The sequence below is a fragment of the Gobius niger genome (genome assembly GCF_951799975.1).
Source record: "Gobius niger genome assembly, chromosome: 18".
NCBI lineage: Eukaryota > Metazoa > Chordata > Actinopteri > Gobiiformes > Gobiidae > Gobius > Gobius niger.
This window is the reverse complement of record NC_136869.1, coordinates 15,509,020-15,653,198: the sequence shown is the minus strand read 5'-3', so window position 1 is coordinate 15,653,198 and position 144,179 is coordinate 15,509,020. Positions and strand designations below refer to the sequence as shown.

At 41.7% G+C, this 144,179-nt stretch overlaps 7 protein-coding genes across 9 annotated transcripts; 4 read left to right on the top strand and 3 right to left on the bottom strand.

Moving 5' to 3' along the window:
• The first annotated feature begins 1,782 nt into the window (after positions 1-1,782).
• On the top strand, positions 1,783-5,492 carry pi15a (peptidase inhibitor 15a). Its single transcript, XM_079576208.1, has 5 exons — positions 1,783-2,229; positions 2,820-2,938; positions 3,696-3,828; positions 3,906-4,021; positions 4,406-5,492. The coding sequence occupies exons 1-5, from the start codon at positions 1,960-1,962 to the stop codon at positions 4,539-4,541; spliced, it is 774 nt and encodes a 257-aa protein (XP_079432334.1). The 5' UTR covers positions 1,783-1,959; the 3' UTR covers positions 4,542-5,492.
• Positions 5,493-14,178: 8,686 nt separating this feature from the next.
• Positions 14,179-27,968, top strand: LOC306977484 (cysteine-rich secretory protein LCCL domain-containing 1-like). The gene is made up of 14 exons (XM_079575823.1): positions 14,179-14,512; positions 21,940-22,058; positions 22,249-22,381; positions 22,581-22,696; positions 22,844-22,944; positions 23,423-23,602; positions 24,661-24,721; positions 25,125-25,191; positions 25,314-25,444; positions 25,526-25,569; positions 25,652-25,724; positions 25,889-25,964; positions 26,053-26,186; positions 27,605-27,968. The coding sequence occupies exons 1-14, from the start codon at positions 14,249-14,251 to the stop codon at positions 27,654-27,656; spliced, it is 1,551 nt and encodes a 516-aa protein (XP_079431949.1). The 5' UTR covers positions 14,179-14,248; the 3' UTR covers positions 27,657-27,968.
• Positions 27,969-43,971: 16,003 nt separating this feature from the next.
• dok6 (docking protein 6) lies at positions 43,972-100,537 on the top strand. The gene is made up of 8 exons (XM_079575826.1): positions 43,972-44,352; positions 71,915-72,022; positions 80,063-80,177; positions 83,324-83,443; positions 86,477-86,666; positions 88,048-88,186; positions 90,092-90,197; positions 99,663-100,537. Exons 1-8 carry the CDS (start codon positions 44,044-44,046, stop codon positions 99,836-99,838), a joined length of 1,263 nt encoding a protein of 420 aa, XP_079431952.1. The 5' UTR covers positions 43,972-44,043; the 3' UTR covers positions 99,839-100,537.
• A 1,874-nt stretch (positions 100,538-102,411) lies between these two features.
• cd226 (CD226 molecule) lies at positions 102,412-107,324 on the bottom strand. 3 transcript variants are annotated; one of them, XM_079575854.1, is made up of 6 exons: positions 107,214-107,324; positions 106,272-106,598; positions 105,502-105,885; positions 104,307-104,409; positions 104,173-104,230; positions 102,412-102,552 (listed from the first exon to the last, which is right to left on the bottom strand). In XM_079575854.1, exons 1-6 carry the CDS (start codon positions 107,275-107,277, stop codon positions 102,526-102,528), a joined length of 963 nt encoding a protein of 320 aa, XP_079431980.1. In that variant the 5' UTR covers positions 107,278-107,324; the 3' UTR covers positions 102,412-102,525. The 3 variants fall into 3 exon arrangements, with proteins under 3 accessions (XP_079431980.1, XP_079431979.1, XP_079431981.1); XM_079575853.1 differs by lacking the exon at positions 102,412-102,552 and adding an exon at positions 103,304-103,440; XM_079575855.1 differs by lacking the exon at positions 102,412-102,552 and adding an exon at positions 103,304-103,475 and having other exon boundaries at positions 107,214-107,310.
• A 269-nt stretch (positions 107,325-107,593) lies between these two features.
• On the bottom strand, positions 107,594-130,174 carry LOC306977464 (rotatin-like). The gene is made up of 45 exons (XM_079575783.1): positions 130,088-130,174; positions 129,895-130,009; positions 129,065-129,215; positions 128,815-128,983; positions 128,370-128,554; positions 128,169-128,284; positions 127,170-127,337; positions 126,881-127,093; positions 126,655-126,767; positions 126,114-126,240; positions 125,652-125,777; positions 124,261-124,377; positions 123,584-123,723; positions 123,075-123,246; positions 122,899-122,998; positions 122,695-122,780; positions 122,048-122,165; positions 121,658-121,754; positions 121,508-121,573; positions 121,241-121,426; positions 120,440-120,682; positions 120,198-120,354; positions 119,306-119,460; positions 118,903-119,122; positions 118,179-118,307; positions 117,925-118,032; positions 117,571-117,729; positions 117,192-117,269; positions 116,292-116,490; positions 115,669-115,766; positions 115,485-115,572; positions 115,027-115,228; positions 114,282-114,372; positions 113,879-114,029; positions 113,517-113,654; positions 113,149-113,336; positions 112,980-113,085; positions 112,721-112,818; positions 112,491-112,568; positions 111,956-112,082; positions 109,208-109,401; positions 108,695-108,956; positions 108,081-108,184; positions 107,822-107,891; positions 107,594-107,747 (listed from the first exon to the last, which is right to left on the bottom strand). Exons 2-45 carry the CDS (start codon positions 129,943-129,945, stop codon positions 107,668-107,670), a joined length of 6,024 nt encoding a protein of 2,007 aa, XP_079431909.1. The 5' UTR covers positions 129,946-130,009; positions 130,088-130,174; the 3' UTR covers positions 107,594-107,667.
• A 62-nt stretch (positions 130,175-130,236) lies between these two features.
• On the bottom strand, positions 130,237-131,325 carry LOC306977916 (rotatin-like; the record flags this gene model as incomplete). Its single annotated transcript, XM_079576355.1, has 4 exons — positions 131,187-131,325; positions 130,718-130,905; positions 130,440-130,629; positions 130,237-130,358 (listed from the first exon to the last, which is right to left on the bottom strand). Exons 1-4 carry the CDS (start codon positions 131,215-131,217, stop codon positions 130,237-130,239), a joined length of 531 nt encoding a protein of 176 aa, XP_079432481.1. The 5' UTR covers positions 131,218-131,325.
• Positions 131,326-134,475: 3,150 nt separating this feature from the next.
• On the top strand, positions 134,476-137,892 carry socs6a (suppressor of cytokine signaling 6a). Its single transcript, XM_079576632.1, has 3 exons — positions 134,476-134,727; positions 135,295-135,364; positions 135,925-137,892. Exon 3 carries the CDS (start codon positions 136,051-136,053, stop codon positions 137,659-137,661), a length of 1,611 nt encoding a protein of 536 aa, XP_079432758.1. The 5' UTR covers positions 134,476-134,727; positions 135,295-135,364; positions 135,925-136,050; the 3' UTR covers positions 137,662-137,892.
• Positions 137,893-144,179: the final 6,287 nt, after the last annotated feature.

The window sequence follows — 144,179 nt, the reverse complement described above, 5'->3', positions numbered from 1 at the left end:
AACGTGACAAACAAACAGGCTATAAAACATTCACTGCAAGGCTTTCTGTCAGGGCAAGATGAGATGTCCTTTCAGATTCAATTTACATCATGAGAACTGTATTATTTCAAAAGGTCTTCAGTCCAGGGCTGTTTCTATATGTTAGGGCCCTGTCCAGAGTTTAGGGCCTTAAGTTACCATAATGATTCTTTTCTTAGATCCACAACAGTGTAACTCTTTAGCAGCTAAAGTGTAATTTTCTGATCTTTAAAGCATAACCATGGAAAAAGAATGAATGGATTTTTAAAAAGCGTAAGTGAAATGCAGTTTGTAATTTAGGAGTTAGTGCTTTAGCTTCTTCTGAGTGAGGTTATGGATAAATGTGAATAGAACACATAGATAAACCACTGTGAGATTAAATACTTAGAATCACTCAAAACGATGTTGCAAGACGTCCCATGTCTCGTCATCATAAAAAGCATGAGAATGCTGTATTACTATCAATAATAATGGCGTTATATTGTTGAACAGACAAGAGCAGACTGAAGAAGTGGACTCCCAGAGATCTTTAGTGCGCTCCCTTCGTGAATGATATATCTCCTCTGTGTTTCCAGCACCTGAAAAGACCATCTCACTCGGGAGGATTTTGGGAAATGACCAGCGCACGAGGAAAGAGAGAGAGAGAGCCTGCGTCACGTTGCTTTAATTTGTTCTCCAGCTGCCAATGAAAATGACGACACGTTTTTTTTTTCTTTGGATGAGGCTCTTAGCCCTAACCATGCACATCTGGAGCTCCTTGTTGAACAAGTGTAATCTTTACTGTTAAAAAAATAAACAAATAAATAATAAATATGACATGCTGTTTACAATTGCTCCACATGAGTAACAGAAGTCATTGTTATTGATATGAGGACAGGACCTGGATTGATTATTGTCATCCTTTGTATTGAGTGATAGCCTGCAGTAATGACTCTAAAACTGTACCATTGGTGGAACTTGGGCTTTTTCACATGGTAATCATGGTCGTCTGCAATTTTAAACTTTATTTAGCCGATTAATCAGACATCATTTAACGTATGCTGAGGTAATGAAATAAGTTTGGACATGTTTTACACCAGTTTTGACACAATTTAGTCCAATTTAGGTTTAGACCCTGTGAAGAGATGAGTTCTGACCTTGATTCAGCCCTGGTGGTTCTAGAAGGTGAACGATTTGATCACGTGCTGCTTGGTGTGAACAGTTTCAGAACCCTTGGTCTAGTTGCCCCTAGGCAAATGCAAAAACCTATCACTCTGCAAAGTTGTTGCAAGTTAAAAAGTTTGCCTGCTATTCTTGCTTTATTAGTATTGCCCTAAAGAGTAGCCTACAGAAAATGATGTTTTAATTTTGATTTATCTTTTTTGTACCGTGTCATTTAGTTATAAAAACTAAAACGAGAATTTACTTTCCACTGTTTTGTTTTGAGTAATATTTCTAACCTATTACATACTTTTAAATAAGTTATCACAAACATATTGTGTGTTAAAGCCTCCACCGTTTTGACACATCATGCTTATTTATCCCACATAATGTTTACATTCTGTTCTAATCACAGTAACGTCACGTGGTTTTGTAGTAATTAGTTAAAGTAACTCTGGAAAGTTTCGATGAAACAGAATCCTGCATGAGATGATGGTGTTTCAGGTGACAAGGAGGAGCTGCGCGTACCTCTGAGCCACGCGCACTTCCTGCATGCTCCAATGCAATATATAAGAGACACAAGAGAGGCTTCGGCTGCAGCAGTCCGCAAAGTTGGCAAAGCGCAAAAGCAGCTCTTCACACGCTCCGCTTCTCCATGTCCAGCCCATTTGCGGGATTTTGGAGGTGACTGTGGCTGGAATGCAGGTAGCTGCTGCGTAAAGGATTGCGTTTGAATTAAACGCACGAGAGCTTTATCTTTAGGTTGTGGAGTATTGTGCACGTTACAGTCCGGAACCAATCATGAAGCTTCAGTTTTTTGTCCTAACTTTTTTGTGCATATCATGTGGAGCAAGTGCACTGGCAACGCGTCTCCCCGGTGCGTCCTTGTCCTCGACAGTCGCCCAGTTGTCAGTCATTGGCACCGCGCAGAATAATGGAACAGAGTCTTCATCTCTATCAAAAAGCCGGAGGAAGCGGTACATCTCAATGAACGACAGAGTGGCTATTCTTGATTATCACAACAAAGTGAGAGGACGAGCGTTTCCTCCAGCATCCAACATGGAGTACATGGTACGTTTCCACTAAATCTAGTAATCAAGAACTTTTCACATTTTCACTGTTATGTTTATAAGTAGCTTCTTTTGCAACACGAGTATGTTTTATTTATTCATTTATTTTATATACAAAAGCGGAGGACAAATGTTTTTTGACCCTCTCAGCTGTTAAGTGGATTAAATTTCAGTAGACCACCAAAGCAGTGACTTCCAGAGTCAAAAGGGGTCAGACATGGCACCAGTGTCCAGCAGACACTGTGCCGATGAAGTCACCCTGTGACTCATCCTAATCTGGTGACAGAGCATTTCTATGTTTAGATAATGCATGCACTCCTGTACTCCTGTGGGTTTTAGTCCAAAGGTCCATGTATCGGATGACAATGTAGTTGTCTATCCCTCTGTCATCACCCACAGGATACAGAGCAGCAAACCAATCACTTCTTGTGTAACTTATTTGATGGATGGGGGCACCACTCTTGCCTTGGTAACACCTGAGGCAGAGCCTTATCTCACATGTCAATGGCAGAAGATGGAGCGCCTGGCGTGGTTTGATTTTCCATGCAGTTATGTAATTGCTGTTTCTCTGTTGTATTTGTGTGATTTTAGGTGTGGGACGACGTGCTGGCTAAGACTGCAGAGGACTGGGCTCATGCATGTCTGTGGGAGCATGGCCCGCCTTACCTCCTCCGCTTCTTGGGTCAAAACCTCTCAGTCAGGACAGGACGGTGAGTGACCCCTGGTGCCTCACTGGACACTCCTGCCCTCTATATCCCAACATCTGCTGCTGCTCACTGGGACCACTCTCACTCATTCATGGTCGTTGCCCCGCAGCCGCCTTCTTCATTCTCTATTTTAAGTTTTTTTTTGCCCTGGTTACAGCCTGTGGAATGCCCTTGTGACCCTTCAAATAAACAAAAGATGTGTTGCAAGCACTGACCCTGAGGACAAAGGTGCTTCCCTTTAGTGGGTCTTGACTTTCCATTTGGCATCTTTGGGTGTTTATTGAAGGACGTCACGAGACACAAGGGGGTTCTGCCTGTTAACCCTGTGATTGGCAGTTATTAAAAGGTTATCCTTAGGAAACAGTCGAGGTCTCTTTAAGGAATTGGTTTAAAAGTTCCTCTTTTAAATGTTAAAGGTGTCTGTACAAGTAGCACATTGTTTTTCCCCTCAAACATTTAACCTAGTTGACTTCAACTTCCCCCCGTTAAAGATGGAGGCGTTCCACAAGGGTCGTGTCTCTGTCCCCTTTTATTTACTGCCTCCCCTTAAAGCCAGTAAAAAATACAAAACCATTGCTTATTCTTATGCACATGTCAGAGATTTAAGGTCAAGCTCTGGTCAAAAACATAAACTCTTCAATGCATACACACATTTTAATGGAGAAAGTTCAAATGTCTTAAAGTCTATATCTGCACAATGTTTTAAAGGATATTTTAAATATTATGAGATGTTTTATTGTCTTATTCTTTTCCTTTCTAGGTATCGCTCCATTCTGCAGCTGGTGAAGCCATGGTATGATGAAGTAAAAGATTACACTTTTCCGTACCCACGGGACTGTAATCCCCGATGCCCTCTAAAATGCTCAGGACCAATGTGCACCCACTACACACAGGTACGACCTCTGTGATCAGCATCCACAAGAGCCTTTATCCACAGTAGTTTTAACATGTTGTGAATGTTCATTTGTAGATGGTGTGGGCCACATCCAACAAAGTGGGCTGCGCCGTGCACACCTGCCACAACATGAATGTGTGGGGCTCCGTGTGGAAACGGGCCACATACTTAGTTTGCAACTACTCTCCAAAGTAAGTGCTCTGTATCATTCTTCTGGTCTTTTATTTCCTGGAGTACATAACTAAAATCCAGTTGTAAGACTTGATCCCACTGAACCCTTTAGCCTGACGACGTAATCCTTTGGCACAGTACCCCTGTCTCTGTTAGGTCTAAATTCCTGATACAAGCTGGTGCACTGGTACAGCTCTGTCCATTCTTTTGTGAAAATAAATCTCACTTGAAACAGAGCCTGGAGTAACTGCCCCGAGATATGCTTTTTGTTTATCCATTTGGTGGCACATGGTGGCTGGGGCGAGGACTGACATGAAAAAGAGAAATCTGTAGAGGAATTTTCATGGTTAATGAAAGGTAATGATGGCTACAAATGTGTTTACGTTTTTTTCTCTGTCTTTCAGAGGTAACTGGATTGGTGAGGCTCCTTATAAAGTGGGGGTCCCCTGCTCGGCCTGTCCACCCAGTTATGGAGGCTCCTGCAACAACAACATGTGCTTCCCAGCACTCAAGACGAACTACTTGCACTGGTTCAAATAGATAGGTAGATCACAGAGCTCAACAGTACCACGAGAAACTACTTTATTTAGTATGGATTTGCACAGCAGCAGTGGACCACCTTTTTGTATATATGGACTTATTTAAAGACACACTCACTTGATGGCAGCAGCTGACTATGCATTTCTGATGTGTAAATATGTTGTGCATAGCTTGTAATGGAGTTTCAGCGTGAAATGATGAATTATAATCGTCTGTTTTGTGGTCCTTAAACACCTTTTATGCTGAATATGGTGCTCCACAGACCTTTTACAGTGTGGTTAACACATTAGAGCTGCTCATTCTCGATCATTACGGTGCTATCGGGCTCACACCGACTTGTTGTAAGCACTGCCTCAGTAGGAATGTTGTGATGTCAAGATCAAAGCTTTGGACCACAGAGGCACAAGTACTATGCCAAAGCTCTGCAACCTAAGGGTCTTTAATAAAGACACTCACGTTTCATTAGACTTACAGTACACGGTGCATAGTTATGAGCTCAGTCCATTATTCCTTCACTCCTTGAACTGTACAGCTGCCACAGACTGAGGCAAGTTGGAAGAAGTATCGAGTAGAGGTTTCAAGGAAAATGATCAGTGGACCACCTCTTAACCCTCGGACCACTTGTCCTCATAACTTCTGTTGTCTAAAGCTAAACCTTTGGTTTAACTTGGTGCATGTTTACCAAATATGAGTATTTAGAATTTTTGAGTTGTGACTTTACTGTAGTAGTTTTAGTTTCACTGCAATGTCCACAGCCTTTGGCTGCACTCGGCCACTATTTTCACTGTCTATGCATTCAAGGTACTGTTAATCTGTAATAGCAGTGTTCCATCTATATTGTTGTTATAAATTGTATTCAATGTTATTGTTTCCAATATGTTGTTATATTGGGCATCATACGCACTCCAGTGCACCTTAACTGCTTCTAAAATGTAAGGCTTGTGTTTTGTAGATAACCATTTATATCAGCAAATATATAAGTTATTCATTTTTATATGGAGAAATATTTAATAGACATTTTCTATGGTTTGTAAATATATTGTTTATATCTTTTTGGTTATAAAAGTGTTCATTGGCATGTCAGATTTCACTATGTTTTGAAGCACTACAACAGTCTGTTTCCAGGTAAATGTCTCAGTAAAATCACACTTTTTTGTTTTGCAATGTAGGAAGTTACCATCTTCAGCACTGACTGTATTTAAATTAGCCACAAATGGATATTTATGCAAATAGCGCTTTTTCTGATGCATTTTTGTAATAAAATGATCTGTTTTGTTGAATTTGTTTTTTGTTTTGTTATAAAATTTCCCCCACTTGTTTTTAAAATCTGCTTATTCTTAACAATGGGCACATTCTAGGGCCTGAATGTTGCCCTTAAAGATACCAACCTATCATTTTTGTGGCAGCGACTTTATGTGCTGGCCCATAAACACAATACACTCTTAAACCAAAGAAGGTCATGTCATACCACAATGCTTTAATCCATCAAAATCCTCACTGAACTCACCTCTTAGAAACAGACTGTTTGAGTTTTTGAGGAACATGTCAGTATTCAAGTCCATTACGGATTGTCAGAAAAGGTGTTGACATTTACTTGGCTAATCCGATCAGTGGGTAAGGGATAAAGTATTGGGTCAGGATAAAAGCAGGCCCAGGAGCGACGGCTCAGAAAAACCCACATCTGAAACATGAACCAGGGCTCCGAGAAAGTGTAGACATGTGTTTAATTTACTGCTCAGATCGAACAGTTTGGTGTCACATAGTATTGTTGATCAGTAAAAATAATTCAATACTCAGTGATTCATTTGTAAATAAGTAGTTTCAGGAACAATTGTGGACAGACACATTTAGGCGACAGACCAAAACAGTCACCGGACCATCCTTATTGCACACTAATATAACCTCAGATCTTATGCATGCGAGAACCCTTTGGCTTTTGATATCACAGTGGTGTTATGTGTATTAGGACTTCAGGTATATAGCCAAAATTCATTCTAGGTATAGTCACTTATCGTGTATTGGCAACTTCACATAGAGAATTAACCACTTGACAAACTCTTTTACTCTTTTTTAAAAACGTGTTTCACTCATGCACACCTAAACATATTTTGGTCGTGCTAATTTCAGTCACTGATGTCAGTCACTGATGTCATCAACTTGAAGCATGTTTTGGGACCTCTTCAAATGTTAACACTTCCATGCTAATGCTCTTTTCCTACCATAAATCTCTCTTGGGGGCAGCAGTTGAACTTTGGAGTTACCAGCTAAAAGAAGTACGGTGCCCAGTGTATACAGACCATTTCAGGTGTCTATTTCAAAGCATGTGTCAGTTTTCCAAAGGTTTTGTGGTTCAATGTACAGTGACGCAACAAAAGGAGGACCTGGTGCTTGTGGTTAATAGGATTGTGGCTCAACTTGCTTATGTTTTGGCCACTTTTCACCTCGACTGACTTTTGTTTTCCAAAGTAAACCAGAGCGAAAGTCAAATAAAGAAACTGTGGCACGGGTTGACCATTTAAACATTATACAAAGGTTTACTGTATAGTCTATTGTAATTCAACTTGCAACCTTAAATGTCAAAAGCAAAGGTCAGGAAATAATGACCTAAAGCTTTCTGCACTCAGGTCAAGTACACTTTGCAGGAACACCCTGCAGTTGGTCCGTAGTCAATCAATGCTCACTCACTGACAGAGCCACTAAATCACATGGGCTGTTTCTTGAGCTCCAATCTTGTTTGTTCATGTAGTGCAATGATGATCGTACAAAATTAAAAAGAAACTCATTGATTTGATTATAATTGTACTGGGATTATAAGTATTTTACTTATTTAAAACTGAGTTCTTGCATTGTGAACAGTGACTATTGCTCGAAAAAAATAAACAATTATGACAATTGTTCCAATAGGTTATAAATGGGTTCATTGTTGACTTTCAAACAATGTGTCATAGGATAAAAATGAAAGAAAGAAAGAACCAATATGTTAACAAAGTCTGCGTTTGCGAATATTGGGGGACACTGACACCTACTGGTTCCAATCAGGAAATGATTATACATGAATAACAATTAATTGTCGGCTTGTCCTCTCAGCTAGATTCAATTCAATTGTAATCTGGACAAAAATGAATCCACATAATTGTTATTACCAACATAGCTAATTGTTTACCTGCTATGCTCACCCATAAGAAAAACACATTATATATGATGTACCTAAATATTTTGGTATGATCTTATGTTTCTTTACATTTCCATCCATCCATCCATTTTCTTCCGCTTCCGGGTCGCGGGGGCAGCAGTCTCAGCAGAGATGCCCAAACTTCCCGATCCACACACACCTCCTCCAGCTGTTCTGGGGGGACCCCGAGGCGACACCAGGCCAGCTCGGAGACATAGTCCCACCACCGTGTCCTGGGTCTTCCACAAGGCCTCTTCCCACTAGGACATGCCTGGAATACCTCCCGCGGGAGGCGACCAGGAGGCATCCGGAACAGTGGCCCGAGCCACCTCAGCTGGCTCCTTTCGACATGAAGGAGCAGCGACTCTACTCCGAGCTCCTCCCGGGTAACTGAGCTCCTCACCCGATCACGGAGGGTGCGCCCAGCCACCCTGCGAAGGAAACTCATTTCGGCCGCTTGTATTCGCGATCTCGTCCTTTCGATCATTACCCAAATCTCATGACCATAGGTGAGGGTGGGAACACCCTCATCTTTACATTTCTTGTTTTGTTTTTAAGCCAATCATTCAATCAAAGAAGATGAACCTTGTGGATTGCGTTTAAGCCAGTAGGCTAAAGTAAACCCACAATTTAGACCCTCTCTGATCTCATTTACGCCAATTCTAGCATAATCCCCCAATCCAGTGTCCATTATTTCAATTTCAGGCACTGAACTGTGAAGGATTTATAGTTCATTCACGCTAGACAGACCACTGACCATGCATTAACCCAGTTTGAGCCCTTTTTTAAGCTTTAGAGAGAATTATACTCTTTATTAGAAGTTTATAGTCTACATTGAAACCAAGTTAGTGAAGCAGGCAACTTGATTGAAAATGTACAGTTCCATCAGTTTAAAAAAAAATTCATTCAGCTACATTGGGGGTACTCGAATACATGTGCAATGCTAGCTACTGCCCACTAGAGGGCAGAAGCGGGCTGCATCCTGCTCATGAGAAAGTGTCGTCTTTGTGAAACGCGCTGACGCGGTCATGTCCGTCTGTGGAGCGACGCGCTTTGACTGTCAGTGCGCCAACTCGCCCTGATGCACTTTAGCCCCGTGTTCACCCCCAGACTCTGCTCCAGCGCCGTGACCTCAATCCAGCCCCAACCAAACCCATTAGGGAGCGATGCCGCAGAAAACACACAAGTCTCCCCCCTCTCCTCTCTCCTCTCTTCTCTGCGTGTGTGCAAGGAGAATTGGTGGTTTGTGTTTGAGGCTTCTATTGCATTGTGTTATTTGGATCTTTGGCACAAATACTGCTTTCTCAGTCTTAAGTTCATCGGGTTTCTTTACAGTGAAACCAATTCCCATAAATGGCTTCTGGTGAGTTTTATCAGAAAGTTTGATAAAATGTTGCTCAACGACTTGAATTTGTATTTAGTTTCTGGCTCTTGGGAATTTCACTGGACATGGGTGATTTAGGACAAGAAAAATAAGCACGAGAGAAGAAATGATCCTCGGGTGAAACGAAGAAGCATAAATGTGTAAGAGGCATAGAAACATTTATATTGTGCTCCCTCGGGTGCGCACTGTATGTATTCACTGGCAGATCTTGTGAGGGATCTTCATCATAGCCTTGGTTGACAGTTACAGTTTATGTCCTGATTTATTGCACTATAAATCATCAAAATCCCACATCAGTTGATAAATATTTGTTTTTACAGTTGGGTCAGAACACTGAGCACAGCAATCATGGTTCTTTGTCTCATTGCTAGATACTGAGCCCATACACTGATCAGGCGTAGCATTATGACCACCTGGAGCTTATACATGAAAGTAATAGAAATTGTGTGTCATTGCTTTTGTGGTGTCGTACCAAATCAAATATTGTGTTCTTTTGCCTTCACATTTGGACACTTGAAACCATCACGACCCAACAATTCTATATTACCCAGAATTCTACCAAATATCCTCATCATAGTCCTGAACTGAATAAAGCAGTTTTTGGGGGGTTCTGATGGCCTCACAGGGCTAAGTTGGAATATGAAGACTGGCAGATGTTAGTCAATGAAAAAAACAAAACAGAAATTATATAAGGGGAACTAATATTGCAAAGCAGGGGCGGATGTAGAAAAAAAAAATCACGGGGATCATTTCTAGGGTGGCAACACATTTTACAATGTCTAAAAAAAACTATTAAATGAATCAGGCTTTGAAGATCTGGATTGCATCTAGTCCTTGAAACAATGCATCTATAAAGTGCTGGGTTGATGACTACACTAGAATTTAGACAGTTCCAGACAAGGACAAAACCTGGCTGACGTCAATGTGGTAGCAGCTGGGGTGGCAAGACCTTTACAAGGGGTGGAGGCTACCACCCTGTGCCACCCCTCTAGATCCGCCCCTGTTGTGAATGGGCTTCACATGTTCAAACAGTTTTTTTTCTTCATGTTTGTCGGCGTTGTTTTCTTTCCACGTTTTGACCTTGTCTTTGAGTGTCCAAAAAAGTTTGACGCATTATTATTATTAAAAGAAAGAAAGAGAGCCAATCTGCGCCTGTGCCTCTCCAACCGCCACCACACACCTCCTCCATATTCACACTTATGTGTCTTGCCCAAGGTCACAACAACAATATTGCACTGGTTGAAGGAGAGATCATATTTCTACATTTTTTGTTAAGACCACCTGGGTCGTCATATAGCCCTTTGTAAAAAAAAAAAAAAAAGAAAAGAAAAAAAATATTACAATAAACCATCAAATATTTACGGACAGCTGGGAAAACGCCAAGTTTCAGCTGAATGTATATTTTCCAAATGCACCTCCATGTACTGCACACTCCAAATGTAGAGCAGCATTAATTCAGCAGCAGATGGATGACTTTGCTCGGCCCGCTGTGATCCTCCAGGGAGTTATAAGCAAAAGCAGGACTGTTGCTATTTCAGCTGTGGTGTTAGGAAGCAAGGGGCGGGAGAGGGGGGGTTTGTTTGACCGCAGAGAGGGGAGGGGTGCTACTACTGACCCAGGAAGAGGAGTTCAGACTTGTGATATTGGTCACCATGAATGATCTTTGTCAGTGATGCAGAGGTTAGGTTAACATAATCATGAGAGAAACTGTACTGGTTCGATGGGTTTGGGATAACAACCATTTTCAGTGGGTTATGGGCCCTTGACAAAACACTTTTTCATAGTTTTTGACAGCTTAAGATTAATGCATGAATCAATTTTGAGGAAATGCAGTGTTCTGTGTGAAATTAAGCTTTATTGGCTAACAGAAGAGAGGCTGCCAATCTGTGGGAAAAGTGTCTTGCCCAATGACAATGATCTACAATTGTGACTACAGGGGTGCGAATATAAAAAGTTCAAGATTAAAGATCACTTTACTGTCAATTCATATAAAAAAAACATACAAAGAATTGAGGTAATTCTACTTGTCTCAAACCCTTGATGCAAACAGTGAAGCCTACTGAATGTGTACACAAAAAGTAATTTGGGGTCTTAAAGGAACAGGCCACCGTTATTCCATACTGAGATATGTTCTTAGCTGATCTTAAACAAGTTGATAAGTACCCGTCTGGACTCTGGAAGAGCGTGGTAGCTTCAAACGCCACCCCCGTTTGGAGCTACTGTATATGAATACATAGGGAGAGGCCAAATGCTAACAACAAAGACCAGACAGGTACATATCAACTCGTCTAAGCTCAGGCAAGAACATATCTCAGTATGGAAAAACGGCGGCCTGTTCCTTTAAGAGCGACTGTGCCAATAATCAAAATTGTTTTAATTTACCTACCAATTTAAGGTTAGGGTTAGAGTTATGCATATCCAACTCTCAAAGCGTACTGACAGGATATTGTACAGCGTATATGCAAGTGTGATGCCTCATTTGAAAGCCAAGACCTCTGACCCTAAACCTAACCCTTACGGCAAGTAAGAGGTTAAAGAGGTTAAAGAAACACTACTGTGACTCTTCTTGTTTATTTGTTATTGTGAAAATCTTCCTTTGCTTTACCTCAATGTTGTATTTTAAGGTGAATGGTTCAATTCCCTCAGTTTACAGATGATGATGTTGATATTGATAGAAAGTCGCACTGGTTCTGTTTCTAAAGAATGTTTCCGTGAAGGACTGTGTGGCACTCTGCAGATCGACAAAAGCAAATTATGCGAAATAACACACATGGCAACCACAATGAAACAATCCCCCTTTGAACTACAAATTGATTTATGCATTTGTTCCAAGTCAGCTCACGTGTCCAGGTAAAAAAACAAAAACATGCCAATTATAAAACATTTGGTTGTCATAGAAACAGGCTAATTAAAAAGGCAGACTGTTGCATGGCTGGCTGTGTGTGCCTTTATTACGTTTGTCAGATGAAAACAGTGGAGGGTTGTTGATTGTGGAAAGCGTGTGCGGGGGGCAGCTGCCGTGGCCTATTAGCTACTGTTTCCACCTGGGCCAGGGCTCCAGTGAAAATGACCAGAGCACAGAAGAATATCTGGAATTTGCCGGGTCCGTGTTTACAGTCACAGGGAACAAGGGCGGTTCAAAAACGAGAGGAAACGTTGACGACGAACGCGGGACCTGAAATTAACACAGAGAGGGTTTTGTGTTTTAATCCACCCCAAAGAAGTCACCTGTAAGCGGTTAGGGCTCCACGGATTGGGGCCAATTCTGGGAGTCCAGACCCCGATAAAGCAGCAGGGTCTGGTTATGATTAGGTTAAAGGATCTGGGAGTAAAGTGGAGCACCATTATAGGTCACAATGTTTTAAGCTTAACATGATAGAAATAAAGACATTACAGATTATTTTGTTTTAAAAATGAGGCCAAACTTATTACAGTCAGTGCTGCTACAGCAGTGTTTCCCAAGCAGGGGACCAGCACTTTTAAGTGATAATAAAGGTTGGGAACCACTGAGCTACTGCTTCTGTTTCTTATATCAACCAGCCTGGTGTGTAAAGTTTGGGAGCCATCTAAAATGTAAGTTTGATTATGTTAAATCACAACCAGGGGCTGTTTGTCACAAGGGTTGGTTGTCACATTGCGTTTAAAAGCCACTCAAAGGGGCGCTATGACTTTTCATTACCCCAAATAACATAGGTTTTCGCTGTTCAATCAATCAATCAATTTTGTCTAGTTTTGAAATTGTGTGTTGTTGTGTGTATATTTTTATGATAATATCAATTTTATATGTAGCGTAGAGGACCAACCTTTTGTGCGACAACCTGCCCCACATACAGGGCACACGGTCACAGTCAATTTCCCTGTTTTTGAAAAATAATATTTACTGTCATAACCCTCAAGTTTTCACAACAGACCATAAAATAATATAAAAAAAGACGTTTTAATCACGTGTTACGGTCGATCTGATCTCACCAAGTAATTGAGAGTCCAGGGCCAATGTAAAGTTGTTTGCCCAGGACAAATGTTACAGCCAGCCAACCCCACCACGAGCAACTTATGGAACTACAACATAAACAAACAAAATATCCACTCATGTGTGATTCGTGGACTCTACATTAGGGTGACCAGATTTGACATATTAATTAATTCTATCAAATAAATGTTGTGTTTGATGCACATATGGCCAAAATCCATGAAGTTTCTAATTTCAATCGTTTTGGAGAAATCCAAGAGGACATGGGACAGACGATTCAAGACTGGGACTGTCCTGGGTAAATTGGGACTTCTGGTCACCCAGATAAAAAGCGTTACAACCAGCCCCGGTCTCCCTCATGTAGGAATTGCTCGTGGCAATATTAAGGTATTTATAGTAGAAGAATAAACAAATGGGGGGAGAAAAACGCATCTGCCTGGTGCGTTTTTGTGCAATAAGCCATGAGGGGCAGTGGGACGTATCCAACCTTTGCAGAGGCGGGGTCAGAGGCGGCGCCCCAGAGTGAAACCAAAGTTAGGGATAAAGTGTGCACAAGTGATGCTTTAGCGGCTTTGGAGTGTGATCCCGGCAGAAGAAACATCCACACAGCCTCATTCCTCTCTGCAGCGACTAAAGTTCGCGCTACACAAACGACTCTGCACTTTTCAGCTAACTTTGCGTTTTCCCCCCCTGCTGCAGTTAATAGGCTCATTTAGACTTGCGCCCGAGCTCTCATCAAAAAGTAAGTTTGCATTTGATTTTTATTGCTAACAGTGCACGTTTTTATATTGTTTGGCACTTTTCTAGCTTTGCATTTTACTTGTAATATCTTAGCCTAGCCTGTTTTGGGGTTCCTGCAGGTGCCAGAACATTTTTTCTGCATGTTTGTAAGGCATTTTTTTTTCTTGTTCTAATTGACTAAACGCAAGCTCTACATAACACATTCACCGCCTAACTTAAAATTAACCCAAATCATTGTTCATTATGTCATTAGAGAGTCATGGAATAGGATCTTCCACAGTTGCCCCTTATTTTTTGTAACCTTTCATTGATTTTGACCCATTCTTTTCTGCATAGAGTACCTTAAACCTCAACAAGTGGCATACTGATATCCCAGACAGGCCTACACCCTCCATCCATCCCTTCAAGACAAGCTTTAACCCCCCCCCCCAGCCACCAGGATGAGGTTGTTGTCTGCTCACTGGCCTGAGTGCAGGTCCATGCTACTCCTCTGTCTTATCCAAATGCCGGTGTCCTTCGCACTGCCGTTCAACTCCAGCCTGGGGGAGATGCTGGACAAGTACATGGATGAGGATGGAGACGCGTGGAAGGCCAAGCAGAGGGGCAAGAGGGCCATCACAGACAGTGATGCACAGCTCATCCTGGACCTGCACAACAAGCTCCGGGGACAGGTGTACCCCCCAGCATCCAACATGGAGTACATGGTAAGTAACAATGAATACATTCAGAAACATTACAAAGGGATAGTGCATGGAATTAATTGTTTTGGAAACAAGTGGTATTTCTTTATTTCCAAATGAAGCTCAAAAATAACCCTCAGGCAAGTGCATTATATAAATATTTGAACTAGGGGTCACACAGTGCAGGCAACTGGAACAGACAAAGATAATTGTTTTTGCATTGGGTTGAAAAGACAACATACTTAACAAAATATCTTGCTTGATTTCAGTGTATTTAAATTGACCAAAAGTGCACATATAGGACACACAATCACAATATAGTGTCTGATAGAAATTTCTTTTATGCAATTTTGCTATTCTTGCTCTCGTCATGGGCACTATCAAACCCTCCAAGTCGTGACCCCATTTAAAATTCCTCCAGTGCAGGTCATATAGTTTGACCCAGTCGCCACCACCAGACTGACTGGCACTTGTCCCTTTTGGCTTGGTCACAATCAGTATGCCAACATTTCCTAAACACCTCCAAATACTCCCCCCCCCCCCCCTCCCCATTTCTACACACATAAGTCAAGCGGAACCATGTGACTAGCGCTGCTTTGCCAGAACTAAATTCCAGCAAACCTGCCAACGATCACATTACCACTGTGTTTTTTCTTACTCATGCTTAGAGATTTGTTTGACTTTATCCTTTAGCCATCACGTGTGCGTAGAGCAGCGTATCACATTTCAAGAGCAATTAGAATCACCGGGGGCTTATTTTACCAGCTGGACCCCCCTCCTCTTCCCTGTCAAGCCTATACACTACATGCATATACGCACGCACTTAGTGAAAATCTCATAGTCAACCATCTGGAACTTCTCCAAATAACGGAATGGCTTGTTCGCTACAGCCCATGGCCATGAACTGTACTTTTGGGCTTGGAAATCAATACAGAGTGCAGGTAATGAGTTTTATCACTGTTTCATCTCGACTTAAAGACCCTGAACACAAAGGGCTTATTCTGTGGTTATGGCAAATAAACAGTTCCTGCTGGGGGCAATTGCTGGACTGTGTAATTGTATAATTGAGAGGTTAGACTTAACGGCCCCTCATGTGGTGTGTGCGCAGAGGGGAGCGCTCTGGCAGCCTGCTGGCACAGGCAAACTCCAGAGGAGAAATGCTGAGCCAGCGGCACACAGCTCCTTCTCCACTGTCTCCTGTTACAGTTGGCTGGCTGTTTTAGCTGCAGGGGCACCCAGGGGTGAAGTACGGAGAGGCAAGCAACAAGAGGACAGTGGGTTTGGAGAAAAGAAGAGAGTGCAATATCAGCGGAGTATAGATATAATGCAATAGCATTATGGGAGAGTTAGGATAACTGCAGATGCATTTGATGAAATTCAACATATTGTCCAAGCACTGATAATTAAATGTACATAATTATTGTCAATTGTATTGATGGTTTCAACTGCACAGGTGCACAACTCATAGTGTATGCAGCTAAAATGCAAATTAAATAATTTTACGGTGCTACTGAACAGGCTTTTGCAATTATAAAATATCAGTCATAATACTTGGATTATGACTTGAAAAATGTTAGCACTATGATACCAGTTCTAATCCTTAAATAAACCTACTCTAAAAATGACAGTGCAGTTCACATGGTGTGTATGGTCTTTATGTTAAAACTTTGGTTATTCTCCAGTAATATATTATATTGACAGCATCGCCCTCCCCTGCTCTGTGCAAATAGAAACTTCTCTGTCATCAATAAACGTGGACCAAACCAAAGTTTCAGCGAGCCTCTGTCGCTTCATCTCTCAGTCTCTTCGATAACATCAGTTGAAATCCCACTTTTTCCTCCCACTTCATCTGTTTCCTCTCTGCCTCCCTCCGTCTGTTATCCCTATGGCTCCGTTCCCATTCTGTCATTATACAACACAGAGAGGCCCCAAAAAATCCTGGATAAGCGTTCGCACTACTGCCAAAAACATCAATGCGTCCTCAGTGCAGCGGGACAGCGGTTAAAGTTGACCCACAGGTATAGGCAGAGACATGCGAGTTTTTGAAGAGCCGCAAGACAAACAGATGCATCATGGGAGAAAACCTGCCACGATTTGTTTACCTTAGTTGTGCTGGGCAACTGGCCCGAGGTGCCGGTGGTGTTAGTGGTTTTGGAGCATGCTGCATTGATGTTTTTTCTTTTTTTCTTCCAGGTTACACTTAATTTAGAGCGGGCAGCAGCCATTGGTCATCTTTATTTGGCTCAATAGAGTGTCTTATAAGATGTAAGTCATGTCTAGACATATAAATTTCCAACGAATTGCTACTGTGCAAGAAAAAAAAAAAAGGGATTAAACAGGAAAAGAAAACTTATGACAGCTCCCATTTGCACAGAAATGATAGTTCAGTGTTTAGTGTGCTTATGGAAAAGCCACAGCTCAAGCCTGCACTCACCCTGCTGCCCTCAAAAGGGTGCATCAGGTTTAAAACTTGTATGAAATAATCCGCAGAGTGCTAGGATATTGATGATGACGGGAAAACTGGAAAGAGAAAAATGTAATGGAAAAAGCCATCATAATTATGTGTACTATCAGAATGTGGACAACTTCTGAATGAAAACAGGTAAATATTCACAATACAGTAAATTGGTATTGCATATTAGTTATAGGGCTTGCACTCCAATCAATTTTTAACTCCTTCCACAAGAACTCGTGGAAAAGCTGTAATTCAGTGCTGAGGGGCGCCACGATTAATCATCATTTGGATGTTTGCAATTAACAAATTTGAAAGGTTGCATTTATTTGGACAGTACAACAACATATGCGTATTCATTGGGTCATACACTGTTTGACCAAAACAAAGCCATCACCTGGACTGAACTAACTGACCTGGGTTTGCTGCAGTACTACTATGTGCCCAAAGAATGAGAATCAGCCGACGACTTAAACATCCTGAATGTCCAGGTTTTTCCATCTTTCTTCTTCCCTGATGGCACGGGCGTATTCCAAGATGACAATGGCAGGATTCACCTGAAATTGTGAAAGAGTGGTTCAGGGAGCATGAGACATCATTTCCACACATGGATTGGCCTCCACAGAGTCCAGATCTTTACCCCATTGAGAATCTTTGGTACATGCTGGAGAGGGCTTTGCACATTCTCCCATCATTACTTCAAGATCTTGATGAAAAGTTAGTGCAATCTTGGTCTTGGTAAAATCTTTCTCAAAACTTATTGTTGGATTCAGCTCATTGACGATAATGCTGGAAAATGGCCAATCTCAAACTCTCACTAGCAGCAGGTGTAATTGAGTTTGACAAAACACCACCTGGGCGCACTAATACCTTGAATCCAGCTGACCTATATATCACTCATTGGTTTTAGTGCTCCGCTGCATGCCTTATTGATTATGAGCAGGAAAGCCGGACGTGCAAAGGAAGTACCCCTCCATAGAGTTTGGAATGTAACCAGATGACCAGGGACGAGGGGGGGGAAAAAAAAGAAAAAAATCGTCCCAAATGAAGTGTTAAGCGAAATAAACAATGCAGGGTGCGCGGTGCTGAAAGAGTGTAGCAGCCGAGGTGTTTTTCTTCAGGGCCCCTGGCAGGAGTGCGGTCAGGAGGGAGGGGTCCCGCGGTTGGGGGGTCCTGGTTACTAGGCCTCTCCTGCTGCGTAACTGTGCAAACAACAGCGGCCTGACAAGACGGCTGTGCTTTATCCCGGCTCCCAAGGCTGCAAACCCACTGCTCTTTTTATTTGACTCCCTGTGCTGCACCGCTGTGGCTGACAGGTTGTGAGACTTTGTACTACCTTTTTCTGGACTTAAAAGCTTAATCCAGCCACTAGGTGTTAAATGCCAGTGGGCAGCGTGTTGAGTCCTAACTGTGGATAAGTAAAGGAGGCTGCAATCTGGGATATTTCACAACACGGAGGCAAAGATGGATGCAAGAAAAGACTACTCATTTATGTTTGCGACCACAAAAATGAAACCCTAGTTTGTTGTTTAGTACCAACGGAGTTTGACATTTGTTTACATTAGTGTGATGCAGGCAGGTGATTGGCAAGAACGATTGTCCGCCATGTCTCAGTCCAAGTTGCTGGGATAGACTCCAGAAGATGGATTGATAGCTTTTTCTGCTATCAAATCTCAGCTTCCATAGCAATAACCACAAGTGTCATTATGCTGTAAATGTCGTCTCCACTAATAGCTATTTTTTTATCGTTTTGGTTTGTGATTCCACCACATTGACCCTACATATATCGAGAGTTTAATATCATTTCAATCTGCATCGCTGTGCTAGCCCACTGTTAAACAACTAGCTTGGTGTGCTGTGCCTTTGTGACCTCATAACAATTATCACAACTCAGCCTCCTTATCAGTGCAAGCATTCATTGTGTTTTTCATCTTGTTAGAGAAAGTCAAAGTGAAAAAAAAAAAAACTCCAATTAACAGGTTCACTGATAACCACTCGTCAATCTGTTTTAGCTCCATTAGACGTAACAACATTCTCAAACGCGTAAGCCCTTCTGTATAGATTACGGTGTTTATCTCCGCAGAGGTAAGCTAAGCAATTAACCTTACATAGAGGGGTGTTTACCTCAGAATCACACTATTCTCTACATTATTGATTTAAACAAACACATAAAGTCGTCTAGATTCCCAGAAGTCGAAGTCTGCGAGAACCTGCTCAGACTTAACAGTTCATTTGCGGCGCTGCAGACATCCTGTTGTGGGCTGTTGGTGTGTTTTTAACTGTAATGAAAAGAGCAGCACTTATTTCTTTTGGGAATGGTTAACAGGTAGTCATAATAATGCAGATTGGCAGATGTAGGATGCCAAAGCACAAACATGTAAATAGTTAAGAAGAGAGAGTACAGACCCTTGTATGTTCATTAACATGCACTGTCCCGACCAAATAAAAAATATATAATAATAAATAAATAGTGTTTCCAAAGACGTCAACTGGACGGACTGTTTGAGTTGAGGACGTTGCTCCTCTTCACAAAGGCAATAGGAACAGGCTTCCTCTGCTGGTTCATGAGAACAGAAAAAGCCTTTCTTTGTGAAGTGACAAGACACCTGTCTGACAGCTGCAGTACATCCTGCTGCTCAAGTCCTGACAAGAACCAAGAAATACGACCACATTAGTCCAGTGCTCCGGTCTCTGCACTGTCTTCCTGTCGCTCAGAGAATAGAACTTAAAACAGCTCTGCTTGTGTACACGTTTTTTAATGGTTCAACACCAAAGTACATCTCTGACATGTTACAGCCGTATGAACCATCTCCGCTCTGAGAACTTCAGGGAAGGGTCTCCTGGTGGTTCCCAGAGTCAGGACTAAACACGGTGAAGCCGATTTGATCTGCTTTCTTGTTATTTCATTCAACTGTGAAGCACTTTGAATTGCCTTGTGCATTAACCCTCGTGTCGCCTTCGCGGGTCTTTTAGACCCGCTGGTATGTTCCTGGCATTTGGATGCAAGGTGACACAAGGGGGCGCCCTTCCAACCTTCTCAGTGTAAATGTGAGTTGACTTTCTTCAGAGTGAGACTTTAGGTCAGACACCATGAGTGACAGTAACATGAGGCTAAATACAGTGAGCTCTTTGTTTGCAGTAAAAAGACTGAGGCCTCATTGCTCTTCAGTCACAGACTGAGAAGTGAAGAAGGAAGTCATGGAGCTTCTGCTTTAGACAGAACTTCAGACTTCTGCTGCATGTAAGAGTCATGTCATATCATATCAAATGTTGTAATCTGTAAAGCACTTCGTGATACCTTTTGGTATGAAAAGCGCTTTATAAAGTTTGATTGATTGATCATATTCTGAAACTCAAATCTGTAGTAGAAACATAATATATGGAAAATTATTTTTACAATTACAAAAAGAAAAATATTTGAAAATCATGTATCTAATCAAAAAATTAGTTTTTTTTTATTTACCCTCATTCTAAAAAAAACAAAAAAACAAACCCAGGTCATTTGTGTCTGCTGTAGGTCATGTTTGTCCCAGTTCCTCTGAGTCGTGGTGCAGCAGGACTGATGTGAACAGATGTTACAGAAGAAGCTCATGAGGTTCATTTTTTCAACAGTTACTATGGTAACTATTTTCTCCAAAGTAAAAGTAGATCTACCGCAGTCCTGTCCACATCTGTCATGGTCCACCATGACCCACCACGACTCAGAGTAACTGGGACAAACATGACTTTACAGCAGATACAAATGGTGAGGATTTGTTTGGGTTTTCTTTTTTAGAATGAGAGCAAATACAATTAAAAAACTTTGATTAGATACAGGATTTTCAAATATTCTTCTTTTTGTAATTGTAATAATGATTTTCCATATATTACGTATTTACTACAGATTTGAGTTTCAGAAAATGATATGACTCTTACATGCAGCAGAAGTCTGAAGTTCTGTCTAAAGCAGAAGCGCCATGACTTCCTTCTTCACTTCTCAGTCTGTGACTGAAGAGCAATGAGGCCTCAGCCTTTTTACTGGAAACAAAGAGCTCACTGTATTTAGCGTCATGTTACTGTCACTCATGGTGTCTGACCTAAAGTCTCACTCTGAAGAAAGTCAACTCACGTTTACACTGAGAAGGTTGGAAGAGCGCCCCCTTGTGTCACCTTGCATCCAAATGCCAGGAACATACCAGCGGGTCTAAAAGACCCGCGAAGGCAACACGAGGGTTAATTGTGCTCTACAAATAAACTTGTTTGCCCTCAACTCAAAACAACCCGGTCCAGCAGACGACATTTTAGAAACTTCTACTACGCAACTAAAATGAACTTGCACAAATTCATTGCATTGTGCAATGAACTTGAAAATGTCCCATTTTAGCGATAAAAGTGGCCCTTTGCCATTTTAAGCATCAAATTGCGTCCTTGAGAGTAATTGTATCGGGTGTTATTGTAGCATTTTCTATGGTCAAATGTAGGCCAACAGAAAGGAAGGACACTCATTGCATTCTTAAAAAAAACCCTCAAAAGGCAATATGATCCTTTTAGTATCTAACTTGAGCCAAACCTGCAGCATAGGAGGCCAATTCAGAAAGACAGTGGAGAAATACAAGCAGAAGCCAGTAAGCCACTAGTTCACATCACACCAGCAGGGCCATATGGAAGTTATTACTTAAGAGGTAAAACAGCTTTTGGCATTTTTGGAATAACACCCAATATTACGGGAAAACCCATTTGCGGGAAGTCAGCTGAGCAGCGAAGAGAAGGGTTTGTGCAGAGTCAGCATTGCTCAAAATTTGGAGTAAACCATAATGTCAGTATCAGGTTGCGAGGCCTTTTTATTATATTGACAGTGACAGCTGAAAAATGCTACATATTTTTACTCATATTGTGGAGTCTTTCAATGGAGTGTTGTGCATTTAAAATCTTTAGTGTGAAAGAAATCCACACATTCCAAAGTTTAGTTTAGTTTTACGTTATAATAATCCTGTGTTGTTGTACTTGTTTTCTGTTGCAGGTTTGGGACACTGAACTGGAGCGTTCAGCAGAGGAATGGGCTGAGACCTGCCTTTGGGAGCATGGTCCTGCAGGACTCCTGCCTCAGATCGGACAGAACCTGGGCGCTCACTGGGGAAGGTGACTACAGCTATGCAGAGTTGTACTGCTCAACCATTCTGAATGAGAATGTTCTTGATCTGGTCACGTCATAATTCAAGATGTACAAATAAAAGCATCTGATGTAGTATTGTAATTGTAGTTACTGAAGCTTAATTTTTTTTTTCTCCTGCGTATCCACAAACTGACAGCTTTGTTGTGATCTCTGCAGGTATCAGCCTCCCACATTTCATGTCCAGGCGTGGTACGATGAAGTGAAAGACTACTCCTACCCTTACCCTCAAGAGTGTAACCCCTACTGTCCCTTCAGATGCTCCGGCCCAGTTTGTACCCACTACACACAGGTAATACACATGAATACTTTTTTACATTCTCAAACTGATGATGCTAAAAGTACTTTCCCCATTCAAAGGATGGGTTAAATAGTTTTACCATTTGCCCTCATAATTCTTCATATTGTACCCATAAAAACTTTGCCATGTTATGTTCCCATGCATTATCTACTGTATCAAACATCACACATCTTTTTAAATTATTCGTTAGGTCGTGTGGGCCACCAGCAGCCGCGTGGGCTGCGCCATCAACTTGTGCTACAATATGAATGTTTGGGGGCAGATATGGGCCAAGGCTGTCTATCTCGTCTGCAACTATTCTCCAAAGTAAGCACGCTTTCTGATGATAGGCAGCTGCATGAGTGACAGAGCAGAGCAAGCCTGTCAGAAGTCTGAAGTTAGAGGTGACTAATATTTTCGTTTCTGTTTTCACAAAAACATGTTTTGTTTGCGTTTTGTGTGTGACTTGAACAGGGGTAACTGGTGGGGTCATGCTCCATACAAACACGGGACGCCGTGTTCAGCCTGTCCGCCCAGTTACGGAGGAGGCTGCAAGAACAACCTCTGCCACAAAGGTACGTCAAATCTGACCACTGGGTGATCCGGGACACATAAAGGGGGACAAACATAAATAGGACAGTGAATGTTGCACTTGTTTAGAGGCTGTTATGCTAATGAGTTCACATATTTTGGAACATGATGGATTTGGATTTACAAGAGGAACCTATTGACAATTTTATAGGTTAATATACCTCTAGTCAAAAGTTGCATTACAATTTTACCACTACTACAAGACATACAGATCATTGAAATAGTTTTACCCTGTAATCCTTCGTGCTAAAAGCAATAGTTACACTAAAATATGTTCTGCCTGGTGGATGATGCCCTCAATTGCTCACATTCCTAGTTACTATTATAATGTATATTTAGATTGAAGGTTTCAGAGATGAAGTGTTTTACATTCACTGTCGTTCAGAAAACATCCGCGGCTCACTTTGTCCTGTAACCCTGATGAATCTTCAGTAAAATGCTTATTACATGTGGCACTTTCAGATGACAGCTACAACCCTTACCACGAGGAAACGGAGGAAAACAACTTCATCGAACCCGAGGCCCCCCGACCTCGTCCAAGGGCCCCTAAACCGGACCCCCCGATCGCCCCGGCTCCGGCCCCCACAAGGCCCCCAACGGAGGTCCTGCACAGGAATGAGGTGGTCAACACACAGCAGATGTGTAAGCTGCCATTTGACTGTTTACTCTGGCTCTCCTTTCAGCTCAGAATGGGGGATCTGGTTTTAGGTTTGGGAGGTTCACAGCGGTAAAAACAGTAGAAGGACAAGTTTAAGAGAATTGTTGTTACTAAGTTGGCCAAATGTGGAGAGGGAAGATGGCCCACAGGTGAAAGTACAGCTACTCCAAAATTATAATAGCATGTAATAGGATAGAGCTTTCCTGATAACTAAAAGTGTGAGAAGTCCAGTCAAAGTCATTGAGCTTTATTTTCAATTACTGTGAACATGTATAACATACATTTGATTAAAAGTATGGTCATATATTCTCAAACCCTTAGTGGGATTGGGGGAGGGATTATGGTGCTGGAAGTGAGCGAGGGAAGGGAAGGGAGAGAGTTCAGCTCCTTGAAGGCAGCTCACCAAAGAGACTGTGATGGATGTGCGGCATCACCCGCAACGCTTTGGACTTTATGGGTGAGATGAGAATAGAGTCAATGTTTTGAATGGTAATTATATAGTGATTACTCTTGGGAACAGGACATCTGGTTTATTTCACGTGTGTATGAGGCCGTAAATTAACATGAAAACTGTTTTGTCTTGGTAACAATATGGAAACAGGGCTGCAGATTGCATCATTTTGTTTCCATGTTAATTACCATGCTACTACGCTATTGCAATGCCCATAAAGCACAACCAAATATATTACATATTACTTTAGGATATATCTAATTAATTATATTATTATGTTTTAAAAAGATGGTTAAAAGTGAATAACAAAATCGTCGAGGATCACAGTGATTGAAGTTGACAGATTCTTAGTCGTGCTAAACTTTGCTTGCAGACGTGTGTGTTTGCTCTTGGCTGATGAAGAAGGTTGAGGGTTGAAAGGGGCTTGCTGTGGTTTTTAAATGGCTTCCTCTCGCTGCACGTTCGCCCCGAGTCTGTAAGCCGAGCCGCTTCTTTCAGCACTGCTGACCACCTTGTAGCAGGAATCCTTCTCTCTCTCTTGTTTTGCGGTTTTCAATCAAAAGAAAACTAGAAGTTGTTCTTGTTTTGCAGCTCAGCTTCTCACCTGCGACACAAAGTTGAGAGATCAGTGCAAGGGAACGACATGCAACAGGTAAAAAAAAAAAAAAATAGCCACATAGGGTGCTCATCAAGGGTCATTGTTTTGCTAGTTCCAATCTTCATAAATTTTTTAAAAGATATGCAAAATGACCATGCAATGTGGAGAGCAGTCAAGTGTCATATTGATGAACAGTGAGCATCGCAGAGTTGTGTAAAATCGCAAAAGATTTGGTATGTTTCATGCAATTGCCATGTTTTGGTTAAAAAGCTTTAATTGTGGGGTTATAGAAAATTGAATGCAATGCTTGAACACTGTTTTGTGTAATGTAACCTCTATAACTTTTCCAAAAGGTAAAATTGCTAGTATTTATGTAAAAGTAATGAAAAAAATAATTGCTGTATTTTTGCTTTCTGTTCAGTGATTTCTTCTCCTGTTTCCATTCTGCTTTGTCTAGGTATGAATGTCCAGCTGGATGTTTAGATGCCACTGGGAAAGTGGTGGGCACAGTGTACTATGAAATGGTGAGCTGTGGCTTTCTGTGATTTAATCAATAAAGACCCGTATTAGCTCAGTAAAAACTACAGTTTATGACTAGATCATCAAATGGTGCTAATGTTGTCGATCTCATTTCTGCCTTTTTCAGCAATCCAGTGTGTGCCGGGCAGGTCTACACGCCGGAGTCATAGATAACGATGGAGGATGGTTAGATGTGAGCAGACAAGGAAGAAAAGACTATTTCATCAAATCATACAAGAACGGGGTGCAGTCATTAGGGTGAGAACGTTTTCCAAGGCACTGACTTATCTTTTTGCAATGTTAATGGGCACATATTATTTACTCTTATCTGTGTTACAGGAAATACCAAAGTGCTAATTCATTCACAGTTTCCAGAGTGTCAAGTAAGACTGATATGACAAAACATACAATACTGATAATATATTCTGATACTGGCATACTGAAGAATGTGTTTTGTTCACACAGTCCAAGTTATTACATGCGAGACAACAGTAGCTGTGCTTTGTCCCTATCAGAAACCAGCAAGACACTGCCCTAGGTACTGTTTTACCATTCCTTTAGCTTCTATAGAGATGATAAAAGACTATTTGTGATATGACTGCCTATTTTAGCAAAGAAAGTAATTTGGTGATGTTCCAGGGTGGAAGTCAGAATACTCATGTAAATGTTATGTATAAATGATAAATTCTTTGCTTTGTTTAGGTTATATTGTCCAAGAAACTGTGTAGAGGAGAACCCCCGCATTTCAAGAGTAATAGGAACCAGAATATACTCTGATGTGAGTTCACCTTTTTCATACTGGAGCTCATTTCATTCAATGTTGTGTTGAGAAACGGATTATCCTTCATGTGTTTTCTGCTCCGTAGAGGTCCAGTATCTGCAGAGCTGCGGTTCACGCTGGGGTCGTCAGGAATGATGTGGGAGGTTACATAGATGTGATGCCGGTGGACAAGCGAAAACATTACATTGCTTCATATCAAAATGGAATTTCCTCTGAAAGGTACGGCATTCTTGGTATCAAGTAGATGTGGTGGTATTACAGGAAATTGCAAACAATATGTGCCCTGAATGACAGAATAAAAACAATACAAGTTTTAGATGTTTGTTTACGTATTAGAACTGAAGAGGTGGATTTTCTGAAGCATAAGGAGGGCTTAGAAATCAATTGCTCTCGGGTCGACGTAGATTTATCCACTTTGGCTTTTGCTTGTGGAACTAATCCTTTCAAGATGCAAAGTGTTGATTGCTGCTTTGATGTTGTGCACATGGGAGGCCTTGCCTCTAGTCTAAAACAATTCATTAGACGGCAATTAGAGCACTCACAATAAGACCATGTTTCTGTCAAAGCAAGAGTGAAGAGGCTGAGTCGCAGGGATATAATTATAGAAATACTGTATTATTTATAAAGGATCTGTTAGAAAACTGGTCTGATGTGACAAGTAGGTAGTAACTGTCAACATGTCAGCATGAGGCAAAGTTTGCATATTTTAGGCTCATGATTTGTCATTTTGATTACTACAAAGCAATTATACTATTTTAAGTTGTTCTAGTTTGAATACAGCACTGCTTCAACACTATTTGTGTGATGTGCTCGCAAATGAGAGACATCATCGGTTTGCACAGGGAATTTTAAGAAGATTAACTTAGGAAAAGAAAGGTTTAAAATTGGTAACAGCACGAACAAGATATTACTTTGCAATATTCTCTCAAATTTGATTTCAAGTGGAAAAAATCCAGTCAATGTTTGCTTAACAGTAACACAATAAATTAGGAATAGGAATGTACATTAGACAGTATTCACACGTCACACTTGTTGGGTCTAAGAAAGGACCCAGCCTGAGTGACCAGAATTAAAGTACCAGCCTCTGCTCTGTGACCCACATACTCTCTACCCTGGCCCCATTTTCAGAAATGAAAAGGCCACATTTTGTCAGGAGTTTTTCCAGATTCTCAGATTTGTAGAATAGGTTAATTATCATACTTAAAAAATATGAAATTACTTTGGAGCTTCATCAATCATCAAGCACAGAGTAATTTAGCTTCCCACACCTCATGAATGCATTTGTTTAGATACTGAGATGACATAAACCGCTAACAACTTCTTTCCCATTGGTTTACTGCGGGCAGGTACTGTAGTGCGACCCTGGTGCAGGACAGACTTGCACACTCCCTCCTCACTTCTCCCCTCCGTCTTTGTCTCTAGTCGCCACATTCATCTTTGTCAGCCGGCGTGACTTCTCCTACTGTCTGCCTGTCATCTATCCCTTCACAACATCATGTCTTCGTCGGGTTTATCACATGAAGTCTCCCGTGCTTGCGTTTCCCTCACCCTCAGCCCTATCCTGTCATCTCGTCCATTGTAAAGCTCCGTGTTTTGTGACTGACTTTTCACTCTTTTTTCTTTGCCCCTTTTTGCAGCCTTCAAAACCCTCCGGGGGGTAAGGCCTTCCGGGTGTTTGCCGTCATCTGAGTGGGATCCGCCAAAAAAAAGAAAGAAGAAGAAGAAAAAAACAACAACCTAGCACTAAAGCTACATACTCTGTTGCGGCTGGTGAATAGGTGCTAATGAAGAGCGTTGTCAAAACTGAAAAGTTTCCCACTAACTCCAGGGGTTGAAGATCATCGCCTTGACAACACAACCAAAACATACACGTGGAGTTCGGTCATCTGTAGCAGGACTCTTTTGTGTAAATGCACCGTTTCTATCTATTGCTGTACATACTTGTCAATGGTGGTGTTGCTTTTATTTGTGCGTTTTTATCCAAATAGCTGTGTATAAAAGAAGTCCGATATGTTAAATATAATGGCACTTAGAGATCCTTCATATCATCTGGCACATTTTTACTGGTGCTCTTGAATCGTGTTTCTGTTTTTTTATGAAGAAAAAAAAAAATGAGGCTTTATTTTTTTATGCCGCCTTTATCTGTGTAAGATTTAGAAAAGATGCTGCTATGTTTTATATTTGTATTCTCAATAGTGTTTATACAAGAAGTCTGGTTTAGTAAGCTCCCTGCAGGCCAGGAAGAGGCTACGCCCACCATACAAATTCATTTATGTCCTTTTTAAAAATGTGTGTTTTTCATATAGTATATGTGGATGAACAGACTGAAAGAGTAATGTTGATGTTCACGATAATAAAATATATCTTTTTTTTATTCTGAACTGGTCATTCTTGGCTTTTGGTTGATACAAAGTTCAATGCTTCGATCCCCTCTCTTCCAGTGCAGTGCTACCCTCAACACGCCTTATCTCTGGTGTCTCTACACTGGTGAATGAATGACTATGTGATTGAGTATGTTCTTTGACTGAATGCGCTTTTCAGTACAAACAAACCACCTAATTCCAAGGTTCTTGGTAAACAAGTGAAGCAGCCCTATGACAGGAGCAAATCTATAAAGATCCATTCTGAGTCACAGCGACAGAGATATAGGCAGTAATCCTTGGTTTTGTGTTCATCTTGTGTTAGCCTTCATCGCCATGGCAGCCGGTTTGTTTGTTTGCTTGGCCCTCCTCTTTTCAGGTTTATTGACCCAAGTTTGTCACGTGCGCTATACTGGATCCGCACTTCAGATGTAGAGGACAATATCGCAGTCATTTGAAGGGCGACCACCAGTCCCGTTTTAGTTGCACTGCACAGACGTTATCTCCCACCCCACCTGCAATGTCCCACTTTTTCAATGTGGCAAAACGGTTTATTGGATGTCTGAACTGTCTTGTTCCATCCCCCCATGTCTCATTACATTGCAACATGGCCGACAAATGCTATGTGACATTTTCACTCATGCAAAAGTGGATGTGCATCATTTTATTTCAACTGCATCAAGCTGTGAATGAGGGGAGTTACAATGTTATTTTAAATGTACAGTTATTACTGAAACATAGAAGAAATAATATATCCTTGAAAACATAACTGCACCTGTTTTAACATTAATTTTAGTCATGGGTCATCTTTTATGCATTTCGCAACACTAAAAACCCATATCAAGTAAAAAGTACAATTCTGATATCAAAGCTATGCTGACTGGTCTTTCAGCCTCTCATCTGACAAGGCTCATTAATGCTCTATATTAAAGCTGACACTGTTAAACCGACTGCTGATGAGTCACTTCCCATTTTTTCTGGATAATCCAAAGAAGCACAGATCAAAGTGAAAGGCGCCACGGTGGGTTTGCGGGATAGAAGAGCTCCCCGCTGGACCCTGTCCCCCTTCAGACTTCTTCTGCCGCACATCCAAAGCTATTACTCATGTAAAGCATTTGATTACAGTCACTGGGGAGCCCTCGTCGTCACCGCTCATTTGCCTCTGCGCGGCAATGAAATGAAATGGTCTGCCCATAACCGTGTTCAGTCGGTCATAAATGACAGTGGAACATTTGTGGCGGGTTGGAGTGGATTGAAAGTAGAAGTCCCACATATCGGATGGAAACTGAAATACAGAAAGTAACAGTAAGAAATTGAATATATTATAAAAGGTTTTTGCCGGTATTACACTTTACACACTGACTATCTTACACTTTGTTAGAAAATGCAATATAGAAAGAAAATATCCAGTAATTTCACTTTCTGGTTTTCCCATGATCTCCTGTAAGTCCTTCCCACCCCTCTCCTCTTGCTCTCCTTTGCTGAGCAGCTGTTTCAACAAAGAGACAGAGGGGGGAAAAAAGTCTGTGTTGCTGTAGTGAACGATGACCAGTGTTTTTAACTTGTGATGTAATGATTTAGCTAAGCAAGAGGTTGAGAGATGAGGACAGCATTTCCTGGATACGTAGGCCCTCAAGAGAAGCTGTCTGTTGTGGCTCAACAACGGAGGAAGGTAAGGAGGAGGTAAAGGGTAAAGGCAGAATTTATTGCACAGGTGAGTAGGGGGGTGGTTGGGGCAGCTGGTCTTGGTGGAGCAGGCAGCAATTCTCAGGTGAGAAGTACTCCAGGTAGGCAACGGCAGTGGGGAAAACAGGAGACAGGTAAGTTGAATTCCAAAAACTCAGTAACTGAGCAGCCAACTAGTTCACCGTGTGTCGGATCTAACAATCTGGCAGAGTCTGGCAGGTGAGCTGGGTGTTTGAATGGAGTCTGATAGAAGCTCCAGAGATTACTTTACATTAGATGCACAGATCGAAGCACAGCTCTATTGGTATGTTTTTGATGAGAGAACAACATAGAAACATGGTAAAAAAAAAAAAGTGGATTTTGCCTCCCTCCCTTCATTATTTTTTTTTAGCTTTTTCTTTCGTATCTGTAATCTGCTGTCATAAAACTGGCCTCACTGACCCTTGTGACAGAAACAGCTTATTACCTCACAATGTTGCAGGCGACAACTCCTGGTACTTCATGCGACGGCAGTAAAACACCCCAAAAACACACCCAATAACTCCACGCGTTCAAATGATTGAAAACACAGACATGGCACTTTTGTCTCTGCTGAAGCCAATCAGGAGGGACTGGCTGACTGCTGCAGACAGTGCAAATGGCCGTTCTGTGATTGATAGGTCATCTATGAGCGCCCAGGACGTCCGGGAGGATAGACACATACATCAGACGCATGTCAAAACTCGCATCTGGGTGCAGCCAGTGGGAGGCGTGGATTGGACAAATGAAAGGCACAAGAACAGAGCACATATCGCATCGCAGCAACATTTCGTGTAGCGAGAATACAGTAATAGCAATGGTAGTCGCAAATGTATTGGATTTGAATTGAACAGAAACAATATCAGTGTAGTTGACGACAATTCTAAAGTCATCAACGACACACGTTTCAAGATTCAAGATTTTTTATTTGTCAAACCATGTGAATGATTTTAAATTATATTTCTCTCAGCCTTGATTGTGGACAAGGGGGGGGGGGGGGGTAAGAGGGGTGGGAGGGATGTAAGGGAGTTCAGCTTCCAGATGGCCTTGTGTATGAAACTGTTCTTCAGTCAACTGGAGCTGGCCCGTAGATTCTGCAGTCTCCTCCCTGAAGGCATTATCTTGAAGAGACTGTGTGATGGGTGCAAAGGGTCCCTGGTGATTTTTACAGCTTTGCGGGTGAGACGGGTGGATGGAGGGGAGAGGGGCTCCACAGATCTTCTCCGATGCTCTCACGAGGCTCCTTCGTCAGTAGGTAGTGATGGAACTGGTCAGGATGCTCTCTAGTCCCTCTGTAGAAGGTGCACATAATGGAGGCTGGGAGTCTGGCTCTTCTTACCTTGCGGAGAAAGTAGAGACACTGATTACTTTTCTTGACCAGTGAGTGTGCATGGTCCAGGAAAGGTTTCGCTGTGATGTGGCCACCATGGAACATAGTGCTGGTAACCCTCTCCACTGCAGCACGCTCTTCGAAAGTCCACAACAATCTCTTTTGTCTTCTCCACATTTAGAGAGAGATTGTTCTGTGTGCACCACAAGGCCAGACTGTTCGCCTCACTCCTGTGGTTTGACTCATCTCTGTTGCTGATGAGACCCACTACTGTTGTGTCGTCTGCAAACTTGATGAAGAGTTTTGAGTCGTGCTTTGGAGCGCAGTCATGGGTAAGCAGAGTGAACAGGACGGGGCCCAGCACACAGCCTTGGGGAGCCCCGTGTTCACTTTGATGATTCTGGAGGAATTGCCGCCAACACGTACAGCCGGTGGCCTCCCCGTCAGAAAGTCCAGGAGCCAGTTGCACAGTGATGTGTTGATCCCCAGGCGGAGCAGTTTGTGTATTAGCTGTGTGGGTTTATAGTGTTGAATGCTGAGTTAAAGTCTAAAAACAGCATTCTAACGTAGGAGTCCTTTGTTTCAAGGTGAGTGAGCAAAGGCAAAGGCTTTCCCCGAGATCAGACTACGATTCGCTCATGGTCAAAGCAGGTGACTTCTGCTTCTTTCAGCTGCCGGCGATTGCAGAAGCAGAAGTATTAATAGCGGCACGTATCATAATTTGACATTTCATTTTCTAGCCCTGTCCTACAGTCAAGAGAGTTCTGACATGATTTCAGCGTAACAATTAGTCCGCTGGTGGTCGCTGTCAGCGGATGTTGATGGATGCGTGTGTGCTCTCTCATGTGAACCTGCAGACAGACGAAGGTGCGGCTGTGGCCCTGTGACGCAGCGACAGGCCGGGCCCATTAGGACTAAAAGGGAGAGGCAGCGCTCTGAAGACAGATGGGATGAAAGCCTCGCACTGGTCTGCATGGTGCCGCCGCTGTTTTGAGTCTGTCGTTTAAAATGAGGGAGGCCATTAATAACCGTCTCGCTGCGCTCCTTCTCAGCTGTAGTCATCTGGCGCAGCTAAATGTGGAGCGCAAGAGAGACGGAGCAGGCTGTGTCAAACACCTGAGGAGCAGATGAGAGGTGCAGGTTTAGCTTTGAGTTGGGATTCATTAAATCAGGTGAAGTGATGCCTTGTTTGAAAATGTGCTATAGGTGGAAAGTACTTAAAAGTATAAAATGAGTGATAGAAACCTAATGCTAAGGGTGTGCACATCACAGAGAGGCTCTCCCGGTCCACAAACACTAAATCACTGGCCATGAAAGGAGATCAGCGTCTCATCATGTGCACCTTCAAAAGAGGGACAATAGGCTTTTACTTTTTCTTTCTTCGACTAGTTCTTTTGCTCAGATTGGAACCAAAAGCGGGGGAAGCTGAGGTGAAACGTGACACTTTGCCAAAGGTAATGGTTGTGTACACTGTTGTCAAAACATTTCCTCAGCCAATGTACAAAATATAAAGTTTGACAGTGCAGTGCGTGCAAATAATTCGAAGGTGCTTTTTTTCAGAAGATGTGGTTACACTGGCAGAGAAAAGAAAGAGAAAAAAAAGCCTTTCCTGAGTGGCACTGACTCACGTAGTAATTATCAAGTCATTTTAAGCCCTGGAGCTCTTAAAACAAGCCTCTGACAAATCTTCAACATTTGATTTATGCGAACCATTCATTATCATTGACCGACCCACTCAGCGTCAGCAACACGCCGTTTCCCATGACCGTTTTTAGTTGCTCATAATGCACGTCAATCTGAGGAGGTAACGTGAGTCAGTGCGACGTTTTGCCACCAATGCATTTCCCCACTAAGCTTTTTTAAAAACATGCTCAAAACACGTCTTTACTCTTACCGCTAGGGTGAGGTACACAGTAGAAAATAGCTCGTCAATTGCAATACTAACAGGGACATAACACTATTCACACATATTCACACTGGTCATTGTGAATTGGTCTTGCCATATTCCTCTAACGGGTTAACAAGGCTATTACATGACAGTGGTTTTAACTGCAAAGGCAAGAAGACAAGTCAGAATACTTCATCCAACCCATTTTCTATATCCTCCCACAGACAATAGTTGGTTTAATAATTGAATAGTAAGTAGTGTTTTCTGTCTTTTTAAATAAATACATATTGACCCCCTTGCAAAGTCTCACAAGCCCTAAAAATAGTTTCTCGTCCATTTTTGGGTCCTGAACAACTAGTTGAGAACCACTGCTATACAGAATACTACAGCTTCAAGAAATTAATATTCCAATACTCCATTCAAACTTAAATGTCAGTCTTTAGGGACCTCTCTGTTTGAAATGCTGAGAACCTCACACAGTAAGTCTACACACTTGTATATTTGAAATCTCTGCTCAGACGAAGCATATTTATTCCCAAAAAGACAGTAGTAGTAGAAGTCCACACATTTGGTGATGCTAATGTTAACATTTGTTCTTGTATAATTGTTTGTCATTGAACCGTTTAGCTCTGTGTAAACAGATGTGAGCCACATGTAAAAATCTTCCTAAAACAAACTGAACAGCAGCAGGGAAAATAGTGCTTACTCCAGGAAGCATTGGCTGCCTCCCAGACGGCACTCAGGCTCAAAATAAAAACTACAACTTCTCCTCAAATCTGGACAAAACCTGCATCTGAATACACTTGCAAAATGCATTTTAAGCCGCAGTTCCTTAGGCGCATGTTTGAGGTCTTAAGTGGCCTTGATTTTACAAAACACAAGGCTGTTCAAATGAAAAGAGGCCTCCTGTTTACCCTCCAGATGTGGGTCAGTTGAAGCTGTTATTAATAAGAATCTTCACTATATTACAACCCAGGGACAAGGCATGGCTTTTTAAACAAAACCGGGGATAAGGAGAAGGAAGAAGGGGCACAATCAGAGATGATGGTGCTTTGACGGGAAAAGAACACAAATATATCCAAAGATTTGGTGAAACCAGAGGGAGATGGTCTAGTGATTTTTGAATCACGACTAAACATTAAATCGCTGCACAGTGGATGGGCACACACGCATTTGCAGTCAGTCATAACAAAGAGAAGAAAGTGGTTTTGGACCAGCGGGCTTGTGAGAAATGGCAAAGAAACAGTCTTTTCTGTCTTTTGGCTTCTCTCTTCACCACAGCAAATCATCTGCCTTATAATTGGCACGGTTTGCATATTAATTTGTGATATTTCACTGCAGATGCATATTTCTATTTCTCTTCACATTGATTAAACCATGGATTTTAGCTGTAGAAGCGATAATATCAAGTTGATTGTGGTACTTAGTGACAGCCATTGTAATTAGCACTTATATTCAGAAAACTTCAGAGACTCAATCAAGAATCAGTCTCTCAAAGGTAATACCTTCAAGGAGGAGACTGCGAAATCCACGTGCCAGGTCTAGTTGACTGAAGAACAATTTTATCCACCTGGCTATTAGGAAGCCCTTCCTGGAACCGCCACGTTAACGTGGTGGAGGGGGTTTGAGCGCCCGAATGATCCGAGGAGCTCTGCTGTCGGGAGCTTTGTGCCCCTGGTAGGGTCTCCCATGGCAAACAGGTCCTAGGTGACGGGTCAGACAAAAAGCGGTTCAGGAGCCCCTTATGTGAGACCAATAGGCCCGGGTAGAACCATGAGGCCGCCCGTCTGTGGACCCACCACCTGCAGGAGGAGCCATAAGCGGCTGATGCAATGTGATTTGGGCAACTCCATCAGCTGCCCCAGCGACCCGACAACGGACAAGTGGAAGGAGATGGATGAATGGATGGATGGCTATCAGGAAGCTGAACTCCCTCCCTTCCCTGCGCATCTACCACTCACTACCACCCCCCGCCCCACAACAAGGATTCATATGAATAAAAATCATTTTATCGAAATAAAATCTTTTGAATTCTTTTGAATTATATTTACTGTAAACTAATTTGACAGAGAGGCTACACCAGGCAGCCTTGATTCCTCAAAAAAGCTTAATTTATAAAAAGTCGTAGCTGATATCTGAGCTGGTACGGCTGTACATTTATGCAACACTCTTCAGTGTTGTGGATGTTGTGGATTCGAGTTAATCCCTTGCTCTTCACCCCCTTCACCTTGCACTGTCCTGTCCAAGATATCATTTTAAAGCAAGTGGCTGCAATAGTGAGAATAATAAGTATGAAAACAGGAAGAAAGGAACTTATTTTTTCTTCACAGTGAATTCCAAAATAAGTTTGTTTTCGAGATTTCTGTGGGCATCAGCAGAAATTATTCCTTTTGTAGCCGCCACAGTTGCACAGTCACCGGACTCATAAGAAACAACACAGCGCTCTATGAGAGGTGAGTTGCTATATTTATACTTTGGGATCATAGGGTGCAACATATAAAGCGCTGCAGCCAATCAGATGCCTCCGATCGGGCCACAAATCATGCAGCCCGCGTCCCGGGACTCTGACGTCATCGGTGACCTTTGGGGTATTTACAGAACCGGCTTGATTTCCCCACTTTTTCCACGCTCACACATAAGTCGTTGTAAAGCCAGAGTCGAAGCAAAAAGAGTAGCTTTGTTCCAAACCTGGATGGAGCGAGCGCTGGAGTCACTGCCTTCTGCCAATCCCAAAGAAGCTCCCACAAGCCACGCTCACTGAAGGAAGCACAAACATACAGCTGTTTTATATCAAGGCTGTCGGATTAAATAAGGAAGCAATAACCTGCAGCAGGCAAGGTGCAATTTAAATCCACTCTTTAAACTGCCTGCTCGCATTTGTTTAATGTTATTTACACTGGAATTAAACCCCACGCATTATGATACACGCACAAAAGATGCAATTAGTATAAAGTCAGTCAGTCACTTTTAGCATCTCCAATTTGTTCCAACTTTTCTAAAAATATTATTTCCGTCTCTAACATATAGTTGTACAATGAAACCCCAGCTTTTTCCTTCATTCTGTTGAATGTTGAAATGTTTGAGTACTTGCCAACCAGCAGTTTAATGCTTCAGCTCAGGATCCCATTATGTCCCTTGGCAACTGAGCAAAAGATTTTTGGGACACAAAATAATAATAATAGAGGTTTATGTGATATACGTTGTGATTGTTTCTGTTTTAATATTAAGATTCACTGAGCACATTGAAACATGTGGTGGAGAAGTAACATTTTGAGAGAGGGCTGAAATACATGTAACTGTAAAGTAGAACACTTGCAGGTAAAATCTCAGCTCCAATTAGCACATTCAGTAAATGGTGGTGCAGTGTTTTGTACTCTAACTTCAAAGCAAGAAGATCCTGGATTGGATCCCGAGCCAGGTTCTCCCACTGTCTGTTAGTGTGATTGGGTTATCCACACCACTAAACACATGCACAATAGGTTAATCCTCCATCCATGGAATTCTCCACCATTAGCCTGGTTTGACATCTCGAGATGGGTCCCCAGGACATGAAGCCTAGGCGTTCAACCTGGGAGACTAATTTCAGCATTGCCTACCTACAGCCAATGATCGCTTCCGAGAGGGCCACCTCACCTCAGCCATCAGCATAAAGAGCCGCACCTCAGTAGCAGCCAATCATCGCCATCGGTCCCGCTTTCAGCCTCCAGCAATCATAGATCATTCGCTTCCCAGCTGTGCTGCGACCCACCTCTGCCCCGTCTCCAGCTCTTCTGCCCACGGCTTCTCCCTACTGCTTTCTTCATGGGTCTCCTATACCACCACTAGTGTCCAGGCTCCGGGGGAAGACATCCCGAACTCCAATCTGTTCATCCACACTGACTTCGATAGTACATCAATGTCTATCGCCGGGGTCTGATCGCCAAAACTAATATACATCTTCCTAGTCGCTGCTTTTGTCTGTTTGAGTCTATCCAGGTTGAAATGCATTGAAGGACAGCTCAAAGGACAAACTTCCCAACAGGGATAATGAAGTACAGCTTAACCTTAACTTAAGGTTGCAGGGGTGGGACGTCACTCGCTCATCTACATGGAGATGAGGCTACTTTGCTTTGCCAAACATTAGGATCCTCTTCTAAATGGTCAAAACAGTGATGTTTGGTTTCACTAACATCATGTTTGTTTATGTTTTGAGCTTTACCAAAGTGAAGGTGTTCTCTGGATAAAGCAACATAAAGCCTGGATTCTTATGAAGGCTACTATACAACATTATTAATCTAACCATAAAACAAAATGCACACCTTTAGAAAATCTCTGCACTTCCTGTAAAATATTTGCTCATCAACTCTTAAAATGCTTAAACATTAATCTCATTTAACAGCCATTACAAATATTAGACTTTCAAAGTGCCCTTCCAAAAACTCCCCCATAACAGAGAAGACAATATTGCCCTCTACAGGACGCACTTATTAGTCATGCTTGCCTGTGTCCACTAATTTTTCATAAAAGGGGATTTTAATTGAATATGCAGAGTTATGAAAGAGTAGGGGTCAGTGTGTCCCTTCTAGTCTGCCCAGTTTTAGCAGAAGTGGGTAGAGAAAACAAAATAATTTCACTCAAGTAGGAGTAATTAAAAAATAGTACAAGTAAAAAAAAAAGCACACAGTAACAATCTTTCCTGAGCAGATTTTCCAAGCAGAATGGTGACTTTGAACTTCTACCTTCATGCAGGGTATTAAAAAAAAAAAAAAAAAAACAATCACGACACCAGCACTTAACTTTAAACTATGTTGACAAGGACGATATTTGGTGTGAAATTGAATAAGAACACTGATTAAGGGGCGCTAATCGTATAGTAATAACTCTTAAGGACTCGATGTGAATTCATCCGGCGTGGGCAAATTTGTCAAGCGTCGCTGAGAAACAAAAGACAATTAAAATGAATGAGATGGTCTGATGAAGGGGCCTGGTCAGTGATCCGGGACCTTGATAAGTTTAGCCGGCTCCGTCTGCAAAATTAGCTGTGCAGCACCAAGCGAGCACCATCACTCTAATGGGAGCCTGTGCGTGCGTGGTGGAAATGCCACAGCAGCAGAAAAGCCAGGTCTCCAGGGATTCAGCCGCACTGTGACACCGCTTGGACCCCAATTTAGCTCACAAAGTCTGGGTCAGGCTACCAGGAGAAACGGCCTTACAGTCACATCTACTCTTTTCCATTCAGTCTCCATGCTCCAGGCTCATCCCTCACCACTTAGTGTTTTTCTCTTTTCAAAGGCTTCCTCGTTTGTCCTTAGTTTTTACTTTTTATCCTGTTCTGCAAAACTCATCTACTTTTTCAATTACTATCCTCGATAACATTATAGTATGGTCATAAAAAAGATGATGATATAACTAAACTTAATTAGGTTTGTTTTTAGATAGTATTTAGAAACAACTGTGGTGATCTGCAGTCCTTATATTCATCTGTCTGCGGTCATTTGGCCAGGGACCTGTGTTCAGCCTTATGTGCAGCGACCAATGACTTCAGGAAATACACTGATACTGAGAGCTATATAATGCACATCCATAAAAATCACCGTCTACATTACAAGGTTGCACTGTCATGCACTGTGGTTCAAAGATGAAATAAATGATCTGATGAAGGCTAATGCCAAAACGTTATCATCCTTGATTAAAAAAATCGGCTACTTGGGTGTGCGACGCTGCTTTTTGATTTTCCTCAACATCTGCGCCTCTGAGACTACTGCTGGTGTGCTTGGCTTCTCTTTTCTCTACATTACAAGGTTGCACATCAAGATCATTTGTGTCTTTCTGTTATTGATTGGGACAGCACTATAGAGACCATTTCTTTGTTTTTAATATACTATATTGCTGTACGACATGACAGTACATGGCGTGTTTAAATACAATGTAGTATTTGACCAAAAAAGATATGTTTTTTTCTAATGAGCTTATAAAGGGAAAAAAGCAAGGGCTGTTTTGTTGACCGCAAATAGAATGAATCAACACCCACCATTCAATGTTTTATTAGCCCCTTAAGTAACTAAGTGAGGAAGTAAGTAAGTGCTTTATTTGTCAATGTGAAAGGGTACAACGAAAGCCAGAGCATGGTGTCCTGTACGGGTCAGTTCATCCACCTCCATCCTCTTCCTCCTGCGCAGCTCCCTCCACCCCACAACAGTCTTTCATCATCTTCTGGAAAGAGAGTTCATCTGTTTTATACTCCAGTGAACGTCCATTAGCCAGAACAATAGGACACAAGGCATGTGTGGCTTAGCTGCGAGTCTTGCCCAGATACCTCCTCCTTTGTCCTTGTTTCCAGTAGCTTCTCTTGTGACCTCTCCACTGTGATGCAGGTGCGGGGGCTCTTGATGCCTCTTCACCGTTTCAGAAGAAGACATTTGTACGTCTCAAATGTCTTTAGCTCATTAGCTAGTTGTTAAAAAGCTGCTTTCTTCAGGACCATTATGGACTCTTTGCAGTAAAAAAAAATGTTGCCGAACCAAACAAAAACACAGAAAAGACGTACAAAAGTATCCAGTAAAAGAATGTGGAGCACAGAAACCACAAATGCAGGCAAATAAACACAGCTGTAAGATAAAGGATTTTTAGCAATTGAATAAAGATAATGTTGATGCAAGAAAAGTGCCTTGATTTTTTTTTATGCCTTTCAAAGAGCACCTTCACCTACTTTGATATTTCAATTTCCATCTTTTATTATTATTTTTTTAACTTTGCATAATGTGCATAAAAGGTGTTGTTATTAGATCTCTTAGAGCTAATGTAGGTCTGGTTTTATTTACCAAATAAGGCTGATGCTGATCAGAATGATATAACTCCCTCACTGAAGCCACATCAAAACACATCACGTTGTATTTTTCAATTACATCATGTTAAATAATGCAAATGAATTTACTTGTGCAGCTGTGCTTCATCCTCAGCTAATTATCGAAATCAAAGGGCCCGTAATAGGCTTATCCTCTTTCTTCTCTCTTTTGTGACTGAAGCAGACCCTCTCGATCCGTTCACCCTCTGCAGAAGGACAGAGCCGCCCTCCAACCAACTCCTGCCTCACCGTTCTGGGGTCCATCACAAACATGTCAACCCGACCCCCACTGGGACCCCCCACACAACCTTAACTGTCCTATATCCAACACACGTCCTCCTTGCTCCGAAACAGAACCCATCTCTCATTCAGGGAAATTAGCAGTTTTTCTCCCCCTCTTTCTCTAGTTTTGTACCCCTAGGCATTGACATTTAATCAAAGCCAAATCCCACTGTGCCTATTAACATATCAGGCTGATAGCAGTAGCTGTAAAAAACCCGGGTACAGGACGCAAGAGCTGAACATTACCATAACGCGCCTGTGATGTCTGCTTTCTCCCCTCCGCCCACGCGCGAAAGTGCTTACCTGGCAAACGACTAAAGCATCTCCAGCATCCTGTCTTATCCTTTTTTGTTAATTATTTACCAGTTTGTTTGCCCAAAAGCACTAAGCCAAATGTAATGCCCATTTGAATTTATAATCAATTCACCCGAGACTCGATGGTGTGGGAAAATGACTGCGATTTTTCAGATAAGTATTGCAACTGTGGCTGGATTTGCGATTTATAAGCAAAGTCGGACAAATTGAGGCAGCTGGGTGCAAACATCAAGCGTTTTGAGATTAAGCAAAGCACTTCCTCACGGTCAAAGTTTGTGATTCTCCATAAAAATGTCAAAATGGACGGTATTACATGAGAATTCCTGTTTGATTCACGATTTCTGCTTTGAAAAGCGAGATTCAGTTCACAGCGCACACTTTAAACACATCCAGGGGCATTAACACTTGCGAGAAGAATAGTCTAAACTACAGCGTTAGCAGGTTTTACATAAGACTCCATGGAGGCAGAATAAATTTCAACTTGCAAAGAATATTTTATTTCCTAAATAACTGAAGTCTTCATCAAATCAAATGGAGATTTAAGCAGAGCACTCATACTGTATTTAAGTCATGTTGAATATGATCCATTTCTTATTACCATACAAATCCACGATTTTATCAGGAACCAGCAAACATTGTCCATACGCTAACATGGATAAAGACAATACAACAAAGGAAAGGAAACTGCCAGGCTTCTACTGGTATATCTAGCATACTGTTAAGTAATGTTTTATGTGAACAATAACTCACAACTAAAATTTCCAATTCCATCTACTTACTAAAAAATCTGGTTAAAGGTGCATTATGTGAAGAAAAACTATATATATATTTGTGTGTATTTGACCTTTTCGTGACCTGGTAGCTTTCCATCACTGACTGTGGCCTCTATAATGCTCCAGGGTCAATTGTTTTTCGTGTTTCTGGTAGGTTTTCATTGCTGATCTCCATGGTTATGCTTACATTTCATCAAGAAGACCAACCAAAAACTCTTTTGACCCTTTTGAGTGGTATAGAGGCCACTGTGATGGACAGCAAAGACGCCATGCAAACCACCCATACAACAACTGGGCCACAGAAAGGTCATATACACCAATATATATATTTTTTCAGTATAAAAACTGACATAATGCACCTATGATTATTGTGAAATGTAGCCCTTTGCCCAGAACACCTTTGATGACACAATTCCTGGCTCTAATAGTGTATTCATGGTGTGGATGGACTTGGAAGCATGTCTTTGAGCGAGGAGTGAAAAGAAAACGGTTGATAATGATAAATGCAATATCTGATGAATGTCTGAACGTTACCTGAGCGGGTGGTGACCTTGTGGAAGGGCTCCATGCACTTGACTGTCTCCTTCAAGGACTGACCTTATATGACACTGTGAGTGGGCGCTGGGGTTTGCCAGCACCATATGTTGGGTTCTCTGGCACCGCCGTCCTGAAAAACCCAGGGTAGACCAAGCTTATTTACACCTAGAAAACACTGCAGATGGAGAGAACGCAGAGAGCTATTATTAAGACTTCGAAAGTAGGACAATAATAACTAGGCTGTAACACTCGGAACTACTTTATGGATTGTGCTTTACAAATAAACCATGCCATTCATATCACAATAAATATTTCAAAGCAACATTACTCTTAATTTGGTAATACCTGGCTAATCTGTCCACCTGTGTCAGACATAAAAACCTGTCTGATTCCTTACCGTCGCTTATGTAACAGTATTGCACAACCCATCGTCACTTTTCTCTGAATTTTAATCCAAATATGTAATAGCAGGTTGTGGTATCGCCGCACCTGAGCCATCTGTGGTGTGAGCCCAGATTCCTGATGTCTAAGATGATCGCAATAAGGATTACAGATCTGGCAGTGTTTTTGTTTTCACATCTTAGATTGCTTTTGTCTAGTGTTCAGCCATAACCTGAACATATGAATGTGATTATCCTTAAACTGCCTTTCTTTCTCCTTTGTTTTACACCTTAATGTTTTTAATGCATTTTTTCCTGCTTGCATACAATTTATTCAACACTTTAATAGGCTGCAGCGCCGGGCTATCCACTTGTATTATTTAACCAATCACCCAGCATGACTTCAGGGCTGTCAAAAAATTGGGAAAACATGGCAGCTGTCTAAAATTATACCTCCTTATTAGCGGCTCGGGCACAAAATATGGAAATGATATTCATGCTTAGACAGGTAATAAGCAAAGGCGAGGTACAAAGTGTGTTGCAAATTAGTCTGAACACAAAGCCCCAGTAGAGTAGACGCTTGCTTTGATGGTGAAGGGGACACGGGGACTGTAGGATTCCAGAGATATGCTTACAGTGTTTCAAAAATAAATCAATATTACTACAACACTAGCCTAGTAGGACATACTAAGTGTAAACATTAGGTGATTGAGCGCAGCCCCTGCTAATGGAATATGAATTGAATCATCAAAATATTAATAGCTCCATATGCTGAGAGTAAAATATTAAACGAGCACTCACCGATATAAAAACACAGTGAACGCTTAGTGTTAGAACTTCAGGGGGAGGTGTCAAGAGACAGGACTAAACAAGGTGAGGCTTCAGTTTCATGCAGCTGAAATGTGGAACAGTCTTCCGTAAGATGTTAAACTCTTAACTCCCACCTAAACCAAGTCTGTTTTCAAAAGGTTACAACCTACAGGCCAGTGTAACACCTCATTTGAAAGCTAAAGCCTACAAATCTGATCAAAGTGGATCCTTTCCCCCATGTTGTCATCACTGTTTTGACATTATTTCCATTGCTTTTCTGTTGCGGGTTATGTTAAAAAAAAAAAAAAATTAAGAAAAATCCACATTTTGATTGCTTTTTGTCACTTTTCTGTGGCTATTTTGTGGCAGACGTGTTTGCCACTCTTTTGCTGATTTTTCCTCCTCATTTTCGTCTCTATTTTGACGCTTTTTTCCAAGAAGCTTTTAGATTTGGGTTAAGCCAAACTGGACTGTACTTGACTTTGTTTTCTCTGTAAAGCACTTTGAATAAGCCTACTGTGTGTATGAATGGTGCTCTCTAAATAAACATGCCTTGCCTTACGCGAACCACATTTTGTTCTAGAAAACTATAACATATAGTATAGAGGTTTTCCCACACAGTTGACCGAACAAATTACATTTCCTTTAACATCAATGATTTCTTCTCCTATGAAGTATACTTTATTTCAAATTCTCTTCTGCGTACCAAAACTGCGCAACATTACAATATCAGGTTATCATCATAATATGCAACATTGTAGCCCCTCACCGCGCACGCACCCCTCGCCTTTTGGGATGGTGTGGTCCAGGAAGCGCGCGTCGGTCCTCTCTCGTGTGTGCTCTCTCCTCTCCTCTGGCTTCGTGAATCAGCTGAATGGCACCTCCCTCCTCCTCTTCTGGCGGATGGATCGACTCGCTGAAGCCGGGCAGCCCTGAGCGAGAGCGCAGCAGACACGGGGGCTGGCTGCTCCTTCACGCCGCCGCCGCTCCTCCCGCTCCTCCTCTGCTCTCTCGCGCCGGATGTCGCATTGGACGATCTTCAAGTGACACGAGACTTTACCGTCACGAAAAGACACTTGTTTATTTCCCCGCCACGCTTGGCCAAAAGGGAGCTACCATGGCTTCTAACTTCAACGACATAGTCAAGCAGGGATACGTGAGGATACGGAGTAAGAAACTGGGGGTGAGTACTGTTGCACTTGCCGGTGATGGAGGAGGGAAAGAGGCGAATGAGGGGCTATGGCTTTCTTTCTTTCTCTCTTTCTTTCTTTCTTTGACTTGTTTGCATTGTTTGGCTGTGCTTGCTCTGATATGCCGTCCTGCTGTGCGCCGTGCTCGGATTAGAGCAGCTCATGGCACCGGCCAAGTTTCACTGATGATGGTCCGCCGTGGGATCAGACTCGTTGCTTGTTTGGATGATGAAGTGCTGTTGGTCTGACAGGTGATTTACAGGTGATGTGCGCCTCTGCCCCCTGTAATACAGCTCTATCATGTGGCTATAACGGAGGGATTATATCCTTCCACTTTGGCTTGTTTCGGTTTGGGATATTGGCTGAAGTTTTTTTTGCAGATTACAATAGCTCTGCTTGAATTTAACCAATCTTGATTTTATAGATACTATTCTGCATTTTCCTTTTAATTTTCTCAAGTTGAAGTTGGGTATTCCACTTTCCCATGTCCTGAAAGTGATGACAACTACAGCTGCACTATAAGATTGCAACCCCAAAACCTATATCAGAACCACAGCAATGTTCAAACAGACAAAATGACGAAAGCTGATGGAAGACCTCAGTGATTTTGTGATACAACGGATCAACGGATATTGCGTCTGTTACTTCCTATATTGCGATAACAATAATTTGGCCATACATTGTCCTATCAGGAACGGAAGACATTTGTATCAATCTGAAATTTCTGCTGGTCTTGTATGAATGATGCTGTATCTGACTCTTGGCTCTCTTTTATATTATTGAAAAGTTTTTTTCAAACGCTGCTCATCAGTCTCTGGATATTGACCAAATTCAGTTGATGAAGCTGCTCGGTGCCTTGGAGATGGATTCCTGTTGATGTTGCGGCTGAGGAAAAATATGGGGGAACTCTCTTAAAAGTGCGGCGAGTGATGTATTTTCAATGAAGTGATGTGAGCCTTATTGTGTGAGTCATGGAGCCATCTGCCTTTGTTCATACTTCCAGCTCATTACGCTAAGAGAGCGGCTCACTCCCTCTCTGTGATGAAGTGTGATGATGGAGGCTAACGATCTCTGCCTCTTCACATCATCATCCCCGTGCCCCGACTTCCAGTCTATTCTACGGCTGTTTGCTCCTAAGAGGCCATTGGTCTTTTAGGGTCACCTACTGAGAAGCTTTTACATCAGTGATCTTCAAAAAAACACATTTTACCGGGATGTCTTAGAGAATACTTGGCCTTCAAACTGTCTTAACTCAAGAAATTGGAATTGAAAACCCGCACCCAGCTGTTCTTACAGATTAGATGAAAACAGCTAAAAGTCCTTAGCTGAAAATCTAATCATCATTATTACATGCCTGTTCTAAGTAAGTGATAAGTACATGACGTAACCTAGTTTCTATGCAACTCTGAGGCCTATACCAGGACTAATCCAAGGCTTTAACAAGTCTAAAATGGGTCTAAATCATTTCTAAGCAAGGACTGAACCAGGTCTTGATAAAACCAAGACTAAACTTGAGCTTGACAAAACCAAAGAACATCAACAAGACCCCCAGCTTTCCAAGCACCACGGTTTTAAGAACCGCGACGTTCTACGACATCATCAAAAACGGCGCCCCTGGACACTGTAAAACCCAAACACCATCCGTCTGCTGTTAACATGCAAATCAGCAGTGTTGTCGGCAATTATTTACATCGTGCATATGCTATTAGATTAGACGCAGTCACAAAGAGAGATGGGGGACGCCTGAGTTTGCAAAGCAGGCGAGAATTCATGCTGTGTTGGCTGAGCTTGAGGTATGGATGCCCTATTGGTGCCAGCTTTCCAGATCTGGTCCTGCTGTTTCCGTGGCGCTGGAGGAGAGAGTCTGCATCCTACATCCTGCACAATGTGAGCGAGAGAGAGTAAGTTCCATCATTGGATTGGATATTGCAAATATATTAATTGGATGTTTTCCTGAACAAATATACAGTTCAGTTCAGTTAGCTTTATTGTCAATTCTACCATGACGATTGGTGCATAAAACAGTTAATAGGCATTTTTACATTGTCATACTGTGTAAAAATGAAGAGTAAAAGCAATACTAACTCACTTGTTTACCTTAATAAATCCTTTTCGTAGTCCCTCTGGGGGTAATACAAGTGGTAATGGGATGATTGGGGGTCTTTAATTTCCCCCTGGTGTCTCTGGCCAGAAAACCACAACTGCAACTTGACTGCCACCAGACCGGAGCTACCAATGCACACTAATAGAATGACGAAGAAGAAGCTAACAGGCTAACGGGTAAAGCTAACTGCGGGCTAGCGCCACTTTAAACAGTATTTACAGCCAAGTTTGAGTGAAAACAATTATTTCCATTGTGTAATTGGATGTACAATATCCCTCTCTCCCTTCGCCTTTTCTGTCAGCGTAGTATTTACTCTCACGGACAATTAATAAGTTAAATAATGACACCTGCAGTTGCGCTTATGGCCTCTAGGGGCAAGAGTTACTTAGTACTGCTTTAGAGCTGTTGTACCTGGGATTTCTTTGATCTCAAGCAGTTGAAGAGGGAGGGAGTTGAGTTTAAACTTATAACAATGCTCCATCTCATTTCAAGCTCTCACAAACCCTCCAGCACATCCAGAAAGAGTAACACGTTTTTTAATATACTATATTCACGGACTGGTGAGAAAAGTTAATTCCCGATCGGTTCAAAGCCTTTAAGCAGATAACAAATAGAATACTCTACTACAAGGAAAAAAAGCGAAGACATTCAACAAACTGAGTTAGAAAGTCAAAAAAACAAGCTGTAAATCTCTGTCAGATGGAAGACCTCAGTGATACTGCAGGGTATTTTTTGGTAACTTCCGTTTTAGGTGTTGCCCTAGCAGGTATAATTAAGGATAATCTGGCAATGTTACACAGTGCAGCCGTGGTCCTGACTGCCCACTCTTTTAGCCGCTCTGCTGGTGCACTTTCGTCTGCTGCTGTTTCATCATGGAGGAGACATGCTGCGACGGCCTCACAGGACCCCGCAGTGGCCACGCACAACCCATTTATCTGACCACATGAGGTAGTTATTCTGGGTCACTCTACAACCTCAGTCTCTGAGTGAAATGACCAGTGAGTCAGATATCAAATGAGGTTAGCTCATCGAGTGTTATTACTTATTAAAAATAGACATGTACTGATGATTAGACCTACGCTAAGGAGGTCATTCATCTGTTTTTGCATATTAGGAAGCTCTGACAGTTTTAGTCTATTAATCTTGTTATTATCTTATTTTCAATCCCTCCGTTTCTTTAATATAATTGGTAATTGATGATGTTTGTTTGCACCATTCCAAGAACATTTAAGTTGTGAACCCTTTTCACACACAAAAAAATCTGATTCTAAAGAAAGTATTTACCACTGAACTGCTTTACACTCCTAATGCAAACTTGTGGCATAGCATATGTGAATCTCTTTTAGATGCACATTTTGAGAGGTTTTTCTAGTTGTAGAAAGTAGAAGTAACAATACCGTGAGAGACATTTCTTACTGACCTGACTTCGTATCATTTACATATTTTCAATATTTTTATTCAGTTACTTAAAATAAATCTAATCTTTTATGAGCCCAAGGCCAAAAGGTCCCGAGTGATCTCCTTTGTTTTTAAATGTTTTAGTGCGTTAAAGGTCTCTTAAATATCACCTATCACCACAGTTGACCTTCCACCTGCTCCAGCTCCCGCTCCCATTGTAGCGCGGTGCCATTTAAAATGTATTATACCTAATTTTTCATAAGACTGCAATACAGCCGAATGCTTCTCTCCATCTGATTCTGCATTAAAAGCCGCTACACTCCGACAGCTTCGCATCAGCATCCGTCAGTGTGATCGCTCCATTTCCAAAGTCTATCAAAGTGTGAAGGTTGGGGCCGAGGGGTCAGGTGAGTGATTCGTGGACTGATCAAAATGGCTAAAAGAACTGTCATTATTCTCACTGGTGGACAGCGTTCGCCAGCGACCTTAGTTTGTCAGCCAGGTTTCTGCTAATTGATAAAAGCACTGAGTAATTATGAACACAATAAAGTGTAGGTGGATAGGAAACAGGGCTGCACACAATATACCGCTAAATTATTGTTGTCGTCATATTTTAGCCTTGCTTTGTTCCTCGTTTAGTATTTTTCAAGTCTTGCTTCGACACATTATCATGAAAGAACAAATTACTTGCATTTTATGTACAATTGAATGGAAATGGTGTCACGATATTGTTATTCAAGGCAGTTGTTTTGCTCATCTTATGCTGCCCTATAGGGATGATCCTAGAGTTTGTTTGTAATGTGGCCGGCATATTACACGACTTAGTCAGGTCTATGTCAATGATTGAGTGGATTACTTGAATTTCCTTATTAGAAATGCCCTGTGCTGTTTATTTTGTAGCACTTGGATGTAAAGATCCAGCACTGTTTGCCCTTACCAGGTGACTCCAGGGAACATTTAATATGTTTTAGTCGACTAGACCGCATTGGCATTTCATTGTTACCCAACAGCGTGTTCGTCATTGCTGACTCTTTTCTTTCTCCCTTTCTTCCTCACTTTGTCACCTTGCCTCCGACTTCCTCCCCTGCACGCCTCACCTCCAGGCCCCGCTCTCCACAGTCTCCCTCTCTCTCCCCCTCTCCCCTGCCTGTTCCCATTTTATCTGGCTGCCTTTCTTCCTTTATCTGCCTATCTCCGTCACCTCCTCGCTCTCACCTTCTCCCCTCCGCCGGTTCACAGACAGCTAAGAGACTGAGCACAAAGGCATCCCATTCATCGCCCCACGTTGCACCCTCCATAACCCCAACAGGCTATTCCCCCCCGTGACACAAACACACACAAAACGCACCGGCAGAGTTCAACGCTGAAAAACTGGCACGCTACAAGTATCCGACAAACAATCTGCTGCCAAAGAATACTCAATTAATTTTAATCCTGTGGCTTTGTACCATATTGTATCTTTTCACGTCGTCTGAAAACAAGCTGAACATTTCGGAAGCTTTCTTTACACAGAGGTAACTTATAAAGCTCACCCAAAAACGAATCAATATTTTATTTCAATATGGAAGACTTTGTTTTTTCTCCTCTAGCCTTTAGTTCACAATCTCACCATACTATTCCAGACGTTACTTCTTGCAAGACATCGATATCTTTTACCCTATTGTCTATGTCTAATTGGGAGGAAATACAGATTCTGCATTTTCTAAACTTTTCTGTGAGTTTAAATAACCCAGATATTTGGATGTAACAATGAAGTAGAAACTAATTTTCCCTGGTGCTGAACTCAGACATTTTGTAACTTTGCTGTCTCTCTTGTGTTTGAGCGAAAGAGCACAGATGTTATCACAGGCTTCAGCTGGATGGTGAAATGCGTGACCTTTGAGTAATTTGAGTGTCACTTCTGTTACATGTTTCCTCGGTTTCGGCCCGCGGAGGTGAGTGGAAAAGGTCAGGTGTTTAATATTTTCTCCGTCCGTCCGCATTACGTCAAAGCTCTACAGAAACGGTCAGTTTGTGGTTGTGCTAGTCAGGGTTGAGCCCTCTATTCACTCCTCAAAAGAATATGTTGCACTCCTCGATGTGTTATACTTCCAAACCAATCATTTTCTTCTAAGTTTGACTCTGCGCAGAGATTTATCACCTCAGTCGTGTCTACGTCATTTCTCACACCAAATTCTTGTCTTTGTTCAAAACACCGACAAAGTTTGGTCCTTTCTCTGTTCCTAACATCGACCTTTTGAATCAGGTCTTTATTACTTCATCTCTAAAACATATGACTTGAGCTTTCCCCTTCATGTACTCTCACGCTGCATCTTATCTCAAAGAGGACATCAGCATTAGGGCTGCGCAATATATCGCAAAAAATATTGTATCGTGATATTAGATGATGCAATGTCCGTATCGCAAAAAGCCACAATATATCGCAACATTACTTAAATCTGACTGAGATTGTCACTTTTTTTTTTGCAAGCTCAGCCAAAAACAAACAGTGTATTAAACTTATAAATGTGTGGAAGCTCAGTTTTAGTTAAACCTAATATAGTAAAATGTTAGTATAACTAGTTACTTACAATTTGTGTTTAATTAGAATGGAGCATATCGTGTTGAAATGGTTTAGTGAAATATCGCAACAATATCGATATTGCACAGCCGTATCGCATATCACAAGTTACTTCAATATCGTTCAACAATGAGCAACGTTTCCGCTCTGACTGAGCTCCTCCCAATGCAAAATGGGAAGTCTCTTATCACTTTCGGTTCTAGAGATATCAGCCTTTATCGGCATTAGATCGGCCAATAGCCGTTATTGTCAAATAACCAAATATCGGCCAGATATATCGACCGGACGTTAGATCGGCCAACCTGTAAACTTGACGGTGAATAATTTACAAGCAATCAAATTCAAACAGCACTTTTATGGTCACAATTAGGCCTTATTTAGATAATACAGTGACGACTTCTGCTTATTACAAAATATCCCCTCTGTATGTGGTCAGTTGGTTTGACCCCTACAAACATGTTCTGAAATGTAAAAAAATAAAAAATAAAAAATAATTACGCTTATTACGCCGTAAACTGCAAGTGCAACACCAGCTCTGCCCCGGCTACATAGACTTATAATTTTGCTCTGAAGAAAAGGTTAAATTCATTCTCTAAAGAGTCAAACATCAAAGTGCGTCCAACAATTCTGTCAAGACACAGTTCATTTAACGTTTCAATATTATTGTCTTATCTTCTGAGAATACGAGTGTACGGCAAAAAGTTGTTTCCCCGCAGCGCCCTCGAATGCACTTCGGAGAGCGCCTTGGTCAAATCGCTAAAGTTAAATGTCAACGCTGAAAACACATTAAAAATGCATTATGTCTGGTCCGGAATGAGGAGGAGTGAAAATACAATCAGCCCAAAAGTGCGGATGTAAACAAATAATCAGTAAACCAATAATCGCCGCGGCAACCGGAGAGTTATTTATCATCCCAACAGTGGAATATCATTTGCAAAAAGATGCTCTGCATTTCAGGGTTTTAGCTTTCTTCAGCAGAGACTTGCACAAAGTTGAGTTGTTGAATACAGTACAGTGACAGTGCAGGATTACAATAAATGAATAATGATGAAGTGAGTTATTGCATTATAGCTTTATACGTAAGGTCATGATTATATACGCTAATGGGAAGTTGGTTTTATTATCATGATATAGAGTTAACACTAAGTTTATTTATATGTTATGCACCTCCTGTTTTAAAGCTTTTGGGAAACTCAGATTTACCCATGAATCACTTAGAACAAAAAAAAAAGAGGCGACCACATATAGTTCTATTTTGGAGACTTCTGAAATATGTCACTGCAGGGAGAGTGGGATGGAGTTTGGCACAACAAATATATGTGGGAAGATTTTAGATGATCCAAAAAGCGTTAATAGCTCTTATATAATACCGGTCAAGAAAATAGGCAAAACAATTATAGCAAAATGATTAAAAGAAACAAATGATAAGTGTTTGCAGCGGTGTACCACAGGGTTAGCAAGGTTTATGCATAGAAAGTGAAGAGACCAGAGGGCATTATTATCTGTTGAGAAGCGCTATTGCCTAATTTACTGCCACCTTTGCCACTTGACAATAGCGACCTATGAATTTGTGATTTCAGTGTTGGCTTGCGGGCCTTAAATTGAAATACATTCCATAAATTCCCTCTCAAAAAAGGTCACAAGGGTGAATCGGCATTATCGGTAGGTAATCAAAAGGCCTGTCTCCAAACTTAAACAAAAGATATTATAGCACCCTACTCTTGTAAACAGCTTGTCTATCAGAGACACCCACCACGTTAGACAGGAGGACGTGAACAGTGTGTTTATTGTCCAAGACGGCGGATCCGTTTAAGATGGGATCTCGCCATTTCCACGCTCTCTGTATCAGAAATGACAGGTGTGAGAAAAGGGTGGATGTCAGTAGATTTTTCATCTCACAAAATGTCAGTGAAGCGTGGAAAAGACACAGTCAGCTCAGTTAGAGTTTAGCACTTCACAAAGTCACGTTGTTCAAAGATACCAGTCTATATCTCGGTAGTTAATGCACTGGTAGTACAGTACATGTATCTGATTATAGATTGAGTGCATAGCAAAAGGGCCTGTCTTGCACTGACATGTTTTAAAGTTGCTATTATAAAACACATACCCGTCCTTCATATTCAATCTCTCCTTAAACACTCACATTCCCTCCTTTACAAAGCAGGTCATGTTATTAGCTTGAATGTATTGGTTTTATCTGTATTTATTTAGATTGCTCTAAACTTGGCAGGTTTGAAACCCAAAGGGGACAAGATATTTTGTAGTTTGTAGAGAATATTTTACTAATAACTGCAGTCTTTGCGGTGTGAAATTGAGATTTCGATTTGATAGCAACCCAGCCCTAGAATGAAGCATAATATAAGAGCGTATAGTTAATCCTCAGATTTTATGCCCCGTGGCTGCTCATAGCCTACTTTCAGCTGTTTTCAAGATCGATGATGTGAAGCCTATAGTTATTCACATATATATGCCCCGCTATATACGGCGTATGGTCATTTCCTCCACTGTACTTTTCATCAGCTCCCTCCATCAGACAGAGACCTGAAGACAGATGGGCCAGCCTTATTGCCCCTGACGAACGCCGTCTTGCGCAGGATATGGAAACAACAGCCCGAGTGAAGATTGTAGCTCTATTATAAAATCACTTTTAAAAATAAATCTCCTCCCGGGCCATATACTGAAAGATTTTGCTGCATTGATTTCAGTTGTTCTTAATTATCAAAAAAGCCCTTTGTCATCAAGGCGGTTATTAGTACTGAAGCTCAATTGATTAAGCAATGCACTATAGAGGCCATAATCTAATGTATCAACACTGCTATTGACTCCAATGGGAATAAGTGCTCGCTGCTGGGGCTGAAATAGGGCTGGACCATTAATTGCAATTGAATAAAAATTTCAATTTGAATGGTTGCAATTAGCAAATTGAAAAGACTGCAATTTTCAAGGCAGTATATATTCTGCAACAAAACGAAAGTATCCTATTAATGAATGGAGAAGCCAGTCCCTATGTATCATTAACATCTTATGTGTATCTGACCCCACAAAAAACACTTTTTTTATGCTTATGCAAAGCAAACTCACAAAAGATCTCTACATTCATTAATGATTTCTAACTAGGCTTTGATATCACCCAAATGTGGTCAATGGGTTGAAAACAGCTGAAAACATCTGGATAATTTTGAATTTGGGTTGTTTTATGGCAAAATACATTGAGCAGGCTAAAGAATGCTAAAAGGTTTCATGGACAAGATGGCTTGGTAACTGTCCACATAATATGTGCACATCGAATGCCACTTCTCCTTACTGTGCAGCCCTAACGCTGTAGTTTAGTCTAACATGCTCTGAAATGCATGGGGCTTTCACATTAGTAGAGCAGTCCATATGCCAGTGTTCGACTTCTCTCAAATGTTATGTTCCTGAACGTGTTTTAAATGTGCACCGTGAAGTCATATTTTTAAAACATGGATCGTAAATCTAATTGCAGTCACAAGAAAAACCTCAATTCTACGTTTTTTCCCCCCAAATTATCCAGCACTAGATTGAGATCTAAGTTTCAGTTTTTCATTAAACACAAGAAACACAAGCTCGCTATGTCCAAAACAGTTTTGCCGCTGTACAATGTTTCCCGATGAGCCGCTTTGTAAGTGCAAAGTTTGCTAATCCCATTGGGGGAAAAGTCACAGCTCAGTAGCAGAGAGCTCCCTTCATGGACATTTAATCTTTCCCCAAGTCCCAGCGGACAATGCATCCCAACCACAAAACTCATCGTGTCAAATATACGTGGTGTTGTGTGAGTCCTTCTTTGTATCTAGCGTATTGCTTTATTTTGAGACACTACATGACGGTAAGCTTTGTTCTGGATTGAGAAATCTAAATTAAACGTTAGGCATCAGTGGTAAACAGCATTATATTGCAGATTTTTAACAAGGCAGGATGACAAGCCATAATGTAAAATATCATAAAAAAATGAAATTATGATCAAAACAACCCGATAACAGTCATTTTAACAGATTCAAGTAGTGATTCTGTACTTTTACTGTACATACATAATAATATTAAATAATTTCTGGGAAAGGCTCGCGACCCACCACCACTGCCTTAAAGAAGAACTAAGTAAGTTGTTTACCTTAATACATCCTATTCGTAGGATTCGTAATACAAGTGTTAATGGGATGATTAAGGGGTCTTTCATGCCCCTGGTGTCCCTTGCAACTTTGCTGCTACCGGGTTGGAGTCACCAATACACACTAATAGAATCACGTGGAAGAAGCTAGCAGGCTAATGGGCAAAGCTAACTGCGGGCTAGCACCACTTAAACAGTATTTACAGCCAAGTTTGAGTGACAAAAATGATCTCCATTGTGTATTTGGATGTACAATATCCCTCTCTCCCTTTGTCTTTTCTGTCAGTGTAGTATTTACTCTCATGTACCTGCAGTGGCGCTTATGGCCTCTAGGGGCATGAGATTCCTAGTAATGCTTTAAACTGTTTTTGCTGAGAAACCGAACATCTGTTTTATGTCATCAGAAAAAAAAAAAATGTTGAATGCACTACTTACTTAGCAAACATTTATTGGAAATTAAAATGACTTGCTCCAATCCTAGAAAATAAAGATGTTGCAGAAATCATTTACTGCTGCGTTCCAGTCAAGTACATAGTAACTGGCACATTTCTGACCGACTAGAAAAAATACCCTGAAACGCCGCTTGACAACTGACTACTTCTTGTGTGTAAAAAGTTGAAATGATAAATGAACCGTGTTATTGGTCACAACCGATTAGACTCTATTATTTAGCCTGTTCTGACTTCTACCTGGTGTGGAGAAGCATTATTGTCTTGGCATTAGCAAAAATATGTCTGTGTTTATGAAGCAGCAGTGGGAACTCAGCATATACACTAACAAGGAGAATAGAAAACCTGTAACACTTCACATATTCTTTCACAATAATACTGTTACTGTACTGCGGCATTCTTCCCATCCCTACAAACCTACAAGAGCACCACCACCACACAAATCCATCACAGCTTCATTAACACTTACCGTCCTCTTCGTTAATCAGCGCTGGGGCCCCTATAGGCTCCACTTTGCAGCATTTGACTTCACTGTACGGCTCACAACAAGCAGAGGTGCCAAAATATTTACTCAAGTAACAATAACACATATTTATTCCAGTCGAAGACCAAAAAATGTGCTATATTCCTGTGTAAAACTGGTTGACCGTCTACCTTACATGAAGCTGCCGCATAGATTCTTTTAAGAAAACCCACAAAGGTGCTCCTGGTCTGTCTGTGCCAACTGTTTTTTTTTTGTTTTTTTACTTGAATCCCCAACTCTTGTGTAATGAGTTCCTCTTCTACTGCTGTTAGCTTTCATCAGCCCGCTTGCCAAGCACATTGAGCACATTGGGTACAGTGCACAGCCAAAGATAGCCCTGCGAGCTCTGTGCGCGTGGGGCTCTTTGTGCACTATGTCGAGGTGTCTTGAGTTCTTAATTGAATCACCGCGCGCAGAACAAACATCATTATAGCGCGGGCGAATCTTCATTATTTTCACGTAAGCAAACACCAAGATACCTCAGAAACCGGTCTTTTGTCGAGAGCGCTAATTGTGTGTGCTTCATTATTTATGTGTTTTTGCAAAAGCCTTGACCTCGCACTCCTCTCTTAAGTGGCTGACGCTGCCCTGATCTGTTTGTTTGGGGGATTGGCCTTAACAGCAAGTAGGTGACGGTTTACCCCCACGCACGGTATTTCCCAACTTTTTTGTTCAAAATTTGCGCGGAATTTTAATAAGCCGCGATGACCTCAAACTAAGGCCAAGGCGAGCGCGACTGTGCTTTTTATATTTCCTGAGAGTTATTGTAGAGGGAATGGATTTTTGAATAAGTTCCGCCAAAGGAAATGGTGCAAACAATGATTGTGGCCTTGGCAGCGAATACTGGCAATATAGTGGTGCAATAGTTCCAAGCGTTAGGTTTTTGGACAGTTTTGAAGGAATGCATAAACTATTGGATATAATGGGTCTAACGAGCAGTGGCTGATGGGCAAGAGTGGAAAAAAATTGACAAGCAATTAGAGTTGAAATGTTTCTGCAAGTATTGTGCAGAAGTGTTATCTTTGAGACTCAAAACGGATTACAATGCAATATTGTATGAAGGCATTGGCTGCATTAAAGGAGACATATTCTGCCAAATCAACTTTTTTGAGCTTTTAACGTTCTTCCCTTGTCAGAAACATACCTACTAGAGTTGTGCTTTGTTTCATTCACGCAGTTTTAAAGCTTCACCCAATAAATACAATAAAATAAGCATTAAAAAAAATATATCCTAAAGTGATAGGCCGCTGTTTTTATATACTGAGATATGTTCTTACCTTAGCTTAGACGAGTTGATGCGTACCGTACCTGTCTGGTCTTTGTGCGTGTGCTCAGTCATGCAAATGTCTCTCCCAGCAAAGGTATAGCCCCAAACTGGGGTGAAGTTAGAAGCTACCAAACTTTTCCATGTTTTCCCCATTTAAATACAGTTCCGGTGAAACGTTACACGATCCAAGTCTAGTTACACACAATTAAACATGTCGATTTTCTAAGTGGACAAAAAGGGGCACTGCATTGTGAGGCATAATAACACCTGGAGTACTTCGACAATATCACTGCGCGGACGTCGAACGGCAACAATGCGAGAAAAAAAGATCCTTCTAGATCAGTTTTGTAGGTCTTAGCTTTCAAATGAGGCGTTACTCGTTACCTATGGCTGGGGTTAAGAGGTTAAAAACGTGTGATTGCTGTGGGCGGCTCACCTCTCCTTAGAGCTGACTGTAAGGCAAGGCAAGGCAAGGCAAGTTTATTTGTAGAGCACAATTCATACACAAGGCAATTCAAAGTGCTTCACAGTTGCATAAATATAAGAAAACAAATACAATCAATAAAAACTTCAAGATAGAATTAATCAATTACAGTAAGAGGCTAGAGTGTGATAAAATACTTTCAGTTATATGCATTTTTAAGTCTTGTTTTGACTCGCTCCGTCATGAGCACTATTTCGCTCTGTCTTGAGCACTATTTCTAAGTCTTGTTTTGACTTGCTCCGTCTTGAGCACTATTTCGTTCTGTCTTGAGCACTATTTCTAAGTCTTGTTTTGACTCGCTCTGTCTTGAGCACTATTGTTAAGTCTTGTTTTGACTCGCTCTGTCTTGAGAACTATTTCGCTCTGTCTTGAGCACTATTGTTACACTATTGCACTATTGCACTACTGTAGCTTTACTGGGTTCGTCTCCAGCTCGTCTTCATGGCGATGTTGACGCAAGGCAGCCCAATATGAGAATACATAATAACGTAATAAATAGGTTAAATCCTCATTTGAACTCATTCTTTGATTACCCACACTTTTATGTGTCATTATAGGAGCACGTTTGTATTTTCTGGCAACAGTAGGATCCAAAATGTTACGTTGTGTGCCTTTGAAGTAATTCAGTTCACTTTGGTTTGTCTTTTCTTCTACTGCTGAAACGCTCCAATCTGTATTTCCTGGTTTTTATACCTTTGCTTATGAATTCCCAGCATTCCCACCATTAGCTGATTGTTTTCACTATTTCATAATGTGTCTTTCACATGCTGTAATCCTCAAAGAAATGTCAACCAGGTGAGGACTGAAGGTGGCCATAGACACAGACGGCATCTCGTCATAGAAGGGGGCGTGGCTTCGCCGAGGGGGAAAATAGAATCTTTAGAGAAACACAATTTTCCACTCTTTTTAGCCATTTTCTGGTGGAATATGAACTTATTTATCACACATAAATAAAGACATTTTTTGTTCAGTAGAAGTGAAAAAATGGCAGTTGTAGCAAGCGCTAGCTAACCGTTAGCATTAGCCCGATGCTAACATGTAGCATCAAGTTAGCATTCTCCGTTATTCATGTATTTATGGGCTGTTGAACCACTTTGCTCCTCCCCATGTCTTTGTATCATTATTTAGTAGAAAACTATAGGCCTATTCATAATTCAGCATTTGTTACAGTAGTTTTTGAATAATTAGAGAAAATTAACATTTTTCAAAATTGTTTTCCCCCTTAACTGTTTTAAAAAATTACCATATATGGGTGATTCCAGATATGCCGTCTGTATCTATGGGACTGTGCAGGAAATGGAAAATTCTCTAAACCCGTTGTTATTAGCTCTTTCTTGCATTAGTGGTTGTACAGGCCCATTAAATCCTTTGTTTATTGAGCCACCCTCGCAACTCCCAGTGTTATAAAATTTTACCGTGGGATTTTGTGTTTCTGCTTACACCACAGTTTGGCTTTTTTTTTCTCCTTTTTTTTATGGTATAGCCTGATGTATCTGATTCATAAAAGTGCACATGGAGCGTTGTCCTGCACTGGAGCGCTGTGGCCTGTTTACGGCGAGGATTACCACTGGGGGGAGGAAGTTTGAAGTGTATAGCACGCATTGGGGTCAAGATTAAGCGGTGTTAGCCCCTTTTTCCCCACACACTTCCCTCCCTGTCACTCTCCTCTCGCATGTTCTCTCATCTCGGCAAAACGTCTGCTCTTTGCAAAGTGATAATTGCATTCCTCAGGGATTTCATGCTGCGACTCCCATTGACACCAAATCAAAACCCGCCTTTTTTCTATGGTGAGACATGAGACAAAAACAAAGGATTGTAAAAGCTTCCCCTTTCACTATAGCGCTACACAATGCTGGCTAATTGTGAACTTTATAACAATTGTCTAAACTTTGCTTAATTTAAATGATCCTCATAGGGCACGAAAACAGGAAAACATTCTGTTGTTTGCCGAAGATATTGTACTTCCTGAATGAGAGAAGTCTTGCGTTAATTGCGACCTTTAAAATGGCCATTTCGATTCAGCTCGTCTCTTCTTTCTCTCACTGTGCCCGGGTCCAGTTAGTCCCTTCCTGCCGGAGCTCAAATCCTTGGCTTTCTGTTTGCGTGTGTGGGGGGAAATAGTTGTAGCCGACATAAGGCTTTGGTGCGTTCCCGCGGCTAACAGTATCAGAGAAGCGGCCCAAACATCACCGAGCGAGTACCTCTTTAGAATTAATCCCCGCGGCTGCATGGAGAGGCTGTGGCGGCGGTGGGGGTGACGGAGACCACTGCGCGAGGATTACTTGCGTTTAGGGCTTTCTGATGAAATTCAAATAACAAACGCTCGCACACAAAGCTCTCCTCGTTTCATGTGTAATATCCTCCTGGTAAGTACAGTCTCCGAAACAGCGCACTGGGCAGCACTTTATTGATATGATAATCGAGTGGTCAGGCCGATGTTAATTGCGCTTGGAAATTGATGGAGTTGCAACCCACTTCTTCGCTTCGGTCCTTTTATCGTCCTACTTTATATTCCAACTCGAGCTTGCCCGGGCACATCTAAGGCGCCACCGTTGGTTTCCAAGTTACAGCCCTCACCTGTTGGCCCGGATGCTAATTAGGCGTTTTGGAAAGCCACTGGCAAAGCAACATGCTAAAGGAAGAAAATCAAGTTTTCTGGCCATGGCATGAACCTTATCTCAAGGGTTAACCGCACTGCCAAGACTTGGACTCAAACCTTATAAACCTGAGTGCTTTTTAGTTTTGGTTTAAATGAGGAAAACATCCTGATGTCTCACACTGAAGAAGAAACTGTAAGAATAGGGCAGCATATCCAATCAAATTAATGGTACTGTGAATAGTGTCAATTATTGTTTGTTTTTTTACATATGTGTCATTGTTTAGTGAAGATTTTTTTTCTTCTTGAGGAAAGAAATGGAAACGCATTCATTTGTTGCTTAGGTGCTGTTTAAGTGTCTCCTGTACTGAACACATGTGAGTGCCAAAAACGGAAAAACTCGTCTTTGTGTGTGTGTGTTTATTACGAAACTAGACTCTCTAATACACCGTATGTGTGGTTTTGGTAGCTCTGTGATGAACAGAACTGACCTGGACCTGGTCAAAAACGACCTGGACATTTCATGTATATTGTTGCCTTTGTTTTTGCCTTTTTTTAAGTCAAAACTAGCTTCTGTTTAGCTTAGATTTCTCAAGAACTGAGGCACGTAGAATTCAACTGTTTTCAAATTTCACAGAGAAAGGTGAAAGAGAGCTCAGAGTCTCCTTTCAAATGAGCCATAGCATGTGTCCATAGCTATAGCATGTGTCCATAGATAGGATACGCTGTGGTTCTAGAAAATCATGAAAAATGGTCTGGATTGCTGGCTCTCTACAGCTAAATCCCCAAAACAGCGCGGCACTCAATGTGTTAATAATATAAATGATCATGATATAAATTATAGATAATGAAATCAAGCTATTGGTAATTATACTGTTGACATCATTGCAGTTACAAACCACTTCTTTCTTCACTTGTTCTTTACATTGCCCGAATAAAACTAGATCTAAAAAACTCTCCTGGTTTGTAGCCCTTACCTGCCGGCCTAGATGCTAATTCGGTACCTTCCTGGAAGCCGCTGGCAAAGAAACATGCTAAAGCGCAGAAACATTCTGCCAAAAAGTGATAATTTTGCGCAACACTGTGTCTATCGTTCCTTGGATCAAGTTCAGATCAGCCACGCTCGAAGAGATGGAAATAACATTGCAGATTGTTGTTGCTCTTACTGTGTTTGCAAGGTAATACTTATACAGCAAATGGAAGTTTTGTTTGCGCATCACGTGCAGGATAAAATGTAAATTGCTCTGGACGTGTTTCAGAGAGTGCGGACTAATGGGCTAAATGCATAAATTACTTGTCATTGAAAGTATATGCCAACTTTCTTAATGTTTTGGATCCAAAAAAACGAAATTCTTTAAAGAGCACTGACCATATTGAAATAGCATGTTTACTGTGAAGAAAAAGACAGAATCGGGGCTAAACAAGAACTAAATTAGGTGCAAATGAAGTAAGCATGGCCTAGGACTATACCAGACTCTTTCTATTCCAGACTCTTCACTATTATGTATTGACAGGCCAGACACAAGTCATTCATTAGGGGCAGGACTACACGACCACACTGCGGTATAAGCAACATGATGAGTCCATGGCGAGATCATAAATGCGGAGAGTCTTGAAGGAGCAGTGTGTGCTGCCAGGAGCTATATGCCAGTCTGTTTACAGCTGACCCCTCCGCTCACACCTGAGAGAGAAACTTCAATATTGACCTATATCTTCTTTGGTACGACTTGGCGGCTATTTTTGCCTCTGTGCTTCAAAAACATGCACAGCTAGCCACACATTTTAACACTATGGATATGAACACCGCGGGTGTCATTGCTATCATGTCAAAATCGCAATTTGAATGCAATTATTTTGATTTTGATTCGATCGCGATTAATTATGCATTTGAGGCTTTTAGTCCAAATTTGTAGTACTAGCAAGATTTGTGAGATACTGTAGGTCCTATTTTAAAAGGCAGTTTGCATGCTAGATTCATGAGCTATTCATAGTGCTCCGACCACAAGCCCCATTTAAAAAGCGCAATTTATCAGGAGTCCTAATGGAGGGCTGCAGCCTGTAGCCTCAGTGGCTCTGGCCTACACTCCACTTTCTCAACAAGCTCTCGCGCCACTTCTTAATCATATTCCGACTTTCTCCTCATAAAACTTTCCACCCCTTTTAGCCTCTTATTTCATGCCTCATTTTAGTTTTCCATTCCTTAATCTTGTCATTACTCTCCATAATCTTTGCCCATTTAGACGTGGTTGTTCAAAGTCCAGCGTGATGATGTGGAAATGCTTAAAGACTACATTTCCCAGTTCTGAGGTTACTACGTCTATTGCATCATAACTAAATATAAAGTCAATAACAGTTACTCTTTTTTGTACGCTCCTGTTATCGCAGCCTCAAAGCCATACAGTGACTCGACGTGTTGTGGGAAATTATGGACGATACTGTGATATTTGTGCGTGAAATTTGTTGTTGTTTTGCTCTCTAACTACACTATGTAATCACTACATCAAAACAGAAAAAATAATGTTCATGCAGTTTAAAGCAGAACTAAGTAACTCATGCCCCTAGAGGCCATAACTGCCACTGCAGGTGTCGTAGCATCTTACGGTTTTTTACCTGTTAATTCTCCGTGAGAGTAAATACTATGCTGACAGAAAAGACAGAGGGAGAGAGGGATATTGTACATCCAATAACACAATGGAGATCATTTTTGGCTGTAAATACTGTTTAAGTGGTGCTAGCCCACAGTTAGCCTGTTAGCCTCTTCTTCGTGATTCTATTTGTGTGTATTGGTACAGGCAAAGTTCCAATTGTGGTTTTCTGGCTAGAGACACCAGTGGGGGGGATGAAAGACCCCCCAAATATCCCATTAACGCTTGTATTACCCCCAGAGGGAAGGATTTATTAAGGTAAACAAGTTACAAAGTACTGCTTTAAAGAAGAAAAACGGTTTTCCTTCATCTATGTGAGGTTAGACAAGGTTATACAGGTACACCTCATACATCTTACATTTAGATCCATTTTATGCATGTTTATTTAAGTGATAATCTGTAAGTTTGTACAAATTTAATAGATGTGTATAACTCACCGTCTGGGCCAGCAATATGACGTAGAGAGAGAACTGGCTTGTTAAGTCCAATCCAAGGGGTTGAGCGCTTGATTATATGCCATATATAACTTCTTTCTTTCTCTCTCTTGTCATTTTGCAAACTGGGATGGGCTTTCTGGTCCAACCAGGAGGGGAACAGCGAGACTTGATTCTCTCTCGCTCCTCATTTCGCAATCTCACAGACTATCACTTTAATACAAGTAAGGCTATGCTAGATTACGTTTAAAAGAATGGGTGCGTGCGACGATCACTTGAGGGCACAAATGAAAGAATGCTGCTTTTACCACATTTGGTAGCCCTATTAATGAACAGTGATGATATTTAGTAAACAACCAGATTAAACACATTCATCCCACTTTGTAAGAAGATAAAGAAAACTGACTCTCCTTGTGGATTTAGGGCTCTGATTTGTTGCTTTGTTTCTTTGCTCTAAAGGGAAAAAAGGGGCATCTGTATCCAAAAAACAGTCAAACATTTAAGAGGAAACCAAAAGGGGATATGTTATTAATTGGCTGCCCTTACTTTTTGAATATGCCGTGATAATGTTAAGTCTTCAATGCATGCATGTAAAAGAACAGCCCAATCGAACGGACCGGGAACAGGGAGCTGGTTCTGTTTGGGCTGGGGGTTTGGGGTGAGGGGCAGTGATTACTTGCTGCTGAGGTAGCAGCGCATTACACAGGAGGATTTGGAATGGCCCAGATAAAGTAATCTATGATTAACTGGGGCGCGACGGGCTCACCACTCTGCCAACAGCTGTAGTCAGGGGCGAATTACAAAATGATGGCATGTCCCGGCATTACATATGCAGCAGGAAATGTATTACACGTGAAATAGGAGTGGGCGTGTCAGAGGTGACCACTGGCGCTGAGGCGGGAGAGGGGACGAAGTGAGCGCAATTAAGCCGAACTTGTGCGTTTGTCACGTTTGGCGGGACACGACTGATGGGGCTCGTGGGTTTCTGGGTAAGAGGAAGCTAAAGGCTGGGGTCAGTGGAGTGATCGCCACCATGATTGCTGTAACAACTGTCTGACGGGATAACAAATCAAATTACAAAGATGGACTCAGCTCTACAGACTGAGCCGCGCTGTCTCTAATTGATTGCCGGCGCCTTGAGCTGATACTTCGAGGTTTGCTCTGTCATAGTCCGTCAGACGTCATCATCACCACCAGGGGAAACTTCTGCACTGCCCAATATGGACCCCAGCCACAAGTCCATGTATTCACTCGACATCCTAGAAAGGAACTTACAGCATGACATTGATTTGAAGGAATTTTATGCCAACGACTAAAAAGAAATGCACATGTTTTGAAACCACCAAAAATGATAGAAGCAGCAACCTATTGGAACAGCTACACTATATTCTGCGCCTATGGTTGAGCTTTTCTCATCTGATGCTAAACACAGGCTCTAATCCTCTCTGTTACAGCCGAGTGTTGCACCATGGGCTGATTCAAGTGCTCTCCTGTCGTGTGTTTTCGCTAAGAGCACCAGCAGCAATCATCTTTAAACTGTACTTTGTGGCACATCAATCATCTCGGGGTCGCGGCCCCTCCTGCGCGTTTGTCCTCATGATAGAACATCTAAGGAATTATAAATATCAGAGGAGTTGTGAGTGCGTTTCGATAATTATCCTCACCGGTTGCTATTTTTGTAGCCCCCGACGCTATTAGTCATTCATGCGAAGGGGCCTGTCATTGGAAATCATTTTCATGTCTTTAGACAGTTCCTCTGTTCATCCGAATGACGAGGGCATTGCCTCAGGGGTGAAGCGGGCCAGAATATATCAGGAAGCCAGACGCATCCTCAATAATGTCACAAGTTGGATGATATTTTGCGAAGTGGATGTGTTTTGTTCCGGGAAAATGACTTAAAAATAGATCGTCTGATTTGCCTTAGTGACGGTTGCCTGATTCGCTTTGAGGGGATGTTTTAATTTAAGTTTTATTTTTGTTTGCTGAATGAGATGTCACTGTTTCACTACTTCTTCTTCTTCATTAGTTTATTATTATCAAGTGTCTGTTTGTTGGTACAATAATATTAGATGATAAGAATTCCACGTTTATCTAATTATTCATAGGCAGCTGTTGTGAGAAGCATTCAGTTTTCAGACTCAGTTTGAGGCATTAGGCCTATTAGAGAAACTATAGGAGCCAGGTTAAAGGTGTGCCTTTTTAGAAGTAAGTACTGAGTTGACAAAATACTGGTAACCAAAGCAAAAAATCAGGCACCCTTTCCCCCAGAGGCCATAAGTGGCACTGCAGGTGTTGCGTTTTTTTACTCATTAATTGTCCGTGAGAGTAAATACTAAGCTGACAGAAAAGACAAAGGGAGAGAGAGATATATTGTACATCTAATGACACAATGGAGATATTTCATTTCACTCAAACTTGGCTGTAAAAACTGTTTAAGTGGCGCAAGCCCGCAGTTAGCTTTGCCCGTTAGCCTGTTAGCTTCTTCTTCGTGATTCTATTAGTGTGTATTGCGCCTCCAACCCGGTGCAGGGAAAGTTGCAATTGTGGTTTTCTGGCCAGAGACACCAGGGGGAGATGAAAGACCCCCCAATCATCCCATCAACACATGCATTACCCCCAGAGGGACTACGAAAAGGATTTATTAAGGTAAACAAGCTACTTCTTTAACTACTGGAGCCCAGCACTGGCACTCATTGAGACCAGATTTGTGACAGGTGCAGTCATGTAAAATGTTTTTGTTATTGTTAATAGATTTGCTTAGAACATGATTGCTTCGTATTTGACACAAACATTTATGAAATATCTACATACCTTACCTTTTAAGATCTAAATGCACTGACCCTATCTCACAGGCTTAAACACAGTATATGACGACAGGTCTCTTCGCTGGTTGATATTTATCTCAAAAGCGCCTGTCTGTGTCTAATTCTCACTTTTCTCTGTAGTGGCGCGCTGAAGCAGATGAACTTTGCTGCTCCTTTGCCAAGTACCTCCTGAAGTGTTTACTGCGCCACCAAACAGAGAGTGACGGGATTACCCTTGAAACGTTCTCTCCTGCCTGGTGACTCCGTAATACTACCCCACAGATAAACCCATTGTTTCAGGCTTATGCAGAGACTCACTTATACGCTACATCGCACACTACCTTCTAAATATATCCTGATCGTCCTGAGATAGAAGTCCGTGCAACTTAATATCAAAACAAGCTATTTGTAGTTCAGGCCACTTCCTGCTCTCTTCGCCCAAGGTCACTTGTATCCAGCGGCAGGGTTGCTCATACTGTATTACAGAGGAATATAAATTTGGGAGTTAGCGGGACCACTTAAGATGCACGAGAGCCAGCATAGTTTTGTCGAAAGCATCAACAATTTGTATAGCATTCAGATAGTTCGATATAATAATACGTTGCACGGTGGCTTAGGAGGTTTGTTGCGCTTGCCTTACTGCAACAAAGGTCCCGAGTTTGATTCCCAGTTTGTGTTTGCATGTTCTCCCTGCGTGGGTTTTCTCATCAAGCCAAAACATGCCCACAAATAGGCTCCAGTATGTGACTGTAACCAGCCAGCTCTAGATGTCGTCCCTGTGGGTGCCCAGTGCTCTTGACTAGGGCTGGGCGATATAAATGAATAACTCAATATTTTTGGGGACTTTCTCAATTAACAATGATGATTAATAGTAGTTTAGTAGTAGTAGTAGTATATCTGAGCAGTTAATATTTATTTTCTTTTTTCTCAAAGTGTTACAATTATACAGTTATGTGTGGCGTGTTTACATGCGTGAGACCCATGCATGTTCATAAACACTGTCCTGACCAAATTATCTTCAGACATCCACATTTATATTGCTTTATCGCTCAAAAAGAGGTTATTCCCCATTTCCCCACCTAATTTTTCCTTTAAAAAATTTTTTTTTTCCCCCCACATTCATTTTTTCCCATCTCTTGACATTGCAGATAAACTCTATATTGTCAAACTGTCATTGTGTCGTTGGGCAAGACACCTCACCCACCTTGCCTCCAGTGTCGGCGTACACTGGTGTGTGAGTGGGTGAAAGGATCCTTGCTGTAAAGCGCTTTGAGTGCCTATTTTTTTTTTTTTTACGTGCTTTTTTTTTTTTCTTTTACTGAACGAAAATTCATGTACAATTACGGCTCGGGTACATGGACATGTATGACAAAATTTTTTGGCAAAAAAAAGGTAGAGTGAATTTGCTTTGAGTGCCTAATGTAGGTGGAAAAAAAGTTGAGACCATTTACCATTTACTGTCTCATGATCGGAAGGTCGGGGTTTCGAATCCCACCTCCAGAAGGTACACATTGTCGTCTTGTCCTTGGGCAAGACACTTCACCCTCCTTGCCTCCAGTGTCTGCGTACACTGGTGTAAGAACGAGAGTGTGAATGGGTGAGTGGATCCTTGCTGTAAAGCGCTTTGAGTGCCTAATGTAGGTGGAAAAGCGCTATATAAGTTGAAACCATTTACCATCAAACACAGACGACAAATTTCCCTCTGGGGACAGTAAAGTATACCTTAGTCTTAGGTGTCTGTCCCCACACTTCTCCCCATTTGATGCTATACTGTCTAATTAAGTACATGAGAAATAAACAGATGGAAATAAAAATGAGGCATCAACTCTCCCTGACTTTGTAGCTTATGGAGTAGCCCTATAACAACATCAGCAACAAAAAAACATTTAATGACCACACGATAAAACATCAGATAATGCGAGCCTTCTCAGAATCGCTCATGATATCTCACATCTGGAGCAGAAACGCTGTCCATTTGTGTTTGCTGCAGCGAAAACTACTTACTGAGATAGAGGACTTCAGACGCATATTGAATTATATTGAATCATGCTGAATGGCTTATCGCTGCTGTTAATTATGTGACCTCCGTTCATTAGGCTGCCTTTAAGATAAGACCGTCCTATTACGACAATGGAAGAGCAGGGGTTCATATTGTTGGAGGGGATTCCTGTGGGGAGCTGCTTATGCCGAGCACAAAAGACTTACTGTGATCTGCCTCTCATTCACCGAGCGCAAAGCCTCAGTGACTGTGACTCGGTGTGGAGAGGAGCTTAGACTTTTTTCTCTTTTAGCTCAGAATAAAATGATAATAATCCAAATCATTTGTGGAATATGTAATACAAAGGTAGCCGGATTCCGGGGCGGTCTTTTATACTCACATCTTTGATCAACAGGTCTAAGTTAAGGTAGAACAAAGTGGAGTTTTGATTTTATACTTATATATTTGCCAAGATTGAAAGAACACACTTTAATTCTGCTTGTGCTGTTTTGCGTAGTTGACTCTAAGCTTATTTTCCCAGCGCGGTTCAAAAGTCAGCGGCTAAAACCTGCACCAAAGAGAAGTTTGTTTTTAATGTCCTCCTTTTGCGCCGGTGCCAGCGCCGGGCCCCGTGTCCTCTCTTATACGGCCATATCACAGTGTCCAGAGTCTTCATCACATCTGCGTAATTACAGTCATGTACGAGTGTGTGTGAAGAAGAGCCACAGTGGCCTGAGAATAGCTCTGACAACCGCGAAACAGACAAAATTAAGTCCTCTCCATTCACACCCTCTAGTTCTTATTATGCACCAGCTATCTCCCAATGCCTGCCTTTGTGCGGCAATAATTACTTAATCTGAGCGCTACCAGGCTGAAATACTCTGCTATTGCTTTGAGTCAAGCTCCCAAAGGGGAATAGAGGCAGGCTTTAATTTTACTGCAAATGTGGTAATGGCCATCAAAAGAGATTCACATCTTTGTTAGTTTTCCTGCCAAACACGCATTTTATGTTACATTTTATTGGCTGTGAAAGTGCTGCACTTACAACTTTGGACAATGGCAATGCCAGCCGATCGCCTCTCCAAGCCTTTGTCCGTGCATTTTATCGTTGACGTTGAGGATTGTCTTAAGTGCGTTATTTGGACTGTTAACTACTCTTAACTAGAACTGCGGGACCCGATCAAAGCGCACGACAGAGGGTCTCGGGAGCCACTCAAGTCAATTACCAAAGTGGCAGAGTTTATGAAGTATGACAGCTGTGTAAACAAATGAATTGTTCTTCCACGGTTTCCCCACAGAGGAGAGAGTGCTTAGTGTGAAAGGCTGTCTGCCACAGTGTTTTTCAGATGGATATTAACCTCTTAACTCCCATCTGAACCGAGCACATTGTCTCCAGTTCAGCTTTACCCAAATCTAAAAGCTTCTCGACTGGAGCTTACAGCTATAGGGTCAGTGTAACGCCTCATTTGAAAGAAAAGATCTTAAAAACTGATGTCAGTCGGCATTGTCCATCTTCAGTGACGGTTCTTGAGTCATCGTCTGTACTCTGTAGTTGAAGGGTCGAATGTTTCGCCTCTCATCCAAAAGGCTTCGTCAGCGCACTAAGGTTCAGCTCAGGGGCTGCGGGCTGAGCGTTCGACCCTTAAACTACAGAGTACAGACGATGATTCAAGAACATAGACTGCTCACTCCTCCCCGTTTACCATAATGACCACGGTCGAGGGGGAATTCATTACAGGCTCCCCCTCCCCATCTCTGACGAAGCATGTTCCTATAAAGGACATACGGGGGGATCTTCACCGTAGACTCGGCCCTTGCTGTAGATCGCGCTGCTCCAATGCTAACAGTCCGACCCTCATTAAGTATGAGATTTCCAAAATTCTTCTTACGAAAACCAGCCTGGTTTCATAAATTGTGACTAACCCAGCGTTATCTCAGGAGGAATATCTAGCCTAGTCTAGTGTTGAAAAAATTGAAACCAGGCGTTAAAGTTGTTTTTAAGGTGTCTAAACTCCAATGCTTTTCAATGGGGGCCTAGTGGCGATATGGAGGTACTACAGCAATGGCGGAGCAATGGCAGCCCCCAGTGTCGTGGTCATAAAGCTGCCAGCGCCCATTGCTCAAGAACCTTCTTTTCAAGACTTCAAAACTGATCTCTTCCGTCATGAATTTGTTGCTTTTTTGTCACGTTTTTTGTCACCTGTGTTGTTGCTTTTTCATCACTTTTTCATTGCATTTTGGTTGCTTTTGTGTCACCTGTTTTGTTGTGTTTTCGATGCTTTCAAGATGCTTTTTTGCTGTGTTTTCATACATCTCGTTTTTGTCGCTTTTTTTGTAACTCTTTTGTTGCTTTTTCACCACTTTCTTGTTGCCTGTTGTGTTGCTTTTTCCATCACTTTTTTGCGTTTTTTTTTCTTTTCTTTTTTGTCACCTGTTTTGCTGCCTTTTCAACCTCATTCTCGTCTCTTTTTTGTCGCTATGTTGACGCCTTTTTAAAGAAGCTTTTAGATCGAACTGGAGAAAATGTGCGCAGTTAAGGGTTTAAAGGGGCTAGATGCAAGTTAGTCATTTTATGCTCACTACTGCCACCTCAGGTCTTATGCGTAACTGCAGCTTCTATATAAAGCTTCTGCATACAAGACATTAAGGCTGATGATTGCCTGAATATGAATGCTGCACACCCAAGCCTTAGCGTTTGTAGATATCTAAACTACAGATTTAACTGGCTAACACATTACAACTTTTTATGCAGACAGACTTTTGTTGTTTTCAGGGCATAATTGCTGTCTGCGACCATTATAAATCTGATGGTGATTTGATTGCGATTAATTCTGCATCCCTATATTAAAAACGCCCTTTTCTGTGCTATTTGCAAAGATGTTGATTTTATGTGATTGCCTTTTCCAGTTCCAACTTCAAAAACGAGAAGTGAAATTCAACTTGATGGCAGCAGCGTTTGTCCGAACTGTTTGGATAAAGCAACATAACGCTGAGACGGGGTATAAAATCATGAAAAGAGTGGTTGGAGAACTGAAAACTGACAATGAACTTGGAAGTTGCAGCTGGAAAAGCATCTCGGGGGCCGTAATTAACTTAAAAACGTTACCAGAATCCCCGCGGTTTCAGTTGTAAAATATGCACGTTCATGTGTACGTGACGGCAGCTGGAGCCCGTATATTTTCAAAGCTGCCGATAAACGCCGTGTAAGACCCTATAAATAAAGCATTGGGATAAATAAGTGACTGGCTAAACCCAATTATGCCAAATGAAAAGTGATAAATATTAAAAGCGGTAAACAGCTGAATAATTTACTCACCCGTTCTTCTTCTTCTTCTGAGCGTCGATCCGTCGCTCGGAGGTCCGTTTGTGTTTGTGTGGGCTTAGGCCTACGTTTAAGGTGACTCATCCCTTCTCTGCATTAATGTCGGCTTTCAGGGAACTCACGGACAATATTGGCCCCATTTGAAACGCAAATAGTAATTCAGCGGAGATTTGCGCTGCTCCACTTAAAGCACGACGGGGGCTGTGGAGACACTTTGCCGCACTTTGCGTGTGTCAAGAATAACGTGACTTCCGACGGCGAAGCATCTGCTAATCCGTCGTCACTTCATTGAAATCAGGTCACTATATATATGCGTAAACTTGCCTTTTATGTATCGACAACAGAGACAGCAGAGAGGACTTTTTTTACACCTTTTTTTTTTTCATCATATCCGTTTTCCAGAACTATAAATATACTGTATGTGACTCATTGGATATCATTATTGCAATCAGCATCGGAGTATTATTAACATCCACAGCAACAGCAAAATTGACTCATCGCTCAGTGTCGCCTTGGTGGCATCGCATCGTCATTTATAAAGTTTCCCTCAAGTTCCTGAACAAACTAATTTGGGATTCTTGTTGCTGTGCTCTTCTCGTTGCATATCGAGACTCGTTTCATGTCATTACATCAACTTGTCATTTCCAGTAACCTCATTTCTTTGATCAACTCAGCAAACAACTGAAGATACTCTAAGTCAAGAAGACTCTGTTGATTTTGTGGTTTGTTAAGGCTTCTTGTGATGTCAGTACTGCCCTAACACTCACTTGTACATCACTGTTTGCCTGCTACTTAAATGTTTTTTTTCCCCCCCTTTGCCTGTAGGGAGCCGCATTCCTCTAAGTCTTGGTTGGTTTTGTGTTGTCAGATCTTCCGGAGGTGTTGGCTCGTGTTCAAGAAGGCGTCGAGTAAAGGGCCGCGGCGGTTAGAGAAGTACCCCGATGAGAAGGCGGCCTATTTCAGGAGCTTCCATAAGGTACCAGCAGCACCTGACAGAAAATAACAAAGGTTACGGGTTTCGTGTAGTAGACATTATTATGTGTTGTACTGTGCAGGAGAACAAAAGGGAGGCGTGTCAATGCGCACAATGCACAGGAATTTAAAACATGTAACATTCAAGAGAAAGTAAGCCTTTATTGATCTCGCGATGGAGGAATTGACTTGTTACATCAGCTCTGAAGAAACACTCAATTAGACAAGAACACGTGCAATTAAAGAAGAACAGGAAAATGTGCAAACAAGTCACAGTGTTCATGTACAATGAATAAAGAACTTTAAAGGGGCCTCTGCCAATGCACTTATTCTGTTTTGTTGCCGAAATTTAACTTAATATAACTCTTTGTTGGTAGATTGTTCTTAAACATTTCCATAACCATATACAGTATATTTATATATATAACAATATTTATAATAATGAGCAAGATTTCTACACAAAAGCGTCAAAACAGCTACAAAAACGAGAATGAAAACGCAACAAGAAAGTGACAAAACAACGAGAAAAACACAATAAACAGGCAACGATAACACGACTAAAAAGTGATGAAAACCCCCCCCACAAAAACACGACAAAAAAGTGTCAAAAACACGACTAAGAATTGATGAAAAAGCAACAAAAAAGCAGCACAAACATGACAGAAAAGCAACAATTAACAAAGCGACAAAAACACATCAAAATACGATCAGTTTTGTCACTCGGTTAAGGCAGGGGGTAAGAGATTAAAGATGCATTGTAGAACTCTTTAGGTGAAAAAAAAAAAAGATTCCTATAAATAGTTTGTGTGATTGACTTTTATGTGTCTCATTGTATGAGTGGTAAGAATGGCGCCTTTACTTTCAATCACAGTGGTCTCTTCAATGCTCCAGGATCAATTGTTTTGTAGGTTTTGTGTTGAGAACCTTCGAAACTGCTGCTCCTGGATTGTCCCAGAGAAAACTGTGATGGAAAGTAACCACTCATACAGCCGCTGAGTCACTACAAGAACAAATACACACTACCGCAATTCACATAATGCACCTGTAAGGCAAGACAAGAGTCATTTCCAAGTTCACAGGCTGAACAGGAACGATTTTGAAAACTTCCGCCCGTAAAAAATAACGTACTTTCCGTAATCAAGGGCTCCATTCAAGGACAATGCATTCAAATATAATGTTCACTCAGCACAAAGGCAATAAGCTGTGCACTTATCCAACAATAGCTGCCTTTGTCCTTATATCAGAGCGGCTGTCTGCTGCAGTCTCACATGATGGAGTTAAGAGTCCATTAAGACACATTTGGTAACTTTATCTAGTCCTCAGAGGCCCCTTCCCCTTTCCTTTAGGAAGCAATAATCCTGCATATGATATCTCTCCCCACCCCCGAACGCTTTGAAATACTCCAATTATGGCTCATTACAGCGAGAGAAGCTGGTGTTGAAGGGGTAGCGCAGACCTAACAGCGGATAACAAGGAGGCGTCGTACAGTTAGCGCTGACTTAGTGCGCCGTAATAAAGTGTCTACAAGCTCCACATGAAAGCCGGGATTCTCACACACAAAGTCGTTCCACACAGGACTGCGCAATAAGCAGCAGCCGAGAAAAGTGCCCGCTTTGCAATTTCAGAAAAATGCAATATTTGTATCACGCGAAACTAAATTTATCACAAGCCCTAAAGCGCAATCGTGCTACAATAATAATAAAGAGAATGATTTTTACCCGCTCCTCTGCAGGCCAATGCAGTTTGTACTTTTCATATTGTCCAAAAGATTACATGATATTGTCCACTTAGGATGATGGGGTCCAATCTGAGTTGGTCTGAGATACTTAGGTTTGAAGAACTCATTGAACCAAATGGAAATGGATAATATGTTTTTGCTCATGAAAATCTCAAGTTGTAAAACAGGGCAGAAAAAACACACCCCATCAAAAAACTGTAATTTGTCTCAGCATCACTGTAAAGCAGTGCATCGTCTCAGTTATAGGCTCACTGATGACGATGGCACATCCACTGTCCCACCACTTTGAGCTGCTTCCATCAGGGCGGAGGCACAGAATAACGATGTACCTGTGCCAAGAAAAATGTGTACAGGAATTCTTTCGCACCCATTATTATGTGTTTGTTATCATTTCTATTCTATTCTAAATCAATTACCACAAAAATGTCTGATAGAACCCTATAAAGGGATAGAAATCTCAAAGTCTCCTGTCTATATGGGGCTTTACTATAGGGTTTCCGTGGGGCATTAAAAAACATTAAAAGTTATTAATAACATTTTGCTATAAACAAGGCCTTAAAGGACTAGACAGAGAAATAAATTAAGTATTTTCCTCCCCCTACACAGACCTATTCACCACAACAGCCGCTAAAAGCTGCACTGTGTCTCCAAAAGGTGTTATTTTGGGTCCGAAGTGCCGTCAATTAAGCTTAAGCTTAATATAGCAACTGCAGTTACGTGTAAGACCTGAGGTGGCAGTAGTGAGTATAAAAATGACAACTTGTATCTAGTCCCTGTAAATGTCATTAAAAAGCATTAAATTGGATTCAACCTGGCATTAAATCTAAATTTATTGGAGAATCATGACATCGCTCAGCAATTTTTTCTGTGCAAGTTCATTAAAAGTACAAAAATGATGGTTTATAACATGTTCAGCTGCAGTTTTGGCTGAAATTTAAAACTTTTTTTGCTTGTTTTTTCTTGCCTGTTTTGTCCAAATCTTTCCCCTGTTTGATGAAATGTTTGCAAATCCTAAGAAATTAAAAATGCCCCATTTTTTCTGCATTTGTAGTATTAAAATATAGTATTTAGGAATTACAATGGCATTGAAAAGCATTACATTTAACTTGCTTCTGTCAGTATACACTCTGTACTAAGTTTAAAACATGCTCACCCTGTAGTTTGGACCTAATCAAACACACATTATTATTGTGATTCTTGCAGTAGGTTTGCATTATCTCTTTGAGCCGTCTATCAAAGGTTGATGTTAATTAGCCATAAGCGCAGGTAGAATTGTTTCGCATCACACAACTAATAATAATGTAGAGCTTTTTATTATGTGCATTATTATCCTCCTACACTCTGTTCCACATGGAGCTTATATCCACTGTGTTTGCTGGTACAGTTGCAGCTGTGTGTTTGCCATGAAGCGTCTCACCTGCTTACTACATCATGCTGTCACACGGGCGTCCTGTGCGGCGGCTCCGCTCCCCAGGGGCACCTTGCGCGCCCGCTGGTCGGAGTGAGCGATGAGCGCGCACATGCACCACTGCACCTGATAATGCATCGCCCCAAAGATCAAGAAAAGGTCCCGACTAAGGGCTACATTCAATGGCGCACTGCTTGTAACCCGCACGACTGCCAATTTACACAAAGGAATTGGCCTCTATTTTTAGTTTTAGCTCGTCACATTTCTTTTTTCTTTTTTATTTTCTGTGTCTGTGCATGCCTTTGTCTGAGAAGCACTGGTCCACGCGAGCTCTGAATATTTTTAGCCCTGAGAGAAGTTGTTTTTCTGCGTGCTTCTTTGCCTTCTTGCTGACAGTTAAAGCAGAGGAGAAGCTATAGTCTAATATATGTGCATACAGAGGGTGAGAATAAGCCGCGCAGCAAACAGACGTAACCCTTTTATATACGAGATTATCTGCAACAGGAAACAGATTAAAGCAAAGGCAATGAGGAACCACTCTTTATAAATGACTCGCTTTGCATGGATTCCTCGCCTCGGGCTGCAAAGGAGGGTTTAGCCGCACAAGCCGCGCTCAAAGGAGGAATCTCACAACTCAGAAACTCCTACATCACTCCCTTCGTGCCAGTTAAAGTAATGTATTTCTTGCCTGAGGACAAACGTAAACTGAAATCACATCCTCGAACATAAAAAGTGATAAATCTTACACTTTGAATACCCACGTTCAAAGGAGCGCTCATAAATGCCTCTGGAATAGGTGACATCGCAAGAAACAAGCAAAAGACATATCACTTACATTTCAACGTACCCAAAGTGCTGTTCATTGCAGTATTCATTCACTCTGCACTCGCCCTGGGGAAAAAATGGCTGCCAAAAAAATGACCCTTCTGACGACCATCCATGACTTACTCTCACACACTATGTTCTCATTGGCAACGAGGGTGAAGTGTCTGCACCACTGGAGCAGGATTTGAACAGCTGACCTTTGGACCAATGCACAAATGCTGTAACCACTCAGCCACCGTCACCCTAGTGCAGGACTAGGTAACGTCGACCCTCCATCATAGAACCTGTGGCCCTAAAGATATTATTATAAGAATCAGATAAAATGCCTCTAGAAATGTGAAAAATACTGTAAATTCCTTTAAAATGTCTTAGCAGATCACCTGTAGAAGAACTCCACTCTACTCGGTGGTGGTGATAAGCTACATTTGAAGCTTTAGTTTTCCCCTGGGGGAGACTGAAAGAAACACTGTTGCGACCGCACACAATATAACCGGAGTACCTGGAGGAAACCTACACAGACACAGGGAGAACATGCAAACTCCACACAGAAAGGCCCCGTCCAGGTGGGAATCGAACCTGTGACCTTCTAGCTGTGAAGCACGAGCGCTAACCACTGTACTACTGTGCCCCCCATTTAGGCCATTTATATGATGTACAACACTGGCTTTTGGAGAAAATGATGGGTCCGGCCCCCCAATTAACCCTCCACCAAGAAAACTTGCCTATCCTTGTCCTAGTGTTTTCATTTTAGTCAAAATGGAACATTAATATAGCAACATTTGCGACAAATACAGAAAATGTCTTCCTCCTATTGTGCAGCCTGACTGTCACGCTCTGCACCTCAGTTTCATGGAATGATCTGCAAGTATAAACAATATTGATCACATGTCACGCCATCAAAGAGAGGAATGGCTGCCCCACATATGTTGTATGTTTATGAGGTCTGTTCCTTTAACCTCTAACACTGGAGCTTTACTGTGCGGGCTGCGTGCCCAGTTAATTCATCCCCAACAGTCTGGCGGAGGTCCCGCGGTTAGCACACAATGGACTACAATAATGTAATGGGCCTTATCTCCCAGGCAGAGTGCGCACACCCAGGACTGTTGAACAAAACGGCCTGTAAATGCGGGTGATATTCAATTAAATGTAATCTTTTCTTTTTTTCCATTGGCAATCAATCTCCAGCTAAAGTGATTTAGATGCTTTTGATTGCTCTGCTCCCTATTGACTAAAGGAGCCGTTTCAAGGAGAGCCTCTCAATCAGCGCATGCACAAGGTATAATCATCAGCTCACTTTATCCACAGAAAGCTTTTAAAATAAACACAAAGGCATCACGGGCTGCATAATGCTCTAAAGGTAATGACACGCTGCAGCTACCTGTGGAACAGTGATGTGGATTATGAATATACCCAGCAACTTTACATCAATGTAGAATCTGGGTTGGCAGCGGTTCAAGTCCAGTTCTGGGGTTAAGGTGGATCTTAACCTAGTCATGAACAGAAGGTTACACACATAACCAAACACTGCACAAAATTAGCTTTCTGAATGAAGTCAATTGGCAAGGAAAATGTGGCGCTGCAAAGATGAAATAAATTAGCACTTCACAGTAGCATGTTAACAATGTTACAATGTACAAGTTGTAATAGCAGCAAGTGTAACTTCCTTGGGTAACTTTTTTGTTTACAGTACCTTGATACATTGTACCCAACAAAATTTAGTACAATGTAATGTGCTCTGTAACAACTTGTACCTATGCGCTACATATACAATGAAATAATGTGTGTTAGTACTTTGTAGGTACATACTAGATAATAATAGACCCTTAGGGTTGAGGCTTAAGGTTAGAGTTATGTCTTATTACCTTGTGTACCTACAAAATACAAATACTTATTATTCCATTGTGTATGTAACCCATAGGTACAAGTTGCTACAGAGCACATTACATTGTACTAAATTTAGGTAGGTACAATGTATCAGGGGTAGTGTAAAATAAAGTGTTTCTTGTTATACCTACTTACCACCATATTACCATGTTATTAACATGCTGTGAAGTAAAACGTGACCATTTATCATTTTGTCTTCTGGTCACGTCCAGACGTAAAATATACAACTGATTTTTAGCATTGATTTTTTCGGACAATTTCAAATATTAAAAGTTTAAAAGCACAGCTAATCAGCTATGTGCTAACTACCAACCATTGCACAGGTATCTATTATAGAAAACGCATTCTCAATGGCCGCCGCCTGGGCGCCGCCATGTTTATTTCCCATACCGACTTTGAAGCTAAGCAGGGAAGTGCCTGGTTAGAACTGGGATGGGAGACCGTTCCTCGGATGCTAAGCAGGGAAGGGCCTGGTTAGGACTGGGATGGGAGACCATTTGGGAACACCAGGAAGCCTGGCGACAGTACTGACTGTGTGCGTGGTTGGTGGTGGGGGCTGATGTGCGCAGACTGGTTGCCTGTCCATGAATAATGCACCAAATGGTTAGGCGACTTTGAGCGTCTGGAAAAGCGCTATAATGCATTATTACTCTTATTATTATTATTACATCCGCGGCCGGCCCCCACGTGCCGGTCCCACCGGCCGCGGGCATTGGCCACGGGTCCATATGGACCACGGTGCTGCTGTCCGAGGACAACCCGCTGTCACACAAACGCGAGTGCACGAGATCTGACTGCCGTGCGTGTGCGCGCATCCAAACAGGGCGGTGTGTGTGTGCGCGCGTGTGTGTGTGTTCGTGCGTGTGTGTATGTATGTGTGCGCGTGCATCCAAACAGGGCGATGTGTGCGTGTGTGTATGTGTGCGCGTGCATCCAAACAGAGCGATGTGTGCGTGTGTGTGCGTACGTGTGTATGTGTGCGCGTGTGCGTGCCCAAAACCTGCTCAAACACGAGCCTCTAATCAAACGCGCTGCTCAGACTGATTTATCCTCCGTGTGAGTAAAAGCGAAAATGAAACTACCACTTAACGAGCGCATGGCCTGCACTGCGTAGTTTTTTTTCTTTCTTTTTTTTACGTTGCTGCTGTACCATTTGTTTTCTATTTTGCTTTTACGTATTGTGAGCCCAGAGGTACATTTGATTCTAAAGCAGCTTGGAAAGCATTGCCAATTTTATTGTAAGGTTATGAATACTGTCTAACAACGATCATTAGGCTATTTCAGTTCAAAACCTACTCATTATTTTTTTTCTTGTACACTACCGTGATGCACCAAACCACGGGTCCTGCACCGTGACCCAAACCGTTAGAGCTGAAACCCTAATATTTATCCATACTTATTCCACTGTCTCTTGAATCCTGTTCCCCGAGTTTAGCGAAAATATTGTCGTACTTTATAAGAGAGGAGCACGGGTGCATCAAACACTCCAATTGCAGTTTGTTTGAAATTTTTTTTAGCCTTCATTCTTTTACTCATTTGTAGTGGCCATAGTTTTTGGAATGGGTTGGGAACCACTGGTCTACAGCTGAACTGTGTGACGGGTTGGACATTTCTTTGTAATCACTCACGATCTCAGAATATCAAATGTGGAGACTTCGGCCGGGCCTCAGCTAGTTTTACTAGAAAAGAAAACTTGACAATACGGCAAAATGATTTTCAAACTTTTCCTTTTATAATGTTATAGACAAATCTTCAATTTAACCTTGTCTGTTTTATGTCCATGTAGCTGATTAGCTGCATTGTGTTGTTAAACTCTTAATATTTGAATTTTTATGAAAAATGGATGTCATTTTACATCAGATTCAGACACGTGACAGATTGGGACTAGGAATAACATAAACAATAACAAACCTATTAGTATTTTGTCCACATGTAACACTGTAACACTACAGTACAAGTTATCTGTTTAGAGAAAATAATCTTCTGGTCGTCAATGTGTTTTGACGCAGAAGGAATTACAAAAAACCCTTTATAAGTAAATGGTACATAACTAGATCAAGTGCCTATTTCCCTGATACAATATGTAAATGCGGATTGCCTTTCTTTGCCTACACTTGCACATACACAGCCGTTCACCCCGCGCTGATCTCTGCTCTTTCCGACTAACGCTGCTGTCACTGCCTTCACAGATCACTGAGCTCCACAACATCAAAAACATCAGCCGCATGCCGCGAGAGACAAAGAAGCACGCCGTCGCCATCATCTTCTGCGACGATACCTCCAAGACGTTTGCTTGCGAGTCAGGTGCGTGTGCTTTTGCTCATAGACGGGAGATGCTCAGCTCTCTCCTCGTTTTGTATGCAGGAGGTGCGAGGGGCGAGCAGCGGAGGAGAAAAGTTTGGTAAGTAGCTGTTTTGTAAGAACCACAAGTGAAAGGTCAAAGCAGAGAAGACAAGCAGAAAGCTGAAGAGATCTGGAGTTTAGCCAAGTGCTGTTCATTTGCCGCTGTGTTAAGAAGTGGGAGGAATGGTATAAGTATTGATTTTGAAACTGCATGAAAAATATTGGACATAATTTGCACTGTATTTCTACCCAACTACGCAGTGTATAAAGGATTTAGGGTTTATTTTTTGCCAACAGAACCATATGGATACACTGACCTCCCAGAGTCCTTTACATCCAAACACCCCATACTTTAAACCTCTCATTCAGCCACTTCTCTGGTGCGAATTCACACTTATATAACCCGCTCTATAATCATACAAGCCATTTGTAGCATGTGCGAGACGGTCCTCTCTGCTTATGCTCCACACCAGTCATCATGAGAGAGCCGCACAATTGTTGTTGCAAGAAAAAAAAAGTCAAGTTCTCGGTGCGAGGCTGGGAAGGAGAATTCGATTTGGATTACAAATGTTACAAGAAATCTTATCTGCATCAGAAACTCATTTGGCGGGCATCCACTGTGGTCCACTATCGGCGTATTTTAAAAGAAGTAAGCCAGGAGAGCAAAGGCAAACCCTCCTCAACCATTTGGACACATGAAAAAGCAGACTTTAGGGAAATAAGCATTGGGATTTGTGTGCACCTGCTTATTTTGACGACAGAAATTTTGGGGGACTTTTCAACAGCAAATGTGACTTCCTATTTGTGGATTTAGTTTTTGCCAATATTGCAATGCGATGAACCCTACACTGATGAGCAAGCGGATGTTATGAGTCAATCTTTGCATTATCAAGGGGCGCAATGACTGAACATGAACCAATGAAAATGTGAAAGGGATCGCGTAACCACGGAGACCAAACTCCAGCCCGTCTCCTGTACAATTGTCACATTTTCTGTCACTCCTGCTCCCCATCCCTCCTCGCATCCTGTTCCGCGGTCCACCTACGCACTCGCAAACAACCTCCTCCCACCGTATTTCCTCTCCCCCATCACGGCTCACGCTGCCTTTGTGCTGGAGCCTGTTTGTTTAGCTGATATTCCACTCGCTGGCCTTAGAGGTGTGGGAGTTTAGAGCCACTTAAAGGCTAAGGGAACTCTGAATGAGAATGATTCAATCCTGGGACCTAAGCATGCAGAGCCAAGTCTACAGTGGTACAGCTCAGGAAGTTTATACCCCAGATTATTTTCTATGTTATTATACTGAAGACATGGAAAACGCTCAAATGATAGTTTTCATGATCATAAGTGAGAGTATAGGAACAGGATGCGCCCTCACCGATGGGGTAGGGTGAGACGCTCAGTAAATCAAAAGGAGCTCGGAGTAGAGCTGCTGCTCCTTCACATTGAGAGGAGCCGGCTGCGGCGGCTTGGGGGAAGCTCCAGGACAATATGTGTTTTAGCTGGTGCAGGAACGCCTTTGGACGCACCAGGGAGTGCTGGAGGAGATGAGCATGGAGCTGGATGTCTGGACATCTCCACTTCTGCCTCCGCAATCCATCCCGGATGATTTTTATTTGTAAAAGAAACGAAAAATGTAATCTCCCACACACTGTGAATCTTGCATTTTATTAACACAAAGTATTACATGTTGTTTTTCTGTCTGAGGTGGACATAGTGATACACAGTCAGTTTTTCTTTCTTTTGACTGCCTTTGATATTTGTTTCCCATATATATACTACATCCTACATAGATAAAGTAAATATATATATATTGATATATTGATGTTATGTGTATATATTATGTGTGCACTGATCTGGGTAGCTATGTCATGTGGCCTGTGTACCTTATTTTGGACACAGTCATCTTTGCGTAGTCGGCCACTCCCTTTTTAAGGTGGCTCCTCACCACTCTATAGCCCTTAAGCTGAAGAAGGCCTAGAGCCGACATTTCACCACCATACAAGCAGCTTCTTCATGTCTTCATTCATTGGACTTGTTATGCAATGTACACACCTGGATGTTTAAGTGGTGGGGAAAGTTTAAGGCCCACTGCTGTAATGTAGAACTTTCACCAAAGGCAAATAAATGTATTAGATAAGGATCTGACAGCAACATAACACAAAATAAAATAAGAGAAGTCTGAAAACTTTCTCAAGCCACTGTATGCACAATCCGTATCCACTTGTGCTGTGTTGGAATGCTTCAGGCGGCAACAGACCTTTCCCTCACCCTTCAAACTTTTATTGAGTTCTCCCGTCGGACAGCCAAGTTGATTTGACAAACAAGCTGTCTATTAGGGGGAGTGAAAATCCATCTCCGCCGATCAAAAACGGGTGTACGATGACAGAGGATTAATATAAAGGGAATCGTGCTGTCTTTGTGATGTGGTATACATGACTAGCTACTATAGCGCCAACCCCGGGCCTATTCCACAGAGTTTTTTCGAGTGAAAGAGCTTCGCGAAGATAAACAACTCCGCCGCTCAACTCATTTCATACTTCAGTAACTTTTAGCGGGAGCTTACAGAAGGCACGGGGAAATATGATTCATTGTAAACAGACGGGCTTAACAAAACAACACAACTTTTCAGCCACAACCGCAGACTGCTTAAATTGGCCAATAAACCGCGCGTCCCGTTTGTTTGATGGACAGAGTTGTACATCGCGATAAATGGTTGGCGAATGGTGAGTTTGATCCCCTGTGGTCCTCCATACTGATTGTATTGCACCCCCTGATATCCATGACATCTGTATTGATCTCTTTAATATCACGCTTGACGACATCGATTGAGCTCGGTTCACCAGGAAAAGCAGAGACCACCTAGCGTCCTGTGGTCTGTGGCTTGCTAACCTTGCCACCGCTTCTATCTTCACCGATCGATGCCATTGATCCCCTCCCTTGCAGCTACTGTTTGCTCATGTCCAGTACACGCGACTCTTCTTTATTGTGACACTTTATGGGCGGCTCATGCGCCACATGAGTCCTCTTTAAACAGCGGTAAAATGTTGACAGCTCATTTACGCGTGCAGATGTTTATCCGTTTTTTTTTTTTTTTTTTTTCCTCTCAGAGTTGGATGCAGAGGAGTGGTGCAAGCTCCTGTGCGTGGAGTGCCTGGGTTGCCGACTGAACGACATCAGCCTGGGAGAGCCTGACCTGTTAGCAGCGGGAGTACAGCGGGAACAGAGCGGTGAGTGCACAATTAGGCCCCCGTTAACACACAGCGATTCGGGGTCAATCTCTTTCAGGCTTCCCCGCCACTGAGCAGTTAGCACTCCATGTGTCGCCACCGCCAAACTCTCAGAGGGGCAGCCACCAGGAAAAAACACATGCTGTCCAGTGACACGGTGCTTATGTGGGACATTTCTGTCAATAACTGATGTGAGGCTCTGTTGTTACTGCAGGGGCTGTGTGTGTGTGTGTGTGTGTGTGTGTGTGCGTGTGCGTGTGCGTGTGTGTGTGTGTGTGTGTATGTGTATGTGTGTGCGTGTATGTGTGTGTGTGTGTGTGTCACAGGTCAGAGTCTGGCCGCGCTCTGTCCCAGTTCCTAATGAGAAGTGCTGTGCATCACTTGCTCCCCTCATAATGAAGCTTGTCACTGAGATGGATGAGATTATGACTCAAAAACCCATGTGAAAGAAACGCGCTCTGCCGCATATTCCACTCACAGGAAATGGAAAAAGGCAGCGGGAAAAGAGGCCAGACAGACGGCGAAGAGAGCAGTGTAATTCGTGAAGCCGAGATGGAAATCGAAAAATCAACAGGCCACAAAAAGTGGTTACAATTGTTAAAGGGCGACTCATTGAAAAGAGCAGCCATTTCATTTTTCTCCTCTGGTAAAGTCAACTCGAATTATGGGACAAACTTAGATTTATTTCTCATTTCACCTGCTGGGATTACTGTTGTGTCATTGCAATTTAACTGTGGGTCCACTAAACCGCTTGCCTAAGAACCGTAAGAATGGTATTAGCTATTGTCATGCAGTAATTTAGTTATTTGAAAAATATAATATGGTTTTAAAGTTTCAGCTTGTAAGCCCGCGGCAACATGTTTTTCATTTATTTTTTTATTAGTAGGTCTTCCAAAACAGCCGGGGCAGATAAGTGGACCCAGATGAGTTCATTTGAAGCTCCCTAATATACACCCCACCAGAGCATTGCTAATTACAACCACCACAGGCACATTATGAACTATGTGCTGCTGTAAGGTACACTGCTAAAGACACTGCCTCCATGCGCTATCTGGATGCATCAAACGTAATTAGTTGGACATATGTTTACTAAGGCTGCAGAATATGAGGGAAATGTGTGATATTTGAATATTCCAATGATATATTATTACTATATTTTACTAAACCATTTTAACACAGTACTCTACGTTCCGCAAAATAAAATGAATTAAGTGAAAAAACAACATGCCGTAAATCGCTGTCAAAAATACATATTCTCAATTCATATAGTGCTATTCCGTCCACATTAACCTGTTCATCATAAGGTTAGAGTTAGCGAAAACCTCATTTGAAAGTCAGTACCTTCTAGTTTCTAAAATTATGTTTAAGATCTGTGTGAGTGAAACACAACTCACATGGCCATTTGCCATCCTTAATCATAACCGTAAACCCCTGACCCGAGGTCAAGTACTCAAAGTGCATCAAGGAACCACTCCCAGTCACACTCCTGTTCATACACCAGTGTACGCAGACACTGGAGGCCATGAGTCTTGCCCAATGGCACAAGAACAGTGTGCTTTGAAAACCTCATCTCATGAACGTTTTTCACGTCAGTATCTTGTGGGGCATACCACAGGGCTCTATACTGGGACCTTTGCCGTTTAGTCTTTTTATTAATGATTTGCCACTTATCTGTCCTGGTGTAAATTTCCAACTTTATTTGGACGATGCTATTTTTTATGCACTCACCAAGCCACCGGAACCGTCAGCGGAGGTTTTTCTCCACTTGTATGGCTGTATCAATGTGTTTTTCTATTAAAAGACAAAATGTAGAGCAAAATTTTCAGATCAGTTTGCAAGACGAAACTATAAAATCGCAGGTTTTAAATACCTTGGATTGGTCCTCGACCCTTAATTTTAAATTTAACATTTAAAGAAAATCTCAAAAAAGTATACAAAGCAACCTGAATTGTTTCAAACTTATTAGTTGTGGAACTCATTACCCACTGAACTTAAAACCGTGACTGAGTTTAAAAATGTTCACTTCAGTCTTGGCTGAAATCGAAACAAGAATATACCCATTTGTAAATTTGTAAATAGCACTTTTTGTGTATTTGAATGATTTATACTGTGTGTGTGTATATAGGTAAGTTTTTAAGATGAAATATGACTGTAGAAAGTGTAGAATGGCCCAACCAGGGATTAAAATTAGCACTAGCTGTTCACTCTTTTTGCATATAATCAGTTGCAAGCTTGTTTGTACTGTGGTGAATTGCAAAAATCTTCATTGTACACTTCCAAACTCTTAGCAGAGAGCTGTTACTGCTACAGAATATTGACTGTAGACCTAACAATTAAAAATCCCCACAGCATTTATTGAGGTTAAGTTTTAGTTACTGGCCCAGCCCTATACATACAACTAATATTATTTGGTGATGCATTATGCAGCTCTGAATTTTCAGTGTGTCCTCCTCTTCTTCCCGACTTGTCTGTCTGCGTTAGCTTAAAAGTGAAGAGGCAGATTCCAGCCCTTGATGCCAGTCCAACTCTCTGCCTGGACGCCTTGTTAGTCGGACTTTAGGTAAATTAGTATTGAAGAAGTTTGGCTTCGGTTGACTTTGCAGCAGACAAAAGTTTCGGCCAGGAAAGTATTTGAAAGTTTGTTCAAGTAGATAAATCTTACAAGTGCCCCTTAATGATCTGGGTGAACAATACAGCTGTCTAATGTATGCAAAATACGGCAATTTGTACTAACGCTTAGCTCTCTATACCTGAATGTTTGTAAGATCTCCTCTCAATGCTATGAGCTATGCAATTCGACATTTTGTTTACTTCACTATCCTGACAAAGGCACTTCTCGGGCCTAAACTACGTGCTCTATTTACCACTGAATGCAAATGAGGAGAAGTGTTGTTTTTAAATGAACCCATCCCTTCCTCACCGCCATTGCTTCGACGTGACGAGCAAAGCAAATCCACGGAAGCCTGTTTTGGCATTTTGTTTCCGTTGTTACCCCGAGTTTTTAACAAGCTGCTGTTGTGCTGCTCTCCCCAGAACGCTTCAATGTTTACCTAATGCCCACCCCCAACTTGGATATCTACGGCGAGTGCACCATGCAGATCACCCACGAGAACATTTACCTGTGGGACATTCACAACCCGCGGCTAAAGCTGGTCATGTGGCCGCTGAGCTCGCTGCGGCGCTACGGGCGAGACTCCACCTGGTTCACCTTCGAGTCAGGGAGGTGCGTATCAAGCAATGACATGAGAGCGTCACATCCACTGTATTAAGTGACCATTTTTAAGAGGTACACTGAATATCCATCAGATCGGATTACAAATGGCTGCATTGAAACATTTTCTAATGTTAGTCTAGATCCTTTTTTTCCCCCTTAAAGGAACAGGCCACCGTTTTTCCACGCTGAGATGTGTTCTTACCTGAGCTTAGACGAGTTGATACGTACCTGTCTGGTGTTTGTGCGTGCCCGTGGAAGAGCGTGGTATCTTCCAACTTCACCCCCGTTTGGAGCTATCGGAAAATACTGGGAGAGGCCAAATGCTAGCAACATCTTTGGTCTTTTTCAGAGCGGACACACAAAGACCAGACAGGTACGCATCAACTCGTCTAAGCTCAGGTAAGAACATATCTCAGTATGAAAAATTGGTGGCCTGGTCCTTTAAGCCCCTCCTGCTGCTGCTAGAGACAGGCCAGGACCGACAACATAAATGTGTCACAAGATAAAAATAATTCCTCACATAAACAGCAATTGGCTTTTGTTATGTCAGGCTTACTTATGTCATGTGCTTCAAAGTTGGTCAGTCTTTAAAGGAACAGGCCACCGTTTTTCCATACTGAGATATGTTCTTACCTGAGGTTAGACAAGTTGATGAGTACCTGTCTGGTCTTCACGCGTGTGCTCAGTCATCCAAAAAGAGCGAAGATGGTGTTAGCATTTAGCCCCTCCCAGTATATTCCTATAGCGCCAAACAGGGTGAAGTTAGAAGCGACCAAGCTCTTCCACATTTCCTCTATTTAAATATGGTTACTTGAGTAGTTACACGATCCAAGTATAGTTACACAAAATTAAACATGTCGATTTTCTAAGCGGATTAAAAGGGGTACTATATTGTAAGGCGAAATAACACCTTAGGAGCACTTCGACATCCGCTCAGTAAAGTGAAGATATTACTGCATGCTATTGTGTTATTACGCCTTACAATATAGCACCCCTTTTAATCAGCTTAGAAAATCGACATGTTTAATTTTGTGTAACTTGGATCATGTAGCTACTCACGTAACTGTATTTAAATAGGGAAAACGTGGAAGAGCTTGGTTGCTTCTAACATCCCCCCCGTTTGGCCCCATAGAGGAGAGGAGGAGAGGCTAACAACATCTTCAGTCTTTTTGCATGTCTGAGTCCACGCATAAAGACCAGACAGGTACACATCAACTCGTCTAAGCTCAGGTAAGAACATATCTCAGTATGGAAAAACGGTGGCCTGTTCCTTTAAGACAGGATTTGGTCTTAGTTCAAACAGTTGATTGTGTGAGCTTGAGTCCTATTTGTAAACTTTCTGCTCTCCCCTGTGTGCTTCCCCACGCGCTCCTGTGTGTGTTTCTCCCAGGATGTGTGACACCGGGGAGGGGCTGTTCACGTTTCAGACCCGGGAGGGGGAGATGATCTACCAGAGGGTCCACTCCGCCACACTGGCCATCGCCCAGCAGCACGAGCGCATGATGGAGGAGCTGGAGAAGAGCTCGCAGGTACACAGCGTGCTCACTGGAACGTCTGTGCTGCTCGGAAGATTTGTAGCATTTTTGTTCTTTATGCTCAGGGATATATGCAACAAAATTCAGTTCTAAATGAGTAGTTTTCTATGTGTACCTTGAAAGATAATAAACTATCTATTCATCTTAAGCAGCAGATTATGATTCATTTTTAGCGTAATGATTTATATAGGCTCTACTGATGAAAAAGGCTACATGCTACAAAAAAGATGTTGATGAATGCAACACAACTATATTCAGAAAGAGCAATAGACCAAGCTTGTTTTCATTTTTCTCAAGTGCAAAAAAAAGAAAAGAAAATGGATTAACAACTTTCCAAATAAATCCAGATTTATTACCCCATTGATTATTCATAAAGGATGATCCCTGAAGATTAAACATGTGAAGAATGGGTTTCTATAAATGACACTAATTACTTTTAAATTGTGTGTTTTTCATTAAAGAAGGCAGCATTCCTCTCGGTATTATTTTTAGAATCTAATCTTTCCGGTAATACATCATCTTTTCACACATTAGACCTTGAGTTTTGCACACATTGGAAAACACCCTTCTCCCTCAGGCGTCACCGCTCAGCCCTCTCCTGAATTCTCTTGCCCCCAGTTGACACCATATTTTTGCCTCATTTGCTGCTATCCCTTTGTCCTTCCTTCCTTCTTTCCTCCCTACCTTCCATCCTTCCTTATTCTTCCTACCTACTCACTCTCAATCATGTATTCTTTACTTGTGTGGGTGCACTGAGCCGGCCTCCTACATGTGTTCTTCTAGCCTATGTTATTACCTACGTATTTACCATTTCTAGGAGGGCTACCATAGACACCATATGGTTTTATTTTGTTATGTTATTTGTGAGTCCATAGCAGCATACCTCCAGCTTTTTCGTTAGTAGTTAGTATTGATAAAGGGCTTTTTGTAAAACCTGCCGCTCGCTCATGACAATACTGCTACGTAATTGGTCTGATCCACATCGAGCTTTTCAGGATGGATTTTTTTGAGACTGAAAATTCAGATCTCAGGACAATCGAGCCTGTAGTGCAGGGTTTATAATTGAGATCTACAGATGCTTCCTGAAATGCATGAGATTCTTTTATTAGTTTAGCAACTACTGTAATGTTTCAGTTTTCTCTCAAATTAAAAAGCAAACTATTAAAACCTGATTAAATCACAAATAGGATTACAACTGAAACCTTTCTTCACCTCGTTCATTCTTTCCTCCCTTTCTTCCTTCCTTCCTCCCTTCTTTCGTTCTTTCTTTCTATCCATCCTTCCTCTCTTCTTACCATCCATCCATCCATCCTTCCTTCCTTCCTTCCTCCCTTCCTCCCTTCCTCCCTTCCTCCCTTCCTTCCTTCCTTCCTTCCTTCCTTCCTTCCTTCCTTCCTTCCTTCCTTCCTTCCTTCCTTCCTTCCTTCCTCCCATCCTCCCATCCTTCCTTCCTTCCTTCCTTCCTTCCTTCCTTCCTTCCTTCCTCCCTTCCCTCCTCCTGTCGTTTGTTTTATTTATTTATGTTGTTCCGCCGTGTGTTTGATGAGCCCCGACCATATGGCTCTGCACTTGGACCACTTCATTTTGGCGCCTTTCCAAGTGCATTATTTACCTTCCACTCTATAAATCAGATAAACACCTACATAAACTGACCATTCAACGTTTGCTGTGTAAAATATCAACGTCGTCATGGACTACACTTGTTTTAACACTATCATAGCAAACTCATCTTTTAATAGCATTTCATTCCATATTAATCCCGGTGTTAGTCACTGCAAACAAGCCAGATTTGAGACATAAGGTCCTAAGCCTGTTGTTTACTGCTCTTCCTGCCGTCGTGAATGAGTGACTCACAGTGACAATGTGTTAGACTGAGCAGCTCTTCTCTGTCTGTTTTAGATCCACTCCAGAGAGGTGCTCACCAAGTCCATCTCGCTGCCGCGCAGCGCCTACTGGCAGCACATCACGCGTCAGAACAGCGTGGGAGACCTCTACAGTTTCCAAGGTACAGACACGCACAGATTATCATACAGGCCGCTTGTCAGTAATGAAGCTCACAGCGAGTTGCACAAATACGCTCAAGGAAGGAGGATGTTATTTGCAGGAAAGCAGGCAGGCGTGTCAGCAATGCATTTTGGTACGCTTTATGGTCCCAGTTTAACACTTTGTAATTGATTAAGATGCACTGTAGCACTGTAAATCAGCTCTAAGAAACATCTTTTGTAACATTTTAGAATAAACAATATGGTATTGCATTGGGTCTAATGCAGGGGTGTCAAACTCATTTTGGCCGAAATTCAGCTCCCAAGGCGGGTCGGTGGCCACATATAATGGAGAAAATGTTTCCAATAAATGAATAATAATAAGCTGTGATTTGGTCAAAGCCCCAACTTCACTGTAGCTTCATTAATAACAACAGCTTACACTTATATATTATTATAAGTATTTTATTATATTATATTATTACACATATACGTATTGCACTTTACAAGCCTATGTCACGAGGTCCTGAAAGTACAGTAGTCATTATTCATTCACTCGGTGGTGGTAAGTTGCTATTGAAGCCACAGCCACCCTGGGGCAGACTGTCCATCTACCACATGGCTATATAATGTGTTGTTCATATCCTGAGCTCTTATTATGTCAGTGCCCTCTGCTGGACACGTGTGGAACTCTAGCCTTTTTTTTAAATTTAATGCCCCCTAGTGGCTGGAATGAGCATTCTAGTTATTCTTTAAAAATTCATAACTCCGCACAGGAATGGGCTAGAGAATTACTTTTTTTTTTTGACATACTCTGGAATGCATGCTCTACAGGCAGGGGCCGGATTAAATCATCTCGCGGGCAGGATTAGGCCCGCAGGCCGTATGTTTGACACCCCCAGTCTAATGTCACCTACCTAGGGACTGCAGATGGGAATTAGCATGTTTGCAATATTCTGTCCCTATTAAAAAAAACAAAAAAAAAAAACAATGTAGCCTTTATTTGTCAATCCACACCAGACCAGATTAAGAACAAGTAAACCTCAGCTGAGCTATAGTATTACAATGGTACAATGGTTCTCAACCCACCTTCAACCTGTCGCGAATGCTGCTACACAAATAAAAATATTATGTGAGGGTATGCCGAATCAATATCACTACCAAAAGACCAAATATAGACAATAGGTACAGTCCGTGATTCAACTCTATTCAAAAAACACTTAAAAAATTAATCTCCAGTTTCTATTTTTATCACTTTTATAATATTATAATTTGAACAGTTTTCATGTAGGATATCTGCTTATATTTATTGCTTTAACGTGCTTACATTATTGCTTATATTTATTGCCTGAACCGAGCGCATTTTCTTTAGTTTGGCAAAACCTAAATCTAAAAGCTTCTGGACTGGAGAGCAACAGTGTATTATCTCATTTGAAAGCTAAGATCTTCAAAAGTGATTGTAACTTTGCTGTTACATTGTCACAACATTTTTGTCGTTATGTTTTCGTCTCTTTTTTGTCTCTTTGTCGTGTTTTTGTTGGGTTTTTGTTACTTTTTCATTGCTTTTTCCATTGCGTTTTTGTTGCTTGCTTTTTTCGGTACGTTTTTTGTCACTTCTTTGTCACGTTTTTGTTGTTTTTGTCACTTTTCTGTTGCGTTTTCATCCTTGTTTGTGTCGCTATTTGGATGCTTTTTTTTTTTTAAGACGGTAGTTTGGGGTAAATGCCTTTTTCCCCAGTGCAGCCATTTTGGACCGGTCCTTTACAAAATATGCAATATAAACAATTCAAACGATGGATGAGCGGATATTTAAACATAAATCACCACGTTTATAATGCAGTGATGTTTCTGAGCACGAAGCGTGAGTGAAACCCACGCACAGTCCCACTTGCGGCTCACAGGTCATTATTTATAAAGCTAGTGTCTGAAAACTCCTCTAAACTTCCTGGCTTTCTTCTTCCTCTCCCAACTCCGCTCCTCATCCATCACCCTGGCACCTCGCGCTCCCCTCCCACTCCTATTGTGTGTGTGTCCGTCCCACCCCGAAACAAGCGCACTGTTACATTTCCTCCCATTTCCCATGAATAAATTGAATGCTTCGCTGTGTTGGAGGACGGGGAAAGGTCTCGTCACGGCGGCGGGGTGGGGGTGCGGGGTTGGTGGGGAGAGACAAGGTGATCCCGGCGACTGACAGGAGTTTAGGCACTGCTGTGGGACGGTGTCAGAGAGCGAACACAAGAGTTGTACAGAAAAGGAGTACAAACAGCGTAGACGTGTTTGCGTTTGACGAGAGGTTCAGAGAGAAAAGCGGCTCACCCTTTTGGAAAGTTTTTTTTTTTTTTTTTTTTTAGAAGGCTTAATATTTCAAGTGCCAGGAAAAGCGCGACCCAGCTTTCAAATCTGTTGTTATTTTTGGTAACTTTGTTATTAATACTCGCACTTCCCTGGGTTTTCAGTAGTTGTTCACGTCCTAGTGCAATGTTATATTTTCAGTGCTCAATTTTCTTTGAGTTCTTGTTATTGATCTCAATCTGGATAAAAAGGGAGTGATTTGTGTCAAGAAGTAACACCGGCATAACACTGTATTATCAATGTGTAAAAATATTCATGAATGTTTTTAGAATTTGGTGTTGTTTTTTAATGATATTTTCAAATTTCAAGCCAAGATAATTTTAAGAGCCACAATCGACTACTTTTATTCAAGCAGTTTTAAAGTGGACATATCATGCACAATTTAGTTTTTTGAGCTATAACCGCTGACTCGAGTGCATTTTCTCCATTTCAGCTTTACCTAAATCTAAAATGTTACAGCCTATAGGCCAGAGTAATGCCTCATTTGAAAGCAAAGACCCACAAAACTTGATCTAAAAGGATTTTTTCCTTGTGTTGCTGAGGCGTCGTCGTCACTTTTTCATCACATTTTTTTTTGTCACTTTTTCACTCTTTTGTAGTAGTAGTAGTAGTAGTAGCAGCATTAGCAGTAGTAGTAGTGGTAGTAGTACTAGATGCACTAAATGTAGTGGGGAAATTAATTTGCAGTGAGCAAAGAGTACACAGAGACAACAATGACCAATCGCTTTTCAGTTGCTCTTTTGTGGCTTTTTTGTTCCTTGTTCTGTTTCTCTTTTGTGTTTTTTTGCTGCATTTTAACTGTTTTTTTTTTGTCACTTGCCTTTTTGTGGCTTTTTCATCACATTTTCATCACTTTTTCGTCACTTTTTTGTTGTGTTTTTGGCTTTTTTGTCCTCATTTTCGTCTCATTTTTGTCTCTATTTTGACACTTTCAAAAAGCTTCTAGGTTTGGGTAAAGCCAAACTGGAGAAAATGTGCTCGGTTCAGGTAGGGTTTAAGAGGTTAAACCATGTTTTAACCATATTCCCTCATCAAAGACATACCTTGAGTAATATTTCACTACATTCAGTAGTAATCCCCGGGCAAAGCTGTTAAATTTCTTTTCTTCCTCTATGGTGTCAGCGCTTCCCTTGTACTTCCTGGATACAATTGCGTCATTGTTGTGTCCTCCCCATTATTAAAGCTCTGAGTTGTTTAGCGCTAAATGTGTCTTTATCACGCCATGCTGAAGCTGTAAACCGTGCTGTAAATCGTAACAGCAACAAAGTTATTCCTATGGCTGCCAGCAGGAGGAGCCCCACTCAAAGTCTCTCATTTCTAGCTCCATCATTTCAGACATCCTTTCAAATTATTTAGTGTAAAATACCAATGCTGAGACGTCCAAAATAATGTTTCAAGGTCTATTTTTATGTATGATAAGTCCACTTAGGCTAATCCTTTTCCCTTCATTTATTCTACTTCTGAAGCGCTCCAGTGTATTTACTGGGTTTTGTTGCATCACAGAGAGAACACAAGACTGTCCTCCGCATTTTCAAACCCACAATCCATCTCCAGACCCATTCTGAGCCGTTTTATAATATCATTCCAGCTACTGTTTGCCAGTATTTGGAAAGCATGGTTTGAGACAGAAGGGCCAGTTTGTTTCTGTATCAGGTCAATTTTAATGTATCCTCACATTTCTATAATTGTTTTTGTTTTTTCACTTTGGGCTACATTGAATTATTGTGAATGGCTGTTATTACGTGAGGTATGAAGAAGCGAAATCAGATTTTTGGCCCTGATGCCTCGCTGCATGCACGATGAATATCCAATCAGCACAGTCAATTTGCTGAGTCATGCTCGGGTTGCGTTCAAATACCCCGTGGGTCCGCAGGGATAATTACAGCGCACGCGTCCCTGTCCCGCTGCGGTTTATTCACCTATACTTGTGTTTCCCCCTTCTCTTCTGTTAATGCGAGATTTGGCATCGAGCGCTGCCTTCGTATCAGCTCCTGCTTGTCTGGATCAGAAACATCCCAAGTGCCTTGTTGGACCAAAATGCAGCAATTAAAGATTCAAAACAGTGAAAAGTGTTTAAAGAGGGGAATCTGAGGAGTAATTTTGCAGAGTCAGTGTGATCAGCCAAAAATTAAAAAGTTCAACATTTCATAAACAAAAGAGTAAATAGCTGCCAATGTCTCATTTTAGCCAGCTACAGAAAAAGAGGAGATGAAAGGGAGAAATGTAGCCATGTACTGTTTTGTTTGGGGTTTTAAAGATTGTAGATGACTTATTTCAAGTACGAACATGTCAGGAACAATTTGAGCTATAATGCATTGACCTTGGATCTCGAGGGCATTATACTTGACTGAACTTAATGATTCCCAGAAATAAAAAGTAGAGAATTTTATTTGTGTAGCGCTTTCCACTAATGTCTGTTTAGGCTTTCAGTCGTACAGGAGTTTCCTCACAAGGGACACCCCCAGGGTTGCCATGTCTTGGCAGCCAAACCCACCCAAAAATATCTGAAAAACGACTTACGGCACAGCTAGAATTTTCCGTATTGTTTACTAGTTAACCAAGCCTATGTGCTCCTATGATGATGAGAAACCGCCCCTTTCACCCTCGAGGAGCCTTAGGTTTGAGATTTTGTGTTTCGAACAAAAAAATAGCCCATTTTACATTGAAAAGAACAAGGCAAAAAAACTTGGACATTTTTTTTCACCCGCAAAATGGCTTAAAAAGCCACTGGCAACCCTTGTCACCCCATAATCAGTGGTATGCTACTGTATGTAGCCACAGCTGCCTTGGGCTTGACTGACAGAAGCACGGCTGTATCAGTCCGCGCCATTGCGCCCTCCAGCCACCACACACTCACTCACCTGCCTTTCAAACAAGCTTCCTGGTGTTCCCACACTTCTCCATCCCGGTTCTAACAAGTCCAACCTGCTCAGCTGCCAAGATCAGACGAGATCTGGCATTCACGAGGTGGTATGGCCACTTTGTGATAAGCACTTTTAAAACACCACGGTCCGCTCTGACTGTTCCAGGTTCTGCAAAGCTTTATGCATTTTCACATACGAGGTCTGTATTTTTCTCCTGTATGAAGCGTCGAGACATTTATATTGGCTATTGAATTTGTACTATTATAGGGAAAGTGTACCACAAACGAGGCCAGTGATTGTTGCTGTTCAACTGCCCTGGGCCTCTTTTGTGCGGGACATATTTTGTTTACCCATATTTTAAACGGTTGAATGTGCCTTTTCCTTTTCAGTCGCTGTGTGAGGCAAGACACACACTGGACGTCAGCATTGTTGCGTCATTTTTCACGAAGGGCAACCACCATTTTCTAGCCGTTACAATGGCACTATTCAGCCACCTGTACTTGTGACGACACACGTGGGCAGTCTATTGTGAACGGAGAAAGAAGGAGGACACAAGTAATATCAGACATCGGAGGGAAGAAACTGGGCAACAATGCTGACGCTGCCATCACATATTCTGTAATTGTATTATCTTTGTGTCTATGTCGTTCCGTGGGGCTCATGAATTTAGATGAAGTATGAAAGTAAACGAACGACTACTGTCACAAAAGTGTTGCATCGGAAACAGTTTTGCGAAGATTGATGGGACAGCTTAACAAAGATAAACATTTGCTTAATTCATTCGTCGTCAGATTGCCTGGTCTAACTTTTGAGAGGAGCCTGAAATATGATCTGCTAAACTAATTTAAGAAGAATAGCATTTCAGTTTTTAGATGTGCAAGTGCGTTACCTTTTATTCGCCCTTTTGTAAACCACAATCCTCTTTATATTTCTACATCGCTGAGGTTAGCCAAATCACACGGTGTGAACTCGTGCCAAATTGTCCATGGGAACAGCCAAATGGGACTTAATATTCCTCGGTTGCCTCCACATTCCCTCTTGTGTTATCTTCGGGGACTATTTAAACACTTGATTTTGATGTCAGTGCAGCAGGTTGTGTGTATAAATATAGCAGTCACCATTTGCCCCTTGGCTGTCAGACTTGTCGGGTCTCTTGCTCAGCTCCTATAAGAAAATGCTGGACATGACGCTTCTCCCTCTCTCCCTCTCTCTCTCGCTGTCAGCACTGGGCCGCCCGCCTCTGATTTCCCTCCCGCCCAAATGGGTTCTGGTTGGCGAGAGGGATCGTCTTGGCAAAGATGTGAAAAGGTTCTGCCCGGCTGCGCATCAGTTGTTTTAGCAATCTATTAGGTGCAAAGGGGAGGAGAGAGGGGAAAAAAAGAAGTTCCCCCTCCCTTGTTTTAAACAGTTTTATGGATTTGGAAATCTCTAAAACTCCATTGCAGCTCATCAATTGAATGATCGCAATCAGCCAATCACAGTGGCCTCAATTATTTAAGGAAATGTCTACAGAACGAAATATCATTGCGTCTCTATCGCAGTTGAGCCATCCGTCGTCTCTCAAGTGTAATAAATGCTCCTGGACATGGTTAAACCTGCATCATCTAATGTCTGGAAAGTATACTCGCAATTGCAATACATGAGCGTTCCTCTATTGTCTTCATGAAGAGGTCAGTGATGACTCACCTGTTTTGGCGCTCCTGTCCTCTGGTCTTACTCACTCCGGAGCCGCCTTTGTGTCTCTCAGCCTCTTTTCTGTCTCTCTGTGTGACACTGATTGCCACTTCAGCCAGGGTCATTTTTGCTTTTTACTTGGTCCTCGTGGCCTTTTTCCATCCTCCTTGGTCACAGGTTAAAATAAGCCATTGGTAGTATATTTAAGCATGTATTTCTATTTTTAATCTTCATTATCTTTTGAACATATTGATGGAAAAATGTCAACACAATCATCTGAATTATAACTGTGCTATTAAAGGAATAGGCCACCGTTTTTACATACGGAGCATAAACAGTGCAGACATGGTGACAGGCACATTAAAGCAGGACTTAGTAACTTGTTTCCCTTAATAAATCCTTTTCGTAGTCCCTCTGGGGGTAATACAAGTGTTGATGGGATGATTGGGGGGTCTTTCATCTCACCCTGGTGTCTCTGGCCAGAAAACCACAATTGCAACTTGACTGCCACCGGGTCGGAGCCACCAATACACACTAATGGAATCACGAAGAAGAAGCTAACAGGCTAACGGGCAAAGCTAACTGCGGCCTAGCGCCACTTAAACAGTATTTACAGCCACGTTTGAGTGAAAACAATTATTTCCATTGTGTAATTGAATGTACAATATCCCTCTCTCACGGACAATTAATGAGAATAAAAATCTCAACTTGCTACAATACCTGCAGTTGCGCTTATGGCCTCTAGGGGCATGAGTTACTTAGCACTGCTTTAACACAAAACATTTCCATTTTACTCCGTACTCCAAACTCCACTCCAAATTTCATGCTGTTTTAAGACTCCAAGATTGTTATAATCCGGATTCAGTTGTAGTTTTATTACACTGCTGCTGCTTTGCATCTTTGATTTGTCATTTACTCTTCTCATAATCAATGATTTGCCTTGACATCCCCCTAAAGCTTCATCGCTCCTTGTGTATTCTTCTATGTTTTTGGCTAATTCTTAAAATCATGAAACTAAGTATGCCCTAAACAGGTGCTAATACCATCACACTGTATCTTATGACGTAGCACTGGAACTAGAAAAATAAATACAAATCCACAAAATATATCATCATGTTTTACTCACAACAGCTATAGAACAGATTCTTACCCAGGCTTTAAGCTCCAGTTGTGAGCTCTTTAGGGCTGAGCATTAAATCAATGACTGTCCTTGTGCACAGATTAGCCGAAACTGCCAGCGCTCGTCCGATATAACGTCCAGAGCAGAAATAAATGTTTGCCAAGGACAACTATTGCTGAAGGAGCAGCCGGGTCTGTCTATACAACACTGCTCCCTGGAAACAAATTCAGATTTTAATGTGTTAATCAAGATTCAATTAACCTCTGAAGGCCACTGCTTTGAGGAGTGGCCTTCAGAGGTTTTGACATGTGGAGCTCGTGTATGTGCACAGTGCAGTACAGTAGTACTTAAACTTGATTACAGCTTTGTTTCTGGTCTTTATTTTTGCACCTCCTGAAATATTGATCAGTGGCCACTTCCTCCTTGTTCAGCGCATGATCAGCAGCATCTAGTCACTCTATCCCCGGCCCGGCCCCGAGCGGCATCCTCATATATTATTAATATGCTCACAGTAGTAAAGCACAGCCCTGCGTCCAAAAAGGTCCCTTACTCCCTAAAGAAAGTGAACATAGACCGTATAAGGTGACAAAAGGAATACTTAGCTTTAAAACAAGTGGAGACAGTGTTTTTATCTTTGCCTCATACGAGAATGTCCAATAGGTTTACTTTGTAGCTAATTGAATCAAAAGTTACTTCTTTTGAGCTATTACTCAATGATAATACTTGTTACTTATTGTCCAAAGTCATGGACATAAAAGCAACAGTAAACACACAATGTTCTATAGGCCACTACTGCTGGTTTTAAGCATTCTCCATGAGGTGTGAAAAATGCATAACATATTTGCAGTTCATCTTGAAATGTAAAGCATATTGTGAGGTTTGAGAAAGTTATGAAGTACTTGTACACAGTCTCTTGGAGGAAAGGGTTGGGAATGTGAATCTCTGTTTGGAAAAGTACATGTATGTTCAAATGGGATCAATTTTAATACTGCTTTTCTGTCCGAAGCTTTGATTTACCGACATATATCCACTCCTGTAACAGTGTGTGTGTGTGTGTGTGTGTAAATAATAATAATAATAATAACAATACATTTTATTTATATTGCACTTTACATTGAAAAGAAACCTCAAAGTGCAACAACAGGTGAATAAAATCAGATAAAAACAAAATTTAAAACAAAATGATGTTCATAATCAAAGGCTCTGCACCCATGTTTATCTATTAGTGGAATGGTATTTATTTTGTCCTCCTCCAGGATATTGTACTTTAGTGAGAAAATACTATTCATCTAATTACACATAACATGTTATTTCTATGTAAGCTTGTGGAAGGCTGTATGTGGACCAGGCCTATTGTAACTAAGCAACAGATGGAAGAGTATGCGCTGGGCCTTACAATGCCATAGCACTGTGCATTTTACCAGCGGCAAACAAATGGACAATATCCTTGTGTAACATTTTCATCTCTGTCTTCTCAGGAAACGGCCTGTCTCTGACTTTCATCCCTCGCGCACAGACCTTCCCCAGTTTTCTGTCGGACGAGCACGAGCAGGACGAGGAGGACGAGGAGCACGAGGACAGCCCGCTCCAGGAAGAAGCACCAACGCCCTCTAGTGGCTGTGCGACGAGTTGCAGCCTGAGACCAGTTCAATGACGGCACCAAAAACACGGACTGATTTGTAAACCAGCCACTGTAGACAACCTGTAGAAATCTGTATAGTGACACATGTAAGATAGGATTTCCCAGTGCTCCTTAAAAAAAAAAAAAAGACATTAGTGTCAACTGTAGACAATGGAAAGGCTTTTAGAAGTGGGACATATTGTCTTATTTGTGACCTCAGCAACGGAAAATTGCACCAAAATGTTTTTGTAGTTGCGCATTTTAAATAGATTTCCCACGATTCATTAAAATTGACACACAGAGTGATTGATGATCGGACATATGGCTGATATTAGTAAAGTACAGCCTCAGCACTCAGAGGAACACCGTACTTCTGACAAACAATGTTTAGTCTCTAGAATATGTAAAGTTTAGCAACAAGCCGACACACTATTAATTACTTCAATGACATTGATAGATTAGCTAAATAAGCTGTAAGTCCTCTGTAGCCTGCATTCAAGGTAGGGAACGTGGTTTCCCTGAAGTTGCCAATTACTTAAAGCCACACTGCGGATTACACTGTATGTTGCTATGTCACAAGATCAGCTGATAAAATGTGCTCTTAATGTTCAGCCAGACACCAACAATCCTATATATCTGCTGCGGGATATCAAAAATAAAGCATTAGAGAACCCAATGCTCCGTGGAGGTGAGCTGAAGTTGTGGGTCAGGTCTCAGGAGAGGCGAGCCCACTCACGGCACAGAGGGATTTCCCTCAGTCGTGAGGAAATGGATTGGGTGAAAGATTCTGCAGTGTGGCTTTGAGTGCATTTGAAAATAAAAGCTGGCAGTTGTTTATTCACACGAAAGCGGTCCTAAGATAGATAAAACACAAACATAACAAGGGAGAGAATTTAAATATAAATGATATTTGACTTACAGACACCCACACATTGGAGATAAGTAACCATTATGTATTTTCCCTAAAGGGCAGTGTCCTGAGACGATTGTCGGCACCTCATATGTTATTTATATTTTAAGTCTTAATATTTAGAAGCCATTTTACCTTCATTTATGATAAATTATGTTGCCACACCTGTGTTTCAGTAAGAAGTGCCTTCCAACACCAAACCTTTGTTGTGGACTGTAGACTTAGCCCTGCAACCTCAAAACAGAAACCCAGCTACGAAATGCCTCATTTGAAATATGGTTTTTGCTTTTCGTTACTGACTGGAGACACATTCCTGTCTTATGTGGTAAAAATCTGTTCACAAAACGGATGACAATCATTGATGATATGTATTTAATTTATTTAAACGTGTGTCTGTGTTTTTGTCTTTGTTACTGAACCTCGTAGCACTTAAGAGAAGCTCAGTTTCTGCTAGAACTTTTTTCACTTTATTTTTGTGTTGCATCATTTTAAACCATACTCTGTTTGTCCACATTAACTTAATTTAGTATTTATGTATTTGCTATGTAAAAAGGTTTACCTGCACTATTTCTCGTGTTGTGTCCCTTTACAATGTGAGTCATTTATTTTCATAGGTTTCATTGGAGCCTGCCCTTATACTTTCGACTTGTGACGCATTTACTTACATCTTACATGTTAAAGTACATATGACAGGTTTTCATGACTTTCTAAATACTGCATATGCTTGATGGGAATCGCCTGTAGTAAAAGAAGTGAAGTGAAGCAAAAGACGAAAAGAAAACCAATCACATACTCCAAGGACTGACACGTCCTTAGCCACATGAAAGTAAAATTGTTAACGTCTAAAAAACAAAACAAAACAGAAAACTTGGTATAAGTCTTCAGAAAAAAATGACATTAACTTGTTTTTAAAAGCAAATATATTGGGTGATGACTTTTTGCACAATCATTTATGATATATTAAAAAGGAAAATGCTTTTGTTTTTTGATGTAGAGCAGGGGTAGGCAACGTCAGTTTTGAGAGAACATTTATTAATAAATTAGAGACCAAATATGAGACAAAGCACTCTAAAATGTAGAAATACTGTCAATATTTTCACATTTCCCAGCAAAACATCCCATAGGTTATACATGATTTGCAAAACTTATATTGGTAGAAAAAAATGGCCTTGACATTTTAGCAATGAAGAAAATCATCCCTCCACCAAACAAACTTGCCTACCCCTGATGAAGATGGAACTACCAAATATACCACAGTAAACCTGTTTTCTCATTTCAGCCCTGTAGCGTGCTTACTCAATCTGAACATATTCTGGAATAACCTCAAATGTTCAGATCTTGGTTTGCCTAAAACTCATAGGGCCAGATTGTGGTTATTGAAGCTCACAAGTTCTTAGCCAAAGTCTAAATCTACTGGAATCTGACTGGTATTAAGACCTGGTGGTAACGACCTGTCATATGCACTTTATGCACCATGATGTTTAGTTACCCTTTATTGTATCCACTGGTATGTGTCAACACCTTTTATGTCTGTTCGAGAGTAGGACTGCAGTTTTCACTAAATGTACATAATGTTTTTGATGACCATGTAATAAATTGAATGTCCATGCATTGCATTTGTGAAGCTTTGATTTGACTGCAATGTGGTTTTCACAGTTCACCCGCAGACTGCAGGAAATAACACTGGGTTTAGCATCTTTATTTTGCATTGTACCATTCAGTTTCACAATTGCTTATCACAACAAAAAAAAAGAAAAAAGTTGCACACATTGTCTCATAATAATCAACAATTCAGTCCGTATCTGCTTGGTCACTTCCTCTGCGACCGCCTCCATTTCTACAAACATAATTTACATTACACTCCAGCATTAGAAACGAAAAGAGTGTGTGAAATAAAACAGTTTGGGGGTAAACAAAGCACAGGAATGGCTAATTAAGAGTGTTGCTTTCATAATGAGTGGAATGCAGCCATCCCAGACAGAGTGCCTTCTGGGAAATGCGGTTCTCTGCAGCGCTGCGTTTCTGTTTCCGTTATATGATTAGACAGACTGCCATTGTGGTGCTTTGAATAGGAAAACCAGGAGGGACAGGAGTAAAAAGGAGCGCAATTACACCAGCTTTTGTCCCCGTATTTTTGCTGGAGGGTTAGGGAAGTGAAAAGAGTGATTACACAGGCTTTTGTCAAGTCTTTTTTAGCCCAACGGTGACTGTCAAATACCGTTGTACTCTCCAAAAACAATGGCTTCCTCAACAGTTATTATGAAGACCGTGGTTTAGTTAGAAAGGTGCAGGTTTGGACCCAAACAAAGGGTAGCTTTAGTTGTTAACACCGAAATGAAATCACAACATGAAGAGCCATCAGCACATTTAAATATCAGAGAAAATGAAAAAATAGGCTTATATAGTTCAGTTCAAGCAGGAAAGTGCATATTGTACAGAATCACTGCTGCATATTATGAGGAATCGCAAATCAGTCAATGAAAAATATTGCTTTCAGACACTTATTCAATGTGTTAATGCGCTCTATAGACTGACTGAAATAATAAACAAGTCATGAACAGTTACATTTTTAAAAACTATATCAACTATATTTACATGTGTACAATAGCACTACACAAAGTACTGCTGTTTTAAGCGGTCACAAGTACGACACTTGTGCTCTCGGACATACTGCAGGTTGGCGTACACCGGGCACTGCCTCGTATGTCTGGGCATCTTTGCTCGTCTGGGACACACAGAGATGTTCTCATAGAAATTGGGCTGTGAACGTGGTGGGACAGGGTTAGTGTTTCAAGGGTTAAGGAGAGGGATTTGCAGCTTTGCAGAATGTAGCAACAAGTGTAAAAGATATACAGCTGTACTATTCAATATTACATATTATAAAAGGTAAGACGTTTTTGATTTCTGTAAAATACAACATCCTGACTTGGCCAGGAATGTCAACTGTATCATATGTCAACTGTGAAAGGACCAGAGGTGGGGCAGCGATATTTACAAGAGAAATGTCACTTTACATGTTGAGGACTAACTGTGTGTTAAGGTTGTATACATACACAAATAATATGTGAAAACTCTTATTTTTCAAAAAGAATATACCATAATATTGACTAAGATCAACAAATCAAGGTACTATAAACAAAACCTTTAGATTGTTTTCATTATGTTGAAAAAATGTCCAGGTAATATTCATATAAATTGTCTAAACTAGTTTTCCAGCATTTCTGTGACAGTGACCCTACAAGTTGTGTCTATAAACTCATCCCTGTTAAGAACTGGGAATGTGTTCACTGCCTTGTAAGGGCTGAATACAGTATATCCAGCATTTACTTTGCTACATCCTGAAAAGCTGCACAATTATATGACACAAGGTACAGTAAATATTTAGAGAAAGTGAGCATTACTGGAGGGAAAAGTAATTAAAGTTCAATTAATAACGCTCGGACATGACCAGTCTCACCTGTCTGTGTGACGGATATAGTTTTTTCACTCTGTACTCTATTCGTTTGTTTCTGTTCCTAAAACACAAGAGATACAATCTTGAAAAGGAAACAAACAATTGAAAACAAACATGTTATTAAGGTCAGCGTCTACCTGTGTCTGACAACTACAATAATGATGGCGATCAGGAGTAGCAGGCCAGCGATCCCTGCACCACAGTAGATATAGAACATGTACATGGACAGGCTGATGCCTCCTGGAAAAGACAAAACAGAAGCAGATGCTGGTTAAAAGTGTGTAGAAAAAGAGAGAATAAAAGGAAACAGCAGACTGACACCTGCAGAACAGTGCTACAGTTCACAGGAAGCCGCGGTTCTGCAGGTGTGAACCATATGTGATGGCTGATATACAGGGATTGTGCTTTGAGCGCTCAACTGTAGCTCAACAGTTGATCAACTATGGTATGGTAAATGGTATTTCTTTCTCTTAAAGGGGGGGTATTATGCTTTTTCAAGCTTTATATCATGTTATTATGTCATTCCCTCATTAAAAAACATGTCTGAAGTGTTGCCTTGGCACATTCACATATTTTTGAGTAATCTGTAAAAACTCTGATGGCAGCCATTTTAGGGATAGGTTTGCCTGATTCCTCCTAGGAACGCCCCCACCTCCTGGAGACGCCTCCGAGCTTTCGTCACCAGCCGAGTAACCAACCACTGCTCCTCAGCAGAACCCCCTCCCCACTGATGCCACAGACAGCGTGTGGAGGGGGCGTGTCGGAAAGGGTCAGAGGTTCTTAAAGAGACAGAGGCCTATTTCAAGACATTCGCTACAGCCATTTTGAGAGAGCAATTTTAGACAAGGCAGTTATTCTAATTTACTGCATTTACAGACCAACAGAAGGTTGCATCATCATTGTAGTGTGCTATAGACTGGTGCTGTGTGATTGAAAAAAGCATAATACCCCCTCTTTAACAAAACTATATGGATAGTGATACAATCCTTCTCTGCATTTCTGGCTTTCGTTGGTTTGGTCCGTACATGGGGCAGAAGCCACTAAACATGACGCACTGTATTGTTTTGTATCCAAGTTTACAAGCACACATTCATGTCAGTGTACACAGACACTGCCTGTTTGCACTGGGGTGGAACCACTAACCATCGACATAACGGACACCGAGTCCACTGCTACTACAAAATCTGACATTCTGAAAGTAAGAAGAATGTGCCATTACTGTGACTTCTGCTAGTACTGTTGTAAAACCTCCCTTGGCACACTGGCCTATTTGGAGACAAAAGTGGTGACAGTGTAGGTTTTGTGGTGCCGTGTGGTTGCAGGCTTCCACACCTGGCTCTGACACAGACAGCGTCATGGTGGTGCTGTGGGTTCCAGTCTCGGTGTGGAAGGTGCAGCGATAAAAGCCGCTGTCCTCCTGCTGCACCTGGAGCAGCTGCAGACTGACGTCCAGGGAGTGGTCACAGCTGAAAGTGCCGCGCTCGCTGTAGTCCTCACTGAGCAGAGCCGCGTCCAGCGACTTACACACCCCGATGATGGCCCAGGATCGGCCCGACTCCAGCCTCTCCATGATCACCTGGTACACCGTCACGTTGGGCAGCCCAGTGCAGCTGAGGGTCAGGTTCTCATTCAGCACTGCCGCCACCTCCAGACCGACCTCCTGTGGCTCAGGGGTGGGTAACTCAACATCCTCTTCATCTGATGCTGGAGGTTCATCTGACAAACACAACACGACAGCACACAGGAAACTGGATGAAAAAAAACTGAAAACAAAGGCTGTGAGATGAAAGTGTGGAAATAAAATCTTCTTCTATTTGACAAGTGGCAGTTACATTTTCCACTACAGTGAGCCCACGCAACGCACTGTATGGGACATCTGAGTAACAATTCTAAATAAACATAACCTACACACACAATTTAGTGAATACATATGTGTACTTTTAAACAAAGTCTCAAGGCCAGATTAATGCGGCAGGTTGCATTCAGAGCTCAAAAGCTAGACGACAAGCTTGTGTTGAAACTTTACAGTTACGAAAATCTGAAAAAGATGGCTTGGGTAATATTATTTCAATAAATAAGTGTCCACAGAGTGTGTGACTTACCCAGGTCCTCCACCTGGATGCTGGTGGTCCACGGGCCCTGGGGGAAGGTCTGCACGGAGCAGTGATACAGACCGATGTCCTGATGGGTGACGTTCCTCAAAGCGATGCTGCCGTCCAGAGCACTCCTCCTCAGAAACTCCACTCTCTCCCTGTACTGATGTGGGAAGGACGTGCCCAGCTCCGGGTGTAACACAGCGATGGGCTCCTTGTCTGGGGCTTTGGTCCAGGACACCAGACTGAGGCTGCCGTTCCAGGGACACACACAGTCCAGGACCATGCCCTCCTCCAGAGCTGAGGTGGCCACCTGCTCCTTCTGCAAAACAGTCTCTGCACACAGAACGTGGGACATTAAAGGTGAAGTCAGGTAAAGCTGCTGCTGTCACGAGTACTGAAAACAAAATAGGACTACAAATACAATCGTTACTACATTGTTATTTGTTGCGGTTACAATTTTGTTCATTAATATCCTTAAAGCTTTTTTATGTAAATGTACCATAATAAAACAGATTTTCCACTACTTACGCTGAACATTCAAGTCATTAGCTGTGAATTGCACCTGTGAAAAGTGGCTCATGACGGAGCTGTTTATAAAGAGCTCTGCACGATTAGCACTTCCACAGATCGCTGTTTGTCTCCAGGGAAATGGTAATGAGCCCAACACCACTGACAATAGCTACTGATCAAGCTCACGCGTTTTCCAAAGCTTCTCATCCAAACTAAATTGTAAGCAATTTTCAAGTCGGACGATATTCTCAGTGGAACAGAGATTTTGAATATTAAACTATCTGAAAAGTCTAAGACAAGTTGCTGATTTTGTTGAGCAAGATGAAAAGTGAATGACAACAACAGTCTGAGAAAGTTTACTATACAATTGTTATGACATGTTCAATCTCGGGTATTTAACATAGGCAATTATTTAAGTCATATATTTGGCGTACATACCTTTAACAATGGGGAGAAAGAGGAGTACCACGAAGTACCAGTGATCCTTTTTCACAGCTCCCATCTTGCCCCACAGAGGGAGAGTAATGAAAGCAGCATTGATGTGACAAGTCAGGGGGCAAGTGAGACGCACTTCCTGCCTGCGCTCTGGATACAGACGGGCCCTCGAGTGACTGCAGAGCACTTGATGCTACGGGATAAAGTTCACACTGGCAACTAGATTGATAGGTCCTCGTTTTTACAGAGTTTTGTTGAAATAAGTATGTCTTTAGTCAGTACAGTATGTAATAGTGATACATTTAACCACCAATATTGTGACATGTAAATGTCTAGTTAAACAGAAAAAAACAACAGCACAACATTGTATTTATCAAAATCCTACAATTTAATGTATTTCACAGTTTAAAATAGCACATATAAAACATGATTCAATATAAATTAAGAGGCACAGCAGTTAGTTTTTTAGCAGCTGGGAAAGGTTTTCAAGGCACTTCATCAGGTAGTCTCTCAGTGGCTCGTCCTTCTGTTCTTTCTCTAGAAACAAAGAGAAAAAGTGTTGTCTAACCTGCCCGGTGGTCATTACTTTGAATTAGCGAGCAAACACTTACCCTTTTTAGAGCTCGAATATGCTTCTTCAAGTCTCAATCGAATCAAGGGACACTTTAAGGAGGTCTTGGCCTTTTGGAGGAAATTGAATAAAGGGATTAGAGAAAAGGAAGGCATTCTTCTCAACAGGATTTATCAACGTCTCACAGCCACCAAATCAGATAGAGCAGAGATGGTATCTGATTTCATCAATCAGCGCCAGTGAGTGCCTAAAACGCGCTATTAAGTGCCTCTAAATTAGGTGTGTAATATTGTGCGTACCCTCTGATTGTTGTGAAGCAGAGCCCACAGTGCAGACGCTCCAGTGCAGCAGGTCTCCAGGTCCTTACTCTCCAGACAGCTTATCAGCGCCGCCATGGCTTTTTCTGACAGAGACATATGAGTAAAGAATTGTTCATCAATGTACCTACTCCGACTAAGCGCTAGACATTATTAAACTGGATTTAGATGTTAATGATGAATTTGGTAAGGCCACAACCCGATCTTAAATGGTAATGAACCTACATCAAATACTTTCGACGTATTCATACTGTAATGCATGTTGCACTGGATGTTTGAAAGTGATGGGTCTACGCATCACAGGAAACATGGTTTCACACATTCCACCTCCCACCGGTCACAACGCCCACACACTCACGCTGTGGAAGTGTTCGTCCTTCCACTGTCACTGTGGTGCATGAGGCTTTGATATAGACAGGTAATGATGAATGTTCTGTGTAAAAGAAAACTAATCAAGTGTGTTATAAAACCAATTTTGTAATTCACTAGTGGGTGGGCAAAGAACTATAAAGTAATTCAGTGGCATCTCAATGATCAGATTTAGCTTTGCATTGTTCAAATCTGGGTTGGCACATGTTGACATTGCGCTCTCGTACCGTTGGCCATGACGTGGGGCTTGTTGGCGGGGCAGAAGCAGAGGTTGTGGAGGGCGAGCAGTGCATGGCGCCGCTGTGGCGCTAGGTCGGCCAGTGAGTCCAGGGCGCCGGTCACTCTGAGTATGCTCTGTTGTCCGTCCTCCAACACCGATACGCTGAGCAATAACTTCAGCCACAGAGCCAGAACACCACCAGAGCCGACAGAAGACCTGGCAGACGCTTTGGACACCGGCACAGACAGGAAGCCTTGGAGAAAATGAGTCTGTCGAAAATAAAAGATGAGATGTTTGAAAGCTTTTCTTCACTGTCACAGAGATTGATCATTTATAACAGAGAGTACTTCCTCAACAGCAGAGTGAAAGTGCGAAGCTGCGATGTTGCTCAAGTGTTAAAGATACCATTTATAGACTGGGCTTGTAAACTGCCTCAACTTCACTCAAATCACACATTTTTAGCTGGTTAAAGTTCCCAGAGCGTTAAAACACCTCCAGTTCTTTGAGTTGAAGAGCGTACCTTTTGAAGGAGCCCCCTGCAGTCCCGGGATGCGGCCAGGTTTGTGAGGAGGTAGAAGGCCAGTTTCTGGATACAGCTGTTGTCAGGGGCAACCCCCGAGGCTAGCTTCATAATGGAGTGCATCAGAGAGCCCCCCGAAGAGCTTTTAGATCCCGGGACAACACCAGGACCACTAGCACAAAGAGAACTGCACGCTGCGAGACACACAGACGAAACAAGGTGAATTCTAATGAACAAAATTATCACGGAAAGTCACGTATCTGGTATTGCTTTAGGATCGCACATCATTACGGTACGGAGATTCTGATTGATTTAGTTTCAAAACTCAAAAATCAAGACTCTGATCCACGTGCTGGTCCAGGAGCACTGACAGTTTAGAGATGACTCAAATAATACAAGCTTAGCCATACAAGTATCAGATTCATTTTTCCACTGTATGCATTAAACATACAGTGGGAGGAAAATGTGAGTACTATACACCGTTTGGAATTTCTGCTTAAATTTGTCATAAAATGTGGTCTGATCTTTATCAAAATCCTAAGAATGAGTAAACAGTGTCTGCTTAAACATTCACAGGAATAAGTAAGTGAACCCAGGAATCTCGCTGAATTGCAGCACTTTTGTAAAGGGGAATGGTCCAAGATTCATCCTGATCGTTGTGAGCGTCTAATCTGGAGCTACAGGAAAGCAGTTATTGCTGCAAAATAAGTATCAGCCAGCTATTTAATACAGGGGTTCACTTACTTGTTCCATGCATGTTGTGAATGGCTTAGGTTTTTCTGCAACATATCCTGACAAACTTGTGAATTATTTTTGTCTATTGATTTAGCATGTTTTCCAGGCCCCGAGGCAACAAAACAGGGATATTCTATGGATTGATGAAACTGCAGATTAGACACACAAAGATCAGGATGATCAGCTTCCGGTATACCTCCTTTTTCCTCCCACTGTATATAATAACTCATTTTCTGGCCTGTTAGCGGCATCCAAGGAAAGAACAAGAAGGAACAACAGGTGATGCTCCACAACATGACGGCTGGCCTCTGAGGTTTGTGATCAACGAGACAAGCTTATGTCAGTGAAATCATTTAACTGCTTATTCTGATGATCACATTGGTATGCTTGTTAAGTGTGAAATGACCTTTTCACAAGGATATTTGACAGCAATAAGGTCACATGAGTATAATCTGTTAGAAATTTGTCCTAATATATATAACAAGCTTGTACGTTCTATTCAGTGATGTAAACAGCAAATACCAAGTCTCCATAGGCTTCACATTTACGTCGACATAACTGACAAGACTAATTGCTGCGGCATAGATTTCATTGAGAAAAAAAAGCAGAAATCAACAAGCTGAGGAGTGAGCAGCGTAACCGCCCTCAGCCTGACGCTGACTGATGGAGCGTATTGGAAAACATGACAGCTTGTTGCCAGTGTTAATCCTTGAATGGCAACATACAGCAATGAGCCTGCGTTAATGTTAGCCTGAGGTTATCTCAATATCTGTCTACAGCGCTCTCACTGAGCTGACAAGGAGAGCGGCTTAATGATGGGAGTTACTTCAAACTCTATCGATTTCACTCAGAGTCAGCTCATGATTCACCATTCGCTTAGTAATAATACTGTGTTATGAGCAATTTTATCAATTTGTGGATTATTAAACTGCAATTACACTATATGTAATTGTTCTGACTAATGTCTATAACACGCCTATTGTCCTACAGTAGTTCGTCTGTTGAATTGGATTACATTTGTTCAATTTATTACACTGTTCCTTCCTTGGACCTCTTATTGGAGGACACTGAAGATTGATAACACCATGTCATGTAAAAGTCAGTCTTTTGGATTTAAATTAATCTTAATCTTTAAACTTAAACTCAAATCAACTTTAAGGAGAAAATATTATTTGAACAATAAAGCGATTAAGACATAATCTGGATAATCATTGTTTCTCCTGGCAAAACTAATAAAAACAAATGAAAATAAGTAACTAAAATAAATTCTCTGTTCAGACTGTCGGGAAAACTTCAGATAAAGGTCACATCCTGTCCTGTAGTCTGAGCACAGAGCATTTCATCTGGCGACAGAGAAGTTTTAGCGTCAGCCACATCGTCTGCTCTGGTTTTGACGCTTGCTCTCACACAAACCGCGAGACAAGCATTGCAGCCTCAGCCCTGAATCCTCACAGTGTCCCTATTGTGCGAAAGCAGGCGCTGGATTACTGCAGCAAGACACGATGTTGTACATTGGTCCGAGAGAGGACAAAGGGGCTTTAAGTGCGAGTGCGATAACTAGACGTATAAACAGAAGGAAAAGGCAGGCACAGTACATGCTAATATTCAACAATGGTAGGTTCATAAAGGGTTCAGATGACTTTCAATTATTTCTATTTTATTATGTTGCAGCAGGATGCGAAATTAGATAGGCCACTTTTATTGGGAAAAAAATCTCTAATTACTTTCCAACGTTTTAACACATTAACAGAAATTCAGAGGGGAAAAAAGAAAAAGTAATAGGACCCAAAATAACAGCTGCAAATCCATTCCTTTGTGACTTTTTGGAACCTTTATCCAAATAATAAAAATGTAGTCAGGAAAGTACAGTGAACAGCACATTCTATAAAATCCGGAGCAAGGACTTTTTAAGAATAGAATAATGAGAATACTTAGTAGTAAAATGAAAATTAATACAAGGGAAGGGAATTCTTTCTGAACCCACAACATAGAGAAGACTGTAAACGTGCTGACCTGTGGTGAACTTGGCTGTATAGACGCACAGCAGCTCCAGCACCGCCTCCAGGGCGGGGTCGTCCAATAGGAGCCAGGGCCAGAGAGCATTGAGGGCCAGTGTGAGACGCGCATCGGTGGCTATAGCCTGCACATGACAACACACATGTACACACTATTTATTCTCCCTCACACACTATACAAGGGCTTGAATCACAATAGGCTCCAAACACGATAAACAGGCTCGACACGTGATTGGGAACTACTCGGTTCAAGTAATAAAAGGCATTTCGGATCCTAAATTCACACAACATATAAAAGGATCTGCTAATCTACAATGTCAATTTACCTTATGTGTGTTTAAAAATTGATTTGCTTGTTGTTTTTACAGTGGTATTCGAAATTTGGTGAGTAATGCTATTATTGACTTTAGAACCGTTTCTTTGATGCAACACATGTCGGGAACGTTTAGGTGACTCCGATCCACAACCACAGCACTCACTCTCAAAGGTATCATTAAAAAACAATTAGCAGCAGGAATTAAACCGGAGCTCACTTTGCATTCATCGCTGCAGTAAAGCGCGCTCTGTAGTATCTCGGCCGTCAGCTTCACTTCTTTCAAATAGCCATCTTCCTGATAACAAAACAAAAACAAACGACCCACACGTTTGAAATAAGACAAAACCGGCGAGGGAAGAAAAGTGCTGAGGTGCAAATTTGTTCATAATATTTATCCAGTCGTGTTGGTGCCACATTTGGCGCAGAGTTTAGACTGGTTTTGCTCACCTTCTTGCGGTGGGACGTCCTGCCAGGTCGAGCCGACTCCAGGTTCAGCTGAGAGTAAGTCTGCTTCAGTTGTTCCACGCAGCTGTCGATCAGTCCAGCTGTAAAAACATACGACGCATTTGAAAGACAGTGACAAAAGAAAGAAATCGTCTGGGTTGTTATTTTTGTGTTTAATAAGAGACAGACATAAAGAACAGGCATTTAAGCAAAGTAATTGGTAAGGTCTTATGCTGACAACATGACTTTAATATTAGGTTACCTTTGGCTGCGTAGTTCTGAGCGGTGGAACTACAGGCCAACAGTGTCATCAAAGCTCTGGCTGTGTGCTTCCTCAGAGGGTCTTGAACGGTCCTCTTCTCAAAGCTCTGGGGCACATAGGTAACAAAATAAAACACTGTAAAGATTATTGTCAAAATGCTGCCACCTACCTGCAGCAGGAGGTCACACAGCTGTTCGGCTGACGCGGCGCTCAGCACCTCGGACAAAGAAGAGGTTGAGTGATAGTCGCTGTCTCTCCTCTTTGTCTCCTCTGTTAAAACTGAGCTGACAAACTGCAGAGCCACAGTGTGGAGAGAGGCGTCTGAGGTCCGCTCGCTCATGCACAAGGATAAGGTCCCTGCAATATACAAAGTGACGATTGATATGATGCTATGGAAATCTATACAATTTCAGTATCAGGCTGTTACATAATAAAACAACAGTAATCAAAAGAAGACTGCAAACTTTCTGGAGCCACCGTTTATTCACCAATTTGCATATACGTTTACATTTCCCCAAATATATTGTGTTTACCTACCTGCAAAACAGCGCCAGCGTCTTCCAAGTGCCGCAGAGACAGATGGATAAGCTGCTGAGCTGTCCCTTCTCACCAGAACAGCCAGGAGCATAAACACATCCGCCCAGCACATTCTCATCGTGTCCTGTGCACCTGCATCTGAAATGGATGGAATACGAGTCACTGCTTTGGTGATGCATACACACATAACACTGAATTTATAAAAAATACAGAAAGAAAAATGCTTAAGAGGCTACAGACATAAACTTTTATGAACGAGTTAGCAGCAAAAGAAGAGATTGCAGCGAACAAGGTTAGGTAAAAATGAGATATGAGAAATGAGAGAGTTTCAGTCACAACAGCCAGTAAAAGTACTTTCTGACCTAGTCCTTTTGTATCCAGCATAAGCACCGCCACAAGGGAGGACAGCAGCTGTTTCATGAAGTCCTTTTGGCCAATAGACTCTTGACTGACTGCAAAACATGACTGCAGGAGCTTTGAGAAGGCAGACAGGAACTGAAGCAGGGTCACCAACTACAATTATGCAAAAGAATGATGAGACAAAACAAGTGCACAAACAATCACATACTAAGAGGTTGGATTTTGTAAAAGGTGACATTAAAATACCTATCTTTTAAAAAGTTAGCTCAAATTATTTACTTTTAATACATTGTTAAGTATTCCACCCACGCTGAAACCTGGAGGTGCTGCAGATAACTGACTGTGCGGCGCCTGCCCACGTTTGAGGCGAGTCGTAACAACAAAAATAATTCAGAGCGCTCTCACCTGACTCCTTATATCCGCGCTCTCTCGCGGTAAGACGCTGGGGGTCTTCAGGTCATTCAGGCACTTCTCGAAAGGCCGAATGTCCACCACGCTAAAGACACAAAAATCACATAACAAAAACAATGAGCTACTAAATCAACACCACATTACAAACTCATTCAGTGGGGTTTCTGCGTAACAGAGCATCCCAGATTAGTTATTATATGAAACTACCATAAAGTCAATGCAGACCAGGGCTACACATTGAATCAAACTGAATCTGAAGTGACCATTAGAATGGTTGCAATTATTTAAGCAGTCAATATCCTTCGCAAATAACAAAGTATCTTTTCTCTGTGAAATTGTATTAGGTTTAAAACCACCTGTTATCTTAAATGTTTTTAGACTTTAAAACATTTTCTGAAACATATGCTAGTCATGTTAAGTGTAGCAGTTCATATTTCAGTCTTCTCTTAAATGGTAATGCTTTTGCAATTGTTTACAACCTACAGAGAACTCAATCTCGCAAAAAATCACCATTAGCAATTTTTCAAGAATCAAGCAGCACTGATGCAGCCCTTGCAAATTGTAGCTATTCAAATTGCAATTTTGGTTTAATCTAAATTAGCCTTGCATCTAGTGTGAAATGAATAAACACAAACACGGCTATGCATGAAGTTTTCCTTAGATGTAAATATTCAATTGATGAATTTCCCCCCAAAACACTGTGAGCCATTTTGCATTAGCTGCAGACAGGACCTCTTACCTTGCTAGCGCCTGGAGAATCTGGTTGTTTCGGATGGCATTGAGGGTGAAGTCCGGCAGGATGGACAGAAGGTTACCCAGCAGGCCGCAGTGCGCCGTCAGGAGGTCAGGTGTTACTATGACGACAGGCTCCACAGCCGCAGGATCACCGTGTTGGGAGTCCTGGGACGAGACCGAGGCACTGGTGTCTGTGTCGCTTTGGCCTGAGGAAGACACGGCAGTAGGGAGTAATTAGTCTCTCATTCATATGACAGTATGACTTTACAAAACATTGAGCAAAAGGAAAATAAAATAGTATGTTCAGTGATAAAGTGAAGGAAATACAGTATAAACTCTACTATTTTCTACAGCAGTCTACAGCAAATTTAATGTAGTTTTATATTTATGTACCCTGGCTTTCGGTGTTCCCACTTCTTTTAAGAACATACTATAGGTAGGAAAGATTTGCATTGGCAGTACCTTGAGCCGTTAACCTGTTTGCAGCGGATTCTTCTGGGACGGTCAACGTTGAAGGCCCCTTTGGAGAGTGAATCCCTGAACCCCTGATCTACAGCGGAAGATGAGGCCATTTTTACTCAAAGCGCTTCTCCTGTCAGAAGGTATTTACTGCATGTATTCCTGTTTGTGCAAGAGTGTGGCTAACCTCAGTGCTGGAGGTGGAGAGAGAGCTGGAAGGTCTGGAAGAGTTAGCAGCAGGTGCTAATGGAGCAGCTTTCCAAAACCACAGGGAATCATAGGAGTCTAAAATGGGGGGGAGAAAATGATGGCCAGTTTATAGATGCGTTAATAAGTCTGTACAATTAAAGCCGTACTAAGGAACATCCAGGTTAGATATTGCTGCGTCACAAGAACAACTAACTTCTCAAAACAATAAAACAACGAATACTAGAAGTGCCTCTAAATATGGGTTAGACACAGACCAAGCTCTTCAGGCAGTTATCAAAACACAACATCTGGAAGAGGATCTATCATATTTAAATCCCATGTTTGGCTGATATCTATGGTCAAAGCAAAGCAGCAACAGCTGGAGATACGAGTTAAGTTAAGAGTCTGGTCTAAGGAGAGTCAAGCTTACTCACAGTAAAGACATTGTTCATTTAGCTATTTTTCACCATATAAAAACCCCACAATGAAATCAATGCTGGAACTTCATTCTATTATTGGGTTACTCGTCATGCAGTATGGCTTGATAAATAAAAAAAAAAAGGAATAAAAACTAACTGGAGGAACACAAGGACAGCAAAAGTAACTTGGCTATGAGCGCACCTTGTGAAGTGTTGTCTCTGGGATCGGCGCCATCAGCATTCACAGCGAGAGGTTGTAAGTGAAACTTGTACCTGCCTCTGTAACAGGCGGATGCTGAGGAAGCCACATGCTGGAAATACTGACAGTGGTAAAGCAGCGCCTGAAGCGCTGGCAGGCCCACGAGAGAAACTCCAGACACTTCGTCGTGAACGCACGGATGCTACATTTTGGAAAATAACAATAAAGATGATAGACATGTTAGGATGGATCAAAATATACATTGAAATGTATAATACTTAACATGCATAATCATGATTGATTACAGTGCATCAAATAAACGTGTCAAATGTGTTAACCCTGTAGTTTCCACCTTTACATGTTCGTATTATATATTAGTTTAGCAATTCATATTTCAGTCATCTGACCAATGATGAAGCCCCTGTTTAAAATGTGTACAGCAAACCAAATCGTAATTAATAGAAAGATATTGCCAATTTAATTGCAATCACAATATCTGTCACAAAAATCTCAATGTTATATCTTTACAGAATCGTGCAGCCTTAGCAAATACCCAGTCACATCAGCAGGTTGACGTTTTGTGTCCAGTTTCTTCATTTAACATCCCAGTGAGTAAAGATCACCTTAAATAATGTTTTTATTTCACATCCAGTCAGTGATATTTGAAGAATTCTTGTACCAAAAACTTCACAAAGGCATGAAAACACATCTAGTTTTTTTGTTAAAAGGTTGGTTTATAGATTTACACTTTTGAAGATCTTGGCATCCCAAGTTTGAACCCAGGAGCAAGCAAGGCGTAATAAGGGCGGACAGCTTGCAATGGAAAGTAGTGATGGAGTAGACACAAACAAAATGAAAAACGTTCATAAAAAAGCTTTTGAAATGTCTGGCAGAGCGGCTGACCTGCCAGGGGGAGTCCTTGGCCTCCTCTGCGTTGGCTGGCATCGGCATCAGCAGCAAATTCTGCAGGATGAATGCAGCCTGGACGCACAAAGAAACACATGATGAACAGAGGGTCAAGTCGGGACTACATTAGCAACACTGCCATCTGTCTGAATCTGGCTGGAAATACAAACGTCTCTCCAAACTCCTCATTCCAAAGCAAAACATTTAAATTGGGATTGCTTTTGTGTCACTTGCATTCATAACATATTTCACAGTGCGTGCGAACGCTGACAAGAATTTCTAAAATGTATAAACTAATCTTTGGATCATATGAAGACAATTTTTTATTTTTATTTGATTTGTGTCAAAGAATTGAGATGCAGCATTAATATTGTACCTCTCTGCGGACCATGCTGCTCTCCTGCTGGTCCAAAAGGATGTTAAGCAAAGTGCCCCACAGGCCTCCGCTGATGTTCTGACAGCTGGCACACAAAGCCTGGCACCCAGCGGGCACTGACGATAGAGCTGCACCCAGACCCAAACTGGCACATCTCACCTGACAGGGTGGCAGAGGGGGATGGAGTAGGCAGGTACAGACATTTTGATATTAAGTGACTTCCTTTGTAGCTTTAGTGCCAATGTCAATAACGACGTTGTTAAAATTGTCATGCAAGAAAACGTTTCAACACAACAAAATTCTGTTTTACATGTTTGGAAAAAAAGTATAGAGAGAAATGGCAAGTTCATTCACCTCTGGATCTCGATCCACCCACAGTGGTATAAGCCAGGCCAAACCAAGCTGAGCGTTATTTGCCTCCTCATTTGTCTCATTTCCCAAAGACCACAGGGAGATCACATCCTGGAAAAGAAATATTTCAAGAGCAATAAGCACAGCATCTACATTTTAGTTTCCTCATCCAAATGCTTTTGCTGCCGTAGTCGCTTCTGTCTGTTTCGAAAGTCTGACACATCTTCCCACGCAGCACAGCACATTGTGACACTTGCCTGGTCTTTGTTCTCAGCCATCATCTCAGAGGACAGGTGAAGGAGGCAGACGACAGCACTTTTAGTCACACCTTTGCCCATAAAAGACATGGAGTTACCTCCCCACTCCACGTAGAATGAAGAGATCACCTGAAACAAGACAATAATTAACTTAACTACATCACTTAGTTAGACCCGGCACATTTGGTTTTGCTTATTTTACTTTGTTATTATGCCTTTCATGTGAAGCTATGTGCAACTGAGACTAATTATCTTTACTTTCAGGAGCATTTGGGTAAAATTGCTAGGGCTCCAGAGAATGAACCTGCAGTTCAGACTGGTCCACTGAGACACTGACAACCATTTAAGAGGAATAGGTGTTGTGTAAACAAGAAATTTTTAATCTCATCATCAGAAGCCCAAAAAACAAAGTTTGGACTTGTTTCTAAGCTGAGTGTTGCTGCACACTCTTTATTTTGCTACATTTTATGGACTGTTAAACAAGAGAACAGATGGAAGCAGCAAGGTTGATTAATCTCATCAGCATCTTCACTGTGTGGCATATCAATGAGATTTTTACCTTTTGTAATTCCTGTCCTGGAACCATATTTTGCTTAGTTTTAATTAATTCCACAGAAATCAGTGTTTTTGTTTTATTTCTTTGCTTTGTTCCTCTAAGCCCATGGCGCTCATGAACATATGCAGACAACGTGCAGACAGGCACATGTGCTGCACAGACACACACCTCCAAGAGCCCACTCAGATACTTGGAGCAGAGGGACACAGGCGCAGGGTCAGGGCAGTGGGCGCTCCAGCCGCTATGTGCTGTCAGGCAGACCATGCCCTGCAGAGTCCTCTCCAGACTGGGCAGACCATAGAAACGAGGGGCGTCTGACACCCGCAGGCTCCGGAGCAAGCACCCGGCCAGCTGGCTCCGGAAGGGACCCCCTAAAGCCAAACAGGGCCTGGGCAGACATGATGGAGAGGGAACAAGGGAACACAGTAGACAGAGGAACACAGATAGACAGAGACAAAAATTAACACTAATTTTAACAACTAAAAACTATTTCATGATTGAATATTAAGGATAGTTAATAATAAAATCAATAATACCATAAATATGCACAGAGAAAAGCTTTTCAACAAACCTGTCAGTGGTGTTTTGCAGGCGCAGAAGCAGAGTGTTGAACAAGGCTGTGAGCTCTCTCTGGAGCCTCTGACTGACTCGCGTCTTCAGTTCCTCCTGCTCTCGTGGGTTCTGGCTTTCTGCACCAAGAAACAGATGAAGGAGGCTCGCTGTATCCTGGATGAGTGATACACACAGACACAGCAGCAATAACTTGTTTAGTAAGTGATTAACTGTCTAATTAGGAAACGGTTAAAAACATTCCACTTCCAAAGAAGGTTTTCGCTGGTAAACAAGGATTAAACATATTAGGCACAGACACATCAACAATGAGAATTTTAGTTGAAGCCACACAGAGATGGTTGATACAAGTGTGGAGAGACAGATGTTCCTTAAACAGCTCAGTAATTACAGAGAAGTCTGAGCAGCGCAGCTCACCCCTACCAGGCATTCAATCCAGTCTGTTGGAGCTGCCAGGGGAGGGCTTATTGTTTACACACACATTAATGAGAAAACCAAGGTGAGACTGATTAAATCCTAAAAGTAGCTCTCCACCTAAACAGTGCCATGATTCGTCTCCTACAGCAAAATGATGAATATAAGACGAAACAGCCACGGAAATAATCCATGCAGCAGGTTTGATGCTGTCATGGCATTTTCTGTCATTGTGACGAACTTATAAGCTCTGCTAATGATTATACTCTCTTAATAGTCCGCTATGGCGGTGGTGAGGTAATAATTTCACACATGAATCAGCACATAAACATATGAAGCTTTTCTGGGACATACAAACTGGCAAAGACTTCGAATACACCTGCCAGCATACACAAATAATACACCAATAAACATGACAGAATGACACACCTAAAAATAAGTAGATGCAAATTTTACACAAAATCAGATTATCACAACACCTGTTTAAGTAACAGCTCCAGAATCCAGCGCAGGTCCCGGTTTTCTTGCTCCGACACAGACATTGCGTTTGTCTGTTTGAAATAATCATTCAAGAATTCGACTATGGCTATCAGCAACTTCTCATCCTCCACACAGGCTGGGCGAACCTGGAGAAACCTACACACACACACAAAAAAATGTATCTCTTCTTTTTTGTCTTATTATTTATAGTACACACTTCTTCAATCATTAAGCCTTGTACCTGCTCATTGCTGCCTGCCAGTTTAAACATTGCATTGTGTCTCTACAGCTGTGAGTGGGGACGTGCGGGAGAGCCAGTTTGTCCATCAGTAGATAGAGTCGGAGGCGGCAGAGGGCAGAAGTGACTGAACTGTGCCCGGCTGCAGTGACTATGGCCTGGACACTGTCCCTCAGTGCAGTGGGGCAGTGCATCGCCCGCAGCATCACGACCTGCCACTCACACAGCTTCAGGTCAGAGTGGAATCTGGGACAAACAAGGAGTATTTGTTCAAGCTCGGGAAACAACTTCTACTGTTCATGTCAAAAACCTTCATACATAAACGGATTACACACTATTAAAAATAGGAATCATTGGGTCATATTGTTTTCCTTATAGACCAAAACACACAGCTCCAAAATGCTTGAAAAGACTGACTCTGCTGCTACACAATTACTCAGTGGATTGTTGCATCCCACAGGTACACATTACATAAAGTTTCAAAATAAAATTATTACAATTCTCTTGGCTGAAGCTCTAATCTTTTTTATTTGAATAAAACTAAATTTTACCTGGATTGATCCATTGATGTGGTGCTTTAAACATGGTAAATGTAATAAAGCAGGATAAAGCAATTTGAGAGACAAGCTCATCTTTTTGAATTAGGTCACATTAGCACAAAATGGAGACAGATGAAAGTGCAGTTACCAAGGCTCATAAGTCACGTTGCAGCGATAAGCGATTTATCTTGTTCAACGTTAAACCGAAAAACTCTCCCGAATGGTCAAAACCAAACTGCGTACATGACGGCAACATGGCTCTTACTCGTCTTTCCCTGACACGTGGCATCCCTCAAACAGGCCGTCTATCCCAGAATGCCAAGCGGTGTTCCAGGCCACCTGCAGGGCGTGCCGCGCAGGGGCCAGTGTCCAGAGGTCAGAGGACGGAGGCAGGACGCAGCGGTGAGGGCTGACGGCGTGATGAGTAGCCGCGTGGAACGGGAGGTTGTACCTGGAGGAGATGGACACCAACAAGTGCTGAGACCGACTAAGTGAAAACTGTTAATGTGCTCAAAAGTAAGAACCCTGTTACCTGCGTGTTACAGTCAGAGGTAGAGAGAACGGTGAGAGTCTGATATTTGGACTTGATTTGTCAGAACTGGTTAGAAGAGTTAAAAAGGTGTTTAAAAAATACATGGTTTTCGATGATGTATTACAGGTGATTTCAGGTTGGAAAACTCACCACATTTCAAGGCTGGCAATTTCATCAAACAGCACCAAAAACATCAATACAGTTGCATCACTTCTGCTGCCTTTGTTTTCCTTTAATATAAGGGATGCTAAAATAGAACAAAAACATTCACTTTTATCCAAAGAATGTCTCATGAAGTAAAACATAAGGAGAAAGTACATTATTTGTAGCATCAAGTCAAATGAATTCAAGTGCTTGACCCTTGGAAGAGCAAAGTAATCGGTTGGAGGCCAAGTTGCATCATATGCCAATTTAGAGCATGACAACACTGTTAAGCACTGCACATCAACTGGTGACTTGTCATCTTCTTCAGGAAGCATGCCAAAAGCAAGAGCACATGTACATATAGTGGTTGCCTAATGAGTTGCCTTCTGCCTGTACCTCTGAGCAGAATGAGGAGCAGAGGGCTGTGCTGCGCCAAGCTGTGTCTCAGAGAGGGATCCGCAAACACCAGCTTCCTCAGTATACACATGCAGGGCTGCAGCAGGCCATCCAGGCTCTGGGGAGGACAGCAATACAATCGTATGGTGGTTACAGGGAGCAAAATGCAACCGAATAATCACACTGTGGCTCGCTGCTAAAGTGTTTAAATCAAATGCAAATGAGGTGAATATGCACCGGGCAGACACCGACAACAGAACCTGGAGGCATCCATCCACACACACTTGTTAGCTTGTTAACTGTCATTTTCAATGTTTCTTTTTGTCGTCATGATGCGGACAGACAGGCAGGACTGTTAGCCTTGTTAGTAGTTCAGATTCAGAGAGCTGGGACAAGCAGCAGAGTGCAGTAACTACAGGGCAGAAATCAGCGCTAACCAGAGCCTGTCTGACACTATTAACACAGACCATTTTATACTTCTACGGCGCACGCTTCAGTGAGTCTCCCTATAGCCACTGGCAACATATGTTCACACATGCAAATATTGCTGGAGAGTATGTAAGTGCCTTTACATGCAGATTTCAAACTACCCACAGACATGCAGGGAATCCTAATGGGGAGCACATGTATCTGTAACTAAGGCTCACCTTGTTCCCACGCACACACTCAGTGATGAAACTAATGGCTTTGTCACTTATTCCAAGATTCTTGAGCACTGCGTGCATTGTAGTGTCTATAAAACAAATTAAAATGTGTTTAGAGGCCATATTATCAAAGAATATATCTTTTAACCAAATGGTATTATGTTGTGCATATAATTCTCTGGTAATAGTGCGGGGTTATGTGATGACCTTGAAGGACCACAGACAGCTGTTCAGCAGCAGATCTCTTCAGTGAGATGTCCACAGTGTCTGAGGCGAGGACACTAAACAGCTTCTCCACAGACTCGACCTGCATCACACACAAACATCAGTAACACATTGTGGAAAAGTGCAACTCCAATGTATTTTCATTTAGTACACAGTACCTTAAGAACAGACTTGCAGCTGGTGTCAAGATCGATGTCCACGGGGTTTTTGAGGGAGAAGAGATTGGGGAGTGAGGAGATCACCAACTGGTCCAGCTCTGGTCTTAAGCTTTGGGCTCCATGAGCACTGTTCAGGTGGGGGAGAATCTGCTTCACTGCAGCTACTCTCACTCTGTTTTTATAGGAACGAGGAAACATTCTGAAGGTAATGCAGGGTTCAAATATGAAGTACAAGTTTTACAGTTGAATATTCAGTGGGAAATAGTGCCTTACTTGGTACAATGCACTATAATACGTCCATCAAAAGTAAGAGTACATTTTCAATATTTTAAAGAGTTGACTGACAAAAACTCACTGCTCAGGAGTAAACTTGTCAAAGTGACTATATAAAACAACAGAGAAGCGCCGACATTATAGACAGCCTTTATACAAAGGTATCAAACATGAGGACTCTTAATAATGCTCACAGCGCAAACACAAACACAGACAGAACAGGGGAGCGTACTCACGAGGGCTGTTTAGTAAAGAGCAGTCGGAGCGCTGCCTTTAGCTTGGCAGTGCTTGAAAACATGTTGTCTCTCGTCGCGTTGGACATGTCACTTATCAGCAGGACAGAGTTTCCCAGGGCCTCCTCGGTGTTGGCGTAACCCTGCCACATGCACACACAAACGGCACACAAGTAACTCAGACAAAGAGGGGTCCAACGGGGAATTCCAGCAAAGCGGCACAACAGTAAATAAAACATTGCTTTGATTACGGGTGGTTTCATTTCAAACTCTGGTTGACATGGCAGGCCCATCTCGAAATGGTCTCCTAGAATTAAATCACACTTGACAGCCAAGTACTATTCTCATGTTTATTCATGAAGAATTTCAAGGCTTTCTGCTAGCTGAAACTGAACAATTAATAAAAGCATGTTGTTTCCTCCCAAAAGCAGCCAATAGAAAAGAGAAAATATGTAAATGAGAGAATAACTACATTTTTCTCCCTGGCAGCTCAATATGCAGCCTTTGTATTCTAGTAATGCTAAAATTGCAGTTTTGATCATAGTTTGCATTGATACAAAGAAACACATCCCGCCACATCCGCCTACTCCATAGAGATAATGCAATCAATTTTGAATATGAAGCCAGTTTATGAACTGTGTGGTACAAGCACAATAGCACATTTTCAGGAAGTGCAATACCTGTAATATGGGCATGATCGGGTAAAGTGCCTCGTTCAATCTGTCCCACAGTGATGCTGTCATCATCAATTGTCCCTTAAGCAGGAAGAGAAGGATATCCTTGGCAGCAGTGTGCACCTATACATCACAAGTAAACTGCTGAGGTAACACATAGGTACAGGAGATAAAACATTTAACACAAGCTACTTTAAGAGATGTACCATAAAACGTCTAATAATATATAAAACAGGTGACCCTTCGGGAGTTTAATGTGGTCTTAAAAAATACAAATTCTTCATTGTGCAATTCATTGTTGATTGGATGTCTTTCCTTTGACCCTGACCGTGAGCACAACCTTAAGATGTGAGGGTCGTGTCAGTTAAACCCTGCATTAGCGTTAATCAAGCTGTGGTCCTGTCCACAGACCCTGTCGAGTTGAACTAAATCACCTAAACACCACACCACCTAAATCTCACTGAACTGCAGCAGTTTTGTAAAGAGGAATGGAATGGTTTATTCCTACTGTATATAACTGGTTAGTTGTGTCTAAACTTTATGTGAAGGTTAGATCACTTTAAAATGTTCCAGCAATGAGAAGCCAGCTCTATCAACAGTATGTTCACACCAACGGCATAGTACATAATATTAGCAGCAGTTCCCTCAGCTCCATCCATTTGACTATGGAGATGTGTGAATGCTCCAGTGCAATATCTTGGGACATTGGACAGTATGTATAATAGCGTTTCATAACCAATGGTAGCCATCTTAGTCGCACTCACCAGTTTATTGTATTGCAAAGTTATTTGGTTGATCTATTCCAGGCATGTCAACTCTCTTATTGTTTTTTATTTAGAAAGCAATCTTTGGCACAATGCCTGCTTATTACTGTTAGCTGTTAAACTCGAGCCAGTGAAGTCTTTGCTGTTCCTAAAGCTTGGATGGATTGAACTCAAAAGACTGCATTCAGTTACTCTACTCCACAAACTTACTGCAGAAGGTCTTAAAAATCAACAAACAAGCCCTTTGAATAGTTTCATCTGTGTCTGAATGTTTTAGTTGATGATGTACGATTTTATAAAGTTACGTAATTTGTTAAATGTAATTTGAGCTATTGCCCATCTTGGCCAGATCTTTCGTGTAAAAGAGATTGTGGATCTCAGTGGGTCTCATCTGGTCAAATAAAGTCTAATAAAGGCTAAATGATTAAAATGTAGTCTACCTAAATACTGATTTAGTCCTGGTTTGTGTTTATTCACATTTTTTTGTGGATCAAGTTACCTCCCCTAATACAAAGTTACTTATTGGACTAGGGAATATCCGAGGCAGTAATTGCAGCAGGCTTTGAAACTACTCCTCTAAACAATAGGAGGCAGTCCCAAAATGAGTTTTCAGAGTACAAAAAAACAACACACCTTTTCTGCTGAGTCCTGCAGTCCAAAAGCACTGATTTCATAGAGTACTTTGTGGTGGAGAAGGAAGTGCACACTGCTGCTGGCTGCTGGTTCTTGTCGTGCTACATTCTGGATGCCAAGGCAGTCCTGAGATGTGATCACACCAAAGCACCTCATAAATTATCACTCGCCTTTCACTCGCGCATGCATACTTAAATCCTCATTCACATTAGACATAGCCTTATACCTGTACCAGTGGTTGACAGAATTGGTGGAAAAGAGAAAGAGAAATAGATTGGCTGCCTGATTCTAAATGTCACATTGATTCTTTATTATTCACAGTCAAAGAAGTACAAGCTATTCATCTTGATCCGTCTTATTTACGCGCCTGTCCCTTAACAAAGAGCTCCACTTCATAGAAACATTAAGTTGTCTAAGGCATTTTAGCCATGAACTTGGTTATAAAAGAAGGTTTGTTCTGACCTTGACCAGTTTTAAAACACAGGCGTACGTCTCCGTCTTGACAGACTGCAGTGGATGGGACAGCAGCTTGAGAAGAAGTTTCTGACTCTCAGTTTGAAGGAGCGGGCTGGGCTGATCAAAAGACCATCTACCAACAGATACAATATGGTTACATAGGCAAGTGCTGCACAATTGTGGAAGAAAATCTCAGTTTTGCAATTGCGATAACATTTGCGATGCATGGTTTAAATGAAAACAATTCAGTTCGCTTTGCCCCATTTTTATCATGTCAGGGAACTTTTGAGGAAAGATTGAAATATGAATTGCCAAAAAAAAGCTATCACATGCAATTCAGAACATGTTTAAGCTAGAGTTAGTAAATATTAAATATAATGTAATATAATGTCCCCACTCCCCAGAGACCAAACAAACATTTGTGTTTGCTGTGAGTGGCTCACCTCTCCTAAGACCTGACTTGTAACTTTACTTACCAATTGATTGAGAATAACATAAATAGCAATTTGCACATAAACTATAACACTATAATCACGAAATAACTTACAAGTAAGCATAGATTCGTACACATTCTTTAATGACTGGGAGGTGCTGGTGAAATGGGAGACCGTCTATTGCTTGGTCTGCCAGTTCTAGTAAATCAAGCCAGTTCTTTTCCCCCTGTACACAAAACAAAAGTAATTGCAATGGAAGTTAAATTAGTTATGAGAACATACTGAGATCACATCGTCTCAAAACAGCTAATACACTGCTGTATTGCCGTGTACTCGTGCCTCAGCTTGAGCCTCCTTGAGAAAATTGCATGTCGATTCCATCCAAAGAGCCGCGCGGGTCACCATTCTGTAGAGGTCATAATGGTCTGAATTAACCTGCTCCAAATAGGCCACTGCTGTTTCTTGAATACCCGGTAATGCACTTCCTAATGATGAATCGAAGCACACATGAAAGATTGCTGTTGCTGTGTTTTCTGGAAGATTGTCACAAGCCTGTAAAGAAGAAGTAAAAACACTGACTAAATGCACAGACATAAAGTAATAGTGGCTTAGCCAAAAGCTCACAAACCTTCTCAGGAGGCAAGACGCTCTGTAGGAGTTTGATAGTAAATATGGTCGTTCCTGTATAGGCCATTTTGTGGTGAATCTGAGAACTCTGGGATACTTCTGCAGAACTGTTGTGATGGTAGCTTAGTATGTCCCCGAGCAGCTCCATAGATGCTTGCAGCTTTTCCTTCTGCAAAACCAACAGCCAAACATTGAGACAAAAGGCTCACACACACAAAATGTGTATGTGCCTACATCCACATGCACGCTCACAGACACCAAGTCTTTTATCCGCACAGTCACTGGCAGCCAGCCAAGAATAAAATTGTTCGTTCCAGGGGTTAGGAATTGAATGTAATCAGATTTCGGGGTTATTTTGGGACGGGATACAGATCCACCCTATCACAGTATGCATAAATTGGAGCAATCTATTCATAACCACTTTGCTCTGAGAGAAAATTTTAAAAAACAATAGAGGGTGAACACCAGCAGGGGGCAATAGAAGCTCTGTAGATCAGCTCAACTCCAGCTGACATGAAGCGTTAAACCAATCCCCATGGTAAAACCTAGAGGTCTGGCACACAGAAGCTGCTCTCCACATAAAGATGACAAAACAGTTCTCGGGCTGCATGGCTCTGGGCATGTATTTAACGGCCGAGAGCCACAGGGGCAAGGGCCTGACAAGTGGATAAGTCCCTCAGCACCGAGACACACTTTTTAAACGGTAGGCGAGGAAAATAAATGAGTTTGTTTGGCAGATGAAAAAACAGTATTACACAATTAATTTGCTGACTGCAGACAAATAACAGCTTTACTTAGACACCACCATGAACCATGTGTAATCTCATATAATGCATTCAGCTCAAATACAAGAAAGGAATACCACTCTCCTCGACAATGGACAGCCATATGCCTGTGAGTCTGTGGTAAATTGTCTAGTGACCAAGCCCAGATCCCTTTTCCAGTGAAGTGTATCCATTCATCTACATAAGATCCTGTCATGAGTTGTGTTTGGACTTGCCAGCTCTAACCCCACCAGACTGCCATCGTCCCAGACCAGCTCAGAGACACTGTCCCCGAGCAGAAGGAGCGCTTCAGACAGCAGCTCCAGCGCACGGTGAAACACATGTGAACTCTCTGAGGAAGAAGACAGAGCGAGATCAAACGACTGATACAAGATCTGGACAGACATTGCAGAGAAAATATGTAAAAATCGGCCTGCCTGTTTTCAGAAGGGGGATGGAGTGTTGTATAGTGGCCACAGTGAACTGCGCCAGTGTGAGCTGCTGCAACCGCCGCTCCAGACTGTCTTCAACGCAAAGATCAGGTAAGTCCAAATGGGCCACAGGCGACTGCGGTGTATGCTGGGGGGCCCGGGCTGCTGCTGCACCTCTGTGAGAGCTGCCACTACAAAAATGGAAGAAAAACAAGGATAATCAGTATTTGTGTATTTGTAAATTGTATTGTCCCCCTTCGGAAATCTGCCTGTTGCATTTGATCCATCATCCTCAGAATCTTAAGGCAGCACTTTGGTCAGGGGTTATTCTTAATATTCAGAATGGTACACATGTTCTAAGTTGTATGGCAGTATAGGTACTATCATGTTAAATTGGGTAATAAATAAACAGAAACACATTACTTTAAAATCGACAAAACATTTCACAAACCTATTGGATGTTGCATCTCCATCCTGGCCATCTCCTCTTGCTCTCTGCCCAGGACGTCCCACCACAGAGGGCCTGGGGGACTGCTCTGCTGCTGGGGAGGAGGCCTGCGAGTGCTGGGTCCCCCGCACCTCATGAGAATATGAGAAGGAGGAGTTCTGGGACACTGGATCTGGATTAACACAACATTTTAATTAACAAAATGTATATAGTACACCATAACTTATATGGTGTGTTATTACATTTGGCTCACCTTGTTTAGTTGAGTAAAAACTTGGGTCCTGATGAAAGCGCAGTCTCCTTCTCAGACCCACACAAAGCTGTCGCAGGCACGACAGGGCCTGGAAGAACAGGTAGTTCTTCTCACCTTTGTCAGAACCGAGACTTAAAAGGCTCAGCAAAATCTGAAACAAAGTTAATAGATAGAGGCTTAACATAAATAATATCCGTCAAGCCTTGTGTAAATTTAGCATAAAACCAAACTTGTTCAAAGTTGAGCAGCACAAAGTATTAATGGTAAGAAAGGCATTAACTCAGCAACTGACCTGACAAAACTCTGTCGTCTAAAATCCGTGTCTGAATCAGATTATATTCATTTAAAGCTGCTGCATTAGTCATTTAAAAGAGGGTCAAGCAAAGCAATTACAATGTCTATGTTTATGAAATATTTTACATTTGTTTGTTTGCACAGTGACTCTCAAAGGGGGATTTCGGTATATTCAGCACTCGGCACATTTAACCGAGGGACAGGCAGTTGAAGCTCGGTCAGGTCAACAAATTGCAATTATTTTTTGTCAATGTCGCGGGATTTTCAACTTCTATTGCAAGATAAGATACAAATAACTGCTACAGACATGATGACTCAGTGACTTAATTGAAAACAAGAGTAATTTTGAAATGGGCTCAAACTAATAAACACCTCAAAGGGATACTTCACAGCCAATGCGTGATCACACAAAGTACGAATTGCCAATTAATGAGAAACACCTCTTGCATTACAGTCCACAGCAGTAGATCCATTGCTTAGGTCTTAAATGCACATTTGTAAACAACTTATCTCTGGCTATATATGGATCTACTTGCCTTCACTATATCAGGGCGCTGCAAGAAGACCTCAGAAGGAAAATCTTGCATTATGACGTCACGCAGAAGTTCACATGTTGTCCGGACTAGGTTGGTGTTGCTGCTTCTTAACGAACTGTTTGACAAGGAAAGGAGTGTTAAGTATGAACATCCAGCTCAATAACAAATCAACAAATTGAACTTAATAAATCACCTTTCATTTGATGACAGTATATGTTGGTCTGTGTTTGTTAAGGTGAGCCATGGAAATACAGAGAACTTTAGACATCTCACGTTCTCTCGTACTGTGAGTAAAAAAGATGGTAAACATTAATGTTATCATTTTAATGGTAAATCATAGTGTCATAGAGGAGACAGGAGAGTGCCTTTTATCTTGTGAAACAGCGCATCTTCCTCACTTTGTGCTCTTGTGTGGAAATAGCTCGTGTTAGGAGGAATCTCCCCAGCTTCAGGCACTCCGGGGGCTGTTAAACACAATTTGTAAAGACAGATGAACCGAAACTCCACAGTCCTTTCTGGCTTATTTACCATTTTCAGTCGAGTACCTGTTGAGGTGGTTGCCTGTGTGGTGCACGTATACACAATGGTGTGACTCGGCAGCAGGTCTGGAAGCAGAAACAGCTGGTCTAGAGCTCCATCGATGACAGCTCGCAGTCTGGGCTCCACTTTTGGAGACAGTTGAGTGAGGAAGTCCACCGCCCCAACATCTCTCAGCATCTGGGCAGCACTGGGATGCTTTGACAAGACAGCGTTTCACATGTAACACCGAAAACTATGAAAAACAAAACAATTATAGCAGCTTTACAGATACTACAGTACCAACCTTGGATAATGTTGTGACCAGTTCTAGGACTTCTTCTTGCATTGGGACCTCGGGGAAATTGAACCACCCCAAAAGGTATACAAAAAGCATCTTCTCCTGCACAATGTCAGCCACCGAAATGAGGGAGTGATCCAGTTTGCAAATAATGTTTTTTAAAGCTCGGATTCTTATTTCCACTAATGGATGCCCTGTAACACAGAAATCAAAAGTAGCAATGTACTAGTTTCAAAAGCAGTATGATTTCACGTGCTTCACTATGTTGTTGTTGTTGTTGCTTTTTTATGTTAGGTATTGTTAACATTTTTACAGAAACCATGTCATACTCTATATACAAGGAAATCACAAATTAAATCCATCTCGAGAACATCTAAAGAGATTAGATCTGAAGTTATTACAAAGGGGCTAACGTAAACTTAGCAAAAACACAACGTTGTGAACTATTTTCAAAAGCCAAAGCGAGGCATCCCACCGATTTTCTTGATAAGAGGTGCTAACTCCATTTTCAGCGTAAGTTGTGGTTAAGTTAGTGGCTAAAAGAAACGATTTGCAGAGCGCTACTTCTCCGGAGACATGTCAACAAATGTTTTTAACGTCCGCGCCAACGTCACTCCACTTCCGGTATGGATCTGAGAGGCATTCAAGGTACAGGGTCTGTCGGACGAAAACACCGAGAAACTTTTAACATGGGATGTTCTGCGAGCATGGCAGCGAGTTACTGCCAGAAAACCACGTTACGGTACTGAAGTTGGTAAACAATCCATATACAACATATATGATATCAATGATAAAATATTGGTTTTCAGTAGATTCATATTTATGTGCCGATATGGCTAAAGAGCTATATCGTATTGCTTTTTCCAATTATTCTTAAGAAGTAAAGGCATTTCTAACGTCTATATTTATTGTTTTGCTACTTTATTAAATCAATACATATCTCTGTCCCCAAATACACCAATAATTGATTTTTGCTGATCACAACATGACATAACATGATGTTTTTTAGGGGTAGCCAACTAAAGGTAATTATTGCTACTATATGAAAAGTTGCCAAGTGATGGGCTCATTGGCTCATTCAGTCCTGCAGCTATCCCCTATTTAAGCAAAAAATAGTGCCTGACAGTGCATGTCTCCATCGGGGCCTAAGCTTTCAAATGAGATGTGCAGTGGTGTGACCATACTCAAATTAACCTTATCTTATCTGCCATTTGAGGCTTAGGTTCAGGGTTAGAAATTAATCTAAATCTCAAAGCATATTGACTGGAGAGCTTACAGCCTATATGCCAGTGTGATACCTCATTTGACAGCCAAGACCTTCTGGTTTCTAAAACTATTTGTAAGATCTGTGCGAACGAAACACAACTTACATCACATTTGCCGTTCCTAATCCTAGTTAGGGTGTAGTATGTGAGAGTGAGTGGTTGGTGGTGGTCGGATTGCTCACATTGGCAGCCTCACACTTCCATCAGTGTACCCCAGGGCAGCTGAGGCTACTAAGGTAGCTTACCACCACCAGGTATGGATTGAATGTGAAATTGCCCTATGTAAAGCACTTTGTGACCGTGTCTGTGAAAGGCGCTATACAAATACAGCACTTCCCTTTCCCTGACAGTACAATACAGTACTTCCCTTGCCTGACCCTAAACCCAACTTACAGGTTTAGTAGGTAAAGGCAACACAGTAAGAGTGCATCCTGCATAATTATCTTCAAAGCCTCAAGTTTAAGCAAAATGGCAATAAAAAAAGTAATACAAGCAGAAGTCTAAACTAAATTTTAAATTAATTTTAATGAATGAATGAATCACATGAATCATGAACATTTCACAATGGACCGCACAATGAGCAAATTAAAGCAACTGCATATGCAATATGCATTAGTATAGACAGATCAGATGACAAAAGAAAGCCATGAAAATGTAATACACAAAATTAATACAATGCCAGAAAGGGATTGGGAGGAAGAAAAGGTAATCAAAATGTGTACATACTGTCTATGAGGGTTTTGTTGGGTTGTAATTATGCTGCTTGATTGCGTTTTAATTGATCATTTGACTAACACTCTAAATGCTTTTACACTGTACATTCAAAATGTTTTTATTTTTATTTTTGCTAATTGTTGCTTCTGACCAAAATGCCAACCCCAACAATATGCCACATATTTTAGAATGGAAATGAGTCTCTTTAGCTGACATTAGCTGATATATTGCATAAGCACAGAGTTGGCAGTCAAAGAATCTAAAAAACAACATTTAGAATAAAAACCATAAAGTAGAGAAATTACAGCGGCTGCTCTGACTGATTTTCGGGCAAAACTGTGTTATTCCTGCAACAAGCTCAAGTGGTCCCTGCAGTCCTGTCACTGCTTGACATGGCTGCTGTACCCGTCTTCCGCTCCACTGCGAGTGTTGAGGATTTGAGGGTAGGCACAGAGGGGCCCCACAATCCCCGCCTGGTTAAGACAAAAGTCAGAGCACTGAGTCAAACCTGAGCCACAGAGACATGTTGTTGTGTACATAATTTATGGCTGATGCAGCATTCATTTGAAATTAAGATGAAACCCATGAAGTCTCCCTGTGTGCAGAACTGTCTCGTTAGGTGGGAGCTTCATGTCTACAATGTTGACTTGTTGTTGATGATGCAATGGTTTGACTGGTGCTTATACATAAATTCAAATAATTTCATATATTGATCTTGGGCAAGCAGCAAGCCTTTCCCTGTAGTGTCAGAAAACTTGCAGAAACTGACAAAGAAATTAGTATTTATTTATGCCAAAACCTGCATTTAAAGATAGTTTCACTCATACATCAGTTGAGTAAGTCAGTTTGTAAGTAAGAGAGACTTAAACCCACACAGTACTATTTACTTGTTTTCATGTAGTCTATGTCAGGCATGAGGCTATCAAGAAGGCTAAAGTTGTTTTGTCAGATCTAATTAATGTGTAAAAACATTGCAAACATCTTCGTGCTCTTGGTGCTATTTCTAAGTGCTGCTGTCTCCTGCCCTGCCTCTTGTGCCAACAGATTATGAACAGGCAGTCTGATCAACCCTAATAGGCTCTGGTAATTAGAGTCTTTGCATAGGGCTTGTCTGCACACAGCGCACTGAGCAGGTTTGGGAACAACTGCCATACGCTTGACAGTGTGGGGGGAAAAAAAGAAAGAAAGAAAGAAAGAAAACAACGCAATGTTATGAGTATATGGCCAGGCCTGGTCCAAATTAGCCAAGCAGTTGTAAACACAGCGCACTTTAAAACAATGCTGACACTAATTAGGGAACTCATTTAGTATGATTTCAAAGTTCAAGTTTTAGCCACTATCGAAGTCAAGTGTTGGATGCTCTGCTTGATGTTTGTGGGATACTCATTAAAGAGACCTCTTGGCACTAAGTCATTACAGTGAGGTTGACATGTTGTTGGTATCAGAGATCAGACTGTCAGCTTTATAGGCCCACAGGGGAAATCATATAAGTAGATAAAAAAAAAAAATGCAAGTATGCAGTATAATGCAAACAAAAGAAACAACCAAGTATGATAATAATATATATATGTAAAAAATGGTTCAATTATTTCAACATGCAACAGTCTAATAGCCTGGTGTTATTTCCATTTTTATGCCCAAATTCACTTCTAGTCTTTTTCATCAATGCACCAAAAAAAAATGAAAATGAAGTTGCTTTTCTCCACATGCAGGAGTGTATGTGAAATGGCAAATGGATGCTCGTCTGGTGGTCTTGGATGCCTTTGCCTCTGGGATGTGTGTGAAACCCCCAACATCCCCGATGGAGGTGGTGCCTGATTTGCTGCGTCTGTGTCCGCTCCCAGAATTCAACAGGCAACAAAGGAAGAAAGGAAGAGGCCGTGAGCTACAAAGTGCTAGCCAACAAAGCTGAAAGATGTCATCTTATTTTGCTCTCTGAACCGCCAGTGTTTTCATTCATATTTGGCGAAATACCAGCCCGGCCTGAATAAATACACCCTCCTTTATCTGCAACCCAGACGGTGTCCAGAATAAAAGGTAACGATAAGTTTCCGATAGCCAATGTTAACACGGCTAGCTGGAATGCATAGATAGCGTTAGCGAGCTAGCTTCACATTTAGCCAAGCCACTGTTTGCTAACATCGTCAAGAGTGCACATTTCTTGATAAATCCACGTGGAATGAATGTCATGTAAATCGAAACTTTGTAAATGTCCAACAAAGCCGGCAGGATCAAAAATAACAATGTTTTTGTTGAAATAACTGATACATTTTTAACTAATCTTAGCTAGCTGTTACTGGTTAGCACACAACACATCAGCTAAGCTCACATTGAAGACTAAAAAGCTTTTTATTTGGGATCTGGCTCTCGCTTTCAACCTTTGTGCATTTCTGGTTTGCTTAAATATAAAATAAGTAGCTTTTTAGTGTTTTACTATGGTGCTTAAATAAGGCTAGGTAGTGAGTAGGTAGGCCTGCCAGGTTAAGCTAAACATGGCTAAGGTTATTTGGAAATGCTACACATGGATTCATTTAAGGTCTCAGATTACGGTTAATGTAAAGTGTAAATATGAAGTTTTCTGAAAAGAGCTTGTTTTTTTTATAGAATCAAATGAACGGACGGAGAAGTGGAACTTGACCCATCCAACTGAGTCACCAATTTCCTGGACATTATGGTGAGTAATCAGATTGCAGTTGTTCTGCTTCCATTAGCTTTATTTAGTGTCTTGTTGTCTCTTTACTGAAGGCACAGTTGACCGCAATGCCAGCAGGTGATAGTTGGATTTACTTACTGAAGTTATGGCCATGTACCTGATTTGTTTTCTAGCAGTGGAATGAAATTTGTTTTGTTCTCCTTTTGGTACATAAACTCAGACAGTTGTGGGAAAACACGGGGCGTCTACTTATAAAGCGTTTAACTTGCGGGTATGTTTTTTAGCATTTCTGTGAAAGTGACCCTGCAAGTTGTGAAATTTGCCTGCAAACTCATCCCTGAAGAATTTTGATGCTTCCAATATGTTAGGCGAAGTTGGGAATGAGACTAGATCACAACTAGCATATGAACTAATATTTAACTTTAATTGGTATTGTATTGTTGAATCTTTACATAGCAAAAAAATTCTAATTACTGTAATTTGGTTAAAAAGAATGTTATCATGCATTTTTTTTTTTTGTCAAATCCAATGCTTTGTGATACCATGCCTCATTGTTTTTTACTGTGTTTCTTTTTGTTCAGGATTTACTGACTCCACTGCTTGCATGACCTGTCCCATGTGGCCTGATGGGGGAACGCTGTGGATAGTGCTTTCATCAGGATACCAGGGGAGCTGTTGCATGCCCTCAGTGTGGAGGGCTTGCCAGGATGAAGAAGATCAGCCTTAAGACCATCCGAAAGTCCCTCAGTATAAAGGGAAAAGAGGACGGGGACTTCGTCATGCTTCAGCAGCCTCCGGTGAACACCGAGTTTTCTAAGGAGGAGTCGCTTTTCGGAAGCTGCTACACCAAAGACCTCTCCGGCAGTGAGCTTGGTGGTGAAGAGGACAAGTCGGGGCCCAGTAAGAACCGGGTTAAAAGTGAGAGCCTGATGGGATCCCTAAAAAGAAGACTGTCAACGAAGCAAAAAGCGAAAGTAAAAAGTGGCTCTCCGGCCAATGGCTCTTTAGATGATGAGGATACTTTTTCTTCTTCGTCTGTGCCGATCAGCTTTAATGATGTGAAAGCCCAGAGACCTCTTAGATCTTCATCTTTGCGTAGTCACCATTATAGCCCTTCGCCTTGGCCTCTGCGCACAGTCAACTCTGAGGAGGCCTGCATTAAAATGGAGGTCAAAGTTAAAGCCATGGTCCATTCCCCCAACCCAAGTCCAAATTTGAACAGTGTACGAAAGGAATTTCATGATTTCCAAATGGAAGGGCTCTTTCAGGACCAAGCTGAATCCTTAAAGAACATCCAACAGCCTCAAAATGGCGAGCTGCATCTAAACATTGATGAAAATGATGTGCCTGTGGTGCTGGGGTTAACACCTCAGGACTACATCCAGTATACAATGCCTTTAGATGAGGGAATGTACCCTGAAGGGTCCCACTCCTTTTGTCTGGACAGCTCATCTCCTATGGAGGTGGTGACTGAGTCGGACAGTCGGTCTCTCCATGTTGATCAGGGACAGGAGGAGCATGAGCTAATGAGGGGTATGCCTCCAGATCTTTTTATGGACACCTCAGTTAACGGACTTCTCATTAGTTCTTCTAGTATGATGCTGCGAGGCTCTAGAGTTGAAGTACAGCCTCCCCTCTCACCTCTGCTGCCGCCCGTGACTAGCAATGGACATCTTCCTAGGACTTTTTCAGGGTTTGCCTCATCAGACAGCCAGGTTGCAGAGAGGGTAAGGCACCACCTGAACTTTGACCCAAATTCAGCCCCTGGGGTGAGCCGTGTGTACGACTCTGTCCAGAGCAGTGGGCCTATGGTTGTGACCAGTCTAACTGAGGAGCTAAAGAAACTAGCTCGGCAAGGCTGGTACTGGGGCCCAATTACTCGCTGGGAGGCAGAAGAGAAGCTTGTGAACTTAGCGGATGGTTCCTTCCTGGTTCGAGATAGCTCTGATGACCGGTACCTGCTCAGTCTGAGCTTCAGGTCCCAGGGGAAAACGCTTCACACTCGTATAGAGCACTCCAATGGACGCTTCAGCTTCTATGAGCAGCCTGACGTAGAGGGACACACCTCCATAGTAGACTTAATTGAACATTCAATCAGAGACTCAGAGAACGGAGCTTTTTGCTACTCTAGATCTCGCTTACCAGGGTCTGCCACTTACCCTGTGAGACTAACCAATCCAGTTTCTCGATTTATGCAAGTACGCTCCCTACAGTACCTCTGTCGCTTCGTCATTAGACAATACACTAGAATAGACCTGATTCAGAAACTCCCCCTGCCCAACAAGATGAAAGATTATCTGCAAGAGAAGCACTACTGAAGACTCCACAGGACAGGGTCAGGGCAGTTTTGCACTTTGGTGTGTAGTACAGCCATGTGAACAAGGTTAACAGAAAAGCATGGTTTGAGACTAATGTCCTCATAACTCTGTCACTGTCCTTTCCTTTGTCTCATTCATCTGGTTGTTGTTGCTAGGACACACTATTGCAAATATTGGGAATAAATTAGATTAGAAAAAGTGTAAAGTTACATTATAGAGATTAATCACATTTTCAAATTTGTTGGGTTGTTTTAGTACTTGTGGGGAAAACACAGTTCTGCAATTGTACTTATTAAATCCAAGAATTGTACATTGGTGGGAAAAAATACATTTTAAACTAATTAAAATGCTTGGTTAAAGCAAAGAAAAACAATGTATGTCTGAAATTTGGCCGATTAGGACTAACTTTCCTGCTTTGATTGTTATTGCGCAGTAATACACATAGCAAGTTGAATTGTATTAACCACCTCTTCGTCAATAGGAATTTGGCTTCTTGTAACAACTTCAAGTAAACACTAAAGGTACTACTAACTATGCTGTATTTTCATGTTATTCTGTTGAGCATAAGAGCAATTAGTTCATGTACACATTGTTGCATTTTCATTAGGACCACTCTAAAAGTGGGCGCAGTAGCTCAGGCCTGAACGACTTGTAATGCTTGTACCTGCATGTAGTAAGGCTTTGGTGCCTTTTTCTGTCGGCCAAGTGGAACAGAAGATGTAAAGCAAAAAACTATTTTGGAAGCTTAAAATACTGAATTTGCCCTTAATTGTCTTTTTGCAAAAGGATCATGTATTTGTCCCGAGTCATTTTTATAGAAGTGTTAGAATCGGACTTTTAGTCTCTACACCGGCCCCAGATCAACGCAGGACTGAAGCAGTGTTGGTAGTAAAGGCCACTAAGGGAGCAGATGACTGTAGTTCTGTCACTGCTTCGTGTTGACATCAGTGCCACGGACATTTAGCACATCCACTGCTTCTTCACAAAGCTGCACTACCCCTCTGATGATCTCTCCTTGGCTTTCTGCGCCAGAGCAAAGGGAAGCGCACACAGTATGCTACGCAAGTGCTTTATATGGATAATATGACAGGGAATAGTCTTTGTACATTATGAATGAGCATCATTTGACTACAGTGTCCTTAAGTGTTTGGAAAGTGGTCTCTCGGGCGACTTTAGTAAGATGTTAGTTGTAGTTTTAGTTTAGCCAGATATTTTGATGTCTGAGGAAGTTACATGAACCTAGCACAGCAGAAATTAGATAGGAACTTTGAATGGTGTTGCATGTTTAAAGACTTACAAATCTAAAGCTTTGAGTTGTATAGGAATGAAGGATCTAGGTCGTGTTCGGCTGTGTAGAGAGAGGTTTTATTTCACAAACAATGGCTGGAAATTCTGTGTACCAGAAGTGTTTTTATTTGGAAAATCTTCAGTGGGTTGTTTTTTTTTGTTTTGTTTTTTTTGACACTTTCCATCTGGGGGATGAGGCTGTACAAAAGGAATGTACGCTTGTGTGAGGTATCATTTATCTGTTTGCAGACCGTTTCAGAGCATGAGAATCTAGAGACTGACATTGACACATTTTGCACTTGTATCCACTGACGTGCTTGGATCCTCTCCTGCCAGAAGCTGTCCTTCAGATGGTGTCTTTTTTTTTCTTTTCTTTTGCAAAAAATTGTCACTCATTTGTCCTGATCTGTTCCTGTAACTGACTGTTTAAATGTTGTAATTGTTTTCTCATGGGATACAAAGGGTAAGGCACCAGCATCATATCAATGCCTCTGTTAAGGATGATGGTGAGAATGTGGGCTGCATTGAAGTCCTTTGACTGTGTTCATTTGAAATGTGAAAGTAAAATGTCTCTCTTTCAGTACATTGTTCTTTTAATTGAACTTATGATTTCATTTGTGGTCACTGAGCTTTGACCAGCAGTTTCTTCAGGCATTGCTGCTCTTCTAGTTCCTCTTTTTAGTCATTTAGTCATATTGCCTTTGATGCGTTACTGACTCTTGAGTCTGATCTCTGCGTCTAAATAAATCATAGGCAATGGTTTACAACAGTATGTTGAACTGTCCAACCCTGTCCCTTTGTTTATCCTTATTCCATGTGAACATATTGGTACATATTTGGACACCTTTATTTCCTTATTGTAATGTGTTATACACATTTGTGCTGCTTATGGATATGATTGCCTTTCCTGTATTATACAATGGGGGACAGAATGCCGCCATTTTAGATGTATGTACACGTAATGACCTTGGTTGTCATCTTGGGAGAGCAAATTTAACTTGTCAGTTCAAAGAACATTTCGTGATTAGCTGGCTCTTGTAGAATTTTCAGATTATGTTGGTTACTTGTCAAATCTCTTTTTTTGTATTTCTTTTGGAAAAAAATCAGCAGTGATTGATTGCACATTTTGGATACAGTTCAAGAGTTTTGTATCTGCCAATTATAAATTATAAATAAAACTATATTCTGAAAAAGTTGTGGAGAGTTTGTCATCAATGTAACATGATATGGCTTTGGTTTGGCATATCTTTAAACGGCGATACCAGCGCTTAAAATGGCTGTATGTGTTAATGAGTAGGATCACAGCAGTCGGAGCCGTTTCCTCATAGTGAGTAAGAACAGGCAGCTAATCCCAAAGCTCCATTTAGTTTAATTTACAAAGACGATCCTTAAATACAGCTGCGCAGAACCAGATCTCCAGGGACAGATTAGCTGTAAAACTCTACCACTGCTTTAAGTCTCTGAAGAAGTGAGCAGTGTTTTGTGTGGGGATGGGGTGGGTAACAATGTCAGATTTGGATGTGGATGCGCTGCTGTATGGGCCGCATGGTGATGAGGAGGTCTTTGTTAAGTGAGTGTCTGACAGGCCTCTATGCGCTTCTGAGGTGAAGCTACACCACTGTTTACGCCTGCCCGCTGCAGCATGGTTTATTCATGGCACACATTGGTGGTCGCGTGTCATAGGGAGATGCCTCACTCATGAAAGTGCACCTTCATCTTCAAATTTGCGACTTTTCAAACTGTTTATATTCAGAATTTAACATGAGCTGGTATACTTTCCTTGGCAGACTTGTCAGGATGCGATGCGGCTTCTCAGCGGTTTTGAATTTTCTGCAAACGTGATATTCAGCTGCCTCACTTAGCCACTTATTTGTGAGGAGGACTCCTAGTATTCAGACGTTTGTCACTTGATATCACTTGAGGGCAGCAAAAATTAATAAATACAATTCTTGGGCTAATTGTGAGGCAAAGGGTGAAAAATGAGTTGCTATTGTCAATCAGCAAATATTTGTTAAACACTGAGCTCCCTATACCTATGTTCCCTCACCCCTTGTTTTCTTTGGATGGGGTATAGCACTGAGGAACAGTAGCAACTTTGGTTGTCTGAATGCATTACCTCCACATAAACAACCAATGTGAGGCACGTATGTTACCTGATGGGGGGATTGGACTGGAGGAGTTACTGTTTACTCAGACCCAAAGAGGGGCCCTCAAAACTGTTGTTTAAAATTATATTAAAAACTAACAGCATGGGCCCACTAAAATGATTTGTAGCCAACCCAAGGCCCATTATATTATCATGCTGTGTGTTTTTTTTTATTTGCCTCCACTGGCGGCTCGGATACCAAACCTTTAATCCTAACCCTAACCGTCTCCCCGGGAATGCACTGACACCCAGTCGGTGTGAAGACAGAATGCTGAAATTGTATTTGTTTTTCAATGATATTACCTGGTTCGAAGGCTAAATGGAGAGGCCTGTTACATCAAAGTGTACAGCAGCACATGCAGAACACTGAAGGGGATTTAAAGAAATAAAATTCACATGACATGTAACCCATACACCCTACCTCTCTACCCCCTCATAACAGCAGCAGCAGAGATTTTTTATTTAAGTAAGAGTAATGTTGTATTTGAAATCATTTTACTCAAGTAAAAAAAAAGTACTTGGAGAAAATGTTGAGTTCTGTGAGTACTGAGTAACTGTTTGAGTAAAACTTGTAATAACGTGAAAATTCTAATATTTCCAAAGAAGATACAAAATATAAATATCCCAAAAGAAAAAGGGCATGAAACACAAACTACATATATTTTAGGTTGACATGAAGCTTTTGTACAATATTACTAGGTAGAAGTAAAAATACTGAATGATATGACTACTCTAATAAGTAGAGTTTCTTTAAAAAATCACGCAGAAGTACTTGAGTAAATGTATCTGAGTACCTCTGAGCAGCAGGCATTATTTTCATACCATACATGCTTGAGGCAGGCACAAAAGTATTCCTTGTATCTTATGGCAATAGACCTGGAATATAAACTGTTTAGATTGCATGCTTTAATTTACTTTTTAGACTTCCATAAGAAAAAGGTAAACCAAATTCTAATCTCACAAGTGTTCATCTTTATCTATGTACTTAACTAATACAAGTGTCATGTTTTGTGTGCATTACGTCAAGCTTATTATGAGCAAATCCCTTCTCCGTGGGATAGAGTCTGAGACAGAATTCTCTGGTGAGCCCATCGATCACGCGTCGGGCCTCTCAGATTGATGAAGCGGCCGTGCCATCTGCCGCTCTGTGTGGCGCACCTATTTTTCACCTCCAAACAGATACACCGTTGACAGCCTGAATTAGCCAGAAAACATATATATCGGTTGAAGTAGTCGTGCCAGGAAAACATGGGTGTGTCGAACAGGTAATGATCAGGCTGAGGAAGCTACCCGCTGCTGGCAGCAGATGTCTTTGGGCCTGGAGTGGATGGGGCAGATCTATTAATGCTTGTGATCTCATGCCAACCGTGAATCCACCACTGAGAGGCTCTCCTCCTCCATCTATCAAGCGTTAGGCGCCTCTGAACCACAATTAGCCTGCTCACAAAAGGTGTGGCTGTCATTATTATCTGCCCCTCCTTCAATCGGATAACACTTTAGCTCATGTAGCTATTCAATGTGATAATCACCTTCAAAGTTATACATGTCTTTTTAGTGTTTTATTGTAGTAATTTATTATCACTATATACATTTTGCTTGTAAAATCGGTTAACGTAGTTTGTAAAGAGAAAATGTTTGGTTTCATTTTAATTCATTATACTCTATTTTATGATAATAATTTGAAGTAACAGTGCTTGGTGAGTCACTGTTTGCTGTTGTAGCTTTACATGCCCAAACAAACAGCAGCTAATGTGAACATGGTAAAAAGCCTCTGTTACTGACAGAGCGACTTCTGCAGGTAGTGAGCGTAGTTAATGACCAGTAAATGGGCCTTCCAGATGGCCTGAACTCCAGGGTGTGTGCAGAACGGAGCTGGCATTTGATATTTGATTGATAATGTGACATGAAAACACACCCTCACCAAGCTACGGAAATCTAGCTGTGCACAAATGGATTCAGGGATTTTTCAAATTTTGCTGGAGTGAATGTTTAGAGTCTCCATTAAAAAGGACTTTTAGAGACTGTGTAGCCGTTGTAATTTTAGCAGAGGTTATGTGATAATGGTTGACTGTGAAAGTACTTTTAATTCACAGACACCTGAATGGCATATTGATCTACCCCAGGGCGTATGTGGCAACAGAAGTCGTACTGCGTGTCTGACGACTGGATGGATGTTGGTCTTAATTGTGAAACAGAGTAAGCACTATTATGGAAACAAGCCGGGGACACATTTAAAGAGCATAATCATATTCATGTATTTGTGCATAAGGCCAAGGTGAAGCCACGCTGCCGTCATAATGATGTCTTTAACATCCTTGACATCTGGATCTCAGTGCCATCCCGACTCCACCCGCTGTCCCCTCTGCCCCCGGTGACAGTGACAGCCCACTTGTGTCCCCCCCCCCACAATCTGCCGCTCCGTCATGTGCGTGCGACCCATGCGTGCAGGGGTATAGAGCGGCGGTGTGAACAGGTGGTGTCCATCAGGAGTGCGTGGGGAGTGCTCTGAATGGAGGTGCTGTCTGGAGTTTTCCCGGAGTACCTGGGAGTGTGTCCTTCACCGACGCAGGGACAGGACGAGCGGACGAGCGCGGGACAGCTGGTGGATTGTGTTTTTATGATACCTGGATTCCCCCTTTATTTGTAACGGAAACATATCACCAACATAGCTCCGTGTAGTCACCCATCAGCTTAATGAAACCCCCCAGATGCTTTGTTTTGCAGCTTTTAACCAGTTTGTGCATATGAAACATTAAGTAGCAGCTAGAGCCACTTCTTTATGTTTTTTATTTTATTTTTTATTGTTACAGCCTTTTAAAAACTGTTACTGTGTTGTGCCAGTTGTCTTTACTGAGTATTTTCAAGGCAATTGGTTTCCTTGAATTTTATTTGTAAAGAGATAAAGTTGAAATATGCAAGTATTCTGCACAATACTGGACATTGGTGAGTTAACAGTACTGGACATTGGTGAGTTAACAGTACTGGACATTGGTGAGTTAACAGTACTGGACATTAGTGAGTCAACAAAACTGGACATTGGTGAGATAACAATACTGGACATTGATAAGTTAACAGTACTGGAGAT

Excerpts from the sequence above, each read along its gene's own strand:
- pi15a (XM_079576208.1), top strand. The coding sequence starts at position 1,960 with ATGAAGCTTCAGTTTTTTGTCCTAACTTTTTTGTGCATATCATGTGGA. Across the intron at positions 3,829-3,905 it reads TGTGCACCCACTACACACAG|ATGGTGTGGGCCACATCCAA; the intron begins GTACGACCTCTG and ends GTTCATTTGTAG. Across the intron at positions 4,022-4,405 it reads GTTTGCAACTACTCTCCAAA|AGGTAACTGGATTGGTGAGG; the intron begins GTAAGTGCTCTG and ends TCTGTCTTTCAG.
- LOC306977484 (XM_079575823.1), top strand. The coding sequence starts at position 14,249 with ATGAGGTTGTTGTCTGCTCACTGGCCTGAGTGCAGGTCCATGCTACTC. Across the intron at positions 14,513-21,939 it reads CATCCAACATGGAGTACATG|GTTTGGGACACTGAACTGGA; the intron begins GTAAGTAACAAT and ends TTTCTGTTGCAG. Across the intron at positions 25,965-26,052 it reads GAACCAGAATATACTCTGAT|AGGTCCAGTATCTGCAGAGC; the intron begins GTGAGTTCACCT and ends TCTGCTCCGTAG.
- dok6 (XM_079575826.1), top strand. The coding sequence starts at position 44,044 with ATGGCACCTCCCTCCTCCTCTTCTGGCGGATGGATCGACTCGCTGAAG. Across the intron at positions 80,178-83,323 it reads GACGTTTGCTTGCGAGTCAG|AGTTGGATGCAGAGGAGTGG; the intron begins GTGCGTGTGCTT and ends TTTTCCTCTCAG. Across the intron at positions 90,198-99,662 it reads AGACCTCTACAGTTTCCAAG|GAAACGGCCTGTCTCTGACT; the intron begins GTACAGACACGC and ends CTGTCTTCTCAG.
- cd226 (XM_079575855.1), bottom strand. The coding sequence starts at position 107,277 with ATGGGAGCTGTGAAAAAGGATCACTGGTACTTCGTGGTACTCCTCTTT. Across the intron at positions 105,886-106,271 it reads CATCCAGGTGGAGGACCTGG|ATGAACCTCCAGCATCAGAT; the intron begins GTAAGTCACACA and ends TGTGTTTGTCAG. Across the intron at positions 103,476-104,172 it reads TATATCCGTCACACAGACAG|CCCAATTTCTATGAGAACAT; the intron begins GTGAGACTGGTC and ends CCACGTTCACAG.
- LOC306977464 (XM_079575783.1), bottom strand. The coding sequence starts at position 129,945 with ATGCAAGATTTTCCTTCTGAGGTCTTCTTGCAGCGCCCTGATATAGTG. Across the intron at positions 127,338-128,168 it reads GTCTGGTGGGGTTAGAGCTG|AAGGAAAAGCTGCAAGCATC; the intron begins GCAAGTCCAAAC and ends TTGGTTTTGCAG. Across the intron at positions 121,574-121,657 it reads ATTGCCAGCCTTGAAATGTG|TTCTGACAAATCAAGTCCAA; the intron begins GTGAGTTTTCCA and ends TCTTCTAACCAG.
- socs6a (XM_079576632.1), top strand. The coding sequence starts at position 136,051 with ATGAAGAAGATCAGCCTTAAGACCATCCGAAAGTCCCTCAGTATAAAG.